Source organism: Crocodylus siamensis, chromosome 3 (assembly GCF_052110815.1).
Source record: "Crocodylus siamensis isolate JL-2025a chromosome 3, ASM5211081v1, whole genome shotgun sequence".
In the NCBI taxonomy this organism is placed as follows: Eukaryota; Metazoa; Chordata; order Crocodylia; family Crocodylidae; genus Crocodylus; species Crocodylus siamensis.
Window position 1 is genome coordinate 43,778,483 of NC_143397.1, and position 121,896 is coordinate 43,900,378.

Below are 121,896 nucleotides of genomic sequence, written 5' to 3' on the forward strand. Positions count from 1 at the left end.
ATTTTTGCATTGCAAAAAATAGAAGACCGCTACTGTCTAATAAAATATCGCCAAACTTACTTCCATTTAGATCAAGCCCAGACAAGTAAGGAAATCCAAACCAGTTTGCACCTACCCTGTACTGTTACCTACACTTAACCCAAACCTTTATGAAGTGCAAGAAATATTGATTAATTTTCCCCAAAACCCCCTCACCTACTGATAACATAATCTGGTTCACACATTGCTACAGCACTCTGGAGCATCAGGAGAAGTGATGTCTTAAACTGCACAGATTTTTTGGGACCCTTCCAATCTCAGACCCTGGGTCTTCTAAGACAGCAAAGAGGGAAGAAATAAAGCAAGACTTTAAAAATGAGAAAACAAATATCAGACAAGAAGACTCATGCATTGTGGTGAGAGGCTGTGAACTAACACTGAAGACTGCTGTTGCAGGGGAAAGTCATATCCCCAGCAAAATGCCCTGGTAGGAGAGGAAGGAGGAGGAAAAGGAATGGGAAAAGATGAGAATGAAGATGAATCAGAAGGTTCTGAGGTCTGTTTCTGGCTCTGTTGCGGATCTGCTTAGGTGAACTTGGTCAAGTCCTCTACTGTATCTGTGCCGTCATCTCTAAAATGGGATCAAGAAGATTCAGCCCCCTAGAAGGTGGCATGGGAAGTTAATCCATGAGCATTAAAGTAAATGATGTGGAAATTCCTGGATGAAAGGTCTTTGTAGACGTGCAAAACACTGCACTGTATTAGAAGAGGGCAGGAAAAGGCAGACTCAGTGTGGGGAAGTACAGCTTCACTGGGGAGTCCAGCATCCTCAAGCTGCCCCTGATTCCAGTGCTGCTTGCTATTCTTTTTCTTGCAGCCTATATCCCTGTTCTCTCCCTGCATTCTGCTCGTGTATGTCCACAGCCCTCCTGCCAGTCTATGAAACAGCCACTGGATCCAACCCTGCTTGATGCCGGCTCCATATTCTTGTGGCTTAAGGAGCTGCATCTTTGATATGCAAGACAAATGCACGCGGTGGCTCTGTGCTAACAAACCCATCCATCATCATCTTGCTTTTTTATTTTTATTTTTTTGAGCGCCCCGTGTATGTTGGAGCGTTAGGGGGAAATTAATCTGGTGTAACAGAGCCGGAAAGAGAAGGAGACTGGAGACCACTTCAAAAGAAATCTGCATGCAAATACTTCCCCTGCAGCAGCAATCGCATCCACCCTTTTCCCCTTGCTCAGCAAGCCACAAACTTGACCTTCCAGAGCATTTCAAGGATAGCAATTCTCCAGCCCCCTCCCTCCCCTTCCAAAAGGGCTCTGTGTTCCTCCTTCGGGGAAATCAGCTCTGGAAGTAGCGCTCCAATCACCGCACGCTGAGAGGCGCGGACACAGGGACGGGAGGGAGGAGGTGCATGTGCATATGCATGAGATGCCCGGCACTGACCTAATCCAAAGACAGCTGCAGCTGGGGGGGGGGGGGGAGGAGCAGAGAATCCGCGCCGAACTCCTGAGCTCAGAAGTGATTTGCATCCCCGCTGCTGATTGGCTACCGGCGGGGGGCGTGCCAGGGAGGTCTTATCTGACTGGTTAGTAGGGGGGGAAGGAGCGGGGAGGCGCGGGCGGGTGCAGGGTGCTCTGGGCCCACTAGGGGGAGCAGTGCCCCAGCTTTGCCTGGCCCCGGCCCGTGCGGCCCCACCCCCACCCCTGCCCGGGAGAGCGTGTGCAGAGAAACGTGTGATCCAGCCACAGCCCCCACCCCCCTTTTCTTCTGCCTTCATGGGAGACCCGCTCTTTTCATTAGAGATTATCACATCAATAAATATTCCTGGATTAAAAAGAAGGCAGCCTGCCAAAATCAAGCGGGGGAGCTGTGAGGATGTACGTGAAGGGTGCCCATAGATAGAAAACACACATGCACTGGGCAGGCGTATACACGCACATACGTACACAGCAGAACCCCGCTCCTCACACCTATACGCACACGAACCCATTCACAAGTACACGACATAACCCCCTTCACACCTCTACACACACACACGTTGGCAACAGACCTCCGCACCTACACACACGAAAACCCATACGCAAGTCCACGGCAGAACCCCGCCCCCTCCCCCCACGCAGCCTGCACCCGAACACGCGTATCTGCAGCCGACATCGCCAAGGTCCATCATGCCTTGGCAGGACAGGGGTGTCCCCCGGGGGTGCGGGCAGGCACCTCCCCAGGTATCCACCAAGGGCAGCTCCAGATATCACCAAACGAGGTGTCCTACCGGAGGCAGAAACGCACAGCGCTGCACACCCGCTAGGATCACGCCCCTGGCACACTCGTGCACACTCCGGGCAGATTGCAGTCCCGCAACTCCGGGGGAAATCAAGGAAACACGCTCACATACTTAACATCATCTGGACTGTAGCTATTCCGAAGGACGATTTCAAGGCTGTCCCTCAATGGCAGACAGGACACTTCCCCCTCTCCCCCTCCCAAAAAAAAAGTCACATTGGGTCAATTTTGTAATGGATTAAACAAAAAAAAAAGTCCAGGTCGAAGAGGCGCGAGGTGCCTTGTGGCGTATTTCCCCCAAAAGCCCAAGTCAGCTTGCCTGGATTGCACTGCAATGGGCATAATTGAACAATCCCTAGGAAGGACCTGCCTCTGCATTTACTGCCCTGTTCAAATATTTGATTTCCTTAAATTGTTAAACATTTTTGTGGGGGAGGGGACAGGAGACACGTCCTAGGAATTCAATGAAACCGGAGAACACGAGAGCTTCAGAGACCTGCTCTTTTTTTTGTGCAGGTTTCGTTTCGTTTGCTACAGTTAATGTCTGAGATCATTAGTACTTACTACCATTGTGACTAGCTCTTGTAACTCCGTGTAGGATAATCTTTTCACGTCCGGTTGGTTTTTTTTTTCTATTTAAAAAAAAAAAAATCTTCCCAAAAAGACATCTGAATCATGAAATCCCCCTTCGCTTTAATTTTGTTCTGATCACTCATTGTTCATGGTTTATGTGAAACTCGTTGTTTCCCCTTATTTCATAGTTTGTGGCGTTAGACAAAATGGAGAGAAGTAGTAAAATATTAGTTACACCAGCCATTAAAAGATCTACAATTTAAGTATTGTTTAATTAGAAAAATAACAGGGAAATGAAAGCTTTTACATCCCTTCATTGGAGCGATCACTTTGAATCATTTGTTTTTAACCAAAAAAAAATAGCTTTACATTTTGTGTGTGCCTTGTGCAAAGTGCTTTTACGCTCCAACGTAAAAATATAGTTTATAGGAGGGCATTTGTAAATGCAGCGAATTATGCTCGCACTCCATTCATTATTACAAACAATAAGGAAGTAATTGTAAGGAGGATCATGGAGAAAACTGAAATTGACACCTAAAGTGAATCAGAAGTGATGACAAACTACTTATAAAGTAATTATGCTCTGATTGTTACTAAAACACTTTCCAGCAGAAAAGTGCACAAAATACATCAGAATTCTTCAACCCCCCCCCCAAAAAAAATCCGATTTCTAAATTATGCCCTTCATTTCTCGTAGGAATCCAGTTCTCTAATTTATATTATTTTTTAAGAGTTGTCATGTTTGTCCACACGCCGATCTGGCTCCGCAGTAGGAAAGCTTTTAAATGTGTTCAGGGCTGAGAAATTCCCTCCTGTCTTAGCCAGGAAATAAATAGAAGATGCCAAGGAGGATGAGGGGGCAGATAGCCGAGGGAGAGGGAAGCATGGCTCCATGCAATATGCCTACAGTCTGAGGAGCCCTCTTCCATTGTGTTTTAATTTCACACCAACACACCCTAGATTTTTTTTCTCAAATGTGTCTCGATTTCTTAGGGGGAAAAGGGGTGTCCACAAGAGCGGAGTGATCCCAGACAGCTATGCCCAGCACACAGGGATGCCACACCTCTACCTCCAGTTTAAATATAACTGGCACCGCATGTGCCATGTGCCAGGGAAGAATCGTAGTAGTTTCTATGTGAGTGGCACATACAAAGAGCCCGAGAGTGTGATGGCTTCTCTGTATGGGTTTGATGGGCTGCTGGAAGTGGGCGAGGAAAGGGCGGTCAGTAAAATCTTCTTGGGGGGTTAGGGGTACAAGCAAATAACCTGATTACAAGCTCAGGTCTCTTTCTTTTAAATTCACCTTCTACTTAACTAAATGTTTTTCCGTGAAGGGCAGGGATCCTCAGTGAAGGTGGCCATGGATTGAGAGCAGGGTGAGTCTAGGGAGAGGGCTCTGGTCCGCAGATACTTTGGCCCTTTGTGCTCAATTGACAGCACCCCACCACCCAAAAAAAAAAAAATTAAAAATCCCTGCGTGCCTAAGCAGTAGCAAGAGGCATCCTGGGAGAGTGAGGGCACTTGGCGAGTTCTGCGGTACTTTCTCACTGCTCAGATTCAAAGCTCTTCATCCAGTTTCTGAAACCCTACAAAAGAATGAAAGCTACTTATCATGCGTCCGCTGTCTCCTGTAGTGTGTTGTAGCCAATTATAAGCAATTTAAGCAATCATCGCCGTTATGGGGCGGGGGGTGTCTTTCAAACTGGGATCCCGTAGCCCTGGCAAACTAATTCAGGGTTGGAATGGGGAGTCATCTGCAGAAATTGGATTGGGGATAGGGGTACAAATCCCTCCCCCCCCAGCTGCATTTCACTTGCTCCCAGGGCTTCTTGAAGACTTCCATCCCCTCGACTCCACTCCTGAGATAAGCGATTCTAGCAAAGCAGTGGCAGGGATCCAGGCTGTGAAACAAGGCGGGGGAGGGTGCCCTGCCACCGCAAACTCCCAGCACTAATTGAGGGGCACTGGGAAGTTTTCGCGGGGCTGCAGTGTCAAAGCCCACCTAGCAGTGGCAAGAGGAGTGAGATGCTCCCACCTCCGGCTGTGGCTGGCTCGGGGTGGCGGGGTTCTTGCCCCAGTGCCAGTCTAGCCTGGGACCTGATCAGCATAGCACCAGGTACGGCTGGACGGGGGAGGAGGGATGGATGCAGAAAGACAAAAAAGCCTAGAGTAGCTCTAACCGCAGGAGGGCTACTTTGCCAGGATCCCCACTCCTCTTCCAAGAGCCCCGGCTGCCTTAAAAAAAATAAAAAGCATAAAAGCACTGACATGTTTCCCAAGCAAAACTCAAAGGGGTATTTTTAGCCAGAGCAGCGAGGAGGCGAGTCCGCAGTTCTCAGAAACAGCAACAGAAACATGCCTAGCAGGAGCCAACACAAGCGCCATATGCCGGGCAGCTCAGTGTGCCATCAGCACATGGCCACTCGGTTGCCACCTCTCATTGCACTCAGGCAACTAGTAAAGCTGTAAAAAAAAAAAAAAAAAAAATATCTATTGCATTCTCAATAGCATTCATTGACCACTTTTGTAAAGTTTTGTAATGAAGGGGATAATTTAGAAACCCGCATTTGCTTTGCTCCCCGCCCAGGAGGAAACTCCCAACGCTGCAATGGGACAGCTGCGGAGCCACCTGGGTCCGATCCTGTCCACTGCCCCTCCAGCCCCTACGGATGTCAGGGGCAATGAGAGCAGCAGGAGTGAAAAGTCTTTTTACTTCTCTAGGACACTTGGCTAGGGGCTGCTGCCTCTCCCAGCGCATCGCCTGCACGGGATGTGAGCGACTCCGGTGCTGGAGGGAAAGTTTAGAGAGGACAGTGCTGCTCTGCTTAGGGACGGGGCTGCTGAGGCAGGGAAGGTTTCTGCACCTGTGAGCAAGCCTGGCTGATCACACCTGCCAGCAGCCCGGGTGCAGGGTGTGCTCCGTGCCGGGCGACAGGGAGACGTGGTCAGTGTCCACACTGGGCAACCTGCAGTGGTGGGTACAGCAAGGGGCTTAGCTGTTTCCTGGGAATCATTTCTTCCTTCTGATTCCTTCTCTCTCAAGCGAGAGGCTGTGAACAGGTCTGCTAGTTGGCTTTTTTAATTGTGTTGGGCTCTTCCAAAAGAGGGCAGGTACTAACAGAGACTTGGTTTCTCTCTGAAATATCCACCGCGCTCTAGCAACACCCGGTTTGCAAAACGCCTTTACGGATTTCCAGCGATCGGATGGCAACTTTGCTGCACAAACACTGGGGGTTTCTTTTTTAAGCAGATAGATTTTGTACTTGTCTACTTGATCTTATTGTCCAATCAGTTCCAACTCCAACGACTTGCCCGAGAAGGCATGGGGCAACGAAGCCAGGTAACACGTACAACCGGAGTACAAAATGATTCCCCTGGTGCGCGCTGGAAGAGACCGACTTACGCAACCAGATTAAAAGAGTTGGCAGCCTGAAAAGTCAAGCCACGGTGCCTGAATAATTGAGCAGTTATGACTGTGATACGCAGGGTGGAACTGCACTTTGTTGTGTGATCTTCAATCCCCTAATGAAATCAGGTTTGCCTGGATTATTTGTTTTTCATAATCCTTGCTGTTTAGCAACCCAGAAACCTGTGTAGCTCAGAACGCATCGGATATTTACTTTGTTCCTGTTGAAACCAAAATCCTTACTACCAAATAGAAGGGTGGGAAACAGGAAACAATTAGAATCACCTTTATGGAGTAAATGTCACATACAACTCTGCACAATTTCCCCCAAACATTTTAATTATCAATTATATTTAAAAAAACCAAAACCCTAGAAGGAATCCAAAAGGAATAACTTTTCCTCATTTTCTGGTTAATAAAAATAAATCAACCCATAAAGTTGATCTGCTCCATTCCCCACTCCCCCAAACCATCCCACTGAATTTTATAGCAAATACTATAATTATGTAATAATTTTCAGAAGACTTTTTCATATTTTTTTACATTAAATCACTTTAACAGACTAGGCAGTACTTTGGAACACAGAGTGTGCAGATGTCAACAGCTGTAAAAAATTCAAATAGCATTCACGGACCACTGCTGTAAAGTTTTGTAATACACTGTAATTAGGTTGATAAAATAGATTTTTTTTTTTGTATTTTAAAGAAAGTAACAATAATGCCAGTTTTTTTGCCACAGTCACATGCTGCACAGCATGAGTGATAGAGGATTGTAAATATCCCTGCAAAGTTAGACTGTTGCCTGAGAAATCATTAGCATTATTATTGAAACTAATATCTACACAAACAAACAAACAAAAGGAATTGCTAGTCTGGCTTTCAGAAAACAGTAATTAGTAAACACAGAGCTCCAAAAATGGGCAGAATTGTTGCAATAGTCACAAGCTAACAACAAGTATAAAATATTGAGGGTTTTTAAATCCTAGCTTTTGTGTTCTTGTTTTCGGAAAAGTTTTAATTGTTAATACAAAATAAATTGAAAACTAAGGATTTTATTAGTTCTTATTCACCACTGAGATCACATAGGCTTTTTGAGTGTGCTGTCATTCATTGTGTTCATCAAGAAAGATTTAACAAGGCAGGATGGGAAATGCTCTATTCACCTACAACACTTCTAACAGGTATGGTCACTTCATCTCACACAGATGAAACAGTTCCCAGAAAAGCTTTCTTTGTAGGATTCCAAGCACTGTGTGAACTAAAGAGGAGCTGTGCTGGCTTCTCCATGTTTTTTGTTCCAGTAAATGTACAGCCTCATGGAAGTTCATGGGAAAGGTCTGCCATGTCAGAATCATGTGCAACTGGTAATGGCTTCAAAGTTTCAGTAAAGGCATACATAGCTGTTTTGGTTGAGTGCATTAATACCTTTCATTATCTTGTAATTTTCTCTTGAGAACAGAGGCTTCATTTCACCAGCTATGTGATCAAGGACTGTCAAAGGCACAGGCTCTGATAGTGTCCTTGTGGTTTTCATTCTCTCCTAGCAGCTACCTACAGCTATCAATATTTCTCCTCTGCCTTCCTTCCCTTTCTTACAGGTTTGTAATTTTACCGGAGCCACACTTTTAGGTGTCATCTGGTCACAACAAAGAAAAGTTTGTTTTCATTTCTTTCCCAATTCAGATAACATCATTTTTACTTTAACACTGACACATATTTCCCTTGAAAAATAAGCAGCCTTTTTTCCTCCTCTGATATCTTAGAGTTGGCATGACAAACTAGGGAGGATTTTGTTTTGCTTTGTTTTCTTGCCCCTCCCCACCTGAAATCGAGCAAGTAATAACTGCAGTCAATCTATTGTTAAATGATCTGTTTGCATAAACTGAGTGGAGTCAGGTTTGATCAGGATCTGGAAGGAAGCCCTCCAAGGACAAAAAAGAGAGCTGCAGGAAATAGTGTGCAGATTGAATAGGTGACACTCTTGAACAGTACTGCACAGTGTAGTAGAGAGTGTGCTGTCAAGGGCACCACCATGCAGATGAAACAACAAGCTGAAGTCATTCGGCCTGTGATTATTATAAATCCCCTGGTGATTTTTACATGTGCTAAAACTAAATTCAAATACATTCTTCCTACTTAAGATTCCCCTTCATTTTTCAAATTGATTGCTCTTCTGTACTAAAGCATTGTGTACTGTTGCCATCTACTGCTACAAAAATATTGTCCCCCACCCTAGAAGTGCTGCAATTTCTGTAAAGGAAGATGTGATTATTCCTTCTTTTAAAGTATCTGGGCCTGAAGAGGACCATATAGATGCAGCAAAAACAAACTTCCACACAGCTATTGAAGGCCCACTTTTTTGGCTTACTGTCCAACTGCTTAGGTACTACTGAGCAACTGACAGTGTCACAGCTGGGAATTTCTCTTGCAGAGTCGATCCCTTAGTGGTAAAAGCTGGTAGAGCCACCTCTGTAAGTTGGCAAGGGGGTGGTATCAGTGTACATTGGAGCAAAAGGAGGTATAGCCAGTGTACTCTGGCTTCCCTTGCCTACCCAGATGCCTCTAAATCCCACAAGGAGCCATCTTTCTCCTTAGATGACCCTATCACTAAGGAAACAAAAAGATGAATTATGGTCTGTGCTAAATTAGGCTCAGGAAATACAAAGCATGTTTTTCAACAGTTCGATACTTGTTTTTCTTCTTTCTTTGTTTCCAAAGAAAAATGACATGGAATGAGCTAGCTCTTTCTATCACTCCATACGCACAAGACAAACAAGTTACTTAAGCATTTGATCTGGGAAGTGTTGGTGGAATGCTACAGGCTATTCTTAAAGTTTGGGACTTGCCCTGAACATAAGACCATGCTTAAACTATATCCATGTTAAAATGAATACAAATATACAGTTTTTGGCACTGTCACTTCATAGAGCAGAGGTAGTCAGGGAGAATGAGAAAAAGGAAGCATTCTTAACTGCTGGTGCGTGGATTATAGTAGGCCTTAAGATGTTTAAGGATAGGATAGGATAGTATAGAGTTGCTTGTATTTGTCTATAGTTTGACTGAGAGGTGAGGCAAAGAAAATACTTAGGCAAGAGACATGAACCACTTTAGAAAACTTAAGATGGCTTGAAAAAACACAATCAAGGTTGCAAAGTCACCTTGAATACACTGAGTGGTCTGATGATAGGTAAAGCTAATTTTAGATAAGATAAAGCTTATATAGGGAATAAAAATAGGCACATTAATATGAATTAGAATAGGACCTACTAGGAATGTTTTCTATTTTCTTACCTTATTTAGAAAGCCTTATTACTATTTTAGTCACACAATAAAGTATAAAAACCAGGATCACTTTACAATTTTTGCTTTTTAGTCTTGAACTATGGTTCTTGCTGAATTTCTCACTTACAAGTGTACCTGTATTAGTGCTGTTTAGCAACACAATTTTTTAAACCTAGGTTAGATAATAAAGTCCTTTCCCTAATGGGCTGGCCACCTGTTAGAGGCTTTTTCAGATATTAGGACTTAGACATGTTAAGATTAAATTGCTTTTCAATAAGATTGTTATGCCTTTAGATCGGGGTGGGCAATCATTTTGGGCGGAGGGCCACTTACTGAATTTTGGCAAGCCATTGAGGGTCTCATGACAGGCAGCCCAGAGCAGATGAATATTAATTTTCCAAATTTTTTAGGGGCCTCGCAGGCTGGATAGAATGGTTTGGCGGGCTGCATCTGGCCCATGGGCCGCATTTTGCCCATCCCTGCTTTAGATAAATGTAAATTTTAATTATTTTCTTGCTTTATCTGTACTGTTTAGTCTTTTCTTTTTTGTCTTGTGTTATTTAATTTGATATTAAAAATTTAGATATTCTTATGCTGTATTTAACTTTGGTGGGACTGCCTCTGTGAACCTTTCTTGGTCTTCAGAATCCAGCTGAGGGTCAACAGGTGGTTATTCAAAGCATGCTTACATCTCATATCAGAAGCTGTATCAAGGACTTGACCAGCTAGATTTTGCCTTTGCTATCTGGGCCAGGACACCACAGAAACATCATTACTTGTTTGAGGTTCTCTTCATTTAGCTGGGGAAATCAGAAAGCTGTTAAGAATCATCTCATTACAGAATCACCAAAGAGCTGGTAAGATCTCTTCTGTCTTTCTACTAGTATTTGTTTTATCTGAAGTAAAAGGGCATTCCCATCACGATCTAGGTACTGAAAGATGCCTGATGCTGAAGCGTTTCATTACAGGAAGTATTAGTGGGATGGAGGTACATTTGCAAGTGACAACATCATTTTGCATTTTATCACCTTGTACCTTACCGGGGAGATGTATTCATGAGGTGCTGCAAGAACTCTTGGGAATCATTTGTTAAATTTCTACCAACAACTTGAAGAAATAAGTCCCCTGCCTCCAGAGGACTTTGGAGCATTTCAAAATACTGCTAAATTAGCTCCGCTAGAGAACTGTTTCAGTTCTAGGACTATGACAATACTTCATAAGAACAAAGACTCTTGCCCTAGAAGTGAATGAGATTCTGACATGGACTTCCTTAAGAGATCTCTATCCCCTTCCCCTTGCCATTCAAGCTCATATGCTTTACATAATCGATATGAGGAACAAAGTAGACACTTTTCAAACACACAATATCACATCTCGTTGCCATTTGGTGCTGCCATGCTCCCAGGTTCTGAGGAATCATTTTTGTTTACATAGGGAAACAAATATATTCTTTAGTTTCTCATCTCTCCACTCATCCCATCACAACTTAAGTTAGGGAGAAGATATTTTCTGTGGGATCCCTCTTTTTAGAATATCCTATCACTCTCCATTCTTGAAAGCCATTTTTTATACATAACTTACTTTTGGTTTGGCTGTTCATGGGCTGGATTTGTTGTATACCTGTGCCTCATGAAGTGGTTGCAAAACTGACAGTCTTCAAGCTGCAGCTCTCACTTACATTCCTGACACAGCTTTAAAAAAGCTTGCCACTTATTAGCTGACAGCAAATATGCCAACAGTCAACTAATAAATATGAACTTTTGTGAAGACTGACACAACACTAAGCTTGTTGCAAATGTCAGCCTGGCAGCCAGCAGTGAAGTATATTTACAGCCAGAGGGACTGGAAGATTTATTTACTTTTTCTCAAACACGGTTGTCTAGTTATCTCAGTCTAAAATTAGACCAGCAATTCAAAGGTGTCTTTTCCTATCTTAGATTATTTTTACGGGCATTTTTTTTAATGAACACATATGATGTAAGAGACTTGGAAATGTAAAAGGAAAATCAACACACATGCAAAAGAAAGCAACCCCCAAAACTTTTTCCTCTGAGAAAACCTGCAATGAATTTCCATTTGGTTAAATAACAAAGTCCACTGCTCTGTAGAACATAAAGGTTGATAACAAGATCTAATTATTTCACTGATCAAAAAAACCTTTTGATCAATTTGCTGCCCCGATATTTTCCAGTTCTTTGGATTCTGATTAAGGCCCTGATTCAGCAAAATAATTAATCAAGTGCTTAACTTTAAGCATCCCAGAGATCTGATTGACTTCAATGGGACCCACGTGCTTAACATTATCCATGTGTTCAAGCAGCTTGCTGAACAAGAGCCTATAATTTAAGGATGTAAGAGTAAATGATTAGCTGAATAAAAGAGGCATATCATAAACTGAGAATGCTGCCTTGTTGATAAATAGGACAAAGAGTTACAGCCTGTTAAGGCTATGATTCTAGGAATTTGAATTTTTAGTACATACTATTGGCTGACATCATCTTAAAACCCCTTTTAAATAACCTTTAAAACATTACATAGGGCTGGATTTCCACACTTTTATCTGAATTTTTGGAGGCCTGGTTTTTTTTTGGCATAATTTTTCACCTCTAGCAGTCAAGAATTTTAGCTGCAATTGCCAGTGCATAATTGCTCTAGAAGTGAGGTCTCTATGGATACAACACCTAAATGAGAGGAAATTTTAAATTTGTTTTTATTTCCACATACCAGAGTTTACTCATTTGTAAAGTGAATATAATTCTCCCTTTCTAAGTAAGGATTTTGGGAGAAATAATCACAGTTAGAAAAACAATAGGAGGCCTCTAAAGGAAAGGTTGCAGAAATAATTATTGCCAGAGAGCTATCATTGGGGGTATTTACTATGGCAGGCTGATCGATGTCAGTTGAATATATTGGTGAATTTTTATTATTTAATATATTCCTTCTTTGTTTCTGTTCCCTCCACCCCCATAATATACCATTCCCTATGTTTGCTCTTTCTTTTTCTTAATTGCCCTAAAATATTACCTAGAAAGGAATGACACTTAGCTGTATAACCAGTTTACAATATTTCATCTAAGGATTCTGCTAAATACATATTTTCCAAGTTGGTGGGTGTATCTATATGTGTGGATTTACTGCACAGCAACATAAATTACTGCACAATACAGGTGTACATCTATATGTGCATGCCCACATTGCATAATAAATTTGACGACTTATTCTGACTTGAGTGTAAATTTGATAGCTGCATCATGGAGGCAGACCCAGACACAGTCATGAACAAACCAGACAGCTGCCCAGACAGAAAGGGGACCCAAAAATGAAGAAAAAAAAAATTGCAAAAACATTTTAATATTGTGAATATATGGGACTGGCAATGTTATCAATTGAATATGAACTATTTAAAGACATCAGTACCATAGATGTGATAATGACATTTGCAGCAAAAAAATCATGATCGCTGGTGAAGTGGGACCCAATACTAAAAGTTCATCTGGGCTGCCAGGAGTCTAGGTACGGCACTGCATGTAAGTATCAAACTTATGTCCAATTATTTACTGCTCAATAACACACGTGTAGATGCCTTACTGCGCAGCAACCTTGTGTGTGGGGTCTGACTTGGGACTAACTTTAGTCTCAAGTCAGTCTACACACAGTGTTAATGCACCTTAACGCCTCTACATGTACAGGCCAGCCTATTCCTGCTTACTGCGCAGTAACTTACTGTGCAGTAAATTTAAACCAGCATAAATATACATGTAGGCCACAGGTGGCTAAGAGGCTTTCTAGTGGGCAGCAGAGAGAGGGTGACCACTTCTTCCGGGTGCCACTTGAGTAGAGTTGCCATGTGCTGGCAAACACTTCTTGTATTCATGGCATCCAAAGATTTTACAAGGCATTTATATAAAATGAGACATGGGCACCCATGGATTTCACAGGTTACTTGTGCTTCAGGCTGGTGTGACGTGAAAGGTGTATGAGGCCTATTATACATCCTTTTGCTTTTTATTAGATGAGTCAAAGAAAAAAAAACTATTTTCCTGTCAATTGCCATTTTAGTAACAATAATAATAATCCATTGCTGTGATTAATGTAAAACCAAGTCACCATAACAATGTGGGTGAAAACACTTCCTATAAATATACTGCTTTATTGCATTTGTTTCTCTCTGTCTTTATCTTACTTAACTGACATTAACAGACCCTGCACCTAGAAAGAAGGTTAAGTTTTTCCTTCCCTTCATTTGATAGTATCAAAATAGTTTTCTTTTTTCTCCTTTTGTTCTACTTTTGATGTTCCTGTTTCTGTTGTACATGATGATTGGCAGGCTAATGGAAAATGGCAGTGACAATGAGCACTGGCAGAAGCTTGTATCTGGGCCCAAAACTAAGACTGGGGTGGCCGCTCCGTTCTGTACATATCTTAGCCTGGAACTGAGAATCCTTGTAACCAGATGTGGGATATTAAATTGCCTCAGCTAAGAAATGTACAGCTTGATCCACATGCAGGAAGACACATACATGTCATCTGGGCATCACCACTACCAAGTGCATCAGCATCATTGGATAATACACTAGGAGACCAAATAGCTATCAATCAAAAGCTGTTTGTAAGGCAACAGTTCACCAACTTCTTTCCTGAAGAAGAGATCTCCAGAGTGAGAGAGAAGTTAGAGATAAGGACAAGGTTACAAAAAGTTATGGGGGTGACCATTAAAAGGTAACTTTCCCTGTTTGCTTCTTTCTTCCCCTTCTTAGCTATAGTGATAAATGGCAAACAGAAAATGCAGTGGGCAGTGGCCTGAGCAACTGGAAGTTACTTGACTGAATCATTTGGGCATCCTTACAGGAGAAAGAAAAAGAAGAACAAGCCTTGAGAAGGCATCACTAAACCTAACAGGTCTCTCCAGCAATAACAAAGGTGCCCAATAATGAGCGAACAGAAGGTCTGGTGCAAGAAACTAGGAAATAGTATGAGAGGCAAGAGACATCTATTGTGATGTGGACTAAACTGGATGCCTAGGACAGCAGTCTCCAAACTTTTTTGATCACGCACCCCATCAGTAAAAATTTTTTGAGCATGCACACTCTATATACGTATATTTATTTATTTATAAATTATATACATGTACTACTGTATACCGTATTATGTACATTATAAAACATACACAAAAAATAGAAATTAAATCATCATTGTGTTTACCTCGTAATGTGGCTGACAAAGAGCTTGTACTAGGAGTAGATGAAGTGTCAGCTCTGACATTTTCTTGTTGTTCACTTGTGCTCGCATTATTAGTATTATCTTCAATCCGCGGTTTCTTTGCAGGAATCTTTTTAATCCACTGGTCCATTTTGTGAGGGTTAGTTTAGTTAAAACTAGATAATATAATCTGTAAATCCACTTAACCGGGCACATGTAAACTGCAATACGTCACAATAAGCTGAAAGCGAACAAATGCTTCTTCCCTCAGGATACCTCACGTACCGTACGTGACACACGACTGTCCGACATATGGACTGAGTGAGGGCACCAGTGTCAATCTGTATATTAAATACTAGTAAGCTTAATTTCTTTCTTATTTTTTTAGATAAAAAATAAATAAAAATACAAGTTCTAATATGCTCTTCACGCACCCCCTGGGATCGTCTCATGCACCCCCTGGGGTGCGCGCACCCCACTTTGGAGACCACTGGCCTAGGAAATGGAGGAACAGAATACTGCTGGGAGAGGCAAAGTTCCCTATACAGAAGAGAAAGAATGCCATCAAGCCAAAAGAAAGGACTGTGGAGATTCAGGGTTCAGACAGATCTCAGACCCAACTGTGAGTCACTCTGACTAAATGGGGAAAGGCAAGACCGACAAAGTTTCTGTAGGCCAAGGCATTAAGAATAAAGTAGAACCCTTGAAGAGAATCTCCTGCTTACAGATGCTGTGGTAAACTTGGATCCAAACCCTTATCCACAGGAAATCACCAGCTTAAGGTAGGAACAGAGGATGATGTGCCTAGATTTCTGTAGGACTGATAAGCTAGATATGGAGCAGAATCAGGGGTTAGGGTAATTGCGGTTCTGGGTCTGGCCTGGCCTAACATTGAAAGGGTACACTTTATAATGTGGCAGAAGAGAAGGAAAGTGCAAACTTTTTATGGAGACCCGCTGAACAAGGAGAGGAGAAATTCTTTGATGCATCAGATCAGCCTATACTTTGCCTCCAAATACGTTGCACTTTATTTTTGTAAATTTGTACTTCTCCCCCATACATGTATGTACATTTATTAAAACTGCATTTCTTTGTTGCAAAGAAACAGGTCTGTTACTTGCTGTACTTTAGAAACTGTTTCATTTCTTTTCTTCAGCATTTCTGATTTCTCTTTCCTAACCCTTGTATCCCATATTTTCTGTATCCTTCTTCCCCTGAGGTCTTGTCCTTCCCTGCGGTCCCTCCATCCATTCTGTCCTCTGCCACTCTTCTCTCTAGCTCTGGTATTTGGTTTGCATCAGCACCTCTTTCCCTGGAAATTCTCCTGCTTCCATAGTCTTTGTATCTGCTCCAGATGCGTTAATTCAAGGATCTCCTCTTACCCTGCTGGCAATATGATTGCCTATAGTACCACAGAAAAAACTGGACACATTTGCATGAAGTGTACATGGAAATGTTAATCCCTATATTAGACTTTCTCCTACACAGCATCAGTTCTCCCTGAGCAGCTCTGTTCACTGTTCCTGAAATATAAGGTGGTGTCATGGCTACACTATGTTACTATGTGATATGACACGTTAACATGAAGGTATATTTGATGTCTTAAGGAGGTTCTCTGAGCATATGATATACACCTATTGGTTATAGAATTAATAGTGAGAAATCAAAAATAAAGATAACTACTGCTATTGTCTCCTGCAAGCTGTCAAAGCTCTAGACCTTTTAGATAAGCATTCTTGGGCTCAATGGACTTGGAGAATAGGATTTTCTCGAACACGTTTTAGCATTGTTCAAACACTGCTTCCACTGAAGCAATTCCATGAGGAGTTTATCTAACTGTCTGTGTCTCTCCTTTTATTTGGTGTAGAATCAGTTAGTCGGCATTTCTGGTGGACAGTTCTGAAGATTGCATTTTGATGTTTGTTAGATGAGTTGGTTATCATGGCTGAATGGTGATTCTCAACATTTATAACATGGAAATAATGTTCGGGGGTAGTCAGTAAACTACTTTAAGTTATCCAATAATTACAGATTTGATGTCAGATTAAATAATGCAAAATGTTATTTTTGCGACACAAATGGCAGTCAGATATCAAATTCCTTTAGACCAGGGGTGAGCAGCAACCTTTTAGGAGCAACAGACCCTATCTGGCCTACAGGCTTTAGGTACCAACTCCTGCTCCAGACTTTCAGTGCTTGTCTAGCTGCCATTTGTGTCTTTGAAAAGCATCCTCCCTAATTAGTCATGAAAAAGCCAAACTGTTAGAGATTCCCATTAATGAAAGTTGTAGATTCTCAGCAGCTCTGAAAATCAGGCCTCTGATGCTTTATTGTCAGTATTTTAAAGTTATATAACAGTCTACTGTAAAGAAAAAAGTATCTGTGATAATGTATTCATTTATTAATGCAGTCCTAATGAGTGTGCTCTGAAGAGATGACTACATTGGACTCATAATTATGCATGGATCTGGGTGAATACTGATACAAAATTTACGTGAATATTGGTTTAAATTTTAATGATTTTTTTTCCCTTGGATGAAATCCTGGCCCCACTGAAACCAATGACAACCCCCACTGACTTCTGTTGAGCTACAATTTTATCCCTTGTGTTTGCTTCCCACAAATATCCATGAAAATGAGCACACTCATCAAAAGCCAAGCAAGCAAGCAAATTTTAATTTCACTTACCATAAACATTCACATGAAGACCTTGATTATAAAGAGTTAGATTCCTCCATTTCAGTGAATACCAGCTGATTTATGACCAATCACAACTAGGCAATAGAGATCAGATTTAACATAGCAAGCAATAGTGTAAATGGAATTTGTACAAGCTGACAAATAATCTAGAATGAATAATGCTGAGAAAATTGCAATTGTTTGCAAAAAAATTAGGTTAAATTTGTTAGGAATTATTTCCTCTTCTCTGCTTATGGGTAACAGTTGCAGGCAATGTAAGGTCTGATACAGTGTAGACTAGATTCACCTCTGCTTTCTTCTGAGGGGAGACTTTATTTTAAAACCCAAAACACAATATCAACATTCATCTAGTTCTTCTGTTTTTGGCTTGCCTTTCATTTCTTTTCCAAGGTGGGCGGCAAACAAACCTATGTGTGTCAGAAACTGTTCCCATGCCAGCTTAAAAAAAAAAATAGGGGAAGAGGAGTTAGGAGGGGAGGCAACAATAGGAATGAAAAACCATGCATTGAAACCATAATTTTAAGCCAAATATCAAATTAAGTTGACATGCATGCAGGAGAAGGTCAGAATTTCTGAAGAACATTTAAAATATCTGACCACTTTTTTATTATGCAGTGGTTGTAATATCTGTATGTAGAAGCAAGTTGATCTCATCCTCATCTGATTCAGCAGCTGCAAAGACAATAGGCACTAAGTAGAGAGATGCACTTTCAAGTGTTCAGTTTATTTTAAAAATTACACCCCTTCCTTTTTTTTAAAACAATAGTCTCCAGACATCTCAGTCTTTAAAACATAACAGTTAGCTATGGAAACTTCAAAAGCGCTCTCCTCCTCCAGAGCAAATGACCAATTATTGTTTATCCTGGCTAAACCCTCTAACATTGTGCTGCTTTTATTATGATAGAGATGCGATTACCTCCTTCCCCCTGCCCTGGCTCAGAATGTGCCTGTGTGTCATGTGGGCATTACTGCATCGAAGTGTTAGTATTAGCAGAAGAGAGTCTTCTGAGCAGGAATGTTCACACCAACACACATAGAGGAGATACACCTGGGAAGATTACGAGAGCATTTGCAGGCTGTGAATATGACTGTACTAAAAGCCCCACAGAAATGCTACAATGCTGCTTGAGTCAGTAACAAATTGAAGCACTTTACAAAATTTGTAGCTCTTCAGTAATTTTGAATCACTCTAAAGTGCTCATGCTCCAAACCATAAAGTCTTTCTTAACCACTGCAAACGTATAAAAGGCACATCATCGAAATGACAGTAATCAACTCCTTCAATCTCAGATGTGAAATTGTTCTGTATTTTTCCTCAGTTGTTTTTGTTGTTCACCAAGAGCGACCAAAAAAAAAAAAAATGGTCATAGGGACACAAGGGAAAAAATTCCATTTTCTACATTCCCGCATAATCAAAATTTTAAAAAGTTTTTAGAGGAAAAACATTTTCCTCAGCTTTTTATGCAGGGCTGGCTAAGCAATTGCATGATTTTCTTAAAACATCCATCCCTTGAACATAAAAAACAGGAGGGAGGCAAAAATGAACTTTCAGGGAATGTTTCCTTTAATAGTGCAAGTGTTTTGTAATGGTAGTGAGAAGGATAGAAAAGGGACACATACAAACTTAATATGATCTATTTTATACTGGATGACACGTAATATATAATAATAAGCTCAACATTTATTCTATAACCCACACCACACAGTAGAGAGCAGTATTGAATTGTCTAGGTCAGGTGTTCCTTCCAGTTCAGCCATGAAACCAAAAATAGACAAATAAAACCTAGACTTGAGTCAACCCAAAGTAAACTAGTTTTGTTCAATTTTCAATTTATTTAAATTGTACTTTCACCCTTAAAAATATAAATCAATTTCAAAATAAATGCATCAGTTTAAATAACAAAAACTACAAATATTTAGTTTAAAAGATATTTCAACAAAATATTTAATCTCTCCTCCCCTCCCTCTCCCCAAAAGATCCTTCATTTTGGGTGCAATTTTTTTCTTGGAAAATTCTTTTTTTCAATTGATTTTCCATTTGCAAAAAAAGAAAATTTCCCTATTTTTCACAATCAAATTTCACATGAATCTTTGGAGCCATCTACTATCCTCTTCAGGTGCAGTTATTAAAAATATGTGCAATCTGGCATTTTTAAAATCCAAATTTGTCTAAAATGACTTACATCCACAGATATAGCAATTTTGCAGGACACCAAATAAATAGCAAATGTTGATTTATTCACAGTGGGCATGTCTACACACATTAATGCTCTGTAGTTACTGCACATTTAGTAGTTTAGTAGTTACATATGCAGTAACTAATGCTACTGCGCAGTAGCACCAGTACACACCTTTTTTGTGATGCTAATACACAGTAGACTAATTCTACTGTGCATTAGCACAATAGCACAGCTTTTGCTGTGCCACGCCAATGTACATTAGAATTAGTATACTGCACTTTTAGTGTCTCATGTAGACGTTCCCAGTTAGCCCAAAATATACTTAACAGTGAAAATATATTCCTTTTCAAAGGCCAGGAGCAAGACCATACACTGGGCTAACTCCTGTACATTAATTTTGGGGGCCAAATTCAAATTCAGGTTCATTAACAGTAGGAACAGTTTGTCTCGACAGAATACATTGTATCACAGAACAAAAATCCCCTGTTGACACATTTTACAAAACTGTAGTCAATTTTGGCATGTGAGCTGGTCTCTGCCTAAGAGATCTGAAATAACAGAGATGGTTCAAGCAAAATCTGAGCTGAAAGCTGCCTTGGTAGAATTGTAGGAAGAAACTTCTCTGTCTCTCTCTCTACCATAGCCAGCTAAAGTAATCAGATAAACTAGGTCAGCATAAATGAACAAGGTGAGCCAGCTGCAAACTAAATGGGCAAGACAGCAATGAGTAACATAGCTTGGAGGGCATATGCACAAGAGTTCAAATCTCTGGGGAACAGCTTCATGCAGCTCTAATCAATTTTTAAATGTGCTTACTCTCAGTTTTTGCAACTGAGTTTAAGCTAAGTATTTCACACTAATTTTGGAACTATTTTTTGCATCAAAAGACATGATAAACCTGTCACTAAATTGCAAACTATTCAATTAAAATGTCTCCCTTTTGTTAAAATTAATCAAAATCCTTTCCTTTTGATTCAAATGGCTGGACTGCCTGTTTACATTACAAGGGTTATATGTGCACAGCAGTGACAAGAAAAAACCTAAGTGCTGGAGTCAGAGCCAGAATGATTTGGCTAAATTACAATAGGCACAAAGAGGAGGGAAAAACAAAACAGAAGGAAGCAGGACTAGAATAAGAATTCTGGAGAAAAAACCCATAATGGGACAGATGACAATCCCAAAGAGTATTCTGAGGGCATCTCTGGACAGTTTAGTAGGATTGTAAAAGGGAAGTGAAATGAAGTGTTGCGGGGAGGAGCTGGAAGCAAGGACATAGCATACGCTTGCATGAATGCTCTCCTCAAGATTCGGAACTTGAAGTCATTCTCAAACGCATGTAACAAAATGCACACAAGGGAGGAAATGGCCAAGGAATATTTAGTGAGGTATGGAATAGTCATTTCTTTCCATTTCTAATTAAGTACCATAACTTGTATAGGTAACCTTTCATACTGATACAATTATTATGCCTGTCTATACTGTATATACAGTTCTGGATTCCACTTCATGGCCTAGGCACTTAAATCTAAACATTGTAATGCCATAAGTCCTTTATTGGATCCTGCCTTCTATCTGTTTAGGGTTTAGTTGTCCGTGTGTGTCATTCATTTGGAACTATGTAAACTGCCAGTATTCAGTACCATTAAAAACCTGGCCAGTTTTATTTAAGGCCCAAGGGCCTACCATTTGATAACCAGATTTGAAAGCTTGGGCCTAAACCTCTCTCCTTATGGTTTTCTAACTACACAGTCAGATAATGATATTTACCCACTAAACTACACCTATTTACATTACTTACCTAGGGTCAGTGAAATTCTGTTTGTTCAGCAGGAGAAACTTAATTTTAAATATATTTTAATTGAATGACCTGCTAGAAATGTATCAGTATGATTTCATTATTTTAAAACTTCCTGAGGAAAACTCATTTGCATAATGATAATTTCTCAGATACAACCACACCAGCCATTTTTCAGTGTTTGTCTTCTACTGTATCGTTTTTCCCTCATTCTCTTCCAGCTGAAATCTTAAACCACGGTAACAGCCAGCAATTAGCCAACTCCAGTTAATTACTGCATGCTCTTCATCTTTAGTAGTCTTAAAGATACATTGCCAAGATGAAATCCAGTCAGTTTCTTTTAAATAAAATGTAAAGCTTCAACTACCACATCTATCCATGGGTTCCACTGCCAGTTGGATACACATCTTTTTCCTTGTTGTCGTGTGAAAAACTCAACCAAATAAAAAAAAAAAAAAGTGACTGAATGTAACACTAAAAGAGAATGATGACATGGATACCACATAAAATACTGCCAAAACACAAACTGAACATTTTCCCTGTTTCATAGATTTCATAGACATTAGGGCTGGAAGGGACCTTGGGAGATCATCGAGTCCAGCCCCCTGCCCAAAGGGCAGGAAGTCAGCTGGGGTTATAGGATCCCAGCAAGATAAGCATCCAATTTACTCTTGAAGGTGTTCAATGATTCAGTTGCAGGAATCTTCTTTTCTGGAACAAAAGCAGGGAAAAACATCTTTGGGGAAAACCTTAGCTCTTAGTTGATTGCCTGTTGGAAAAAATTGTTGTTGCAAAAGTGTGATTTAAGGTATGCTACGTCTAGATGATGGGGCAGTTGCTCAGAACAAGGGTCATTTAGTATTTGCATGGAAGACCTTCCAGAAGAAGCCCTGGTGGGAAGGATGGGAATTCACAAGACAGTACTTCTTTAGATTGTGTAATGGGGGTAGGGAGACGGGTGAGGGTGGAATTTGTGTTGCTACAAGCAAAGGTCCTGGCTGTTTGACACACTAATCACCTAGCAATAAAATATCTTTGTTACTTGCCAGATTAGCTAAGTGGCGAATTCCTACTTTGGCACCTGTGTTCTGTCCTAATTTGTTAGGCATCTTCAATTGTTCACATTCTTTACTTCCTACTATAAAAGGGCTGTACTACCCTGTGCTACTAAATGGTGACCAGGGTTCTTTGAGTAGGTGTGATATCTTTTACTGGAACAACTGTGTAGTTGGAAAAATGTTCTTAGGAAGCTTTTGGGTGTAGTCACCCTTCTTCAGGCCTAGGGAGTCTCTGCTGGTCTGAGACTCCAAAGAATGCAATATTAAGGTTAGTTTCTTTTTTCTTCACATTGTGAAGTTAATGGTGAACACGCTCCATGCCAAAGATGGATCCATAGTGTTGGTGGGGAAATTTCACATACACATTTAAGTGAGAAAACTGTGCCAACTTCCTTTTTGAGTAAGAATATCACCTATTATATATACCACAAACAAAAAAAACATATACTGTCAAGTAAGTTCCGTAGTCAGTAACAGCAAACTTGTGAAACAAACTGTATATTTACATATGGCATTTTAGTGACTGTTAAGGCATCGCTGATAAGTGAACTTTTGCCACATTGCAGGGTTCTCTGTAGAAGTAACAGATGTTAAGGTTATGGTTGTGGGCAATATGTAATAACAACCTCCATTCAGAAAGGTGCTCCCTACCATCCATTCTCTACTTTGTTGTTTTCTCCCTTCACTGAACAAGTATTCTTTGGATTTACTATACGTAGCTAACAACACAAATCAGAACACTTGTGCTTGCTGCTGTCACTCAAAGCTGGTATTTTGAGAGTGATGCTGCCACTTGGCATTTTTATTGAAGTATAGAATGATTAAGCCATCAGCAAATAAGTGTGTTAAGTCTTTGCCAGTTGTACTTTCATCTACAAACGAACATGCTTTAAAACAGATAAGCAGTGGCAGACAAAATTTCTCTCAATGTTTTGACAATTCTATTTTTATTAAATATATGAAAAACCTGTATTTGAAAAGTTTACCCTAGTCATTCTCTCAGATTTAATATCCTTATTGCATACAAGAACTTACAGATGCTTTTTTACATTGTTGAATTAAAAAAGCCCAACCACCCAGAAGATATGCATTTGAAAACCAGGATTCTTGAGTAAAGCCACCTTCTGGGAATTCCATGGAAGCAACACATGCTCTGATCATTTGAACTCATCTTTTTCTTAATAGTTATTTTACCAAAATTTAACAAATATAGATGTTAAAGGGATAAAAGCTACAGGTAAGAAAATCCTTCAGTATGAAGGGCTGAAACAAAGCGTTCCCATTTTTCAGGCAGAGGGAGAGTCACAGTTGTACTGTGCTCTCCTGGATAGGATAGAAGCCAGTATGCAGGAATACAGGTGACCTGCATACCCAAAAGCTTGCAAAGAAAATTTTTCCAACTATTTAGTTGGTCTAATAACAGATATAACATTTACCCAAAGAACCTTGTTTGCCTATGTCCTTAGACCAACATGGCTACAACCCAACACCCCTGTTTCCATTTCATTATTTCAAGCTGCTTTCAGGTTCATTTTATGGAATCTGGTTATTTGCAAATATGTCAAAATATCTAAGTATTTTAAAGGAGTTGAGTAGTTAAGTAACAGATGTAGTTTGTTTTATGCCACATTTAACATGGTCAAAAGGAATCATCCCTCCTATATCACAAATGTTATAATTGTATCCCATATATGGGGGGGAGGGGAAATGAGAACTTGATTTTATATAAAACACTAAGTTGTAGAACCAGCTAAGAAGTTGGAAGCCAACAAAGCTTGACCCTACAACATTTACCTTGAGTCTTCTACTCAAAGTCATATGCAAATTTAAGAGAAGACAAGTATTACAGATCAAAACAAAGATAGTATTTGATAGATCACAAAAATAAAAGATCAGGTCCCTTTTCTGTTGGTAAGGTTTAGGTCCCTGATGACCCTTTCATGATTCTACTCAACTCTTCCAGCTGTGGACCATACAATGGCAAGAACTGGTAATTTCCTAAGAGTCTGCATATTAAAGGTACAATAGCAAACTTTTAATAGATGGGGAAGTGTAGCTGGAAACCAGGTAGAGCTCTTTAATGACCTGAAATTTCAAAAGGAATTGTACAAGTGGAGACAAGGATACATTGCTAAGGATGAGTATAAAAGAATAGGACAATTACATAGGGACAAAATCAGAAAGGTCAAGACACAATTACATCTAGAGAAAGAAAAGGAAAGTGCAGTAGGTCCATTACTTAACAGGAGGGTGAGCAAATAATGGATGACATGGATAAGGCTGAAATATTCAATGCTTTTTTTTATCTTCACAAAAAATGTTGTGCATCCAGGTACTTAAGATACAATTTATAACAAGTCAGGATAAAGCAAGAGCTGATAAAAGAACATTTTAGATAGGTGCATTCAAAATTGGTCGGCTCGATGAAACTGATTAATCAGTGACAAATATATTGACCACTCCTTAATATCTTGTCATCCTCTGGGTCAGAGATGGCCAAACTGTAGTACAGGTGCCACAGCTGGCCTGGACAGCCTGTGTGTGGCACTTAGCAGACCAGGGAGGGACAGGCAGCACAGTGACAGATAGAGCAGAGCGCCAAAAACAAAGCAGAGGTTTGGTCCAGGAGTATGGGGCCAGAGACAGAAAGCAGAGCAGCAGATGGAGCAGAAACCACAGGACAGGGAATAGAAAGCAGAGCAGCCAATTGGTTAGGGGAGGGGTGAGCAATATACAGCCTGAGGGCCAGATTTGCTCTGCTGAGGGATTTTCTTCACTCTGTGGCAGGTTCCTAGGTCCTGTCTGGCCCAGGTGTTGGGTGGCAGACTGGGCCGTGGCACATGCAGCTCGTCCTGCCACCCCTGGGTGCAGAAGGGCTGGGGCAGCATGGTGGCTGGATTTCAGTTCCCAGCAGCCCCAGTGGAAGCAACTTTTTGGCTGCTGTAGCCACTGGACCCGGCTCCACTGCCCTGTGCTCGCCACCAGAGGTAGAACCTGCATGGGCAGGGTGCTTGGCTGAGATGGCTCTGGGGGCGGGTGGGGAGTGGCATCTGGGAGTGAGATGGGTGGGCAGTGACTATGTGGGGTTGGGGCCCAGGGTGGAGCTGTGATCTGCTGCCTGCATGCCCTTGTGATGGGCACAGGTTCCACAGGCAGTGGCATGCAGGGAGTGGGATCTCTGCCCCAGCACTGTGCTGTCACCACCCCAAGATCCTGGCCCAGGTGCAGCTCCCCCCCACCCATGGCCCCTTCCTGTCGCGTGGCTCCTAGCCAGTCTCCATGGAGACCCCAGGATCCCAGGATGGTGACAGTATGAGCTGGGGCCAGAGCCAGAACATGCAGGAAGCAGATCACAGCTCTGCCCTGGTCCCATGCTGTCACTGACTTGTAAACAGCCTGGGGCCATGCCCAGGATTTTGGGGTGGTGAGTGGGGCCAGGGCTGGGGCAGAGCTGCGATCTGCTCCCAGCATGCCCGTCCACAGAACTGGCACCGGTTGCAGGACCGTATGGGCTGCAAATTGTGGCTCAGCCCCAGCCCCAGGCTGTCACTACCCTGTGACCCCACCCTATAATCCTGGGCTCGCCCACCGGTCCAGCTCCCAAAAACTACTCCCCACCCACCCACAACCCCATCCTGCTTACAGAGTTTTGGAAAGCTGCTGCATGGGAGCAGGGGTTACTAACTGGGCCAGCAACAGCTCAGCAAAACTCATGTGGTCCATGGGCCCAAGTTATTGCCATCCCTGGGTTAGGGGAAAGAGATCAGGGTGGCAACCTGTGGAGGATGTGTGGCTAATTTGTGATGTGCTCTCCAAAAACGTTGGCCCCTGCTGTCCAAGGTGGTTGATTTCTCCAGTACTTTTCCAGGTAATGAGGTTAGATTGGCTAATCTATAATTCTCAGAATCCTTCCTCTCTTGCTCTCCCTCTCCTTTCTTCTGACCTGTCTTCCTGTTCATGGCAATTATCTCAGCCAATTCCTCAAATACTCTAGGACAGATTTCATCTGGCTCCACTGAATTAAAAACAGCTTATCTAAGCAGTTACTAATCTGATCTTTCCCTGTTCTAAGCTGTGTTTCTTCTCCCCTATCCTTGCTGCTAACTGTGCTTATTATCATGTGATAGTTGATCTTTTTGTGAAGATTAAACTACCCATAAAGCTTTTTCAGGATCATCTGTTCATTAAATTCTCCTCACCATTTGGTAATAGACCTATATTTTTATTAGTTTTCCTCTTACTACTGATGAATAATGAGTTTTTTTGTGGTCGTTTATGTCCCATATTACCTGGATCTCAACTTGTGCCTCAGCCTTCCTGCTTTTCTTCTTAAACACCCGTATCAGATTCTTATAATTTACCTAGATCCTACAGAGATGCTCAAAGTTTGCTGTCCAAACCTGTTATCATCTGCCTTGCTCACAAGTAGGTCTTTCTCCCACTTCTCTACATCCTTCTTAAAATGCGATTAAAACTGGAGACAGTATTTTAGCTGAGGCCTGCCCAGTACTGCAGTGTTACCATAACTTTCATATCTTGCACACAATACTTCTGCTAATGCAAGCTGAAATGGATTTTTTTTTTTTTTGCAACATGTTGTATTGCTAATTCATGCTGAATTTGTGATCCACCATAACCACCAGGGCCTTCTTAGCAGTACTACTGCTGAGCAGATATCCCCCATTCTGGATTTGAGCATTTGGTTTTCCTCCCCCGGGTATAGGACCTTACCTTTGTTACAGGGTTTTTGGCTGCAGCAGTGTTGATCTAAGGACATAGGCAGGCAACATTCTTTGGGTAGATATGATATGTTTTATTAAACTAAGTGAGTAGTTGAAACAAAGTTCTTTGCAAGCTTTTGGGCACAAGTACCCTTCTTCAGGCATGGGGAGACTGCCGTTGTTTCTTTGCTGTTGTTCTGAGATCTCCAAGAAACAACACCACCAGTCTCCCTATGCCTGAAAAAGGGTACTTGTGCCTGAAAGCTTGCAAAGAACTTTCTTCTAACTACTTAGTTGGTCTAATAAAAGATATCACATCTACCCAAAGAATCTTGCCTGCCTTTGTCTTTGTTAACGTTGGCTGTGTCATCTATAACCCAGTTCTTCCATTTATGAAGAACTCTTTGCATTTTAATCCTACCCTCTAAAGTGTTTGCAGGACACCCCACTTCCATGTCTTTTGCAAATCCAATCAATGTGCTCCCTACCTGTGTTACCCCAGTCATTAATAAAAATGTTAAACAGCACTGAACCCAGAATGAACCATTGCATGGTTTAAACCAAGAGAAATTTTTATACTGCTCAGAGCAGGTGGACAGGTCAAATGACCTTCCAAGACCTTGATTTCCTAAATTGTAATGTAATGATATAAAAGACTGGAATAAGGTACTTAGGGATGCTGTGGACTCTGTCATTGGCAGTCTTTATTAGAGTTTAGACAAACATCTGTTGGAAATGTCTAGGTACACTTGATCCTGCCTCAGAGCAAAGCGATAGACCAAATGACCTTCCACATTCTTGATTTCTACATTTGCAATTGTGTGCTTTAATCTACAAAGTGACTTTAGGGAAATTAATATAAATAACTGGTATATGACTCTTCTTGGTAAAAAAAAATCTTGTCAGCTGGGGAGCAGTAAATATCAGTGCTCAGGCCACTGATTCCAAACAGGTCCAAAATGAGACAAAACTTTTACAAATCCCATGAAGGTCAGCATTTACAAACCTAGCAGAAAAAATCAAAAGACTAGAGAGCACTTGTCCCAAAGTACCTAGTGGGGATGGATAATGCTGCATAAGCCTGGATCACTTCTCCTCCAGTAAGTGGCCTTTATGGACCATTAAGTCAAATAGTGGTTAGCTCATGGAAAGCCACTAACCTACCTTCCATACTTGATAACCCACGCCAACACTGCCAGCTCTTAGGTGTAGTACATGTATACAAAGCTATTGCTGCAAGCTTCTCTGCTTCTGCGTTGTTAGTAAAGAATACCTGCCAAGCAGACGGCTGGGCTATTAGCTGATACTTGCACAAAGCAACATTTAGATTTTTGGGGGAAAAAAGAGCAAGGAAAAGTAAGATTAAAGAGAAAATGGATAAAGAGAGGTAACTGTGAAAGACCTGATATCTTTTAGCCAAGCCTATGCTGGCCATCTCTTTTCCCACTCCCAAACAACAAAAAGAACTGGAAACTACTGCATTATATCAAAGGTGTCCAAGCAAATTTAATCAAGCACTTCAGTTAACCAATTGGCAAGTATGGTGTTCATATGGGGATGGACTGAGGAACTCTTCTTTGGATACCAGCTCTTTGGTGGTACAAAATTTGTGTGTCATTTGCAAGGACCAGAAAGGAAGGCATCTTTGTCTCTATGCCTCCACCCTGGGGTTTTCCTTCTTACATAAGCCATCAGATTATTAATGTAATAGAAACAGATTGTAAGGCATGCACAAAATAAGAGGAACAACTGGAAAACAAACATGTTATGCTCTTAACGCCAGACATTTAGGAAACTCACAGCCAATGTTTTATGTTCTGAATTTGGAGCCACAATTCCACAAAGCAGCTTGACAGCCATCACAAAGGGCAAACATCTGCTAGAGGATGCAAACTGATCTTTATCCTAAGTCCAACACCTCCCTTCCTGTCAAGACTTTCCACCACTTCTTGAAATTAGGAAAAAAATCAAGAAAAGTGTTAAATAACCCACCTTAAAAAAGTGTAGGGTCCTTGTCTTCTCTTGTAGTGGAGACTCTAAGTCTGAGTCTGCTACTGTTTTCAGCCAATGAAGTGTAGTGGTAGACTAATACACTGAGCTTTGTAGGAACAGAACTCAATCCTATTATTGAATTGGAATATGGACTTTCATTACACATTAGACTTTTATAAACCATAGGGATAAACATCAGCAGTTACAAAAAAGTATGACTTTATGCCAAGTTCAGAAAAGATGAACACATTCTTGGCATTCAAAGAGACCGCCGAAGGACTGGTGAAGGCAGTGAGACTCCAAATAGGTATAGGGCTACTAATCTGGTAACCTTTGCGTTTTAATAGTATGCAAGATAACCTAAAATGGGCCTGACAAATGGCTCCAAATTAGCAAGTAAAAACATCTATTTTGGGGTGGCAGCATGCTAAATTTCATGGAGGATGAATACAGAATAGTAGCAACAAATCTGTATTGGTTTTTAAGAGAGCTCCAACATTTAAACAAATAGGTTAGACAAGTGGGCAGAAAACAACAGAATGCAGTTCAACAAGGAGAAATGCAAAGTGCTGCATCTAGGGAGGAAAAATGTCCAGCACACCTACAGCCTAGGAAATGACCTGCTGGGTGGCACGGAAGTGGAAAGGGATCTTGGAGTCCTAGTAGACTCCAAGATGAACATGAGTCGGCAGTGTGATGAAACCATCAGAAAAGCCAATGGCACTTTATCGTGCATCAGCAGATGCATGACAAATAAGTCCAAGGAGGTGATACTTCCCCTCTATCGGGCGCTGGTCAGACCACAGCTGGAGTACTGTGTGCAATTCTGGGCGCCGCACTTCAAGAAAGATGCGGATAACCTGGAGAGGGTCCAGAGAAGGGCCACTCGTATGGTTAAGGGCCTGCAGGCCAAGCCCTATGAGGAGAGATTAGAGAAACTGGACCTTTTCAGCCTCCGCAAGAGAAGGTTGAGAGGCGACCTGGTGGCTGCCTATAAGTTCGTCAGGGGGGCACAGAAGGGAATTGGTGAGTATTTATTCACCAAGGCGCCCCCGGGGGTTACAAGAAATAATGGCCACAAGCTGGAGGAGAGCAGATTTAGATTAGATATTAGGAGGAACTTCTTCACAGTTCGAGTGGCCAAGCTCTGGAACGGGCTCCCAAGGGAGGTGGTGCTCTCCCCTACCCTGGGGGTATTCAAGAGAAGGTTGGATGTGTATCTAGCTGGGGTAATGTAGGCCCAGCACTCTTTCCTGCTTATGCAGGGGGTCGGACTCGATGATCTATTGAGGTCCCTTCCGACCCTAGCATCTATGAATCTATGAATCTATGAAGCGTACATTTTTAACATTTCTCAATTCTACAGACAGGTACAGATCAATTTTCTTCCAGTGTCATTTTACCATTGTTTATAAATAATTCTTACTGAAAGCAGGATGTAATTTCAGTGCAACTATATGACTAAAATCATTCTAGGATCTTTACTATATTAAGTTGTTCAAAGACAGCCAAAATGAATACAACTTACAAAAGGGCTGGGGAAGAAAATCCATAAGTAATTTGAAAGAAATGAATATACTGGTGCTCTGAAATGTCTCTTCTTGCTGGTGGAATGTCGCAGTAGACTATGGTTTTGTTGTAATATGGCTAGTTTAAATAGAAATGTTGTAGTAAAGCAGCATGCCTCCATTTCCTTAACTTTTACAGAGCAAGGTAATGGACTTGTTTGTCTAAAGTTCAGCTGGGAAGGGTGGCACCTTATGACTAGCTTGATCAGAAAGGCTCTCTGAATTAGTTTATAAGGTGTTTTCCTGCCCTGAGTTGTACAGAGGCTGGGGGGAAGTGGTTGCAAGAGACTGGAACCAGAGGTGTTGCCTTTGTGAAAGATCCTTCCAGCAAGGAATTTAATAGCTTTGTTAACACTTCAACAGCACAGGTTGGTAAATGTAGCTTGGAGGTGACACCCATGAAAGATGAGCCTCAAAGAATATACAAAGAAAAGAGTTCTGGAGAGAGAACAGCTGAGCTAACTTTGGGGTGTTCAGGGACTGTGCAGGCTAGGCTGCAAACAGCAACTGCTTTGGAGGGGGCAAGGACTTTGCATGCTAGTTTGAAGTTGCTCAATAAATGGGTTTGTTGAAGAGGAGTCACCTGCTTTACAGCTTGGCACTCTGGTGCATTCTACTTGAAAAGGGGAAGTGCCTCTCTCAGGCGCTGAACTGGAAGGTAGTAACTAGGGAGGGTCAGGGACTGAGCAGCCAGATCTCAGAGCCAAGACCCATCCTACTCTAAAAGTCACACCTGGGCTGGCTTCAGGCATTTACTTCGAGAGATTAGACAAGGCTGGGGTCCTGAGCCAGGACTCCCCCAGGGGAATCCTGACAGGTGGAGAATCCTGCACAACAGAGCTACAGTATTGCCAACCCCAAATATACAAGATTCATGGATCAAGAAGGTAAGAAGTGCAAGCTCATTATTTTTAAACCAAGATAATAAATACAGGGTTTGGTTTTTCTTGCCCTTTGGTTCCTGAGCATCTATCATGCATTCTAGCCATATTTTTCAAAACTCTTCTGCATAGCAACAAAGCCTAGATTTAAAAAAAAATGATAATCACATGACTCCAGCAGTTGCAGGGGGAGGGGGAGGAGAGGTTAAGAAGAGACAAAGAATCCACATGATAAAAGTCACACAAATTTGGCAACACTGAATTGTCTATTTTAAAAATGAACAAAGAGCACTTAAATAAAGGTCTTGGAAATCTCTGGATTTACCTTATCAACAGGAAAGACAATGGATGATTATACAAAGTGTCACACTTATCAGAGGAACAGATAGCAATTAGCATTCTTATTTTGGGGTAAAGGAGTTCCAGGGGCTCAGGAGAAGAAAGTTAAGGCACCCATACAATGAGGCTAGATTCCTTGGTGAAGTGAAGCAAGGTGGGTTTTTTCCCTCATGAAATCCAAAGGACCTATTAGAACGTTTACTGTTAACTCCTACATTTTATTGGCCATTTAAATTTCACCTTTTTAACCATGTACTAGTCTGATTAAATAAGGTTTATCAAGTTGAATAAGTTTTACCCTGAACTCCTGCTGCATGAAGGTAACGCCCACCCATCAAAATGTAGGCTTAAGTCAAAGAAACCATTCTGGTCACTCACACTCCAACTTTCATTGAACAGTCTGGACGCTGAGAGCTGCTGGCACAAAATCTAGTCCAAGAGCTGGCAAGAGTGTCCAACAAAAATTTGGCTGCAGACCCAACCGTGAAGCTTCCAGTGTTTCTATTTCTAAATATCGGATCACACTGAACCACATTTGTACAGGATACAGAAGGTATGCCTATTTATTAAACAAATGGGACATCAAGGACTTGCCAAAGCACGTATGTGGTGAGGTGCAGTCAGAGCCACATTGCAAACCCCTGTCCTGAACTTGCATATCATGGAGGAATTGAATAAATCTTCTTAGCTGCCCCAGATGTTATCAACTGGCTATCAAACCTCAACACACAACTTTTATTAACCTGTACCTTCTCTGCTGTTGCTTCCCTTAGTTATACAAAAGAAAAAGTTTTATCAAGGCATCCAGTCCAGAAGCCACAATTGAGAATACATTACTTCTCTTTTTAGTTTATTCTAATGGTTAAATCAACCTTACTTGATTCCCATTTTAATATTTTTGTGCTCACCTTCCAGGCACTGGATCTTCTTATTCCTTTCTTTGCTACATTAAAGAACCTCAAAATATCTAGCACTTTCTCCCTACTTACACACTGTAATCAAGTCCCCTTCCCCTTCTTTTTTTCTGATGGAACTAGAGCAGTGATTTTAACCTTTTTAGACTCCAGGCACCCTTGTAGATTCAAGGCACCCCTTACTAAACTCAAGACACCTGTTTAATTGACTACAGGAAAGTAATGGAGCAATTCTGTTACAAAGAACTCAGAAAGACCCCAGCAAGTCAGAATGCTTTTCACCCTATGGATTCCTATTTGAAATCTCCGGGTTTATCTTCTGAACAGTTTGCACACATAACAGTGCTAACACTACATAGCATCCTGCGGTACCCCAAAAAGGATTTCAAGATCCATCCCCCCAGGGTCTTGCAGCACTTTGGTTCAGAATCATGGAACAAGAGAGATTGAGTTCTAAATCAAGTATTTTCTCTAGTTCTTTGATCATTTTCTGGTTCCCTTCTGCATCCTATCCCATTTTCTAATATCTTTGTGTTGACACCTGAACTGTGGAGAATTCTAGTATTGATCTCATTTATACTGCATCCCTTATTCATAACTCACTAATCCTGTCTATACCACCAAGAATTACGTTTGTCCTTTCTGCCACATTACATGGATAGCTTGCACTGAGCTGCCTGCTCATTATGCTTTCCAGAGTCGCTCCTTTCCAGCTTACAGCATCCAGTCTACAGACAAGCCTGCACTCCCTATTCGTGTACATACAAAGCTTTGCATGAACCATATTAAAAAATATGCACATTCTGTGAACCTGTTTTGTTAGGTAGTCACCAACTCCTACAGACAGATGTTAATTAGGCATGTTCAGCTTGTAAACTACATTCTGAATATCTGAAATGTGGGACTGGCCATCTGCATAAGAGAACTCGGATTTGATGAGTGCTAAGGGAGAATCCTAGACTAGCCAAACTGAAGGGAAGTTTTGGGCTTGATAATAAAGGCAAAATCCAGGAAAAAGACTGTTTCAAAACAACTCACGTAAACTTAGTGCAAGATGGGCACACCACACACACAAGGCAAATAATTTAATTTTAGGTAGGAAGTCTATATAATGCTCTACCCTAAAAAGAGAAATAGGTGGATGGGAAATCGGCTGGACTTCTATGGTCTGTTAACCACATCTGAACTATCTAATTCCATTAAGACAATTTTTTCAATATACCACCTGAGCAAGCCAGATGTAAACTCTGACCGAATGCCCTAGTATAATGACATTGTGGCTTACCAGAACTAAGCACAGCAAAATTCTTCAACCTGGGAATTTGTCAGTGTCTTCAAGAAAATCTACAAATGTAGATGTTTACTTAAATTATAAAAATAAGCACTTCTAATTACTACTTTAAAATGAATGCAACTGCCCCCATTTTTATTTTCAGTGACCCCTAGATTTACAATGCATACAAAAAGGTATAATAGAAGAGTAATCAAAAAAACAATCTGAAAGTTTCAGAAGTCAGGTAACAGTGATGGAATTTTTGGCATCTCAAATGAACAGAAAATTGCTTGAGGCCCTGCAAGGTGTAGGTAATGCTTCTTTGTTTTCCCTTCTTCTTGTGGAAAATCCTGAGATAACTCACTTTTTTTTTTTTTTGATAGTTAGGGCATTTCAACTCGGTTCTCTTTCAGATATTCAGATGATGTGATGAGTATAGTATAAGAATCAGAAGAGAAAAAGAAAAATCTTGAAGAGCCAGTTCGTGCAACTGCAGAATGAAGCATGTGGATTAGAGAGAGAATGAATTCTTGGGAGATCTCGGCTGAACCAAGCATTTTATACAACTAGCTGTTCAAATGACAAAATTAAGGCTCTAAAATATGTTTTAAAAGGTTTTTTTAAAACATATTAAAGACTAAAGAATGGTGTATTCAGAACAATTAAAAAATTAAGTTTGTGGAGATGCAAAGTTCTACAAAACTAGTATCTCATGTACCATTCATTTTAATCAGATATATAAAATGTATCCAAGTCATATTTGAAAAAAAAAAAAATTTATTGTTCTTTGGTTTTAAAAAGTTGCCTTACTTCTGATCTGGGCAGTATTGACTAAAATAACGGAAGCTATAATAGCAACTCAGTGCAAGTAACATAAACAGTTTAAATGACTACAAAGCCAAGATATATGCTGATTACAGAGCAAAACACTAAGGAACTCCTATTACATTAAGCAAATCTTAAAACAGCAATATCACTTCAAATATTAAGTCCCTCATTCGAACTGATATTTTATAAAGGCAAGTAGATTGTCAAAGTGGTTTATGTACAGTTTACTCTGGTATAATCTATAGACATAACATTGGCAGCACCACAACTACTTAGCTAGAAAACAAATTCCATTTTGGTAAATTTGTGCTTTATTGTGCATAATTAAAACCAAAGGTAAATTATAAAGTTTCCACAGAACAATGGTTGGGGAATCCAAAAAGCATCATTTTCCTATCCCATAGAATTTTAATAAAATTGGCATCAAAAACTGTTTTAAGATATTACAGCAACCAATTTTTTTTTTAAATCAACATTAGTAAAATGCTGCTTCAGACATGCAAATACTTATACAAGACAGAAAAAGATTATTTAATTCTCCAAGTAAAAACAGTAAGCAACACGTTTTCTTACACACGGTGTAAAAAAATACACGTAGTAGCTTACTGGAGCAAGTTTTCCCAAACTGCATTATATACATTAAAATATTATTACACTAACTGCTAAAGCCACTATTTAGAGCTAAAAGCTCAACACATTATAAGGCTTCCTTTGAGGAGTGCTTCCTTTGGTACAGACTTAATTTAATGCAAATAGCTCAATTTACAAGCACTTTACATTTAACATGCAGAATAATTAACTCAACACTAGGCATCTAATGTTTATTTCATCACTAATATTTTTCTGCTGAGTAAGACCAATCATGTTTGACTTTTTGAAAATCTTTAAATTAAGAGTATAATAATTCTTAATAAAATAAAAGCTAATCAAAAGTTAAGATAGCAGCCCTTTCCCCTACAGCAGTTTGAGGCTGCTGTCAAAAATACTATAAAATTTAAAACTGTACAACAGTTAACATTTGCCTCCTGTTTTGGATTCACTGTTTTAACTCCATATAACCATCTTGCTCTCTTGTACCCTTCGATTTGTACCTAGTGCCTCAAACCCAGCAAAAAATTACTGACATGGTAAAATGTAAGCACATGCATAGTCTCCTTAAACCCAATGAGACTACTTACCGGTTTAAAGGTACACATATCCATGTTTGCAGGACTGGGGCCTACAAGTCTGAGCCAGCCTTTTTACTGCAGTAGGTATTTCCAGTATTGTAATGCTTTTAAAGGCTGACAATGTCAGAGGAACTAAGATATTCATTTAAATGAATGGTCAAGGGAAGGGTAAGGAATATTGCAATATTCTTATTGTTAAAGCAAAAGATGTGCACCGGCAAGTAAACATATTTAGACGAGATCCTGTTTGCCCAAAGCATTATTTTTGTATATATATAAATTTTACATATAGATAAAATTTAATCTGTGTTATAGACTGATAAAGATAAAAATAAAAATTCTCATGGAATCATAGTCTTCTGCGTGTATTTAACAAAGGCGTGGGCACAGATTTAGAATAAGGTCTGTTTCAAAAGATCAGAATGTTCTAGAAGGTCCATATTTATGCGATTAAGAATATACACGCACAAAGAGAAAGGGGATAAGTTATTCTTTGCTTAGGCTGCAAACTACACATGGAAGTTTAATAAAACTATTTTTATTTTTTATTTTGGAAAAAAGAAATATTTTACTGACACAAATTTGGCTCTACTGGTATTTCCAGCTTTTGAGAGGCCTCAGCAGCACAATTATGAAAGCATGCTCTTTCAAGCACCTTTGCTCAGAGCAAATCTAATTGACATAATTGTCTAAAATGGTGGAGCTGCTGACTGTCAAAATGGGGATCCTCGGCTTTGCTAACACTGGTAAAGCTGAAAATGCAAAACATTAATATGCTCCCTCCCTCCCCCTATGTAGCCAGGACTTTGAAAATTTCTCATAAGGTTTGGCATTTTTCACTTGGCAAATACATATTTTAAAACTATTGCTAGCACTATTTATTTCTGTTTTTAATAAAAGCTTCATTGTTGTCAATATCAGCATGATTTTAGGAATTCTGTACATCAGTGGTTTTCAGCCTGGTATACTACATCCAAGGGGTCCGCAGAAGATGACTATGATCAAAAGTTTGTGAATACTAGGGCTGTGTGAAGCTTCAGGTGGTGGTTTGATTCAGAGGAGATTCGGTCCAATTCAGTGGCCAAATCTCCGAATCCAAATTGAAAAAGGGGACCAATTAAAAGGTCCAAAACGATTCAGAGATCATTGAATCTCAGGAAAAGATTCGGAGAGCTTTGATGATTTGGGCAGCCCCAGTGGCTGCAGCAGATAGCTGCAGCCAACTCTGAGTTGTAAGTACTAGGGGCAGCGGAGAGAGGACTGGGGAAGCAGACCTTGGGGGGGACTCCTCCCAGCCTCCAGCCCCTTCTCGCTCCCCCAGCCCCTGCCCACTCCCTCTGCCCCCCCATGGGTGCCCCAGCTGCCTCAGCTCTTGGCCTTCTAAAGAAAAGCCCTGATTCTCACCAGGTGCTGCTGGGCAGGGAGTGATCCCTGCTGCCCCCCACTGCCCCATGCTGCATGAGCCCCCCAACCATCCCCTTGCTCCCCCAGCCTCCCCACAGCTGACTTGCACAGCGCAGCTCCAGACCTTTAAGAAAAAAAATGAGAAAACCCCTGGACTCACCATTCCCACAGTGGCCTCAGGGGGGCTCATGCAGAACCCCCCACATGGTATGGGGCAGCAGGGATCACCCTCCTGGGCAGGAACGTGAGTCTACAGGTTTTATCAGGTTTTTTTTTTCTTAAAGAGCTGCAGCCACAGTGGGCAGGGCAGCCATGGTGGGGGTGACTGGGGGGCTCGTGCAGAGCCCTCCATGCAGCATGTGGCAGTGGGGATTGCCCCCCTGCCCAGCAGCACCTGCTGAGTTGGGGCTTTTTTTTTTTAAACGAGTGCTGGGAGCTGGTGCTGGGCGAGGCAGCCATTGCCAGGCTGGGGGGATGGACCTGGCTGATTCGGAGATTCAGCTGAATCAATTTGGGATAGTGATTCAAATCACTGGATTGAATCACCCGTCCCCGTAATCAGCCAAATCCATATCCAAAGCAAATACTAGCTGCTTCGCACAGGCCTAATGAATACCCACACTTACAATAGGGTCTGCATCTCCATTCACAATTTTCTAGGGGGCTGCAAATGAAAAAAGGTTGAAAACCATTGCTATACATTTATACACCCTTTGCAAACTACCTCAATAGCAACAGAGCAACAAACCTTAAAGAATTAACACTTTACATAGTTTAGTTTCCAGTAAGAAAAGGACAGTGTTTTTTGTTTACTTTTGAAAACATTTTCAATATAGAGAATGACTCCTATACAGTTTAATAATTCATGCTTAAGTGATTTTCTCAACATAAACAGTTTAATAGGATTTGTAAATTTATGTTGGCTTAATAAACAGAAGTTTTTTTCCTACTACTGAAACTACAGATTGTTTTCCCACCTGTATTTTTTTCTTGGAAAAAATTATCTACAAAAGTTATGTAAGATGGTTAACAGTGGGAAAAGGTCTACTTTTTATAGGAAAATCAGACAGGAGGAGTTATCTATTTGTTGGCACATCATAATTGCATATGCAAGATTGTTAAAATGGGATTTTTGGTGTCCTTTTGTCTAGTTTATCAAAATTGTGCGAATACCCACACACTTTGAAAAATGTAAGACTTGGACATAACAAACAAAAGAACATAGGAAATGAGGGCCAAAGCCCAATCTATAAGCACAAACTGTTGTAGTCAGGTTACAAATATACAGTAATGGTATCATTAAAAAATAACCATTTTTGGGTAACTAGTAAGAAGCTTGAGAAAAATTATATAACTAACAAAGTCACAAATGTAGTGTTCGGTTCAGATACTGCAGATAACTTCCTCATACTTCCCTACGTTAGAGTTGGACTCTGAAGAACTGTCTCGTATTTACAGCTGATAAAGCTTTTCATAAATATAAAATTGCATAATCGTTAGAAGTTCATCAATACGGACTTCAAATTTAAAAAAAAGTTAGAATGTATAAATATATTTGATATATAATTGGAGGCACTGACATTCATTAAATTAAATAATGTTTCATGGTATCAAGATTAAAAATAAATTACATAATTTGCATCAAAAACACTTCTGTTTACAACAAAGTTACAAGAATACATATACTGGCCCTTAAAACAGTGACCAGTATACCCTTACTCTCCTAAGAGCAAACAATGGGAGATTTCAAAAAAGGACTGTGGTTATGGTTTAACTTTATCTGGGTCTTAGAATGTAGTCTTAATATTTATATATTTTATGAAAAAAATGCAATTTAAAAAAACTTTATTGTAAAAAGAGTTAAATACAGCACACATAATGCTGTAAAAGCAACATCTGGCAACATCTTCACCTGTGCTGTAAGGGTCTACCAGCAAGCAAAAACAACCTAGTGCAGGGGTCACCAACTTTTTTGGGCAGAGTGCCAAGAACACCTGCAACCTTGACATGTAAGATGCCTGCAAGCCAGGGGCAGACAGCAGGGAAGCCATGAGGGGCCAAATCCTTGTTGTGGGAGTGCAGCCCCAGCTCTTTCCCCACCATCCGCCCTGACACATGCATGCACCCGCTGCCAGCAACAAGCTGGACTGGGGCTCCACGGACCCCAGTGCAACCGCTTGGAGCCTCCCGGCTACCTGCCACAGTCAGCCTGGGCTCTGGGAGGGCCCCTGCCACCTGCAGGGAGGCTGCAAGCAGCTGTACCCGAGTTCACAGAGCCCCAGCTTGTCGCTGAGAGCAGGTGTACACACACCTCAAGGTGGACCAGTGGGGAAGGGCTGCGGCTGCACTGACACAGCAAGGATCAGGCCCCTCGCAGTTCCCCGGCTGTCCACTGCGATGTGCACATGCCAAGCAAAATGCCTTCATGTGTCACACACTGGCATGTGTGCTGGGTGTTGCCTATTTTTGACCTAGTAAAACTTCTCCCAGGCCAGCCAGAAGGGTGGAATTCTAAACTAGCATTCAGAGAGGACCTAGTACACCACAGGCCCCCACAAACTCCAGCACATATGTTGCCAAAGCCAGGAAGCATGCCTCTCCTTTTCTAAGTAGAAGCAGCATGCATGTTGCATTGCAGTGTGGACAGCCACTATGACCCTTCATGGCCAAAGGGACAGCTCTTATCTAATTTTTGGCTGCAGCTTCTGTTGCCTATGCCCTCTCCAAAGAAAACTGAGGGTATTGCATGCAGTTCTGGGTTCCACCATTTAAAGAGGGTACAGAGGCAGGCAAGAAAAATAATAAAGGGCTTGGATGGCAAGTCATATGAGAAGAGGCTGAAGAAGCTATGTATGTTCATGTCTGCCTGGAATCTCTTAAGCATATATTAACAACCTTTTATAGAAGCAAGACATTGGCTGCCATGGTTTCCCTGCTTTACCTGTGGAAGGTTAGTGTTATGTCCGTGTTGTGTCAGGCTTGATGGGAGTCTTATGTAGAGTTTAGATTATGGATTGTATAGGTTGGCTTGGACAGAGATGATCCTGCCACAGACAAGTTGTTGGACTAGATGACCTCTGGAGGTTTCTTCCAGCCCTACTTGTCTATGATTCTATGATTTCCCCCTAAATTTATTATTTGGGGGATTTAGAAATCAGAGTCTACAGATGCAGGTCATTCATTATAGTAAACATTCATAGTCATTAAGATTTGATTTAGAATGAGTGTCCTGCTCTGTTCCTTTCTTCTGCTAAGATTTCATTCCGACTTCAGCTATAACCTTAGCACAATACATTTCATATTTTCTGGATTGATTATTTTCATTCAAGATGTTCATTTTTACTGTGCACTTTGTTCTAGTTTTAAATAAAATGTTTTTTTCCCTACAAGGCCACTAAAATCACTGGCAATAGTCTTTAGCAGAGTGGTAAATCTGTGTTTTTATTTAGTTGACCCTTTAGATAACTTGTGTGTTTATATATGTTTAAGTTGAAGAAGCTGAAGAATGGCATTTCAAATCCTGCCAAATTCTTCTATGGAAAGCAAATCAAATGTTTAAAAAGTGAAAAATTCCACTTGGTCTTAGTTTGAAAATGAAAACAGTAAAGGATTCAATATGATGACATCAGTAAGTACTATGAGCATAAAATGAACTTTCATAGTCACATAAATTTATGTTTAAAATTATTAAAGATCTCAATTAGCAGTGGCACACTCTGTGGCAATTGTGACTGATAAAGACATTCAACTGTTTAAACAGGTTACTGAATATAGAAATCCCAGCTAATCCAACTCATACAGTTAAGTTCTGTTAGCTGCTTAAAATCGTAGTGGCTCATGGACCTAGATGGCATAGCATATACTCGCAGGTAAGTTTGACTTTCTAATTACGGCAAAAGTGCTTTCCTCTTCACAAGTTCTAGATCCTTTCACTAGACAATAGATACTATACAAAAATGAGCTTAGAAATTTTTCTTCTGAAGCCCTTCCTTCTGCATAAAGCTGTTCCATTCTCTCACTGTACAAACCCTTTAAAATAAATATTTTTTCAGTATCATGAAAGCATAACTGAAAGGCATTAGAAGGTGCCCTTCAATGCTGGGGAGGAAGGGGACGCATCAGTAAGTGATTTCTCCCTTATGCCATATATATGTACCTCTTTTTAAGATTAGAAATGTCAGAAGTTATATATGTGGTCTTCCCTAGTATGTTTTTTTTTTCTTGTCCATTTTCCCCCTTTAACTGGAGGATGCTCCAGTCTCAAAACCTCATCTATGTCCATACAAATTCTCATGTTAACTAATGGTGTGATTTTAAACCAATTTAGTTAAATCAGTGCAAGTTTGTGTTTAGCTTGTTTTATCTGAGTTTAGCTTAATCCTATAAAAGCAGATTAAGCTAAACCAAAATAAGCCAGTCAAATAGAATTAGAACAGCAAAACACAAACTTGCACTAATTTACCTAAATCTGTTTTAAATCACACTTTTAGTAAAGTCACTGGGAATTCATTTCTAGACAGCTCTGCAGGCTAACAAGCCACACCTGTCAACTGAATGGACAGGGATGGTGAATCTTTACACAAAAGATATCTTTTCACCCAAGTAATACTCAGGAATTATCTCAATATTCATAAAAACCACACATTTTAACTACTCTGAACAATCCTTTCCCTCTCAATCAGGATTCATTTACTTCATGTCTCTCTTTCCAGTTAGCCACAACGTACTTTGAGGGTGGAGAGGGAAGGGGGGGGAAGAGATGCAAAGAAAATTTAAATATAGAAAAATAAGCTACCTGTCTCTCCTCTACTATTGTGAAAACATCTTGAGACACATACTCCTAAAACCTTCTGGACATGTACTATAGATGCCCAGTATTTTTTTTTTTTTTTAAAAGGACACTGGTTTTTTCCTTTTCCAGTCACTTTCAGGCATGGCAGACAACCATACAAAGATAAAGCAGAAGCGATTTTACATTTCACTCAGGGAGCTGTTCAGCTGTAAGAGGTTTATGGGCAGTATAGGATGTTACCTATATAAGTTTTGCTCAGAAGCACAGAAAAATCTTTTTTTTTTTTTCCCTCCAAGCCAAAAAAGTTTATGATTTACCTACATTTTGTATAGGACATACCCCTGACTTCACAGAGCCTAAGTGAATAAAGTCAGTGAAGAGACTTTATTTTTCACCCAGAGCCAAGTGTGACCAGTTGTAAAACCTTACAATCCATGTAACAATAAGGAGACAATGGCTGCAATCAGTAATAAGGGTTCAGACCACTTCTCAATTTGTCACTGTCATGGTTCTTCAGATGTGTCATCATCACTCTGGTCAGTGTTATTGTAACAGCAATTATCATGAAGTCCAACTTAATTACCTTTTTGCTAAACAAAGTCTTATTTAGTTGTAGTTAATCTTAAATTGTTGGCAGCAACAAATCTATAGGGATGGAAATTCTGTTTTCCCATGGATTCTGAAAGATCCTTCAATATGTGTGCTTTATTGCCACACCTCAGATTGTAATAAGTGTTATAATCTAATGCGGCTTCTCACCGAATTTGCAGAAAGAATGAAAGAGCATTAAGAGATTCCCTCTCCCCCTGGAAAAGTTTTAACCCTGGAAAATTTATCATGACCGCTCAAAGGTTAATTTTATTATTCCATTGCTAATCGTGTACCACAAACACTCTGGAACTGCGACTTTGCAGTACTACTAGACCTACCAGTCACATTCTGTTCATTTGAACGTGCATTTCATAAGATTTGAATCTATGGAGTCAGATATTCTTTAGGCCCTTCAGATAGCTGAGGCCATGGTTATTAAAAGTCCAGGTAAAATGAAGCTTTCAGCACTTAACTACAAATAGGAAAATCAAGGGGACTGACAGGATCATCTGAGTAAATTTCAGGATAATCTATGGAAATATGGGTGTACAGGTGAGAAGCAGTTTATAAACTTTGTTCCAATAAGAGAAAATGAAGTTTAATTAATGCCAATGAATATCTTTTTAATTACTTCAAAAGCATTCCTTAGAAAAGGGTGAGGGTAATTACCTTACATTCTTAATTATTTGTATTCTTTGCCAATTGGTTTTCCTATACTATATACAACTTTCATTTTAAATATTTAACAGTTTCTTCCATGCCTAAAGGACCTAAAAGTGTTTTCTTTCTATGTACATCTCCTTAAACTATGAAAAGTCTTTCTGCATTGTGACCTTATGTAAAATTAAAATGATTGCTACCTCACACCATGTAAGTGCCTACTCTTAGGTTTCTGATTACACCAGAAAATTGAAAATTTATTTAGTTGATTCCTTAAAAGTTATGGACCATGTTGGTAAACAGTAATAAGATAAATTGATAATAAGATAAACCATACTGGTATCAAATGATACCAATATAAACCATTACAATTCCACTATTGGATCTGGACACTGTGGTAGTTGTAGTAAACTGTTGCAACTTTAACCCAGTTTAATTCCAGATTAAGTTCTCAGAGATTTATTTTACTTGCATCACTTCAGGAACAGAGGTAACAGCTACACTATGACAGCTTATAAGCACTCCCAAGCAGCAACTCTATCTTCCCATTTCGAATTACAGTTGCTTGTTAGCCAAGATTTTCATCCTTAGGATGTGTAATTCTAATTAAAGACAACTTGTCAAAACAACACATCCTCCTTCTTACTGTATCAATTTTAAAACTAGTACACAGAAAATCTATACACAGAACCAAAAGACGTTTGAGATTTCTATACTGCCAAGCTAACTCATATAAAACCTAACAAAAATAATCATACAGAGCAGGAATGATAGCATTAACAATTTCAGTAGATTTCATCCCCCAAAATAATAAAGATTCTTTAATGTAGGTAAAGTACCTTTTGAAGAGGCACCAAAAAATGAATAGCCCTTTCAGCTGAACTTTCAAAAGGAATTTAATTTTTCATTCCAAAAGTAATCTTAAAACTACTAGATACATACACTTCCCTGTTCCACTGTCCTGTAACATACATTCAGTAATTTAAAATATTAAAGATTCAATATTTCTTTTAACTGATTTCATATATATTATATATCTAATATATAATATATATTTATACACACACACACACACACACACACACACACACTCCCCACCCACCCAGTCAGCAGGACTATACGGTTTCTTTTAATCAGTCTGATCTGTGTTGATGATGTACTCAAATTATTTTGTGAATTCAATGGGATTTATCCACTACCTGGAAAACATGAATTTTAAAAAACCCAAATGGAATTTGTGGATCAATATTAGCACCAATGCTGTAGTTGCAAGAATTCTTATGGCCATTCATTACTTAAAAATGACTGCAGGGATTGAAACAATATATATTTTTATAATATCTCTCTTACTGCATGAGCATTCCTGCATTTTTTTTTAGCAATACTTGCCAAGTCCACGGATTTGTTCCTATACTAAATATTATACAGCTTCCTTTACTGTAATATACAGTAGTTCTTTTGTCCTGTTGAATTACTTCATTGTTCACCCAAAAAAGTGATCAATACATTTCCAACAGAAGTTACTTTCTCTTCCTCCATTGTATGGCTCAGTTTCAAGATTGTTTAGCAGACAGCCACTATTAGCATTGCCAGTACCTTAAGAGTCAGCAGACAATGACTAAATTAATAATCAAAGTTTTGAGGGTGGCTTGGTGTTAATGGAAACCAAGGTACTCAAGGTACAAGCATTACCCTTTTAACTAGACCTCCAATATTGCCCCACAAAAGAATGTTAGACGTAGTTCCAATACCATATCTTAGCACTTAGTTACCTACCATTTGGATAACACAAGTTGCAAGCCCATGTGATTTTAAACACTAGCACAGTATTCACCCTGAGAATGCAGAGGAAGCATTTAAGAATAAATTCTGATATGTTTCTGTCACACGTCCTTCCATTTTCTTTCATCCCCCTTTGGGTACATGGGTTTGAACCTCCTATTTGCTTTTTTGGCCAAATAGTTCATGCCACAGTCAGGTACTGGTGATAGAAAAGCCCAAAAAGGCTTGTGGAGAAAAGGCAAGCAGCAATCCACCATGTCAGAAAAGACAGGAGTCCTCGGAACAGGAGAGGAGTGAAAATGTTCTTTAAGCTGCCCAACGCCATGGTTAGTTGTATTACAGTTACCTTCATCTTTCCATCAGCAGATGGAGAATCAAAGTAAACTGAATTGGGGAGTAGATTGTTCTCCATTGGAGAGTCAGAGCTAGATTCTGGATAGATGCCCCAGGAGTAATTACCTATTAAAAGGCAACAAAAAAACCCCCAGTTAATGGCAAGTAGATTCCAAAACTAGTTTGCTTGCATTTTGCACCTTGGTCAGTTCTATAAACAGGGCAGCAATACTCTTCACATGTAAAAGTTAAAAAATACAAACCTTAATTTGTAAAAAGAGTTAGAGAGTCATATTGCAATATAACATTTAACAAGTGAGATCTTAGGGTATGAATATGTATAGATTTTAGCTGCTCTAAAAAGGAGAGAGGAAGCTGCTGGCTGGGACAGCAGCTATTATAGTGTAATTGTTATATCTGCATGATCCTTTATTGATCATGTTAGCTATATAGCCAGTCAAATTTCCCCATTTAATAATAGGATTTTTAACTTTGACCCCGAACAAAACAGTATTAAATAGGAACTGTTTTGCCATATGTGCATCATTACAGGATCACAAAGACTTAACAGTCACATTGCAACAACTTCGGTATCTTTTGATAATTGATAATAATGTCTATACTCTTAGTGTAGTAATGCAGCAAGTGATATCTAATCTTTCATCAGGAAGAGTTGACATCACTTCATCGTTCTATCAATACAGAAGGAAACTTGTAATATATGTTCAAGAAGTCCATGAAATGTTCTTACCAAATTTTACATATGCAAAACAGATTTCCCTAAAATTAGATGCATTTGTTTTAAAATGGTATGTAACTTTTCAAAAAAGATAATCAACAGCATGATCTGTAACATTAAATTGTTTGCCTATTTTATGTCAGATTGGAATTAACAGCTTCCAAAACCACTTCAAGTATAAAATAAAAACTGTTTGGCTTGAAACCATTCTACAATGTCAAAAATGTAAGCTCTTTCTTCATTTCTAGCTACATATGCTTTATTAGTTCTCTTTAATAGATAATAAAAGCTTTATATAATACAGGAAGGGAAAAAAATTCAGTAAGTTTTGCATACCCAGGGTTTTCAACAGCAGAGTTGTGTGTAGCAGCATTACCAGAGGTGCCACATACTGCAATGCAATTACACAGAGGTAATAAAACACTCGGGCCACCTGAAACCAACAAAATCTTTGAGCGACTTAGTGTGCAAGAACGCTTAAGACAGCTGATGTATTATAAATTATTATAGCCAACATTTAAATGCAACTATCAGTAAAACTAAGCAGCTTAAAAAAACAGGATACTGACAAGGAAGACCACATTCAGAAGTTTTTCAACATGTAATACAGCTTTTAAGAAAAAAGGCTTATTGAAGAATTTCAAATTTAAAACAATTCAAAATTCTTACAGCACTTATTCATTCATCAGTTATTTCCTCATGAATGGAAGCAGTAAAAAAAAACAAAACAAAATATAGAATATTCACTATACTTTTACAAACAAAATACTATCATTCAGTATTCTACATTTTGATATACTGAATATTAGCTCTGATCCCACTTTAATAAACATATTCTTAATATTGTTTTTTTAAAGTATGTAAGTTTCTTAGGCTTCTAATCATACCACAGTCAATACAATACCTGGATCTCCCCATGTGTTTTGCACCATTTGCGACATGTAAAATGGACAGAGATCATAAACTAAAAGATTCAGACAAGGATATGGTATGGTGATCTAACAGAAGGACTAGGAAGGACTGTGTAGTGGCACAATGGGACTTGTATTATGTTGTTTCCTGGATTTGTGCATTTTTTCCCTCCTGGTATGGTACCTTTCTGGAAAGAACTACATTTAAGGAAAACCTCCCATTTCATGGTTTTAAAATGTAAATACTGGTGCTGTGAAGGATATAAGGACAGGGCCAAAAAACATGAGTTAACTACGTGTGAATCACTTACTACATTTGCCATTTTTATTCCATTATATTTACCATTTTCTGCAGATCAACTGTACTTATTCTGCCAGCCTCTTTTTTCATCTGATCCACACACTTCTGCGCTAAATTAAGGTAGGCTTGCAGATGATTGCGCATCATGGCCAATCGTAAAGCGCACAATAGGATTATAACCCACAGCCGTAGAGTATCAAATGTAGCTTCTGACATTCTGTGGATAAAGAGTAACAATCTCCAAAGGTCATCTTCAACTTAAGTGTTATGTATTTGTTTATACTACCTATAGAGAATCTTGAAATCTATTGAAGGAAATACTTAACACACAGTCAATAGTTATACATCTTACAGGTAAACAATATTCAATTACAGGTAAGCCCACTCCCTCCCTTAGCAGCTATTACTTTCCAATCATGCCATAGCATTAGGCCTCTCATAGCCACTTGGCTGCACAAGAAAAACTTAGGTCTTCAGTACTGAGAATTCAAGCAATCTAGAATACTAAACAAATAATTAAATCTTTCAAATAAATCAAGGTTTAGAACTCTGTAGTGTGTATCCTAAATAGCAACTGGAATAGTCTGTTTTTATCCTGCAGCTCTTCAGCCAGATTAAATGCAAAGCCAGTTAAACAGTGCATTTCTAATTTTACAGGAAACTCTAAAACGTGTACAATTTAAGAGTCTTAATACTACATTCTCTATTGAGTTTAAGCTCACTACAATTTTTCTGATATATAGAAGTCACAATTTTAAGACAGCTTTCAATTTTAGCATCAGTTGTAACATGAGTTTCAACCAACTGTCATTTTTACACTGATAATTCTGGTTTTAAAAATAAGTTAAAAATACCCATTTTAAAGTAATAATTGGTCACATGTCCCTGAAATTCTGATTTCACAGCCCATTTTCCTCTCAAAGGTGTTTTTAAATGCTTTGATAGCTCAGCATTTAAAAATGTAGCTTCAAGAGCATGACTAGTATAAATCAGGGTACTCTAAACCCAATTGATTCTGATACCAATATATATGTATTTTTAAAGGAATCTTACAAAGGCACACTCTCTTTTCCTAGAGGTGGGTTCATAATATAGTCCTTGGTGATTGGCTTTACCCATAGGAGAACCATAAGTAAAGGTGCCAGGAAGTTTATATGTAGTAACGTTCTGAAACAAAAACAGAAAAAGAAAATACAGTGAATGTATACAATTATTATAACTGAGACTCCTGGATTACTACTATTGACTCTTTAGTATATATTATTAAAAATAATGTGGGACAATAACTGAGAGTGTAGTGAAAGCTGGAACATCACTTTCTTTAATATTCTTACTGGGTTTAACAAAATAATTAGCCAGTGTTATTTCCTATAATCTTAACATTAGATTCTGTGATACTCTAATTGGAATAATTTCCTGCTTTAATTTATTCCAATAGATCACAGGAAATCATACACAGCAGCATGGTAAGAAACAGTTGCTGAATGTATCTACAATGGTATAATGTAAAGCTGTGGAAGCTGCTATAAAATTTAATCTAAAAACTCAGATTCTCTGATTGGTAATTATGGAAAACACTGAATTGCATTTGTGAATACTTTTTCCATTAAAAAGTACCTAAAATTAGGTTATATTATCCATGCAAATTTAGAATGTATTTCTCAGTTTTGGCAAGTCAAATTTCCCCATTTAATAACAGGATTTTTACCTGGGAATCTTATCTAATTAACATGCAATTAAAGATTCTCCAGTAACAAAAAACCCCAAAACACATTTGAGAAAAAGAGCAGCTACTTCCTTTTAAAGGTACTGGATTCCTGGGAGATTATATTGAATGGCTGAAGTAAGAGAACTTAAGCAACTGCAGTACAAGAACAATTGTATATATATATATATATATATATATATATAAAAAAGAAGACTTGTGGCCTTTGGAGTTAACACACATTCTTGTTCCTGCCATCAGGCTCATCAGAGAGTCATCTCAAAGGACTGGATTTTGCCCCCATTTAAGTCAATGGAAACACTGTCACAGACTTCAGTGATACAGTATCATATGTTGACAACATTGCAATACTGCATTATTGGAAAAGCTCACTTGCTTATACTTCCACTGTAAAAAGAAGGCTACAATACTACAGTGGAAAACAATCAGGTAACTAAAAATAATAGAAAGAAAGGGAAAGTTTAAGTTTAAACTGCCACTAAGACTCCTAAAAGCATTCAAATGTGTGCATTCTTCAGAAACTTGTCATGCAGGCTAAGTAAATCATTGGTTTCAGCTGAAGAAAGGGGAAAAAAAAAAGCAGTGCTGGGTATGCAGTGTTGCTAAGTAACTAAAATTACAGAATCAAAGAGCAACCCAAAGTAGTTTACTAACTTGTGAAAAAAGCTTTTACCTGCTTTATGCTTATTTAAGTTGCACTAGTGGGTTAGTGAACTGGAATGTGCAAAAGGATGGCAAACATCCATTTTTATTCATTCAAGCAGTGGGAGAAAGGCTGAAAAGAGATTAGTGAAATGCATGGGGAAAGGGAAGGAAGGGACTAACAGAAGTATTCCCAAATCCACAAAGTAGCAGAGAGCAAAGTGATGCTTCTGAAAGAAAGCCAAAAGGCCGATCAAAATGATAAGTAACAATGAACAAAGTATTTTATTTGATATCAAACACCTTTCTTGTCTGTACACCCAAGGATTTTATTAGCCTTTTTGGTTATAGCATTGCAGTGGGAACTCTATTTCAGGTCATCATCTACCATAACCCAAGTCTTTTCAGAACTCTTTCCAGGTCAGAGGTCCCCCATCCTGTACATAAGGTTTGTGTTCCTTGTTCCTAGATGTCTGACTTTGTATATTTGGCAGAAGAGCGACACACTGTTGCCTCCAAGTTAAACAGCTATCTAGGTGACTTTATGTCAGTGACCTGACATCTTCAGAGAAGATACCATCCCTCCAATACCTGTTTCTTTGCAAACTCCCAAAAATTATTTCTCTGTCAAATTTAGAAAAAAAAAGTTAAATAGTATAGGACCAAGAACTGATCCCTGCAGGAGTCAATGAGGAGTGACTTCCTGTTCCTAGTTATAGAGACCCATCATTTAACTGGGTTGAAATATTCAAAGTGTTATGTTTTTATATTGTTCTGGTTCATTTTGTGTAGTCCTATGTCAAAAACCCTAAAGAAATCTAATACATCATACAAGCCAACTTTGACAAGCTCAGGAGGCTTATTGGTGAGACCCTAAGGGACCATGACCCCAAGGGGAGGGGAGTTCAGGAAGAGTGGTTGCTGCTCAAGGGAGCAATCCTCAGTGCACAAGCCCACCTCGGAGGAAAGGCAGCAAAAGGGTACAGCAGCCCCTTGGCTATCCAGGGAACTAGCAGACCTCCTGCAGCTAAAAAGAAAGGCCTACAGAAGATGGAAGACAGAATCTACCTTCAAGGAGGAATTTTCCACGCTGGTCCAGTCCTGCAGGCAGCAAACCAGGAAAGCCAAGGCTGCAACAGATCTCCAACTAGCTACAAGTATCAAGGACAATAAAAAGTCCTTTTTCAGATATGTGGGGAGCTGGAGGAAAAGCAAGGGCAACATTGGACCCCTGCTGAACCAGATGGGACAACTGACAACCAATGCCCAGGAAAAAGCCAACCTATTAAACAGGTACTTTTCGTCAGTCTTTCATCAGTCCCATGGGATGCCCATGCCCATTACAGGGCAGGGATGCCTGGGTGAGGAAGGTTCTCTGCCCTCCATCAATGCTGACCTTGCGAAGGAACACCTTGAGAGGCTGGACACCTTCAAGTCAGACAGCCCTGACAATCTACACCCCAGGGTACTTAAGGAACTGGCTAGCATCATAGCCCAGCCTCTGGCATGGATCTTCGAGAACTCCTGGCGCTCTGGTGAAGTGCCCGAAGATTGGAAGAAGGCCAACGTGGTGCCTATCTTCAAGAAAGGGAGGAAAGTGGATCTGGCAAACTACAGGCCCATCAGTCTGACCTCTATCCTGGGCGAGGTGTTGGAAAAGATTATCAAAGAGGCCATCCTTAACAGACTGGCTGACGCCAACATCCTGAGGGATAGCCAGCATGGGTTTGTTGTGGGTAGGTCTTGCTTGACCAACCTCATTTCCTTCTACGACCTATCACCTGGACAAGGGAGAAGAGAATGACGTCATATATCTTCACTTCAAAAAAGCCTTCCATCTGGTATCCCATGATCACATCTTGGCGAAACTGGCCAAGTGCGGCCTCTGGTCCACCACTATCTGCTGGCTGGGGCATTGCTTCTGTGATCGAACCCAGAGGGTGGTGGTTGACGGAAGTCAATCGTCATGGTGCCCTGTGACTAGTGAGGTCCCCGAAGGCTCTGCCCTTGGACCTATATTGTTCAACATCTTCATTAATGATGTGGACATTGAAGTCAGAAGCAGACTGGCCAAGTTCGCCAATGACACCAAACTCTGGGGTAAAGCATCCACACAGGAGGATGATCCAGGCTGACAGGCTCAGGAAACGGGTGGACGAGAAGCTGAGGGTGTTTAATGCTGAAAAAATGCAAGGTTCTCCACTTTGGGAGAAAAAACCTGCAGCATCCTTATAGGCTTGGCAGTGCTACACTGACTAGCACTACAGATGAAAGGGACTTGGGGGGTCATGACTGACCACAAGATGAACATGAGCCTGCAATGTGATGCTGCGGCTAGTGAAGCGAGCAAAACCTTGGCTTGCATCCATAGATGCTTCTCAAGCAAGTTTCAGGATATTCTCCTGTTGTACTCGGCCTTGGTGAGGCCACAGCCGGACTACTGCATCCAGTTTTGGGCTCCACAATTCAAAAAGGATGTGGAGAAGCTTGAGAGACTCTAGAGAAGAGCCACATGCATGATCAGAGGTCAGGAAAACAGACCTTATGACAACAGGCTGAGAGCTATGGAGCTCTTTAGCCTGGAAAAGCGCAGGCTCGGGGGCAATCTGATGGCCACCTATAAGTTTATCAGGGGTATTCACCAGAGCACCCCAAGGGATGAAAAGATCAAAAGGTTATAAACTACTGCAAGACCATTTCAGGCTGGACATAAGGAAGAATTTCTTTACTATCTAAGCCCCCAGAGTCTGGAACAGCCTGCCATCAGAGGTAGTTCAAGCACCCACATTGAATGCCTCCAAGAGAAATGTGGATGCTTATCTTGCTGGGATCCTACGATCCCAGATGACTTCCTGCCCCTCAGGCAGCGGGCTGGACTCAATGATCTTCTGAGGTCCCTTCCAGCCCTAATGTCTATGAAAGTCTATGACGTCTAGTACATCAAGACTAACTATAGCAACCCAGGTTGGAATCACATTAAAAAAAAAAAATCAAGTTAGACAAGACTTACTGTTCATAAACCCATGCTGACTGGCATTAATTACCCTGCTTTAATTCTTGTATCAGCTTGTATCAGCTTTAATTCTTGTATCAGCTATTTCATTATTCCATCTTGGATCAATGTCATGTTGATTGCCTAAACCTACCTGAACTGTCCTGTTGACCCTTTTTAAAATACTGACACACCTTGGCCGCCTTGTCTTTTATAAATTTCCCCAGTGTTCTAAGACTTATTGAAAATAAGCATTAAGGGCCAGAAACACGTCAGCTAAACTTTGTTGTTTTGTTTTTAAACTCCTGGATGCAAATTACCTACACCCAACAGCAGGAGCAGTTGCTTGACCTCTTCAGTTACTATCAGAAAGTAAAGGCTCTCTTCTCCCACCCAAAGAACAGAAATATGTATTGAACACTTCTGAATTTTACAGACATTCTACTATAGTCTAAACTAAATTAATATAGAATAGGATTCTTCTATTTCTTGATATACTTGAAACTTTTTTAAAAAATAGTCTTCCTCTGATATTAAACAGGAATACAGAATAGAGAAAGAGGGTTATTAAATTTCTGTTGGCCAGTGGTGCACCTGCTACTGCACTATTGTGTACCATACTGGTGTCTATGCCTCAATAAAGATGTTGAAAAAAATAGGAGAGATTCACAGAAGATCCATGAAAAAAAAAGATTTGAAAAACACCTGACAGTGAAAGATTCAAGGACAGCTATTCATTTAAACCAAAGAGAAGGTTAAGGGACAACTTGAGCACAGTCTCTAAGCTGAACAGACAGAGCTAGACTGAAGAGTTAACTATTACCAAGGTAAAAGCAAAAACAAAAAACTGGAAGAGGAACATACACAATTTCAGATTAGATGTGGTACACATCTCTAACACAAAGGGCAATTAATTACTAGAACAAATTACCAATGGTTGTATGGATTCACCCAAACCCAAACAGCCAATTCACCCACTGTACGGATTCAGAAAATACTTGGTCTTCATATTTTAAGTGATATGCTTTAGTTCAAGCACAGCTACTTGACTTAAAGCAGAATTAATACAGGAAAGCTTTATGGCCTATGTAGCTTGCATTTATGTGGAAGAATCAATATGATAACACCAGTTCTTACTGGACTTATTTATGAAATCTAAGAATGCTATCAGGACAAGCATTATTAAGTATTAGGATATTATGCCCCAGGAAATCGGTGGGGATTAAGCTAGCAGAGAATCTCAAAGAAAGAAAAAGTTAAATGCAGCAAGTAGAACATTTAAATGTACACCTGTAACAAAAAAGCTAAACTTGCATATGTAGCTGTAAACCAATGTCAGACTCCACTTCCCCAATTAAGTAACTTTGACTGTAAAAGTCACTGAAACAGCATTTGCTATTTTATCATTTTTAAAGATGTCAGTATATTCCATTAATGCAAGAGAACTCTCTTTCTACATTACTCTAATTTTAATATTTTAACATGATGTAAAGTAAAATTGCTAAGTTTCAATCTGAAGTTTTAGAAAGACTGGATTTCAGATTTGATTGGCTTTTTTGCCCTCCTTTAATGTTTTTTCAAAGCTCTCATGTCTAATCCTCTCCCTGCCTCCCCCACAACATGCACACACTTTCTTTCCCTGGCTTCCACTGAATCATGTTAGCAATGAGCGTTCAATGCCCATCTAAGAGTCAGCAGCCACATCCTTCCTTCCATACCATCCACTTACTACAAAGTTGCGCTGAGAACCTGTAGAATTCTCAACATAAGAGCCCCTCTATATGTGCAGGTAAAGGCATGGTGGGAACTAATGTGCAATCTACACAATTGCAACTCCTGTCATAGCACATGTGCATGGTGTGATTAGATCCCACCGCACCTTACTGCCAGTGCAGGGAGAGCCCAGGAGCAAGCTCCTGCAGCTGGGAACCCCCTCAGTTGTGGGATTTCCAGCCCTGGCTTGGCATGGTGTATCCCTGCAGCCAGGAGCCCTGTGAGCTGATAGGGCTCCCAGCTGCAGGGGATACCTTCCTATATATGCAAATTAATGTTTAAGAGCAACGAGCTAGAAAGTTAGACCTCAAAAATGTGTACTAACTTTATAGCTGGTTGGAGCTTCTTATGGCACTCTAGGTAGTTTGCATGTGTAAGGTAATTATGCAATTAACCAGTTAAGTATGTGATAAATGCAACATGTAGAGGGGGTCCTAGAATGCAGGCAGGCATACTCCTTTAATTGGTTCTGATCATGTGAGGGATATAATAGATTAGCAGGAGACAGCTTGAGCAAGTATGTGTGGTTAGAGGCAAAGGGAGCTGGCAGGCTGCTGTAACTTGAATAAGCAGGTAGGAAGTGAAAGAGAAGGCGCTAGTGAGCCATTACTTTGATTATAATGAATTGTTTGCTTATTTGTGTACTAAACTAAGTATATTTAAACACTGGGTACATCTATGTTTCTCTTACTGTGTTATTTTTTCTGATGCTAAATTCAGAGCATCCAGATGCATTTGAGCCAGGCGCAAGCCAGGGAATGTCAAAAAAGCACCAATAAGTGAACATATAACAGCCAGGAACAATTTGAAGGTTAGTTTAGACACAGGACCCCTAAAAGAAAAGAAAAGAAACAATCATTGTGTAGAATATTTACAGAAGCTGTGCTCAACTCTCCACATCTCATCCATTAACCAAAACAAATGCCCCCAAAAAAACAACCCCCCACCAAAAGCTCTCCCCACAAAACAAACAGCATTCAGGTGTTCAAGAGCAGTTTTTCTTCAACTTGCAAGAATACTAGCACTAAGCCTAGAATTACTAGCAATACTACAGATTCATCAACTCCAAATGAAAACTAGAAAATCCCCCTGATTATGCACATTTAAAAAAAAGTCAGAAAACATTTGTGCACTGAAAAGCAGGAACAGTTTTCTAGGAAACATTAAGTTTACAACTTAAATAACTTGAGACAGTTAAACATTTTAAAAAGAATCCTGAATGTTCAGGACATGCAGAGAAGTCCAAGAATATAAATACCTAACAGAAAAGTTCAGCAAGCTTATCGATAGAGGGAAAGATACTGTAAAGTCTCTCTGACAAAGAAAGGTACAATACATTACCTCTATTTTATTTTATATTATTTTACTTGTATTCAACTTTTATGCACTAGGTAGCACTCAAAATATCTAACTGTTGTTGATCTATTTATACATAATCAATGTAAAATATGACAAGTCTAATTAGCATGTCTTGCTAAGATGAGTACTTGTATTTTGTATTACTGAATGATGCAATGTAAAATGGACATTTTAAGTAAACAAAAAAAAATCAAGCCTTTGAACTTTTATACTTTTAACTTCAGAATTATGCAAACAGCAAAGCATTCAATACAATTTACTACTAATGTAGGACAACAAAGAAGTCACGTGGGAGTTTCAATAGACACATTCATGATCCATTTCACTGCAACTTCCATATGATGCTATGACCATGCAAACATTACCTGTAAGCTGCCAAAGCACTGCAGTGAAATTCAAAAGTAAATGAGGACACAGCCACTAACTAGAAAATTAAGCATTTGCAAAGGAAGCTGAGAATAATTTAAGAATGTACTGAAGGATAAAAAATGCAGAGTTCAGTAGAAGTTAATTTAAGGAGATTTACTCAGAACCCAGAATCCTAAACAGACTTAGAGGTACAAAAAAAAGAGTTCCCTTCAGACATCTCCTCTCCTCATCACAAAGAATATGTATTTGTTTTTAAGAATTTCTGCATGCCCACACCTTGTAATCATGTAAAAGAGCACATGCATGAATGTATACTAAGGCACAGACTGCAATAAAACATTCATTTTTGAGAACAATTTATAAATAGCGATCCTATAAACTAGAGAATCACGTGTGGAATAAGCCTTCCTTAGTTATCCTATATACAATATGTTTACCTTAGTGCAAATTATATCTGCATAACAAGATAACAGCCTGAAGATGTACGAGTGAAAACTGACTTAAATTCCAGCTGCGCCACAGGCTCCACCTGACAAAACACTTCACCCTCTTTACCTCTGTTCCCTTACCTGCACAGTAAGGACAATATTTATGCCCAGAGGGATATTATTCTTTAAGCAACATTTTTAAAGCATTATAAAAATAAATCTTTTGTGTAAAAACTATAAAGAAAGAAAAAGATGCCTGTAATTTTGAAATGTAACAGACAGCAAACTGTATGGGCAGTTGTTCTCAATATTAGTAAAAGGAAAACATTAAGACATTCCAGACAATCTACAAGCACAGCTGAAGTATTCTAATTAATCTAGCCCTTTCATAGTAATAATCACAATACAGGATCTAAGTGCAGAAGAATTAAAAGCTCACTACCAAAAATAAGCAGATCGATAATTGTTATTATTGAATATAATGCAGACTGATTTTTTTTTTTGTTTTTTTGGTTTTTTTTAAGAAACTTACTGGGATTCCAAACCTTGCTTTTCAAGAAACTGCATAGCACTTTCTGAAAAATTTGAAAACCCTGCAGAGAGAGACATTTTTATTATATATTTTACCATGGTACAAACATGCAATATCTCTTTTGAAATAAAATGTTAGAAAACAGAACATCTTTTAAACACATTTTCTTACATCTAGCTAGCTCTTTCATGTGCTAATTAGTATGCCACAATGCAATACAACTCTGCTATTAACAGAAGCAGGCTTTGAAAACATCTGTTTGATATTTGTACATTTCATGAATGTGAATAAAATTTACATTAATCTTTAAGAACATAAGTAATTTTCAAACAGAGGAGTTTCACTTAACTGTGTAAGGCAAAATGGGTTAAAATAAAATGTTACACAAATATAATTAACTAAACAACCAACCACACAGAAAATGACACCATTTACAGAAAAACAAAGGAATTATACAAGATGCACCTTAGAATCTGAAATCTAAAGCAGGACTTATTAATACAGCTTGTTTTAATACAGTACAGATACTCTGAGAGACATTCGAGGAGATTAACATTAACTTTTAAGGTCATGTAATCAAGAGAATTCATGTAAAGTTGTTACCTGTCTCAAGTCCAAACTCCAGGTAATTTTCTGTTACAATGAGGATTGCCATAGCTTTAACAAAGAAAAAGAAGCCAAAGGTGACACAGACTGATCTTTCACCTCCATCCTCCACTTTGAAATAGTGAGTAGTCAATGAGAACAGTACCTTGCTACGTGAGGAAAGAAGTCAAGGAAAATAAAATTTTACTCATGTTGGCAATTACATTTTAAAAATAGACTGTGATCATCTGCACTGTAACATTCTTCTAGACACAAAACCTGCAAATAATGTGATACTTATTACATTAATTTCAGAGACAATTATGCTTTAGAATATCATGAAAGTTCAATATGCAACTGCTACTTAGGGACATGATGGGACATTGGAAAAATGTCATTCTAGAAAATGGTTTTGTTGTGTCCTTTTTATAGGCATTAATAGCTATTAAACCAACAATATTCAGTATCTACTTCTATAATTTAACACAATGCTGCTCTAAAGCGGGTATAAACAAGCCAGAATTCTAGGAAAATTGAAAGTGTAAGATATAACATAGGTTTAAGAAACTAAATACAGAATATTTATTAAATGATCTCTTTCAAGATTCAAGACATTTGAATCTGATTTTCAAAACAGCCACATGTAATCTATTCAGATTTTCAAAATAGCCTATAAATTAAAAGCAAAGGAACGTAGTACTTTTACATTGAGGTGGGGGGGAGGGTGAGGAGGAGAATCAGGATGCCAGCTTTGTTTTCCTTCCTGGAAAGGTCTTGCATGGACTTTTAATTAAAAAGCAGCTTAAATTTAGAACAAATCATTGGGAGTTCAAGTAGAAAATTCCTGGCTCAGGTTTCCCTTTCTTGGCACTTTCTGCTGCTTTCAATAATTTAATTTTGCTCATTACATAAAAAATGGAAATGCCATAAAAATAATGTTCCTTATACACCTGCCTACAGAAGAAAACCAAGGTAAGTAAGAGAAATTTATCAAAAAAATCCTTGACAAGATCCTTAACCAAAGGTTCCTAAAAAAGTTTAACTGTCCTGAGATCTGAGGGAAGGCCCTTTTATGGACTGAAATCTGGTTAAAGGACAACAAAACGAAGGGTAGGACAAAGTGATTGGTTTTCAGACTGAAAGAAGTTATACACTGGGGAGGGCTCAGGGCAAAGGAAGTAGAAAGCATAATGGCAACATTTGCAGACAATACAAAATTATTCTGCTTTAGTCCAAACTGAAGGCAAAATGTTTCAGGAAGATGCCATAAAACTGAATGGGCAGGAAAAAAAAATTAACAGTCAATACAAAGTAATGCACATGGGGAAAATAATCCTAACTAGACACATAACACAACTGGCTCTGAATTAACTGTTACCACTCACAGAAGTATCTTGAAGTCATTGTGGAGAATGCTCTTTACAAAGGCCTAATATTAAGCAGCAGTGAAAAGTGACGTAAAATGTTCACTAGGAAAAGAATTGAAAAAAGAACTGAAAATATCATTTGCCACTATATTAATCATGGCGAGTCCGCACCTTGACTACTGTGTGAAGTTCTGGTCACCCTCTCTCCCAAAAAGCAATAGAACAGAACTAGCAAAATAGAGAAGGGCAAAAATGATCATGGGCATGGAATGGCTTCTGTCAGACTAAAAAGGATCGGACTCTTTAGCTTAGAAGGTGGACAACTGAAGGGAATATGATAAAACTCCATAAAATTGAGAATGCTGTGAAAAATAAATAGGGAACAATTTCTGTTAGGTCTCAAAATGCAAGCAGCTGACAAAACCCAAAGAAATCATCAGGCAACAATTTTAGAAAAAACAAAAGGAAATGTTTTACTGAATATATAATTAACATGTGACACTCACTGGCTATTGCAGAAGTCAAGTTTAACCAGAATCAAAACAGGATTAGACAAATATATATAAAGGTTTCCCTTGCTTTATGTGGGTTCAGTGGCAGTGCTAGAAGGGTGTTGGGGGATGAGAGCTACAGTAGGACTACCATACATCTGGGTTTTCCCAGACACATCCTCTTTTTGGCCCCTGCCCTTGCATCTGGACAGATTTTTAAAATGAGAGCAAATGTCTGGGTTTTTGCTCTTCCTCTGCTCTCCTGGGCTAGCTGCTTGGGGCTGGAAGCAGCGGGCAAGGTGACTGGCTGTTGGAGGGCACATGCTTCCCACACAGCCCCCAGCAAACTCCCAGGTAAAGACACACTGCATGTGGGCGTGCAACAAAGGAGCTGCTTGGGCAGAAGGGCTGGGGATGCAGGGGGATGTGGGTTGGGAGTCTGGGGGAGAAGCTGGCAGGGCTGGAGAGGCAGGGGCTTAGGAGTGAGTGTTGCAGGCAGAGCATGGGCACAATACTGCCCCCCCCCCAATCATATGCCCTTCCCTTCATGTAAATGTTGAGGTGGCTGTACCCTGCCTGTCCCCCCAATCCCTCAATAGACCCTGCTAACCCCCCTGTCCCTGACCCTCCCTGAAGCCTGCTTGCTCCCCCCATCCTGAATTATTTAGACCAGGTAGTCATTTTTAGTTTGATTTAACTTCCCCAAATGTCTGTACATACCCTATTTCTAATACTCTAAAGCATCTGCCAGTTTTCACTGTTGATGACAAACACCGAACTGGATGGACCTTTGGTCTGACTCAGTATATGCCAATTATGTTCATATGTTTTGGCAACTTAAAAGTGCTGTGCAACATGACAGTATAGTATTTGAGTAGCAAGAAACTATTTTGAGCATAAGATAGTGTTTTGTAGCTCTTGGCACTTATTACTATGCTGTTACCATGCATCTGTGAGTTTAGTATAGAGCTTATCAGCGAACTTACAGCAAATTCAGTAACAGCTAGACAAGAAAATCTTTTTCAAAAGGCAATAGGTATAGACTCCAGGTATTATACCTGAGAACAAAGTCCTTTCATACAAGTGTCACAAATAAGAACATCTTAGGTTTCCTGATCTTTTATCAAGCAGTTTTTAAAAGTTCCTTGAACATTCCTTTTTAATGCAGTTCAAAACATAATTAGGGCTGTAACCATACAGTAAATTAAGGCAGATTTTTTCTAGTATACTTTCAGCCCTACTACAGCCTTAGCTGCAGTCCATTATAATTGAATTTATTTTTCAAATGCAAGAGATAAAGTCCATGTTCAAATAAAATACTTGTGTCAATGTATCCAGATATTATCCTTTAGACAGAAAAAGGAAAAAGGAGAAATAAGTGTAAACCACAGCAGTTTTTCCATTGCAAAACCCCAAAATCATTACTTTAACAATGAAGGTGGGGGGAAGAATTAAGATGCAGGTTGCATGAAGAGCTCATTTTAGAGTACTCATTTCAGCAAAATGTTTTGAATCTGTACAAGATGGTGTACATGCTATGGGGTTAGCATACATACTTTAGTGTCAGGTTATGAACAATGAATGTGCTATTGTATTTCATTAACCAACATGTGCATCTCAATGCATACTTTACTATACTTTATCAACACATACATGACTAAGTGGCATATCAGCATGTGGTTTTTCAAAAGTAATCTTAAACTGTTTAATGAAAACTCCTACATCTCTTATAAATTCCTTCAATGGGCAGAAGTATTGGACACAAATAATTTAAATTCTTGATATGTCATATCCAAAACTTACATCCATTGGGGTATAATACTTAGCAGCCACAGTGCTATCAACAGTTTTTAAAATACTTGACACAGATGGTAAGTATGAATTTCTACTTGACAGATGGGAGAAAAGACATAGGCCATGTACAGGTGTTACATTTCTGCTTTCCCAGTAGAAACAATGAACCTACAAATGTTCATATAGCTCCTCCCAGAGCAAAAGTGGCAGTTCTGGGAAACAAATAAGTCATCTCCAACATAGTGGAGGTCACTTCCACTGCTGCTGGAAGAATGAATGCCTGTACATTTACTCTTGCACAAGAAACTGCAGCACTGTCCTCCAGCATCCCAGCATACATTGATCCTTCCTCCCCACAGCTCAAGGGAAACAACTAGCAACTCAAGCTGGACTCTACTACTCCAGCCGATCATGGAGCAAATCATTCCTCCTAGCAGCTAACACTGTGCTCCAGAGCTGCAGACGCATAGTGCCAACACAGCTGCATGCCCTGCACATCACTCTGAGCAGGTGTGGGAACCCAACTAGACCCTGGCACAGACCCAGCCCAGGCTCAGATCCCCAGTGAGAAAACACCCAGACCCCAGTTATGCACCCATACCTACAGCCAATCCAGTAACTTGATACAGAGAGACGTCAGGGACCTCCTTACCCCCTAGGACCACAAACAGAATCAGGAGAAGCTCCATAAGAGCCAGCAGAACAAAAAGGTATACCTATGGATCACCATGAAGATGAACATGCAGGGTCACAACTAGGAATGGAAGCAGTACCAGGACAAGACAAAATGGATAGGTACCTGCTACAAGCTCTATGACAGCAACTGGGGCCTCAGAGGAACCAGACACTACAGGCAGCTCAAAAATGAGGAGGAAGGGCACAGGGTGGGCAGGCCAGTCCTGTTTTGTTCTTCAAACAATGCAAGCGCATGTAGGACGGTGCTTGGGGCATGATCAGAAGGCAAAGTTGCTTCACCTGGTCTTCAGCAAACTAAGTCTGCACTGATTGTGGCTGCGACCATCTCCATGTCTTCAAGAGTGAGCTTATCATGCTGCACAATGAGGCAGCTTTCCAGCTTTATCCACATAATGAATAGGATTCCCGGCAGCACCATCATAGTGGGCCACTTTTCCACCATTTCATAGTGGGATTAGTCCTTGCAGGACTATATCCTAAAGAAACAATTCTCCCTCACCCAACCCGAGCTCTAACCTGGGATGCAGAGATTTTGGCTAGAAAAAAACATGCAGAGAAAGCAATATTCCTACAGTGAGGGAATGGGTTGGGTTCAAATCAAGAACCAGCAGTTCCTGTACCCACCCAGGACCCCAAATCCCAGCTGAACCATGTGCATGAGGGCCCAAACACCGAGAAGTTCAAGTTCATGTCTGGGTTTGTTAGGAGATGCCCATTTCCTCCCCTCAAGACAGTAGAGCATAGGGACTACTCAGAGCATAAGAGATGGGAACTGACTTTAGATGGGCAAGGTGAGGTTGTGCAACTGTCCCTGGACTGTGATAGCAGAAGGAATCTGTGACTTACCATTCTGAACTCCTGCTACTGCAACAATGGCCAGATGAATAAAAGGTGCAGCACAGAACTTTTATAGTTATGCCACTTTTTATTTGAAAATAATGGTACAATTAATAAAACCCCATCTGCTCCTTGCTCCTGTCCAGACAGAATACCTGCAGCAGGGATCTGAGTACACGCAGGACAGGATGAAAACTCAGGACACAGGTGACTGAGGACAGGAGGAGTGTGAGGGGTGGGGTAAAGGAGAAAGCTAGCTATGTCCTGTCCAAGGGGAAGGAGAGACCTACATGAGTGGAACTGTGACATGCAGGACCTATGGAGCCACCTTTCCTCGACACCCAAGTCCACTCCCATGACCTGTCCCCTGCACCAACTGTTCCAAGGTGCCCAAGGCCACAGGCCCCCAGTAGTGGTAGTGCACAAGGCCTAGTGAGGCAAACCACCACCAAGCTCCAAGATTTGACTGCAGTGTGTAACCCAGTAACCCAAATTCTTGCAGGAATGGAGCTGATATTCAGGATCACAGGCCCCATGGTCTTCCCCCTTCACATGCCTAAGATCCACAGGGAAGTAGGCCCCTACCTGCAGGGACCAGAGCCCTAAGAACAGTGACTGCTCTGGCCCTAGTGGAAAGAAAGCCCTCCAGCCTCTGGGGTCAGGTTGTAAAGCACTGCCCAAGCATGCTGGAAGGTCTAACAGGAACCCAAAAATCTAGGACATGTGGATGTAAACAGCAGGCACCCTTGGTACTCTACATATGCGGCTGTGGAGCTGCTCGTGCAGGACCTGGGTCCATTGGTTGGTGTTAGTGGGGTATGGATGCTAGTGGGGTAGCACTGCAGGCTGCTGGAGTGAAAATTGATAAGTTTCAAAAACATACTAGTCAAAAACAGATTGATTTTCAGAGATAAAAATGCAACTGTTTGCAATTAACATAGCAGATACAATTGTACAGCTGAAATACACATTTAGCGATGGTCATGACAGACCATTTGTCTTCAAGGCTATATCTTTTGTTGCTCCTCTTCAGTTACTGGAAACTGTGCAATGTGTATATGCTATCACCATGAAGAGTCATCAATCACCTAAACCAGTATCCTGAATCCTTTCAAATCCTTTAAATACTAGTGTGATGCAAGCCAAGTAGTACAACTAGTCTCCTCAATCCTTTCTTCAAGGTAAATACTGTCACTAACTGTTCCTACCTGGTGATTAAGTTTTGTTCATCTATTCTGCTAAGAGGTGAAGGTTAAGAGATCTCTGTGTACTGGAACTCTTCACCTGGGCTGTCATCTGTAAGATTACTGAGGTTCTAAGACACGATTAAGATTTTAAATCACACATAAAATTACAACATGCCACATGTTCAGCCAATTCATGATGCCATAAAAAGGCAAAATAGCCAGAAAGATGTTTCACATATAATGTAGAACAGAGTGGCGATGACCTTTTTGGCAGATGTGCCAAAAATTGGCCCCATACTAAATGCCAGATCAAGTCCCTTCTTCTGCCCAATCTGCTGCTCTGCTTTCTCCTTCCTGCCTTGTGTTCCCCACTTCATCTCCTGCACTGCTTCCTGACCTATCTGCTACTATGTTGCCTGTCCTCTCCCTGATCCGCCATGTGCCACACACAAAGGCTACCTATGCCACTTATTGCAGGTTGGCCATACTAATGTAGAATATTTAGGTGACCACTATTTATGGAACCTTCAATAGTAGGCGCAGATTGTGTCAGGGATCACTGAAGCAACAGTCATGCTCTTCCATGGGCAGGAAGTGATTAATAGTGATGTGGGAGCCACTCTCTGGTAATCCCCTCTGCACTATATTAATCTTGGATTAAGTTGGATGTAAACCTGCTTTGTACCACAAATCTGTGTAAATATGTATTTAATAAATACCTAATCAACCATCTAGATGCTCAATATATTTTTCATTATTTTCTTCTCATAAGTAAGTCAAAGCCACACTAACTAAATACCATGGGGATTTTTTTCTTTTTTACTTATTAATTTTCACCAAAACAGAATACAAAATGAAAAATCTGACAATGCATTCAAAACCAGAATTATAATTATGGTTTCAAAATTTGCTACTTTTGGGAATGACAAATTCCCACCACTTCAGTTTTATTTTTAGAGCACTAGTCTAACATAAAAAGCCACTGAGAGTCATGGCTATCATTAAAACCCCCCCAAAAAAATGGAGTTCAGATTTTTCTTCTACTTTAATTTTCAATAGATTCAGTATGCAAACTGGACTCTGATGAAAGGCTCTTGGTTAACCAATTTCCATAAAAGTACATACAGAAAAGTACTGATGCAAATATTTTTGTCCATTTTTTCCTTTCATAATCTGCAATGGCAGTTAATGCAGACCTTCTCTTCTAAATGCTAAATCATATTGTTTTCCAGTTAAATTAATGCAGAATTCCAAACCCCATGAGAAACCAAGATATGAAGTTTGTTTTTTCAAAATCCTTTACTTAGTTGGTTTGTTATTACTTTAACTCATTATTGCTATTCTTCCTAATGAACTCCCATGAGTAAATCTACAAGAGAAAAAAAAGCCTAAAGTTACATTTTTGGGTATTTATCAAAACAAATAAAGGTATTATTTCTGCAAAAACATTTATGTGAACACATCTTCTCATTGTCTTGGTAGCTACATTTTACCCATGGATCATTATACTATATTCTATATAGATGCTTAATACCACATTTCTCAAACTACCTAGGTGCCTTCCAGTACAGAATTAAACACGACTAGCATTTGGATTGTTGTTGGTGGTATCTTTTATTAGACCAACTGTATAGTTGGGAGTGACATACACTTGGTTTAAAAAGAAAATGAAAACATATCTCCCACAAAAGTCCTTGCTTGCTGTATTTTACCTGGACCATCACAGCTATTTCATTACTATGACTAGTATTTGCTATTTGTTGGTTCTGATCCATTTCCTAGCAGGACAAGCATGGGCTGCAGAATGTTTTGGTTTTGTCATGGTATGGCTACTTGGCTGTCTTTTTCTTTAATAAAAGGTTGATGTTTACGGATGTTAGAGAAGCTCCTTAGTTCCTTGGAGATTCTGTTCCACATTCTCTGACCAACTCTCAAGGAAAGTGAACCTCCTATGTAAATGAGCTTTACGCTTACACTGAAGAGTTTTTTGAGCCACAAGGATACAGTTATTAGCTGGTCTATTCTAGAGCTTTAAAGCATCTGGAAAACTGGGACTGAAATGCTATCTCAATTCAAAATCCTATTGGAAACTAGTATCAAAAGGGGAGAACAGATGCGATATGCCTACAATAACCTGCTTTTTCTGAAGAGATGCATTTCAACATCATGCCTTGCTGTTCTGCATTATTGTTGTCAACTGTGTCCACAAAAGCATGAATAGCTGAGGACAGTGTGGGACCTCCTACCTAACCATATCACCTACCTCCTGGCTTCTCAAAGTTATGGGAAAGCTTTAACTCTTGTACACTATACATCTTTAACAGTGACACTGCATGCTGAATAATATATGTGTATCCATTATGCCTAAGTCTATGAACATTACTCTTCAAATTCATTCTACATTCACAAAAAATGAAACACCAACATCCTGCCCCTTACAGTTCTTTAGTACCTAGCCAAAATTCAATCTACTTTTGACATAATTATCTAACTTCACGTAAACCATCATCTTTTATATTCCTTTAGCTGTAAACGTTAATACTTGCATATCCTTACAAGTTAGTTACATATGCCTGCCAGTCACTACAGATTTCTTGAAATCAGAATACATAGGATGTAACATGTTTCTACCTACCAAGATACATGGATGAATGCCAGGAGTACTCGATTCAATATACGGCTTGCATAATCTTACCTTAGACGGAAGGCATTCCTGCCTCTGAAAGATCAGAGTACATAGATACTGTTTCTATAACTTAGAGTATTTGAACTGGGTAATTCCCAACCAGCACTGCTGTTTGATTTTGTTTCAAAAGCATTATCTTATTTTTATCAATTCTTTCCCTTTTGGATTACAACATTCTTTCATGAAATTTCTTCCATAAATTACTGATTTTATCCAGTACAATAAAATTCACAAAAATCTCTTACTGACTATGAAAGTGATGGCCATACAGGCCCCAGGCACAAAAACACTGAAATGTGCAACTACCCAAGGATGAACAACTATTTTTCACGTCTGGTTAAATCCAGGGTACATAGCTTTATTTATGCTGGATGAATATATACATTAACACGATCATATTTGGCTTTACTAGTCCAGTGTATATGAATTCTTTTTTACTTTAATGGCAAATACACAATAACTCAAATAAGTGAACAAATGATTATTTAGGACCATCTATACAATTGTTACAGATAGAAATCAGCAATTTGACATTTTTTCCATCTAGTAGTGTAAATAAGACTTTTCCAGGTTCTCTTTCTGAAAGCAAACTGTAAGCAGTCCTGCACATACTAAAATCTTTTTTTTTAAAAGGGCGGAGCAGGAAGAATGTGACAAGATACAGCGCTACTCTACTCTGCAACTAGCAGTCAGCTGCAGATTCATAATATTAACAGTGTACACACAAACTCCATTCATATCAATAATTCCAAGTACTGCTCTCTACACTATATTAGGTAGCATGGGTACATAGGGGTTTTATTTTTTATTGATATACGTGTGTTCGAATTCATTATGCTCAATTCTTGTGGTGCCCATCAAAACAATGGTTGCTTAAAATGCGTTTCCAATATGTTGCGATGATGTGCTTAATCACAGTGCTGATGAGTGCGATGTAAAGAAAACCAAGATAAAGTTATGGTTAAACACAAAAAATTCAGTATCATATTCACTACAAACCAAAAGCCATAATTATCAATTTATTTTACAATTTACCTTCATACTAAAAAAGAGGTGGCTCACAGATAGGTATCAGCACCTTGGAAATCTGAAGTTTTTCAATCCACCAACACAGTACAACTATTGTTATGTTAATTTCTTGTAAAACTTGACCTTATCCTCCAGTTCCATACAAGTTTTAAGATAGCTAACCCCACAAACTTCTCTTCTTTGAACCTGCTCAATTTTGTTCAAGGTAGTTTTTAAGAATACTTCATATGGACAGAATATCTACTTACACAAGAGCATTTTACTTTTTTGAAATGCCACAGCAGTGTATTGGGTTATGATTATCAACAATTTCACCAAAAACAAGAGGGTTTCTTTTTACTAGAAAATTTGTTGACAGGAAGAGCGAAGAACTCCTGAACCTGAACTTTGGGAACTTCAGCATCTCACTAAACTGTACTTTGGGAACATACGAACAGCTTTAGGAAGACATTCAACTGAGCATTTTTCATAGGTCAATTTTGGGGCTGAAACAGTAATTGGAAGATTTTGTCCAAAGCTGGAAATCCTGGTGGCTTTTGTACTCTCCCAGAAGTCTATGCTTTGGCATCCAGAAGCATTCCTTCAATGGATACTCTCTGGAGGCCAAGAAGGAAGAACAGCACTATCACATACATTAGGATACCAAGACCTGCAGAAGTGAAGTTAGCTACAAGTCTTTAAGTCCTTTGTCCTTTTAGTTGTATATAGAGGGAAAAAAGGCAAGAGAACAATGTCATATCAGAAACCCAAATCAAGATATTTAACCTTACTGTCATCCGTTTTGCTTGTTTAAATAGTATGGGAGGATATAGCGACTGATAAAGGTTACATTCAAAAGAATGCTGACTCAGTTAATTAAGCATTGACTGAGGCTTAAGAAAGGATGAAGTCAAACAACTTATGTATAAAACTCATTTGGATGAAAAGTAATGGTAATTTCAGCATAGCTGGTTTCTAATGGGTAAGAAGTGCAGCATAAACCAAATACAGTTGCAAAGGTCATGTTGCTACATGGTCTAGATTCCCTCTGAAATTCAGATTCCCCAGGTGAAGTGATTAAGTTCTTCAATAATGTGGAACTGGAGAAATCCTATCTTCAGTATTAAGCCACAATGATGAGTTTTCTGAATTGGCTGAGGATTTCATGGCTATTACTGTAAGCAAAAATTAAGTTTAAGTGCCATCAGTTCACCTGGACTCAAATCTGGATCCAGTGTTTGGGTTAGTGAAAGATGAAATGTTCTTTCTAACTGGTAGAGAGAGTGAAGAAACGTTGGTGCTTTGCTAGAGAATCAGCTTAGTACTGACTCCAAGGAGAAATGAGAGGGGGTAGGGCAGACTGTATTTCGCTTTCTGGGAAGTATTCATGGAGCCTACACTTTGAAAAGGCTCGATAATGATTATATACTCTTTTATTAACGTTATGGAATATGTCAACTCAGATTGGAATCTTGGATGTTACCTTTATTGATACAGACAGAGGACAAGATAGATGTGTACCTTATAGACTAAATGAGTAAGATGCATCTCTACTTTGCCTTCCACATGACTAAGAAAACACAGCTAACTCTCTTTCAATCTAGTTACGGCCCAGGAGACAGACGCTTAAAAAAAAAAGTGAAAAAACCCCCAAAACTGCTCCTCACAAAGAATAGACTGATACCAGATTTTCACAGATCAAGAATTTTGTCAAGTCACTTGCAGATTTTCAAAGAAATAGATGCTGCTTCCTGTTGATGGATTCAACTCTTGTTTTTTCCCCTGAAAGAGATTCTAGAGGGTAACTTATTTACCTCCAACTTTAATATGTGAATGCTGCAAAATTTCCTGTTACACCTCTTGTTCAATGTTTACTGGGCCATTTAGGAGGGCTAGTGAAGAAGTAGGGCCCAATGCAAGTTCAGTACAACTAGAACTTTGGCAAGGATGAAAATATATGTTGGTAGAGATTCAATCCAGATAAAACTGAGGTGGTAATGATGCATTGTTTCCTTCAACTTGTTTCTACAACACTTATAGGTATTATTTGGGAGTTGAAAGCCTGGATATCAGTCATTTGTTCCTCACGTGCAACATGGACATTGTTCTAGAATTACATTTATTTGAAGAGGATTCTACCACTAGTATGAAAAGAAAGGGCTACAACCTTTTCTCTCATACACACACACACGTGTGTGTAATAATCCAAACCAGGCCTGTCAATTAAATCTGTTAACATGCCTGATTAACGCAAGAACCAATTAATGCATTAATTGTGCACATGGTTTTGGAACCCACATCCAAGCTTCACACTGAGATGCTGCATGCAGGTGTGCAGCCACAGCATGCATGTGGCCAGGAATGCAGTCCAATGGCATGTAGAACAATGCCCAGCAGGTAAGCCTGTGGAAGAGAAGGGGAAGGGCGGGGGGGAGAGGGGGAAGATTGAAGCTCCCACAGTGAGGGAGGGAGTGGGGCAGGGGCTGTGGTGAATGGGACCCCAGGGCCAAGGCGGGTCATGGGAGCCATGGATGGCTCATCCAGGGGCACAGGGTAGGCAGGGCTCCCTGCCATTGCGTGCACCCTGAGGCATGGGGGGGGCATGTGCCCCCTGGATTTGTGTACAGGGCAGAGGCAAGCTCGGACCTGGCACTACCTTTGAGAACTTGGTGCCCTGTTACCTTTGCCTTGGGACCCATGTGACACCATGTTGTGCCTTCTGCCGCTAAGTGAGAAGGGGGTGCAGCATAGCCAGCATGCGATTCCTGGGGCAAAGGCAGCAGGGTGCAGTCCCAGTCCAGTGGGAAGCCCACCTCTGCCCCGTGCACAAATCAAAGGGGCACATGCCCCCTATGCCTCCCTGGGGTGAGGGGGGGTGCACCAGCAGGGAGCTATCTCCTCCCCTTCCCCCGCCATAGCTCTGTCCTGCTCCCTGCCCTGAGGTCCTATGCACCCCAGCCCCTGCCCCACACCCTCCCTCACCATAGGGGCCTCCATCTGCCCTCCCTTCCTTTCCCCCCCAATCGTATCCCTTCCCCTCCACAGACTTACCTGCTGAGTGCTGCTCTACATGCCACCCAGCTGCATTCTTGTAGGGTTACAATATTTCCAGTTTCAAAAAAAGAAGATACTGGAGGGAGGGGGGGAGGGGGAGAAGACAGTGATATGCTTGTGCCCTACCCCTGCCCCTCACTCCCAAGTCACAGCCCCCTCCCCCCCAGCACTACTGCTGTCCCTCACTCCTAACCTATAGTACCCTGCATCCTGCCAAGGCATATGGAGGTCTCCCCGAGCTCCAGACCCCTTGCAGGGACCCTCCTCTCCCCAAGCTCCAACCCCCCCCCACACACACACACCCACAGCCCCCACACCTTTCCAAATTCCACCCCGACACACACCCTACACTCACTCCCCAACTATACAAAGTACCTGCATAATTTTGCATCATTTTGAGTTTTTAGCTGTGCCATTAAACTTACGATTAATTATAACTATTTTTTTCTTAAATCGCACAACTAATCATGATTAAATGTTTTAATCATTTGACAGACAGCCCTAATCCAGACCTGTCACTTAGAGATGAAACTACTGCAATATATAGAGGGACAACTCCTGACAGGACTTTTATCTGTGAAAGCTCCTCAATTTATTGCCCTGTCAACCTAATAAAGAGCTCAAATTAACTAAATAGGTTTTACAAAACCCATAGTTTTTTGTTTTGGTTTGTTTTTGTTTTTTTACTGGAAAGGCTGAGGGTTACAGCAGTGGATCCCAACCTTTTTAGGCTGCGACCCTAAACCCAGGTTGCAACCCTCGCCTCCCCACCGCAAAACACACTCATGCCCAGCGGCGCCAGCAGAGCCCAAGTCAGGCCAGGATCACAGAGGGCAGTGGCAGCAAGACCTATGCAGACCATGTGCTGGGAAAGCCCCAAAGGGGGGAGGGGTGGAGTGAGGGGCAGACCCCCGTGACCCTGATTTGGGTCATGTCCCGATGTTGGGAGCCACTGGTTTACAGGATAAAGAGAAGTCTTGAAGAATTGAGAACCTGGAAAACTGTTACACACCATACAGCAGGGCTGAGCTGCAGGTTATGCACAGCTATTTTTTTTCCTTTGTTATTAAAACTGCACCTGTTACAATCAATTACTTCATCATGCTACCAAAAGCACCTGGGATAGGTACCCTTATTATGATTTCAATCATTATATAACTTCTACATTTAAATCAAATAAAAATAAATGACAATATAGTAGGTCTAATCCATACAATCCAGTGAGATTAAGATGACATGACATCCTAACAGCATGTTGTGGGAATACCAAACACCACTTTGTTAACCTGCTTAGAAGTAATTAGAAAGTCATGCTTAAAAAACGGCATTCTATCCTAGTTGGTCAAAGTCAGTGAAGTACTATGCCTAAAATGGACTGCAGCCAAACTTTCCATTCTTTCTTATCATAAATATACTCTTTTAGTCATAAAACTTCCTCCAACTCAACTTATAAATAACTGCAAGAATTGTCTGGATTTCCTCTGCTACTCAAGATTTTTTTGGAATGTGTTACTGCTTTTAGTGCAATTAAAGCACATATTTTAATAACAAACAAGACAAACAAAGTGTGTACAGATGTATCAACTTCTCACAGGGCTCAGCAGTTTTACTGCATACCTACTAACTAGTAGGACCAATATCAAGGACAGATCGTAACATGAGCTCCTTACCGGAATCCAACTTCAGCATTAACCTCAAGATAACTAAACCTACTGTCTGTTTAGTAGGTGCTGGAAGAAGCAGAGAAGTTACTTAATTACCAGACTTACCTGACTTCCCACACTTTTACTCTTTTCTCCACTCTTTCATTCAAACTGATCACATCTTAAAATAAAAAAACCCAAACAGTTTTCCTCTTTATCACTATTAGCAAAAAAAAAAAAAAAAAAAAAAGATGCTTCTTGCTGACTACTGTAACTCCTCCTAGGCCTTTCTATATCTGGCTGGCCCCACAAAATATACCAGCTGCCTCTTGAACTGGTTTACCATTACATGTCTCCTGAAACAATGCATGGTTTTCCCTCTATTTTCATACTAAAGGTAAAAAGTTAAAGTTTAAAGTTCTGCATGGTACATCTCCACCTACATTCCTATTCCCCTTAACACCACTTCTTGGTTCCTAATCCATTCCTTCTCAAAACCTCCTTTTGTGTTCTCCTACTCTCAGGATCATATCCCTATCAAAGCACCCTTCCAGCAAGTCTATGTAGTAGCTGGTAATACTATCCTATATTGTACTTTGCCAGCTCCTATTAGAATTTAAAATTCTGAGTCAAGAAGCTTAATAAAGATCCAGTGGCACAGCCAGAAAGCTATAAAAACAAATCTAGATTAATTTAAGGCCTTGTACCAAATGATAAACTCCAGTACCTGCTATTCAACTAAGAAAAGCCAGACAGAAACCTGCACAAATGTCAATAACCATTTAAGATATCTTTGGCACTTGGTTCTTCGCACTTGGTTCTTCACAAGCTAGTGTTAAACATTTTGCTGTTCTGGAAAACAGAACAATCCAGACCCATGAACAGAGACTCGTATCATGATTAAGTAGTATGCAGCACACTGGATAATGCCAGTAACTTCCTTTTCCTAATGAAAATGTTTTGATTCCAAAAGTAAATACAGTTACCATCTGTGAATTGTAGAAAGATATTAAAAATCTTAAAAAAGGAAAAAAAAACTTGAAAGTCATAAAAAGGATACATTGCAAAAGCCAAAACAAGCAGACACCAAACTATGCTGATATTCATTTCCTGTGAAGGCTTCATCAAACTGTAATAGGCTTCAGTTACCAGATATACCACCGTGGCTGCAACTGTGAAATCCACCAACCACTGATATTCAGGAAAATAATGCAATGCTGAAAAACAAAGGATTTTCAAGAAGTAGAAAGCACAAATGACCTTTTTGAGACAAGCAATGACAAAGCTGACATAATTTGCGCTTAACATATAAAGCATACTTAGAATGCTGTATTCACAACAGCTGCTACTACTTGTATATCCTGGACTTATCTGGACATCAAGTAGCAGCAGCTGCAAAAATCTCTCTTCTACATTTGGTAAGAGGTACACTTCTTTTAAAATGCATCATATCTTCATTCATGTCCCCATTGTGATGAGATCAGGTAAATGTAGCACAAAATATACAAGACTAGCTTGTGAAATCTATTCAGACAATTAATTTTAAAATGTGGAATTTAGTATTCTGTTAAGTATTTTACATGCTATTTATTTAGAGGAATTTTTTTTTTTAACCCAAACTTCCTGATATGAACTGGCTTCCTAATTCTTTCTTCATTTCACAGCAAAGGTCTAAACACAGTTTGTCTTAAATTTTGTAATCTTCTGAGAATGTAAACTATTTAACATATTATATTGAAAAATATACAATACAATACAACTGGGGACCTACCCAAGTCTGAGTGAGACATAATTTTTCATGGCCCACTTGCAGTATACCGAGATTTCACAGTATTTCATGGAGGCCCTGTCCTTTGCCGCTAATTGGCAGATGGGCCCAGCGGCCCTGCCCTTTGCTGCTTAGGGAGCAGAGGGGGAATGTGGCTAATACCAGATTTCTCAGAAATTGCGGATAATACTGTTTTTTGTGGTTTCTGTGAAACCATGATTTAGGTAGGTCCCTAAATGCAATACATAGATTATAGTCTTACAAAGAATAAATCAAAGATTTGTTTTTCAGGATTCCAATTCCTTCTTTGGTTTGCTGAACAAATTGTGAAAATTCTGTAACATGAAAGTATTTAACTAGGCACAGGTATATATACACAACAGCCCGGACAGTTCAAATGGCTTGAGAGGAAACAGCTTTTTTTGTTGTGAATCCTAGAAACGGCTCAAAGATCTGATGAAGACCACAACATGCACTTAGTAAACTAAGACCTTCCCATTCTTTTCACATTTTATTTGGTAAACCAAACACTAACCCTGAGCATTTATCTCAGGGAACAGATCAAGCTAGCAAGTGAAAATTGAACTGGTTACTATCAAGATATTTCAATGCAAATCTCAGTTAAATACTTCATTTAGAATAGCAGTACTTTTTCTTTTATAGATACAATCTTGGGTCCACAAGTATCAACAGCAGTCTAAATGTTGCCTTTAAAACAAAAAATTGCTTTACTGCTGGTAAAACTTCAATAATAATGAATCTTATTGTTTTAAACAAACAGTATTTAACAAAATTTGAAAATTCTTTCCTTGCTCATATGCTACTTTCAGAAGTGTACCTATATTTGAAATGAGGCATTTTACGTTCCCGTAGGGGTTACATTAAGTTAACGACTCAACTGGGGTGCCTTGAGATATTTTCAACGGTGCCATAGTTAGAAAGCTACAAAAAATTGGGATTCATTTAATGCCTTGTACCAAATACTAAACTATAGTACAGTGGTGGGGAAAATACAGCCTGTGGGCTGGATCTGGCCCATAGAGGGGCCTTGTCCAGCCAGCGATGGGTCCTTTGGTCCCACCTGGCTGAAGCACTGCTTGGTCATGGCATATCCTGCTGCACCCCCGGGCATGCAGCAGGGCTGGAGCAGATTCACAGCTGGGCTGCCTTACTAGGCAGACAGCTCCTTTTGGCTGCCGCTGTCCCCAGCCCCGCAGTAGCAGCAGGGACCAGCATGTACAGCCCCAACCCCATGCCTGCTCCAGGCTCAACCATCTGGCCTGAGTAGTGGCAGCATGGGACAGAAACAGCTGCTCAGTGTGGAGCAAAAGTGGCCCCTCCCCCCCGCTGACATTTTCAGGTGCAGCTGCACAGAGCCCATATGGGGCTGCCCTGCATCTCTGATGTGTCACCGCCACCTCTGGGCTGCCCCGTGGATCAGCAGTAGCAGAGCAGACACAGGGCAGTCCCGTACAGGCTTTGGGCGGCTGCACCGGGAAGCACTGGCAGCAGGAAAGGGAGGGGCTGCTTTTGCCCCACACCAAGCAGCAGTTTCTTTCCTGTGCAGCTCTCTCCGCCACCTAGTTTTTCACTATTGCCCAAGTTACCAGTACAGAGCTAGCTCAAATACTTAAAAGTATTGAATATATACACAACATGCCACACAATGTTAGCACAGTTCAGTGTGCAACCATGATTCACAAGATAAACCCAGAAATTCTGACCTGTTAATAGTCTTTCTGAGGTCTCTACAAAAGAAGAAATGCTCTATTTTTTCCTGTAGTGAAAAAGTGAGTGAAAACTAAGAGCTAGCATTTTCCAAAGGTTACCTCTGGGTCTAGAAAGGTTGAGAACCACTGCATTAAGTTGTATGGAAGATCTTCTCAGCCCAACATAGGTGTATTTATAAATCTTGGCTGTATCACAGTTTGGACATATAATTCAATATGGGAAATAAAAGTATTTCCTATATTTCCCATAGGGAAATAAAAATATAGAAATTAACAGTCCTTCCTCTAAGTTTTGCCTAATAAGCCCCAAACCTTTGAAATACATGCAGCTGTTTCCTTCTGTAACATCTTTGTTTGGTTCATAAACATTTCAGTTTAAACTTCTCAGACAGATATATGAAATTATATGTTTCTATGCTGTAATGCACTTAGTGTTTTATGAAATATTTTTCTATACCTGTCAACTGACACTAGGGCTAGAAGGGACCTCAGAAGATCGAGTCCAGGCCCCCGCCTGAAGGGCAGGAAGTCAGCTGGGATCATAAGTTCCCAGCAAGATAAGCATCCAGTTTACTCTTGAAGGTGTTCAATGTAGGCACTTGAACCACCTCTGATGGCAGGCTATTCCACACCTCGGGGGCTCAGACAGTAAAGAAATACTTCTTTATGTCCAGCCTGAAATGGTCTTGCAATAGTTTATAACTGTTCAACCTCGTCATCCCTTGGGGCACTCTGGTGAACAAACACAGGGGTACTGTGGTCACCCCGATAAACTTATAGGTGGCCATCAGATCACCCCTGAGCCGGCGCTTTTCCAGGCTAAAGAGTCCCATGGCTCTCAGCCTGTTGTCGTAAGGTGTGTTTTCCTGACCTCTGATCATGTGCGTGGCTCTTCTCTGGACTCTCTCAAACTTCTGCACATCCTTTATGAATTGTGGAGCCTAAAACTGGACACAGTACTCCAGCTGCGGCCTTACCAAGGCCGAGTACAATGGGAGAATGACATCCTGGGATCTACCCGAGAAGCATCTATGGATGCAAGCCAGCATTTTGCTCGCTTTACTAGCCACAGCATCACATTGAAGGCTCATGTTCATCTTGTGGTCAGTCATGACCCCCAAGTCCCTTTCATCCATAGTGCTAGCCAGTGTAGCACTGTTAAGCCTATAAGCATGCTGCAGGCTTTTCCTCTCAAGTTGGAGAACCTTGCATTTTTCAGTGTTAAACACCATCAGGTTCTCGTCCACCCATTTGCTGAACCTGTTCAGGTCAACCTGGATTGCCCTCCTGTCTTCTGGTGTGGATGCTCTGCCCCAAAGTACGGTGTCAACAGCGAACTTGGCCAATCCGCTTCTGACTCCCATGTCCACATCATTAATGAAGATACTGAACAATATGGGTCCAAGGACAGAGCCTTGGGGGACCCCACTGGTCACTTCCGTCAATTACCACCATCTGGGTCCGACTGCAGAGCCAATTCCCCAGCCAGCGGATCGTGGGGGCCCAAGGCCACAATTGGCTAGTTTTGCCAAGAGGTTATCATGGGATACCAGATTGAAGGCTTTTTTGAAGTCAAGATATATGACATCAATCTCTTCTCCCTTGTCCAGGTGACAGGTCACCTGGTCACAGAAGGTAATGAGATTGGTCAAGCAAGACCTACCCGCAACAAACCCGTGCTGGCTATCCCTCAGGATGTTGGTGTCAGACAGTCCATTAAGGATGGCCTCTTTAATAAACTTTTCTAAGACCTTCCCGGGATAGAAGTCAAGCTGATGGGCCTATAGCTTGCCGGATCCACTCACCTCCCTTTCTTGAAGATAGGTACCACACTGGCCTTCTTCCACTCTTCGGGCACTATACCAGAGCACCAGGAGTTTTCAAAGATCTGTGCCAGAGGCTGCGCTATGATGCTTGCCAGCTCCTTGAGTACCCCGGGGCACAGATTGTCAGGGCCAGCTGACATGAAGGTATCCAGCCTCTCAAGGTGTTCCTTCACCAGGTCAGCGTTGATGTAGGGCTGGGGATCTCCCTCACCCAGACCTGCCTGTCCCGTAGTGGGCATGGGCGTCCCATGGGACTGATGAAAGTACCCATTTAATAGGTTGGCTTTTTCCTGGGCGTCAGTTGTCCCATCTGGTTCAGCAGGGGTCCAATGCTGCCTTTGCTTTTCCTCCGGCTCCCCACATATCTGAAAAAGGACTTTTTATTGTCCTTGATGCTCGAAGCTAGTTGGAGTTCAGTTGCAGCCTTGGCTTTCCTGGTTTGCTCCCTGCAGGACCAGACCAGTGCAGAATATTCGTCCTTGGAGGTGAATCCCATCCTCCATCCTTTGTAGGCCTTTTTTAGCCTCAGGAAGAGCCCCTGGAGAGCCTGGGGGGTGGGGGGAAGACTGCTTTGCCCTCTTGCTGCCTTTCCTCTGAGATGGAATCAAATTAGCTTGTGCATTGAGGATTGCTCCATTGAGGAGCAACCACTCTTCCTGAATTCCCCTCCCCCTGGGGTTGTGGTCCTTTAGGGCCTCACTGACAAGCCTCCTGAGCTTGTCAAAGCCAGCTTTCCTGAAGTCAAGGACTTTCGTGTTGCTGACTGACTTGCTAGCTTTACGGAGGATGGTGAAGGTGATCAGCTCATGGTCACTGTCACCCAGCTTCCCATAGATCACGGATGATATTTCACATGCCTATTTTAATCTAGGAGGATATTTCATATGCCTATTTTCAAATATGTACATAATCCTAGCCTTCAGATATCCTGTTGCAGTATCAGATGTGCTTCATGCTGGATTTTAGCTCTGCATTCTTTTCTGCAATACCACTATTTAGATGTCTCTTATAGAGCAAGAGATGTCATCTTAAATTCTTGCTTTTTGGCTCAGTTTTTCTTTATGAATTATTTTTTATTCTCTCCTCCATAAAAAACATAAAAGTATATATCACAAATGTACATGAAATGGAAAAAACAACACTGCATAATTGAAGAATATATTATGACACACAAAAACCAACTGTAGTCTTTTCCTTACCTAAAGTGTCCACTTCTGTAACAGATTTCGTTTCCAGATGAAGATCAATATCCTTTGGAATGGTTAGGGGCTTGCTTTCAATGTGACCATTGTATTTCCTGTTAAAAAAGAAAAGAAAAAAGTGTGTGCGCATATAATATGTGCAACAATATTATAACAGCTAAATATCTAGAGGAAGCTTTTAAAATGCCTATGATGCACATTTTTCACATGAAGACTTAATTCTCCATATAAAATGTATATCTGAGCTTAAGTTGGCATGTATGAATAATTATTATTAACTCTATCTTGTCAGAGTTTGAAATACCATTGTGGCTATGCACATAACTCTAAAAAACACAAAAACACCCAAGTAAATTTAAGCCAAAAATTTAAGGGTAAGGCTCAGACCCGGAGGCTGACAGAATGCGGCATTAAAATCATACTTCACAGATTCATAGATTGTAGTGTCCGAAGGGACCACAAAGGAACATCCTGTCCAACCACCTGCTCCTGGCAAGAAAGAGGACTGAGGTCAGATGACCCCAGCCAGGTGTCTATCAAGCCTCCTCTTGAAGACGTCCAAGTTAGGTGATAGTACCACCTCTCTTGGAAGCCCATTCCAGATTCTGGCCACCCTTACTGTAAAAAATTTCTTTCTAATGTCTAATCTGGATCTACTCTCCACTAGTTTGCACCCATTATTCCTAGTTACTCGTAGGAGTGCTCTGGTAAATAGTGCATCTCCAATTCTCTGTTGTCCTCCCTTGATAAACTTATAGGCAGCTACAAGGTCTTCCCTCATACGTCTCTTATGAAGGCTGAAGAGATACAGATCCCTCAACCTCCCCTCATAGGGTCTTTCACAGCGACCACTAATCACGTGAGTGGTCCTCCTCTGAACCCTCTCCAGATTCTCCGTGTCCCTCTTGAAGTACGGCGCCCAAAACTGGACACAGTACTCCACCTGCAGACTGACCAGTGCCGCATAGAGGGGGAGCATCACCTCCCTCGATGTGTTGGTCATGCATCTGTTAATGCACAACAAGGTGCAATTGGCTTTGTTGATAGCTTTGTTACACTGCCGGCTCATGTTCATCTTGGAGTCAAATATGACTCCAAGATCCCTCACCATTAGATAGCAATTTCATGTTTTAAGTAACAGAGTAATATTTACAGAAATTAACGAGCAATTATCCAGCTTTGAAGATAACTGGAACTGCTGGCAGAGAGACTGGGTCAGCAGCACAGGATGAGAGAGAAACAAAACAGTTAATTGCTACAATCTATTAATGTAAACAGATGTAAACAAGCACTGACAGAGACTAGAAGTTCTATGGGGTTTTCTGGCCTTATAAATTATTATAGCCCACGTTAGCAGGTTTAGAAGATACAGTTCAGATGACAGTATAAATGTCTTGCAGAACAGATCTGTTCTCCTGTTAACAACTATATAAAGATAAGCTTAAAAACACCCCCCATCCCACCAAAAAAAACTATAAAATGTGACTAAGTCGCATCTGCTTATTTTTAATAAGCAAAATTTATCACTAACATCTCTGAGGGAAACAAACTAAATTCTTTCCTACCCTACCAGCAAGATTAATCTAATCTTTTCAGACTTAAGGCACCCAGGATGGACTTGAGGCACTGCTCAGAAAAATATCAGCTCATCGTTTTCTTTTTTTTTTTTTTACTACAGAAAAATAAGAGCAGTTTTTCTGTTGCAAAGAACTAAGACAAATCAGAACTATGGATTTCTATTTGAAATGTCTTGGTTTATCTTGTGACTCTGTTGTAAACCTAATAGGCATCCCACAGCACCCTTGAAAAGATCTCAAGGGTTGACACTGGTTGAGAATCCCTGGTTTAAGCTCTATCCATATTCTGCTCACGTGTGCCATCTCAGAGACATTAACACAAACGCAACAAGGACAGAACAGGTTCTGGTCACACAGTATACACAGTCCCTACCTTTCTGACAGATATTTCCTAGCAGCCTGACCTTTTTCCATGGTAAACTCCTAAAATTGATAGTGTCATTTTTATGGTGCAACTTTTCAAAGCAAAGCTCTAAGTCTAGAAGAAAGGACTAGTAAGAAGAAAACAGCCATAGCTGGGAGGCCAATGGCAGAGAGAGAAAGAACTGAGTACATTAAAAAACCCATAAGATACATATTTTATTTGGAGCTCTAAGTTTCAGATGTCCCATATTTGCCAAAATGTACCATGCATTAGTAGCATGAGATATTACTCAAACTAATTCCAAACTGACCCCAAAACAGCCACACACACACACAAAAAAAATCACTGTAACAGCACAGAAACAAGGTTGTGCTAAAAACAGTCTCTGAAAACACCTTTTGTTTTTTTTAAATAGGGTGGAAAATTTAGCTTTTCAGCTCCCAGAAAATATCAAAGCAGATCAGGAATAGTTTTGATAGGTTAAAACAAATGTAAGTGCTAGACAAAGAAAAAAAACTATATTGTTCTGATACATATTCAAACATCATTGAAATCAGAAAAGGAAGGATGCATGTTCTATGTCCTAGCAACCTTTTTTCCCCATAACCCACCTCTAATCAGTACCAATCTGACCATGGACTAAAATTTTCTTCCTAAAATGAGTATATGATTCATTGGGCAAACACAGGTTCAATCCATTGTAAGCTAATTATAAGGAATGGATGCGTGCTTGTCGATTAGTACATGAGAAGAAAATAGTCAAACAATGAGAACTTAATATAACATCCTTGCGTTTCAAGAGTGACCAAAAAAGCAGTTAGCAGTGGGTATCAGATGAAGTTCAAGTCTATGCCACTACATCAAGCCATAAGCAAACATGCTAGGCAGCAAGTCACACTTCCAAATACAGACAGCAGGAAATTGAAATTGACTTAATTGCAAGCTTAATTTTGCTGGTTTTGATATGCCAAGGTAATGGTCTATTTTTGATAACTGCAGACAGGAGGCTTCAATGAAAGGAAAGCACTTTTCCCCCCTTCTCTCATTTCTTGCATAACCCCAGCAGCAGAGGCCACTGCCTCTTGTTCCTATTTACAGTTAATTCTTCACTAGCTGAAAAGTGAAACAAAGAACACGCAATCAAAACACTTTGTTGTTTCACGACTAGGAAACTGTTTACTTCCCTGAACAAGACAAATTCATTTCCTCCTGCATCCTAGTTTGGAAGCTTTGTCTGTGAGTACAAGTATAAATTTCTGTAGCCAACCAAAAAAGACAAGCATGCATGTACATAATTCAAACTGTTCACTTGCATTTCAGAAGGGCTGACACTGTACTTTAAGGCTCATGCTTACAACAACCTTCAAATCATGCCAATGTAACAGCACTTTTTCCTAAAGTGAAATGGTTGGGAGTAAAAAAAAGATTCTAAACCCCCAGAGAAGAGACTGAAGAGATTCTGAAATACTGGATTTGTAAAGCAATAATGTTTCCACGTTATGTACATAGGGGACCACCATTATAAATTTGGTAGTAATTTCTACATAACAATAAAATTAAAATTGACATGTATGCTTCCATTTATGTACTGTATTTATAGTTTGATGACTATAAAGACTGTTCCAAATAAAAATGAGAATATATGGATTAGTAAGGGCAGAAGTTTGGTGAAGTTAATAAAAGGTATTTGATGACTGGAGTTCAGGAATACTTGAGTGACACCTGCTTTCCTCAGGCTAGAACCTGTAGGATATGCAGTTCAGCAATAATGATTCAAATCTTGAATTTCCACTATACTTATTTTCCAGATCTATAGATATAAATATATAAATCTGCCAATGGTTACTTATTCATGTGGACAGTTATCAAACTTCATGTGACACCCAAATTAACTACATTTTTCCCTTGAAAAATGAAATGGGATACAACAGATTTTTCATGAATCAAGATGGACCTACTATCCCTACAGTAGAATTATTAAAGCTATTTAAGAAAAGGAAACAGTCCCCAGATTGCTTTTGTTTTAAAATTAAAGAATGTAAATAGGATTTGCAAGATGACCATCAAAGTAAATTGTAGGATAAAAGCTAAGAAACATAGATACTACCTCCAAGAGCAGTGAACCTAAAATCGACATTGTTTATAGGTGACAATATGAGAGACAATAGAAAATGTAACAGTTTGTATTAGGAACATGAAGAACCAGGAGATCCTGTTTTTTTTTTTTAAGTCCAGACCTTGCTCCTAGAGACAACTGTATTATATAAATGTTACTAATCTAGCATCATATTGAAATCAATTACGTTTCTTGTCTCTCAGTGTTTCTGAGAGGCTGGTCTAGAACCTCTCTCTCCTGATGGTTAGAAATCTTTTGATTTATACCCATTTGTTCTTGTGCCATTATTATCCTCATTTCAATAGCTCTTCATACCCTTGATGTTTTTTTTATCTGCATGTATTTAGAGCAATCATCTCTATGCAGATTTCTCTGTAGCCTAAACAAACCAACTTCTTGTAGTCTTGTCTCAAAGTGAGCTCTCCATTTCTTGGATCATCCTGGTAGCCTTTCTTGTGCACCTCTTAATTTTGAATTGAACTTCCTTGAACACGAACTACCAGATCTGTACAGAGAATTCCAGGTGAGTTCTTACCAGCTGCTTTTACATAGGTAGTAAATATTTCCCTATCTTTTCTAATGGAGTTACAAAGTGGTTTCAGAAAGTAATGGCAATTTTGAAATAAAACCTTACTGTGTGCAATGATCGTTTACTGGATAACATCATTTCTCTACATATAGCTGTAAACAAGGTGGCATCCATGTTCCCTGCTACTCTGTAGTTTCCCACTCACTGCAAGCTATATATTTTATTTCAAAATTGCTGTTACTTTCTAAAACACCCACATAGCTTGCCTGATGCATCCTGAGATCATTTCTGCTTTCCACGGCTGTATCAGACTAGTGGCTCAGCCTGTGATCTACTAATACACTCAGGTCTTTCTTCACCTCTCAAGTCCAGATGACAAGCTTTTTATTATTATCTCCTAAGTACATGACTTTATACTTTGTTCTATTAAATTTCATCCATTTCTACTACAATCTTAAATCAGCTAGTTTTTCCTACGTTATTCCTCTTCTCTTCCATATGGATTATGAATCTCAATTTTATTTACTAGATTTGTGTCCTCGCTAAGTATCATTAGCACATTCCTACTTTTTGCGTTAAGGTCATAAATGAAAACCAGTCATAATACCATCTTTAAGGAACGCCACAAGTAACCTGTTTTGGCCCAGCACAATCTGTTGTAGTCTGCCTGTTTAAATAGTTTCTTATTGCCTTATAATTCTTATGCAAAACCATCATCTCCAGTTTCACATGCAATACTGTATCAAATGCTTTACTGAAGTTCTGAAATTCTTTATTATATTTCCTTTGCAAAAACCAGTTACTTATCATTATCAAATAAAGACAGCAAGTTAACACATATTTTTGGTAAACCCATACTGCATTTTATCTTATTTTCCACGTACCTCTATGCTTTAATTATTCTTTCTTTTGGCAAATGTTCCAAGACCTTGCCAGCTTTATACATCAGACTAACGAGCCTATTTCTGCTCTCATTACAATATTTAAGAAAGGTAGAGCAAGTAGTCTTTCAGTAACACCCCTACATTTGATACAATAATAACAATAACAATAATCCTTGCAGTTTCAATGGCCAGTTTCTATGAGGGACAACATCTAGTCCTTATTTGAACACACTGACCACTTTAGTTTACTGGAGAACAACTTTCAAGATCCCAAGTCAATACATAACTACAACAAATAAGAGCAATGCCATGTAAAAAGAAATTTGACTGATGCTATCAGGAAAAGACTGACAAAGCAGAATTTCTTTCTAAACATTCAGATTTGAAGGGTTATTTTTAGACTAAGAATTAAGCCAAATGCTTTCAAAGATTAGTACAAGAAATTCAAAATAAAAGCACTGAATAAAGGCAGCGTGCTTCACATTGAAGTAATACTCTTCTCACTGTGTTATAAAATTACTGAGTAGCATGAACACGGATAAGATCTGCCAAAGTCAGCTGGCAATCTAGTCACTTCATGGTTTATGTAAACATGCTCAAGACAATAAAATAAGCATTTACCTATCTTTTTTGCTTTTCCCCTTTTGTTTCCCTGCAAGAATTCGTAGTTCTTCTTCAGTAGGATGTTGATACCATCGTAAACTAAAAAGGGAAAAAAATTTTTTAGTTAAACACCATATCAATGGAAGCATTTAACATACTTATGTAAAAGTTTCAGCTACCATTACAAAACTCTTGGTTCAGAGGTGACATCTTTTATTAAACTAAAAAGTAGCAAATATTTTTTTCTTTGCAAGTTTTGGGCACATGCACCCTTCATCAGGCTAACGAGAAATTAAAGATTGTAAAAGTTCTCTTAGGTAGAAAATAAATTCCATTTTGCACAGGGGAAGTTGAGGCTGGAAGTGTATTCCCCTGAGTATGATCAGAGGTCAGGAAAACAGATCTTACGATGACAGGCTGAGAGCCACGGGACTCTTTAGCCTGGAAAAGCGCAGGCTCAGGGGTGATCTGATGGCCACCTATAAGTTTATCAGGGGTGACCACCAGGATCTGGGGGAACATCTGTTCACCAGAGCGCCCCAAGGGATGACGAGGTCGAACGGTCACAAACTCCTGCAAGACCGTTTCAGGCTGGACATAAGGAAGAATTTCTTTACTGTCCGAGCCCCCAAGGTCTGGAACAGTCTGCCAGCGGAGGTGGTTCAAGCACCTACATTGAACACCTTCAAGAGTAAATTGGATGCTTATCTTGCTGGGATCCTATGACCCCAGCTGACTTCCTGCCCTTTGGGCAGGGGGCTGGACTCGATGATCTCCCGAGGTCCCTTCCAGCCCTAATGTCTATGAAATCTATGAGTAGCTGAGAGCCCTTTTGTGAAAATGTTGCTCTGTGATGGGCAGATAAGGCTGTCTTCATCCCTGGAGGTGTCATCCTATGTCAGAGGCAGGCAAGGAGGTGCAAAAACCTTTCCTGTTTATTATTTTTAATATATTGTTTATTATTGTTGCATATTACAGCACTTCAATAAAACACCTGTGTAAGTATGAATGAGATTCAACCTGAACCTTAAAAACAGTCAAGGTCAAAACTTCACTTCATCTGAGGTGAATGGATTTTTTTTTAAAATAAAACAAGTATTTAAGCATCTCAGATCCTAAATTACTAACAGAATGAAATGGCAGTCATTAAATTTAAAAAACCCCTCTTAACTGTGAAAACACTGAATTTGGTACAACACATGGCAACTAAGCCCATGTCTACAGAGGAAAAACAAATCAGGAAAATTACACCATTGTAACTATGCTATACAGACACTACTCTAGAATTATTTTGCTCTAGGATAATTATTCCACTCACAAAGAAGGTAATTTTCCAAAATAAAAAGTGAATTTTATTCAATAAAATGCTAATGCAGCAGAAATATTCTGGAATAGCTAATGCAAAAGTTTTTTCTTTATTACCTATACCACTCAATTTTCCCTTGCAGACCTTAGCATACCGCTTCATGCCCTGACTTTTCTTTTGTTTGCTTTGAGGTGGGAAGGAGGGGGCCATGTCAGCTAGCCCCATTGCTGCAAGCCCCATCAGCTGACAGGCCTCCCAGGCATGGAAGCACATGGGGCGCTCCCCTGCAGCTGCTAGCACCACAGAGGAGTGCCTGGCCAAATATTCCATTAATACTGCGATGGGAACAAGCCACAAAGTTAGTACACATTTATTTGTGAACTAACTTAGTGGCTTACTCCTCATTATCACACCGTTAACTGACTGAATATGTGGTTGGGTCACAACTTAAGACATGATTAAGTAGTTAATCACGTCTTAAGTGTAACGTGTGGCAGAAGCCTAAAAGTGAGCTCTCCCTTAGTCTGTTTTAAGTACATATATTATCTTCAATATTCAAGGATGGAAATGTGGATAAGGAAGATATTGGTCTTAATATGAACAATGGATTTGGAAAAAGGTTACTGGAAAATTTCCATTCTGCAAGTAGTAAAACCTACAAATTTGTAATAGGTATTTCAGCCTGCTTTTAGCTTTGGAGAAGAAACATAAGAGCCAATCACTGACATAGGGGACTATACCGCTCTCTGGAGTTCCTGCCTTTTAACCACCTGCCATAACAAGGGTAATTCACTTTATACTTTCCTAAAGTACAGATTGTGCTAAGTGTGCCTTGTGGAAGAAACAAAAGAACTTGTACCTTAAATAGGGAAATTCCCCATCACAAAAACAATTCCCAGTCATGGATGCCCTTTTCCATCTCTATTCTGGATGTTCATTTGTCACTAGGGTAGGCCACATCTGTGTGTCTTACCAGAGAGAAGGAGGGAGGAAATCAGATAATTTTCCTTAAGAAAGTGGTAAGATTCAGAGATCAATTACCACGAAAACCCTATTGCAATGGTGGGAAACATAAGCACTCTTCAAATAGGAGGAGCCAAAACAAGGTAAATTATTTATCATCATCATTTATCATCCCAGGATCCGGAGGCAAGGAGACTACTTCAACCAAAAAAATGGCATTGGTTTAAGGACTAGATTGGCCAATTGATAGAATTCTGGTAAGCAAAGCCTCCAGCTGCATAAAAGATATGCATACAGCCATGAACGATGCATGCCTCTGGCAGCTGGGGGGGGGGGGGGTGACAGCAGTAAGCGGGGAGTTCCTGAAGACACTGCAGGCACTGTCAGAGGTGACAAGCACTGCCCAGGGGTCAGCAACCACCTGAAGATGCTGCCAGCAGTGTTGGCAGCAGTCTGCAGGGATCATGGACTGCCCGCAAATGCCACCGGCAGTGTTGGCAGCACCTTTTTGTAGGGGGTGAACAGCATGCTCACCATGCCCCTGAATACAGCAGATACAATTTCTCTGCCCTGGGACCATCAGTTCTCCCAAGAACTGGACTTCACTACATGTCAGAAGTTAAAATTTCTTGAAATTGCTTTGGGAATGAATGCTATGATAGCTATAAGGTCTATTTGTGCAAATTAAATACATAATACTGGGTATCAGAGAAGTGTCCCAATTTCAGAAATCTGTCTGACTTAACACTATAGTCTCAGTACACTACTTGGTGCCCAGATGTTATGGTAATACAAATAAAAAATACTTCAGTGTATAAGGTGTAGTACGACTTGGTATTGCCATCTCAAATAGAAGGAGGTTAAAAGGATGTGATTTATAATCTGTGCAGTACTTCAATAATTGCTTTCTCAGGGCTTCTTAATGTTAGATTGTGTAGAAACCTCTTGTTCTTGAACATGCCAATATTAATAAACTACAGGGAACTGACTTTTTTGTTTGAACACTCATACACCTAGCATTAAGGGCTTCCTAGAGAAACTCAAGGCTATATTTCACTTGTTTTAATATAATACAACTATGGACTTTGCATCAGTCAAGAGATTTAAGTTATTTAAAAAAAATGTACAGTGTATGAGAGTGAATTTCTTTATTCAATTATGTATTTTCAACCTATGTAGTCCTCGGTGAAGGATTTGTTTGTGCAACAAGAGTCATATCTAAGACAGATCAAAAGGTCCAAAGCTAGGTTGAATCAGGCCCATGAGTCAGAACTGCTTAATTCAAGGGCTATAAAGAACATCAAGTGTTGCTCTTTCCTCCCTGTCTTTTGTATGACTAGGGCACAAATGTCAAAAAGTTTGGAGGTATGACCTGCTTCAGAATTTGGGGTCATGCCCACAGGAGTTCAGAGACATTGGTGGCAGACCCACAGAGCTACACTGCTGCCTAAACCCAGGAGGAGTCCCTGTGGAGCTGAACACATTACCACTGGAGTTAAATGGAAAGGAATAAGACTGGGCCCAGAAACAAGAAGTTCTACAGACATGAGAAAAATGCAAGTAAGCAATAAGAAAAATAACTAGACAAAATACTTTATGTTCATCTTCAAAAATACATGCAGTTAGCATTCAAGAAAAAAGTTTTAGTACAATGCAAGGACAGAGCTTGCATTAAGGCAGCTATCAAACCTATAAAACAGTACTGAACAGATAAAAAAAAAACTTGTGTCCTGCTAATGAGAAGAGTTTAAAAAAAATCTCATTAAAGTAGAATCCAATGCCACTTCCACTGCATCTTTAGGATGAACACTAGAGAAGAGTCCTGAACAGGAATTTGGACAGAAGTACCTTGTCAATTGTAGCAGAGTTAAGGGATGCTTAAATCACACCTAGGTACAAGACCTTATTGCAGGTCTGTTTGCAAACATGGTTTTTAGTAAATAAGGGTTTGGTTGTTATTTTTTTAAAAGCTCACAGAAATCTCAAGGACAAAATGTAAAAGACATGCAAATGTTGATGTTGCTTATTGGCTAAAAAGCTTTAGCATTTATAATATAAAAACCAGAGAGGTGCTTGAAGATACATGGGTTTTAGTATAACAGAAATTTTTTAAAAATGTAGCTCAAATCTGTTTCAGACAGGATACATATTAAGGTCAACTAGCTCAGGTACTAGCAGCAGTCAAACCACAGGAAGTACAGTGTAAACATAACCTCAGCATATGTGGTTTAAGGCCATTAGCTAGGGAAGAAACTGAAAGACAGCAGTGGTATGAATTCAAGAGTGACTTATGATTGGGATTAATTGATTAAGTTGGAAAGTCACATGTAACAAGCACCTAAACCTGCAAGTTACATGCACACAATTAACATGAACAATTAAAACTCTGTCAAAGTTCACTGACAGTAAAGGATTGGAGAAGTATGATTCTCAATGAACTGAAAAACAGTGCATTTGTTCTCCCATTTATCAATGATAGAAGATTCACTTGCTTTGGAAACGTATAACTTAGGTTGTTTTTTTTTTACATTCTATTTGTCCTACCAAAGGTCTGTATTTTTGTGTGCTTTTTTTTTTAAAATGCAAAATACACAAATTTCTAGTTTAATAGGAAAAGTATGTGTGTGTGCATATTTATGTTAAAAAGTGTAAATTTCTCAATTATGAGTTACCTAGTTCTTTAAAGATAATAAATTTTGTTAGAGATTTAAAGACATTGGTAGAAAAGCCTGCTGGCCTTTGGGAAGGCAGCAAAAACAGAAGGCAAAAACCATAACTTAAAATGGTGCCTGAAATCAAAAGAACACAGAAATTCATGATCAAATGCGAGAAAATTCTCAGTTTAGTTCTCCTTAGAGGAGAAAGTGATGTTTCCCCGCCTCCTAAGCAAAATGAGGTTACTGAGGCTGTCCTCAGACTTAGATTCAGGTTGGGTTTTTTTTTGTGCTGGGCAAAGCAATAATGCAGTCAAATACAGATGAATACTGCAAAGCAAGTTTTCAAAACTGATTGACTTAAGAGGTAACAGGAAAATTCCCATCAAGGTCACTGGGAGAAGAATCAGGCTAGTACTGACTGTGGAAATACAAAGCTATTCACTAACAACATCTATACAGAAAATCCTGCATAGCTCAGTAAGAGAAAACAATCCCAGAAAAATAGATACAACTCAAACTAAGAAGTTCAGCAATATGAAAATCATAAATTTAACAATGTACAAAATCAAAAGTGTTCCAAAAGCATTTGCTATATAGCTGCATGTATTTTTTAAAAGAGGGTGTAAAAAAAGGGGAAAATATGTCATTTGAATAAAGATCACAACACATATTGTTAAAAGATAAATGTCACTTGTAATTTCATATGCATTAAATAACTGTGGAACTTCACAAATAGTTATCCTGAAATTAATTCTTTTAAAGGACCTGAAAGTGCATCTCAAGCCAGTCCAGAGACGTGATACTCCCCCTCTATGCAACTTTGGTCAGGCCGCAGTTGGAGTACTGCATCCAGTACTGGGCACTGCACTTCAAAAGGGATGTGGCCAGCCTGGAGAGGGTTCAAAGGAGGGCCACCCGCTTGGTGAGAGGGCAAAAGGGCAGGCCCTACAAGGAGAGACTGAGGGACCTGAACCTGTTGAGCCTCAGCAAGAGGAGGCTGAGGGGGGACCTGGTAGCTGCCTACAAACTCATCAGGGGAGGTCAACAACAAATAGGTAGAGCCCTTTTCTCCCCAGCACCACCTGGGGTGACAAGGAACAATGGTAATAAGCTGATGGAGAACAGGTTTAGGTTAGAGATCAGAAGGCAATATTTTACAGTTAGGGTGGCCAAAATCTGGAACCAACTTCCCAGGGAAGTGATCCTTGCCCCTACCTTGGGTAAATTCAAGAGGAGGTTGGACAATCACCTGTCTGGGGTCTTGTGAACCCAGAATTCATTCCTGACTGTGGCAGGGGGTCAGGCTAGATGATCTGTTCAGGTTCCTCCTGACCTTAGCTACTATGAAACTATAAAGTGTGCTGTGATATTCAATATCCTGCGGATGAACTCAGAAGTGACAACTTACACAAAAATGTAGTAGTGTTTCCATTCAGATTATCCACTTACTTAGATTATTACTTACTAGAATCCCTCCCTCTTCAAAATGCACCAACTCCCAATATACTTACAAGGTAACTTAAATGCCATTGTTAAATATTAATACTTAAAATATGACCATTAGAGAACAATACTGATTACAACAAGAACATCGGGACAGATTTGTAACCCAGGAGATGCTCAGCTTTTACCCCAATCTACTCTGATAACTCCTTTCTAACTAACCACATCTGAGCTTTCCACCTTGTAATATGGTGAGTTCTTAAAGAGAGAGAAAAGTGGGCTAACCATAAAATGCAGAAGAAAATGGTAGTGAAAAAGTTAAATAAATGCACACACCAGTAAACAGCATATCCAAAGTCTAGGTATACTTGAGAAATCATTGAGAAAAGTGGAGATTTGGGATTTCACTAATAACTTAGAAGGTTATTGTTAAGATCCTGAGAATTATTAACTATGAGAAGGACAATATTCTCTAATGATTCAGAGTTTCTTTAGAAGAATAAGCAAGCCATACAGTTTTCTAAAATTTAAGAGACAGATTTACATTCACAGCAGCTGCTGTTTTTAGTTATTATGGACACAATCATACAGGGAATGCTCCCCTTGCAACTCATTATGTCTGTTTGATCTATTGTTGTGAGAGAGCAGTATATTGAAATTTACACAAATCCTACCCTCTGAAGTAGTCAGAAAATAGGATTTGGGGTAAATTTCTAAAAAATTCTTACATGCAAGGCTAATCAAAATGGGGATTATTAGGAACACAAGGCACTGCAAAAAAGTTGAGCATTATGGGACCTCAAGATATGAATTTGTTTTACTAATATTAAAAAGATAAAAATCACTATGTAGCTCATCTCTTTAAAAATAAGAAGTGCCAGCCAACACTAATTTTATGAACAAGAAGCTTAAGAGTATAAGACGGATGCTTTAGAACAAGCATTTTATTATTTTTTCAAGTCCTATAATCATCCAGGTTCAGGTACAAGCAATGCAGATGATAGCATTCTACTGGAAATAGTTTAAAATTAGTTTAATTTTCTGATTTTTAAATATATAAAAAGGACAACTGTCACCGCATCCATATACACCATAGCAATTATGTTTCTTATCTTACCTGCCACTACAGAGAAGCCAACGAGCAAGAGAAAAGTGAGGTATGATCTTCTGTATGACACTAGCCATCACCATGGTAATCACCAACTGTACACCTATCACAGCCTGTGGAGAAATAAGTTAAGTAGTTAAGTAACAAGTCAATATATGTAAAAGTGCTGAAGTATGCAGTTTTCATAGTATAAAGCAAAAGGTTGCTTTTGAAATAAGAATAAGATGTTTAAAAAAGAGTAAAAAGAGAGGGGCAAAAAAGAAAGAAAAGAAACCTACTACATCAGTTTTCATGAAATGGTCTGAGACTTGCTATTGTCAGCCTTGCACTGGTTCCAAAAAATGCACTGCTAGACCAAAGGACCAGGAATATATATACTGTCTGACAGTTCAGTGCTAGACATGTGTCCCAAAAAACCTCCCCCGGGGACTTCTCTGTGTTCCTGTGATAAAGCCAGTCATTTCTGGCCAAGGCATTTCACAAGCCATGGGACTTTAAAATTATGCCACTTTGATTACTATCTTGCTTTTTGTTCTCACTTCACTTCTGACATTATTTTAAACAGTACAAACCCACTAAAGTTAACAAAGACTTATAATACATTTAAATATCCTACATTTGTAGTTTTCAAGCAACATGCTTCATTTGTTACCAACTTAATTCAGGGGACTAATAACCACAATGGAGAAGGAAGATGAGGAAAGAAGCATCAGATCAGCATAGCATGAAGTTCTAACTGTTCTATCCATCCCAATTATATTCATAAATTCAGACTGAGGAATGACCATCTACCTCACAGTGCTGCAGAAAGACTTCGTGGGTTATAGTGGAGCATAAGCTAAACAGGCGCCAAGAGTGGGGTTTTTGGGGGGGTTTTGTTGCAAAAAGAAAGCAATAGCATACTGGTCTGTATTAACAGAGCAGTCACTTGCAAAGGATGTCATCCTTCCACTCCATGTGACGCTGAAAGTCCTCACCTGGAGCAGTGAGTCCTATTATAGACATTGTACTTCAAGAAATACATGTATACATGGACAAATTAGAAAAAGTCCAGTGGAGAGCAATAAAAACATCAGAGGTCTAGAAAACAGAATTTATGAGGAAAGACTAAAAGAACAAAGACTATCTAGCCTGGAAAAGAGAAGAGTGAGTGAATGAGTGTGAGTGTGTGGCGGGGGGGGAGGGAAAGAGATTTGATAAATCTTCAAATACCTAAGGGATGATGGTGATAAATTTATCTCTGTGGCCAAGGGATAGGATAAGGAGTAACAATCTCAAATCACAGCAAGGGAAATTTAGATTAGATATTAGGCAAAACTTTTCACAATGAGGGTGGTTAAACAGTTGAACAGACTATATTCAGAGAGACCATGGAAATGTCATACGACATGTTTAAGGGCAAGTTAGACAAACACCCATCTAAAATGGTTTAGTCAGGAACAATTCTGCCCTGGGCAAAGAGTTGGCCTAGATGACCTTCTAGACCCATGTTTCTATTATTCTGTGCACCACAGGAACATAGAAGAGACACGATCTTCACCAATACAAAGCTGCTTAAGTAAAGCATATTCAGTTCTTTAGAAGTAGATCAAACCCTCCCTTACCGCGGAAGGCAAAAAAAAACAAACCACCCCCCACCACCCCAAAAAACCCACCAACAGTCCACAGCCCACGCCAGTCTGAGAAAATCCTGCCTTGATCTTGAATCTGGCAATTTGTTTGACCTTGACCTCTGACAAGACCAACCAACTGGGTACCTCAGAAGTTTTTCATTACAATTTAGGAGTACTTGAGTATACAGGCCAAAATCCAAAGCTTTGGAGTAAAGGGAAGACGGAAAACAGGGAAAAAGGAAAAATTCCATCCCACAGGTGCCAAATAATATATATTTAAGAAGGGCCAACCTTTGTTAGCAACCAGAAAAACCTTTCTATATAAAATTACCAAAAGCCATGCATAGGCAAACAAGTTTGTACATATTTGTTCTTACACAATATTTTTCTTTAACTTAAATAACTTTGTCTTTCTTAATATTTATAACCCTAATAAATTACCTTTATAAATAACTTCCCTTTCTGAACCTCTTTTGTTCCTTAAGTTAAATCCAAGCTCTTTTAAATCTCATCTCATCAAGACAGGACGATTACGGAAATGAAGACCCTATTAGCCCTTCTCTGCATCTATCCTAGATTTTAAAAAAATGAATTTAAACCAGTGATTCTCAAACAGGGTTCTGTGGCACCCTGGGATGCCTTGAGAGCCTTTCAAGGGTGCTGAAATGTGCATCACAACTTTAGCACTGTTAGGTATGTAAACATGATTCAAAAGATAAACCCAAGAGTTCTTTGCAACAGAGGAATTGCTTTATCTTTCTGTGGTAAAAACTGAGTGAAAACTAAGAACTGACATTTTTCTGAGGTCCGTCTCAGTTTAAAATCAGTAGTTCTCAAACTTTTCAATCAGGTGACAAGAACTGTCCACGCTATTCTAATTGGGGTCTTACCAATGCTTGAACAGTGACTATAATAATACATTTCTCTTAATTTGCCCTCAAATTGGATTAGTTTTTTCACAGCTGTGTAAAGTGGAAAAAACCTTGATTGGTTATCCTCCAAATGAGTACACTCAAGTCCTTCTCTTCCTCCATCACCTTCAAACTACGAACCCCCAATAAGACACAATCTTATGGAAAAGGTCCTTGTATTAGCCATTAGTACATGGCTTCGCAACTTTACTATTAAATTTCACACCATTTCTCTTACTCTAAAAGATTATCCAATTCTTCCTATATGATAATCCAATCCTCCTCTACACTTGAAATCTCTCTCAACTTTTGTCTTTTGAATTAGAGATGGCACACACATTTCTTACATCACAGTTGCTAATGAATACATTCAAAACAGCATAAATCCCCAAACTGATCCCCAAGGATCACCACTAGTAATCCCTCTCCAAGCAAATAACTCCTTTTTTAATATAACCTGTTGCAATATCTCCTTTAGAGAGCTCCTTTTCCACTTCACAATTACAGTATTAATCCTCAGCTAGTAAATTCCCACGAGAGAAAGTACCAAATGCTCTGCTGAAATCTAGATGGATAAGGACAAGCCAACAAACCTGTTCTAAGAGGTCAGTTACCCTGTCACAAAAAGATACTAGCCTGACATGATCATTCTTGGACAAAATCCATGCTGCATTTTGCCCAATCTTCTGCGATCATGTCCTTGATTAGTCTTTCCTTCAGTAGCTGTTCTAGATAGCTGGTCTTCCACAGTATTTAAGTCAAACTAACAGGCCTCTAGTTGTCTGGGTCTCCATCCTCTGCCTTTTATGATTCCAGGCACTATGCATGCTCTTCTCCAACAAGAGGGCATTATCTTCAAATTAAATTCAATGCAAATCCATGCTACAGGAGTTGCCATTTCTTGGGAACATTCTTTCAATATATTGAGACTCTATCCCAGACAATTATCTAGTTATGTCACAGTAAGCAATCTAAGATTTGCTTCCACATCAAACGTGATAATTTCCATTACCATATACTCATCCCCACTGCTTCAATTTTCAGTAAGCAGGAAGACAAAGCATTTGGTACTTTAATACTTGGACTATATACCTAGATTATCTTTTCTCTCTATACCCTTTTCAGCACATAATAACGCATCTTCTTTCCTCCCAATTCTTTTTATATAATGTGACTGAAGAAGCATTTAGTTGATTCTTTTGGGCAAAAAACTTAGTTGAACTGGCCCTTGAATTCTTGTTTTGACTCCTTTAAAAACAAAAAGAGACAGCTCTCTTTATTGATCAATCTTTTTTCCATTCCTTTCAGCATCTCTACTTGCTCTTGATTTCCTGTTTAAGATACTTGCTCATACAAATAGACCTGTAGCATTTCTACAATTTTTCCCCTTCTACTTGGAATAAATTGTGTATGTACTTTTCACTTAATGTACTTTTATGCCTCTTCTGCATTTTAATACTTGAGAGCTTGAGCCTACTTATTTTTCTTAACTTCTCTAAGTTTGCTCATCTGTAGTTCAAAACATAAGTCAGACTTAATTCTTACCAATTGTGCAATTTTAGTTTAAACTGAATCAACTTAGGATTCCCTGATCCAAGGGCCATTTACAAGAAAGGTTACCAGACTGCTGACGAATGTTTACCATAGCAGAATAATAATCACACCAAGTGAATAATAATCACATCCCTGATAGGGAATACTGTTGCCTCCTGGAATCTAGCTGGGAAAATGAATGCTTCCATTCTTTCCTATAGACCTACTCCCTGGCCTAAATGCATCTCCCATGAAATGATGCATTCTCCCTTCTGACAAAGGAGTGGAATTTCTTCATATGTATTCTTTCCATAACTTCCATGATAAAAGTCAGAGCCCTATGGTTAAGTTATTGTCCGACTGTCCCAATGGACTTCATCTTCCCCCAAAACTCACCAATATGCATTCCAAGATTAATACTTACTTCTCAAAACACTGTATGTCAAATCACCTACCATGTTTTTAAGCATTAAAAGTAATTATTTTGTGCAAAGATCCCAATTTCAAAATTGACTTGTATTGTGAATAGCCTCTGCTTGACACACAGTAAAATAACACCCATCCACCTATCAATCAAGAGCCGAATGTGACCAGTACACACCTGTTCGGTTTCAGTGACAAAATCTTTAAATATCAACAAGAGTTAATTCTTTTATGATGAATCAATAAAACATTAACACACTCCACTTTCCATGGAATGTTAAATATCCACAGATATCTCTTTCAAGTTTTGTATGATTAGGGATTTACTGATTAGACAGAGAAAAAAATGTGTACACAAAAACAAAATTACAAGAAAACCTTTATAGTTATACAGATATATACATTGAAGACAATTTCCAAGACTTTTTAATAATTGGCACCATTTTATTAGTTCCATCATGGCTTCCAATGCCAGCACAGATATGCTTGTTGTCTTAATCTAGTCCATCTTCAAGGAAGCTTCTTTATTTTAGCAGTGATCTCCAATTACAATCTGATGCAACTTTGAAGACTTATTTTTATATAAACATGCATTCCTATCCCTTTACAGAAATGTGGTTATACTACAATGGAGTAGAAAATTCTAAACACAAGTATCTTGCATAATATATCACACATGCATATTGCAACCCAACCAAAGCACAGTATTTTGCCAATATAAATCTTCTTTGCCCACATCTACTATGCAAGGAGTGGACAATTATTTGGGTTGGAGGACCACGTAAGCTTTGTTGAGCTGTTAAGGGCCGCACACACGTACATGTAAAGGCAAACACGTGTGTGAAGGCATACACACAGGAGCTCTCCCTCAACCCCCACCTCCACCTGAGTCCCCAACATATGGCTGGGTCAAGCAGGACTTGTGCAAATTACACCCATGTAGTCCAAAGCAGTGCAGAGAAACAGTGCAGCACCAGCCCAGCTCAGCCTTGCTGTGTGCTGGGGTCTCAGGGCCAGGAGAGGGGTGCAGCAAGAAGGGGGCTGCGAGCTGTAGGTTATCCAAGCACAGCCAGGTCAGTGCCATGCTGCATTCTCTTCTCCCTGCTCTCTCCCCCCGAGTCTCCAGCACACAACCGGGCTGGGCTCCTGCTATGCTGTGTTCTTGTGTGCCACTTTGGGCCATATGGACACTGCTGTAGCAGCTGGTGTGGTCCTGCCCAACCCAAACATGTACCAGAGACTCAGAGTCAGGCAGGAACCACACCAGCCACGCCACCTGCACCCACATGGCACGGCCTAAAGCAGTGAGCAGGAGCACAGCTCAGCACCACATTAATAGTGCCTGTGCCTCTACTAGGCACCAGCCCAGCCTGGATAACCGGCAGTTCTAAGCACTTTTCCCCCTGCATCCCTTCCCCCACCAGCAGGGAGAACCATACCTGAGTTTCAGCTCTCACTGGTGACTGGGCTGTCTGGTCTGCAAACGGCCACATGGTTGGAACTGCATGTAAACAGCCTGGACAGGCAGAAGCCTGCCCAGGAGCTCGACACCCCCCCTGCCTTGGAGCATTCATGGGGGGCTGCAAGGTGGGGGGACATGTCAGGCTGGAATGGCTGCCTGGCCACTGGAGCTGCAGCCAGCTACAACATGAGGAAGAGAGAGTAAGAGTTGTCAAAAGCCAGGACAGCCATGGGCAGTATACAATCCTCCTTCAGAGGAGTAGCTGTAGGCCTGATGGAATCATTTGGTGGGCTGGATTCAGCCCATGGGCCATATTTTGTCCACCTCTGCACTATCCTGTACTAATTATATAAGTATTCATGCACATGAAGAAAATCCAGGTAGTTATCCCATACAATCACAGATTACTGTACGAGGGCAGTTTCTCACATAACGTATAGGATTTATTCCCATAAAACTCATTTAAAATAGGAAAAATTGAAAAGGTTTTCCCTGCTGTTCCTAGCACTTCAGCTCTACCAGTTTTAACAATCCAAGTGTAGATTAACCATTAGCTGTCAAGAGTATATTTACCTTTTTCACATGCCTCGAACTGCATTGAGAATGTAAAGCTTAAGACACTGCCAGCAACACAACTTCCTTTCCCTTCCCCCTGCCCCCACAATTTTTCATAGGATAACCTAGTTCCAGAAAAATTGTTTGTGTACTTCAGAGCTCTACTGTTTTCCAAGTTCCTTAGAAACCAGAACAGCCATCTAGATAGATACCAGACTTCTGTATGCACTCATAGAGCCCTCGATGTGCTATCTGAACAGATCAGCCATTAACAAGACTCATCTTCAACCATATCACAGAAAGGTAAACATCCCCCTTATACAGGTGAGGAACAGGCACACAAGACAGTCTAAGTGACTGGTCAGTGTGCAGAGGCAAATCTGGAACAAAGCGCACCTCCACAATGCTGCAAATATTATTGACTATATGTGGAATATTTAGGTAAAATGAGAAATTCTCCTAGTTATATGCAAAGCCCTCTACTAAACTAGATTTGGATAGGCTATAGTGAACTATAGTCCTCAAGACTGCCTCACTATACACGACTGACTTCTTATAATAATGCCATGCCCTCAGAACAACAGAATTGTCAGCTTTGGTAGTGAAATTCAAAAGTGCCAGAGATAAAGCTTTATCTTTGACTAGTCAAGAATCTGGCCCTCACTCCTGTAAAGATCAGGAACTCCACAAAGCTTGGGGCAATCCAAACAAAATATGAAAATCATTGTAGCTGCTGACAGATGTGGAAAATAAAACAAAACGCTCTTTACCGGAAGAAGTAATGCGTTAGTTTGACCCGGCTCTGCAGCGTCTGCATAGATCGGGCACTTCAGCGGGGCTTTCTGGCACTTGTACCTTAACAGATGATTGAATCAGCTTTGATAAAAGTGCCAAAAAAGCCTCACTGAAGCATCCGATCTATACAGACATTGGGTGAACCAGGTCCAAACAACAGGATACCTGTTCTGGGCATGTGCTGGGTTCAGTGCAGAAATGCATGAAGTTTAAATTAATTCACTGGGGTATTTTAAACTTTTTTTGTAAGCAGCCTGTAATATGTCCCATGACATCAAAAAAGCCTCAAAAGACGAGAATGTGAGCACAACCGCTTGCTGACTAAAGAGAAGTTAAAGAAAGACATCTTTGTACGTACATGTAACATGAAAGAAAAAGAAGACAAACTTAACAGCGACATATACAGTAAAATCTTTGTTATCCAGCATTTAAGCAACCGGAAATTCTATTAATCGGAATTTCTGGCCAGCCTGCTGGACACAGGGGGTGGGGAGAACGTCACACGTGGTGATCACCATCCACCACCTGTGCTGTCGCCGCTCTGCATGCGGCCACTGCCACCCCTCCCCCACAACCATGCATGCAGCTGCCATCCCCCGCCCTGCTCTATGTTATCTGAAAACCCCTGCCAAGTTATTTCAGAATTTTTACTTTTTCAAATTTCAGAATTTTTACATAACTGTCAATACTCTTACCCCAGGGGGTGCTGGATAACAAAGATTTTACTGTATTTTCTACGTCCATGCAAGAAACACAGCCTAATTCCCAGAGGACTAAACACCTACAATCTTCTGACTACTACACACAACTCCAAATATGCTTCACAACTATGCAAGAGAACTTCAGAGACCCCAAAATATAATCTTAGATGTTCAGACCACAATAAAGAAGGTATAACACAGTTAAACAAACCAGTCTAGAAAGTAGAGCTTGACAATTCCATTATACCATCCCTCAATGGTGAGAGAAACACTACACTTGAATTAGCAGCTCTGTGGTGGGACAAACTGGGGTGCAAACTGGGTAGGCACTACTAACATAACCTTTAACAAACCAGAAGTTTGCAATCACGAGCACTACATCCTACTAGACGTTTTCCAGGATTTGAATGAAGGGTTATTACTTGAAACCATGTTTGATCTTAACAGCAAAAACCACTACACAAAAACACTAAATTTATGACTGAATGAACACAATTCTACAAGCCTAGATGGCTTGTTTCCCAAAAAATTCCCTCTACAGTTTTCTAGGACAAACGAGAGTTGAATCTCTCATAAAAGGAAAAAGGAAAGAGGAGGGAAAAATACTCTCTCCGACTCTTACATAAAGGAAAAGAGACATGGTACAAAACCTCTAGATTTTTTTCTGTTAAGCCCAATGTGAAAGCTAGGCATTCTTTAGCATTTATAGTTTCAGTCTGTTTTAGACATGGGCCAGTCAATAGCTAACAGTCAAGTTATGTAATTATTGAAAATTTATTCCATTAAATTTGAACTGGTCTTCCCCAATAAATGCATAAGTAACATAAAACAAATAAGCACCAGAGTCCCTTAGCTAAAGAACCTTTGACCTATAGGTCACTGGTACAAATCAAACAGAAGACTATCTTTTGACTAGACTATGTGTATGTAAAGTGAGTTGGTGAGAGTCAGGTTCCAGCAGATAAAACCCAAATCACACAACAATCACCACAACTGAGTTTCAACAGAGTAACCAAGTAGTGAAAAGAATGGATTATTCTCTCTCTTAAAAATCATCCTTTAAAATTAGTGGCTGAAGGGCACCAGGGAAGGGGGGAGTTGGAAAGTTTACAGTGTTAATTAGTGCTGTATCAACTTGTTCAATAAATCAAGGGCAGAACAAGCCATACACCAAAAATATCAAGCATCTTCTGTTTGTCCAGGTTATGGCTAACCTTAACAGTCCCTTTCATGTTTTCCAGTGCAAGTACCATCACCTACGTTAGGCTGTGCAACAGGCAAGGTACTGGCACCTAACACAGCTGCAGACATGGCAGTCTAAGCATAGTTTACACCAGAGATGTGGGGCGGAAAATTTTCCAGCGTTTTATTTTTCCATGGGAGATTTTCCATTTCTGAAAATTAATTGTTTCATAAAATTCATTAGTAATAATGAATGGATGCCAATATAATATTAGGCAAGCTTGACAGTTTCCAAGTTGTAATTAATGTTTTTCCGGTGATTATCCCTAGGAGTGTGTGAGTACATATGTTTTCTTGCTTTGTAAATAGGAGGGTAGATACACTCACATAATAATCCAAACCAAAAATCAAGTTATGAATTCACCTAATGGACTGTGCAGGTCAAATCAAAACCAAAGCTTAAGTTTTTATTTCGTCTCAGACTGGAAGTGAAAGCAAAACCAAAACTAAGATTAATTTTTGTTTCACTTCCAGTTCAGCAAGCGCAGAGCAATGCGTCTCATTTCTTTTCTGGAGTTGCTGAAGTTGGAAGCGTTTGCCTAAGATCTGTTAGTTTTTAGTACTTTTGAAGTAGTCATAATAATGCCTAATCAGAAAAAAAAACTAGTGTGTGGCATCATTATAGTGAAGTTCAAGCCAGTGAAGGAAGGAATAAAGATGGTACATATCAGCATACTCCTGCTCGCAATATTGACAACGCAAGAGGAATGAAGAAACATTTAATAACATGTAGAAGCTGTTCTGAAAGAGTACAAGCCATATACAGAAAGCCAATACAACAAAGTGGTAGAACTCCATCTGAGAAAAGTCTACTTCAGGAACCCTTTGTAAGTTAGTCAGTCAGTAAGTTAAACGATACATAGTATAGACTAGCATCTATATTGTTTTAAACATTATAATTTTAAAAGTTAATGCAACTCTGGATTATTTATTTAAAATATTTGCATCCTGCTTCTCTGCTTGCACTAAGCACCCAAAGTGGCTTAGATGTTCCAATATTTTTTTATAAATTACATAACAGATAAATAGTTAACTATTTTAACCTAGCAGAGCAAGCTTAGTCCTCTGGCCAATAGAAGAGACCAAACTATATGTCCCTTCGGCTCTGCAGTCCCACAGCAACTGAGCAGCAAGTTGAGCAGCAGATTTGCTGCTTCTTCTTCTGATGAATGAGGCCAGAATAGACTCGGCTAAAATAAAAATCTTTTCCCCTTCTTGTTGCAGGAACTTGGTAGCTCAAGTGAAACAGCAGATTTGCAAAAAATGGAAAATGAAAATGTTGAGCTGCCAGATCTGGAGGAAGAAGCAGCAGGATCCTCACTTTCACAATCACTGTCACCAGATATGCGATGGACCAGGAGTAGCTGTTCAACAGTCAAGCTTTTTATCAAGCTTTATGGACAAAATGTCAAAAGAAGAGCAAGAAAAAGCAGATGAGACATTAGCTCAAGCTATATTCATAAGTGGTACACCTCTTTCCATAACTGAAAATCAATACCAGAAGGAATATTACAAACTAATTTGCCCATCAGATGTTACCATCATGTTATCGTTTTGTCATACTCTAAGAGAGAATGTGATGAGTTCAAACAATGGTTATGCAAAGGATTGGTCAAACAGAATCACTGATTCTGATGTCAGATCAATGGCTATAAAGAAATCCTTTACTGAAAATTATGTTAGCAACACCTGAACCAATATTCCTGAAAGCAGTTGCTACCAAATCTTCTTGTCATACAGGTGAATGCAGAGCCAAATTACTAAGTGAAGAGATTAAAAGTGCAGGTCCCTCCAGGGTACAACCCCTTCTAACTGATGATGCAAGTAACATGAAGGCTGCGTGGCAAATATTAAAGGCAAATTATCCTCATTTAATAGTATTTGGCTGTCTTCCTCATGGGTTGAATCTTCTGGCAAAGGACTTAGTAAGTGTGAATACAATGAAGACAATATAGTGAAGGTATTCAACAATCATCATGTTGCTAATCAGACTTTGAAGAAACTACAGAAAGAGAAGCAGGGGAAGGAAAGTACATTTTTATTGCCAGGAGAAGCTAGATGGGGCTCAGCTACACAGTGTTTACATAGTTTGTTGCTCACAAAGAACTGTTTGTAGCATGGTTCAATAGATAACATTATCCCAGATTATTCCCATGAACATTTGCAAGCAGATTCTTGGCAACAAGGTGTTCTAGGTTCAAGTTCAAGGACCATTCAATTTGCTACTACCAGTTTCAGTGGCTAACAAGAAACTTGAAGGAGACGCACCAAGCCTTTCAAATATTCCAGATATTCACACAACTGAATGAAAATCTAATTGAGTTTTTGTCTTTTTCACCTCTATCGAAAAAAGAAGAAATAAAACAAATGTTTACTCAGAGATCTGAGTTTTGCTCTCATCCAGGTCACTTGGCAGCAAACCTTTTGGATCCTCAACACAGGGGACAACATTTATCAGAACATTAATTATCTACAGCTCTTGATACAGTTGTGGAAGTAGCTAAGAATGCCCCCAACATCAGCAAAATAGCTGTGATGACAGACACTGCCAAGTACTGCAAAAAAGAAAAACTTTGGAGAAAAAATATCATTTGGCAGGCAGCAAAGAATATGTCTCCTCGCACATGGTGGAAGGGATACTGTAATACCTGACTACTGTCCAGGATTGCTCTAAGAATCCTAAGCATTCCACCAACAGCAGCTTCTTGCGAATGGAATTTGGAAGGCTTTCGGCTCAATCAAGACAGAAAGGAGGAACAGACTAACAAATGAATGCACCGCTAAGCTTGTTTCTATTTCTCAAAAACTCTTGCTTCTGGAGAATCAGTCAGAAGCACAAGTAGTGAACAAGATGCAGTGTGATGATAAGTTACCCTTGCCCACAGATTCATTGGTAAAGTCATCCTTTAGCAAAAGAGAATGTGGTTCAAGTAGTTCTGAATCAGATTTGCCTTAGTCTGATTCTGAAATGGAACTAATAAGTAGCACAAGTGATTCTACAGATAGTATCAGTGAAACTGGAGCTGCCGCAATGATCTCAGCAGAAGAGAGTTAAACTCTGTTGAAACAGATGAGTGGACAACCACAGTGTATCACGTACAGTTCTTTGGGTGTGCTAAAATCATTGCGTCAACAGTTTTCAGTGCCTTTGTTTTTTCTCTTTAATTTAAACAAAAAATGTAAGGGAAGTAACATGCTATTGTGTATTATCTTTACATTTTTACAAGTATTCCAATAAAAATAATTTATTTTCACATAAAGCTTTGAATTTGTTTTACCATAACATTTAAACCACATTAAGTGGGTTATACTTAATTTTTTTTCCTAATCAAATACTTCAGTTCAAATACTTGTGGCTATTGGGACATAAAATTAACATGGGGGTACTTTAGTTTTGTTTATCAAATATAAGTCAAATAAACATGCTAAATCAGATCACGCTGTATTTAGGGCATTGGAAAAATTTTCTGGAAAACCCACATCTCTGGTTTACACTAGTGCTTTTCTAGATGCTTTGACCTTCATACCCTAATTATAACAACTGTGTGGGCTAATCTCAATAACATTTTTACAAATGAACAAAAGAAAAGAAAGTGTAATTCAGATAAAAATGTGAGGACTTTGTTAAGTGTTTCAAACATAATAGTGTTAAATTTACAAATTAAACACTCTGGTGTTAAAATACTGTAGATAAGATATTTATGTTCTTAAGAGAACTCCTTTCTAAAGGACGTTTCTAGAGTCACTTGATTAAATAAGCAGTAGTGAGATAAAAATCAAATCTAAATGTACACAAAGTAAAGCTAATCACAACTCATAATTTTATTTTCAATCTTTCTAGCTCGACTTTGTACAAGGTTATTTTCAAATACCTGTAACAACAAGGGTCCCTCCCCCCGCCTCCTAGCACATACATACCAGCTTTGTATTGTAGGCTCAGATTCTGCAGTTAAGTACATGCTTAACTTGAAGTATATGGATAATTCCGCTAACTCCAGTGAACAAGTTTCATGCTTAAAATCAAGCATGAGCATAATTGGAATACTAGGCCTTGTTTAAGAATTAGTCAGCTGTAGTTTCCTGGGATGCTGCAGAATGCCAGAGACTTGTCTGTATCACTACGGAGTGGCTAATCCACAGCAACTTCACTTACAGAAATGGAACTGCTACTAGAAATTCTTTGTACATCTTAAACAAGGGTCTATCTGTATTCTCTGGAATTTAACTAAATCAACCATTTCACCTCTACTTGCAAAACTACTAAAATTAAGTTAAAAAAAACTTTCAAGCAAGAAGCAAGTATTTGCACTAATTATTCATGGACAGTGAGGCTTCTAGCAAAATGGGGCACTTGTCATGCTGAAGAATGTAACTTGACTAAACATCTGAAGTCAAAGTCATATAACATACCTGAGAAGGATGTCTGGAAATGGTATTTAGAGGTTCATTTGGCAATACAAGTTCTGTAAATACAGAACATTAATAAATGCTAATTTTAGGAAACATCACTCTCATTGAGGCTCCAAACATTTTTGTTTGTTTAATAACCACATTTTTGTCATTTGTCTGTCCCTACTATAGTGAGACAGAAAGGAAGCACAAAGCATGCAAGGTAAGATTAAAGAATCTCAAGGGACATAAAAACAGCTCAGCGTATCCTGCTGCACGCACATATACCACTAAGAGGCCCACCTATACACTTGAAAATACTTGCACCCACTTCCTACCTGAAAGTTGCCTCCCTCTCTGGACCTGCTCAAAATGATTCCACCATTTCCTCCTTCAAAAGGCAATGAAGAGGAGTTCTGTGGAAGGCATGTCAGAAGAAAGGGATTATGGAGTCTTCTTCCATCTCAGCTAGGTACCTTAGTAAAATGTTTAACGATTCATTTATCACAAAACAAGAAGCACTCAAGTGTGCTCTCATGCTCTCTCTCATTTCCAACTCCTGGGATTGTAGGCACCATACATGATTTGTTAAGTTTCTTTCAATTCATCCAGCTGTGGGTGCATGGTCCGTCAAACTCATTTTCACAGTATATTGCTGTATGATGCACTAGAGTATATCTAGTTAACAGATGACCACTGCCTTCAAGTTTGCATGTAAAAGCTTCTTTCCTTTTGGGAAAAGGTTATTGCAGACTCTTGCGTCAAACTTCTAATACTTTTATCCTTTTCCAATCCAACTACATAAACAAATTTTTCAAGTATTTACACAATTCTGTTTACAAATTAGCTGCTTGCATTAAGCAAGATACAAGTTTTGCTTCTAATTTTATTCAAGCTCCTCTCAGCATAGACAATCTAACTATTTGGGAAAATGAAGACTTGAAAAAACTGACGCCTGACAAGTAAGCAGGTTCTATAGTAACCTATGGCCAGAACTGGGACACTTCCTATTACACAAACATCACCACAGTGGTGACTGACAGCAAGTACCAAGAGGACCATACTAATACTTATAGCAGTACACTGTGAAATCACAGGAAAAGCCAGTCTAGAGAACTAGTCTGGGGACTAAGCAGATGCTATGAGAGAGGGAGAATCGGGTTATACTGGATTAGGCGTGTCAAAACTTGATGCAACAACTTACCCATACTAAATCAATGCAGAAAACCTCCCTGCTGTATTGTAGAAGTGATCAGTTCCCAAAGGCCTTACTCTTGCATTTTAAAAAGTTAGATTTCTAATTTTTGTGATTACAAAGAGTCTTTCCCAACAAGAATAGGGAATTTTTTGCTATTCTCAGGAGAGCTATCAAAACAAGTGTCAACACTCTGGCCTTGTCTAACCCTGGAATGCACTGCACAATTTCATGTTGATGGAAGTAGAAATGCAGCTAACCTGCTCTCTGCTAATGCTGTAAGTCTTGTAAGTGTATTGCAGCTAGACAAACTGTACAAATTCTTTATGTAAACACACCCTAATAGAGTAAGGGTAGCAAAACTGCTTCGTTGATAGATCAGAACTTTAAACGTAAGCAAAACTGATAACCATGACTGAAATATTCTATTCTCGCTTGAAAAAGCTAAGCATTTGGAACAGGAGAAAAAGAATGCAAAAACAGAGGAAGGGGCAGGGCAGACACAGCTCAGAAGTACTAGAAAGTGACAGAAACTTTCCTCCTCCCAGTGGCTGTAAAAAACACTGGTTCCCAGTTCTCCAAATCTGCCAGATATTAGCCAGCCAGCTGTTGATAAACTATGCTGAGTCATATCAGCGTCAGAAGAGAACATCCTGCACTTGTGACAGGAACCATGTGGTCAGACCAAACCCTTTCCACTGCTCTAGGGCTCAGCTGACAGATTACTCTACATTTTGATCTCCAACTAACCTGTTTTCTAGTTAGCAGACATCTTGTAAAAATTACTGACTCTGGAGTCTAACTTCATTAGAATACTAAAAATGTTTGTATGCAAAAGATTTACTAGCATTTAAGATTTTTTTATATAAACTTGTGTGTACTAGATGTTAAAGACAACATTAGGGGCTGACAGCTAATAAGTCAAAACGTTAATATATTAATTACACTCCAAACACCTACATCACAATTTAACCTATAAGATGCCACCCTGCTCTGTCTTCTGCATATCACTATATCCAAGTCATTTTATGCAATGAAACCTTTTACCTTTTTCCCCTAATTTGCAGAATGAAGTTTTTGGTTTGTTTTTTTAATAGTTTCTAGTAGATGTAGGCTTTAGTGTATTAAATGGTACAATTTTCTGCCCTCAGGGTTGCCCTCGCTTAAACAAAGAAGGTACAATGTTGTTATTATTAAGTTTGGACAACCCTGAGGGCTTGCCTATGCAAAACTGTACCACTTAAATTACACCAGTGTCGACGCAGCTTTGCTGATATGCATCTGTTTATATCAGTAATGATGATCTCCACATGGGAAGAGGGGCAAGTTACTCTGGCTACCTTTGACAATTTCATAGTAGTGTAAATGTATGCAGCCCAAGAGGTGTATCAATTTTAGTATATAACGGGGGAAAAAAACCTAATTTATCCAAAGAGACACAATTTGTGAGAGAGGAGATTTCTTAAGATGATATCCTGGTCCAGCTGTATAGTTTGGATACAATCAGACAAGCTTTCAAATGAAGTGAAGAATACTTTGCATTTGAAAGCTTGTCTAAATTTACCCCAACCACATAGTTGGCCCAGTAAAAGGCATCACCATAAGAAATCTTTGCCTCTCACAATTTTTGGGCCACCACAGCTTCAACATCAGTCTTACACTACTGTATTTAAGTCTGTACAGAGTCTACATAGACAGGCCTGAATATAAACCCAGCCCCAAGTGGCTAAGGTCAGTTGATCAAATAAGGCAAAGCTGGCATAGACCCCTAACTGTGCTCAGCTAGGGACAAACTACAGTGAATGATGTCCTGGAGCAGCCATCTCAACAGCCAGGGGCCCCGCTTCTGCCTTCTACTACCACCATTTGAAAGCAGCCTCAGAAGATATTGACAGCTGTGTTAAAATATGTGACCAACCCGATACAGCTGGCACTCTCACACAGGCCAAGGGGCCACCTATGCCACTGCTTCCCAAGACCTTGCCCACACCAGCAACACCGCTGCCCGAAGTCTTGGCAGCACTCAGGCAGATGCGGCTGGGACCCAGCTAATGCCTGAGATGGGGGACGATGGAACTGCGGGGGCGAAGCCTGTTCCCAGCCTGGCGGGAACTCAGGACTCGTCTGCCCAGGGCAGCTCCTCGCGCGGGAAGGCCTCGGGGAACACGGGCCGCTCCGCTCCTCCACACTTCCCAGCGGCGAAGGCAAACGACCCCCGGGAGGGCACAGGAAGGCGCCGCGGCAGGAGAGCACCGCCCATCCCAGCCATAGGGAGCGACAATACTTCCCCCCGCCCCGGGGGCAGCCCCACGAGCCGGCTCTGCCCGAGGGGAGAGTGAGTCGGTCGCTACACCATAGCCCCTCGCCCCCCGGCCCCGCTCACCATGGTGCCCGGCCGCTCGCGCACGCGGCCCCGGCGGCCTCAGCGCTGCGAGCCCGGAGCGCGGGGTCCGGCGGACACCGGCTCCCGCCGCCTCACCCCACAGAGGTCACGTCAGGACCCCGCCTGCCGAAGGCCCCCCGGGGCTCCCGCGCTGCCTGCCTGCGCGGGGCGCTGCGCCGTTCCCGCCCCGCCGCGCGGCCGCCGAGCCCAGCGGGTCCCGGGAGGCGGGCGAGACACCGGGGACAAGGGGCCGAGCCGGAGACAAGTAAAAGCGGGCGCTGTCCCCAGCTCGTTCCGTCAGGCACGGCCGGGGCAGCCCTCCAGGCGGCGGCGGGACCCGGCTCACGTGACGTGGGAGGTCACAGGAGCACCTCCCCTCCCCCACCCGCCTGTACAGAGCGAGGAGGTTGCAGGGTGCCGCGGGCAGGTGACACTACTCGGGGGAAAATGGACACACAGGAAAGAGACCGCAGGGACTTGCGGCTCCCTCTTGCTAAGGGCAGGTATAGCCCCGCGGAGGCCCGGGCACCGCTTCTGCGCATGCTCCGCCCCGACTCCCGCCGGCCCCTGCGGTGCATGCGCCTCCCGCCCCGCCCCCCCCCGCGGAGGCCATCTTGTGAGAGCCGCGCAACCCGGAAGTGCTGTGAGGGCTGGGGGAAAGCGAGGCGCCTGCGCGCGGTGGGGGGGGATACAGCGCCGTGAGATCTCGCTCTCCCACCGGCCGCAGTTGCCGCTTGGGAACCGGGGTCTCCTGCTACTCCGGACGGGGGGAGCCAACATGAGCACCCGGACACCGCGCACCCCGCGGAGGCAGCCCGCGGCTCTCCGCCCCCTCCCCCGAGGCGCGCGCTGATCGGGGGGGAGGCAGCGTCAGCGGCTGGTGACTGCCGGGAGGGGGCGGGGCTGGGGCCAGTGGGCAGGACGCGGCGTCTGAGCTGCTGCCCGGGTCGGGTTTGCCAGCGCCGCAGGGACTATCCCATGCCCGGAGGCTCCCTCTGCTCGCGCCGGGGTGAGCCCAGGTGTGTTCCCTGCTCCTGCGCGCGGGGCGGCCCTTCATCTGGCCCCGCCATGCCAGCCCCCTCCTGCCCACGCACACGCGTGTCCATGCACGCGGGAGGATATAGGCCCGTTCAAGTGATGGGGCCTGCAAGCAGTCCACCCTCCAGTGGCCCTACCCGTCTCGCCCCTGTTTTGTAGCCCAGGTGGCCACTGAGCAGTGGGTCCCGGGACTCTCGTGCCAGGGCCCCAGCTGCTCTCTCAACAGCACGTGCCAGTGCCAGCGCCAATCCCTGAGGGCCTGCCCAGAGCCTGGGCTGGCTGTAGCAGGCCTGGCAAAATGGCTTCATGTGCCAGACCCATGTTCTACACCTGGGATATTTTTAAAGAGGGTCAGGGAGAAGGACATCTGTTAGTATAATGACTTAATTTGACTTCCAGGGAATCCCGGGGCACAAATCTCATCACACGCATACAGAATACAGTAATACTCTAAGAGCTGTTGTAGGGATGCATAAATTACAACAATATGAAATACTGGAAGCAAGTAAGAAACCCACAAGGCAGTATTATAAAAATAAGAGGCCTCATTGGGGTCCATTTGGATATAAGAAATACTGTAAATTATAGGGCTAGGTGCTAAAATAAAATAATTTGAAAAAGTCTGACTCTTATGTCAGTCAGAAATAAGTTTTGGCCTACAATTTTGTTAGTGCTGATTTAAATAATTTTTTGTGGCTGACAGCACAGACAAATTTAGCAGTTGTAACAATAGTTTAAAATCATTTAAGTTAAGTAGTAGTAGAAAGGGGTAAGAAGTAAAACCACAGGTCAAGTAAGAAAAATATCTAACTAACAATGAGGATCTCACTTGGAAGGGAGGATTGAGGGAACCTCTTTGATTATGTTTCAAAGCATCCATTTGAAAACTGAAGATAAATTTTTATACAACTTGTAATTAACCTGTGGAACATTCTACCACAAGATTTCACAGCTAGTCAGAGCATAATAGTATTCAACATGGACTGATCCATTACATTAAATAAAGTGTGACTTATGCTATAAAGCAGCAGCTGACAACCTTTAACAATCCACTGGCTGGAACAATCCAGCTCTGATATGACATGAGGTGTACCTGTGCAGAAGCCTGGCAGCTGGGAATTGCATACACACCATTGCCATTTCCCCCAGCTCCCCAGCTGCAGTATAGGTGCAGCTTCCAGCCAGTGGGAGCTACTTCCAGGCCAGACAGCTGGAAGCTGCATCCTCACTGCTGCTGCTTCTCCCTGGCATAGGCATAGGCAAAGCCTTCTGGCTCCATAAGCCTTATGTTGCCAACCTCTACTCTGAAGAATAAGAATTTCTGCCTTCTGAATTCTGTAATGGTGATTAAAAAGTAAAGAACAAAGGTGTGCATTAGATTCATTGCAAGCATGCAGGTTAATTTGCTCTAAGAATCAGGCAGAAGTGGGTCTTTATGAGGGACTGAGTAAGGGTGGGTTTTCTGAGTGAACTCAAGGACACAGCTATGCTGCGCTAAAAGACTGATGAAAACACCAGAATCATACTAGTCCTGTTACTCTAGAACCTGCACCACTGGAAAATTTAAGAAATATATCAAAGTAGGCCAGGCCCTCGTGATGTGCACTAGAAAGTAACTTCCTTTACATCCAGGTACCTTGCATTTTTTTTAGGCATCTAATGTCCATCATTGTTGGAAATTGGATGCCAGATTAGACACATCATTGATCTAATCCTGTATTTGAAATCATATATTCCTACTTTCCACTTCAAACACTGATAAGTTCTTAGGTTTACAGGCTCTGTCTCTAATATTACAAAATAGTTACGTGAGTTTTCTGTGGTAACTGAGATTTGTTTCCCCATCTTAGCCCCTTCTTTCTGCCCTCTCATTTTTCAGCCCCACATTTTTAAATTTTAATGGTTATCATTTCTTTCTTTCTGCACCAAAATGCTTTGTCCTGCTCTACACGGGGTAAACTAAACCTTGTATAACAAGCTGGGACGCAACTTGTGCCAACTAGGCTAGTAACATGCTTGTAAATACAGTGTAGACAATGCCTTTATGCCTAAGCAGACAGTTGTGCCTATTTTGCAACAGGCATCCAGGATCACACCATTTTGTTGATTAACTATATAATCAGTTGCCTTATTCAGATCATGTTTGGGAAGGAATAGGACTGATAGCCCCTGGGCTGGGCTGAGCTGAGCACCTTTTCATTGCAGTCTGCCCTGTTCTCCTTTAAGCAGGCTGTGAAACGTCATCCTGATATATATGACTTTTATAAGGCACATTTAAATTAGTTTCAGTCTCGGTGATTATTAACAAAATGTGTCAAATATACTCTCTGTTTTTGTAGCTGTGAATCAAACCAGGCAATTTATGTCATCTGGGCTACTGAATACACGGGGGGCTGTTCCACCTAACGCTAGGGCTCAAAGGAAACAATACATTTTGGTCTAGTCTATACTGTGGCAAAAAACCATAATAACTATCATTAGCAAGCAACTACCTCGTAACTGGGCAGTGGAATACACTTTTAATGTTAGTGTAAACACAGACAAAGAGAAGGGGAAAAAATAGGAGAAATATTTCTTCTTGTAACAAGCATATTGTTGCCTCCATTAATTGCCATGGAAGATAAAAATTGCATTAACTGGAATATCAATATTACTAGAAGTAGTTGATGGATTTTGGCAAATTCTATTCCACCTTGGTAAACTCAAGATGACAGCATTTTTAATCTTACTTGGAAGATACAGTTTCTCTTGCCTCCCATATACTGCTAAATTTGCCCCAAAAATATTCAGAGGAGAAATGAGCAAGATTCTGGAAATCGTGAAAGAAATGGAAATTCATATGGATAGCAGCTAATGTTTGAAAAAGGCCATAGTGTCAGGTTAAAATTAGGCAAGGTGCTGGAATATAAAGTTAGAGAAAAGCATTCAATGACAAACCAGTTTATACTCCTTAGGCTGGATGACTGATGGAGGGTTTATGTATTGGTCTGGCATAAGACAAAAAGTTAAAAAAAACAAAAAAACAGATTGTACAGGTTTTTCAGAACAATCAGTAAAGCCTCACATGCCCTGTTTCTAGAAGAAAAAGTGATTGGCAATGGACAACAGTTCACAAGCTATGACTTCTAAGAGTTTAGAGTATTACCTCATATATTATTTCCAGTCTATCTGTGATACATTTTTTCTTGCTGTAGTATCAGAGCACCTGATGAAATGGAAGACTACTATTATCTGTGCTTCACAGAGTGGGAATAGAGGCACAGAAAGTACCTAATTCACTTGACAAAAGACAAAAAAGTACTCTGATGGAATAGAGACTGGGATCCCAGTTTCCCAGCTCCTAAACCAGTACCGTAACCACTGGACCATCATTCCTACCCCACTGTTTGCAATAGATGTGTGCACAGACTAAATGCAGAAATGCCTGCCAAGGATTTTATGTTATTAAATACCTGCTTGTTTAATTTAATGTCCATCTGCAAAAAGTTAATTTTGTTGGATTTTTAGGCATGAACCAATGAAAAAGTTTCCATTTACCATTGTTCATATTTAAATCTACATTATAATTCCATTTGTTACCAAAAAAACATAGCATTTACAGCAAAATTAATTGTCATTTGTGGTAATATTTCACTTTTGATACTCCTTGACCTGAAGAGTTTCTTCCACCTCTGCTTTGCTCCATCTTAGTTATTTATTTCTCTGTAAGCTTTACATATCTGTGTGTGCGTAAACTGATGACTGTTGCCTGAATGCCAAATCTGAGTCTGACATGCAGCAAAGTATGGACCATTTCCCTTCAGTGTGCGACAACTTTAGTCTCACAATCAACACTAAGAAGACAGAGGTTATCAGCCTGCACCAGTAAAGCTGAATGGCCAGACCCTCCAGGCAGTTCACATAGATGATGAAACCAATGCCAGAATTGTCAAAGCAAATGTGGCCTTCAGCAGACTACATGCAAACATGTAGGAGTTCAGAGGTATCATTCAACAAACAAAGCTGAAAGTCTACAAAGCCATTGTGTTGCTGATCTTGATATATATGTGCGAAACCAGGACAGTCTACAGATGCCATGCTACAATGCCGAACCACTTTCATATGCGCTGTCTGAGGAAACTGATGAGGATAAGATGGCAAGGCAAGGTCCCAGACACTGAGGACCTCGCACAGGCAAGCATGCCAAGCATCTGCACTCTGTTGATAAAATCACAGATGAGATGGGCAGGCCTTGTCACCAGGATGCCAGGTGAGAGACTGCCAAAGAAGATCTTCTCTGGTGAGCTAAAGGAGGGAAAGTGCTCTCAGGGAGGCCAGAAGAAACATTACAAGGACTCCCTCAAGTCAGCCTTGAAATATTCAACATTCAAAGTCTTGGGAAGATCTAGTTTATGATCATTCCACCTGGCAAAGCTTCATTCATACTGGAGCTACAGTCTATGAGCTGAGGAGAACTGCCGAGGCAGAGCCGAAGTGCAAAAACAGCATAAATCTCACAACAGCAGCACATCCGCTATTGATCAAAGTGGTACCTCTTGCTCAGTGTCCTATAGACAGTTGAAAACACAAGTTGGCCTGATCAGCCACTCATGTACTCACAGAAACCAAACCAACCAGAGATGTTATGGTCAGCTCTGAATTCGAAGGACAACCAGCAACGTGTATATGTATGCAGTGTCATTAATAAAGAATAGTTTTCACACAGAATCAATAGTTATATTGTTGATTTATTGACCTGCCTGAATCACAATTAATAGAAATATTTGTATATATAGCACTTTTTGTTTGAAGTTCAAGAAGTTCTCAAGAATCTTTTATGTCCATTAGAGAAGTTCTAGAAGCAGCAATTATATCTATTTTATAGATAAGTAAATTGTACAGATTAAGCAATTTACTCAGAAAGGCCTTTCTATGCAGATGGACCATGGTACTTTTGTGGAACCTCATCCTCTGAATAAGGAATTCTTTTCTTCATGGAGCAATTTACTCAATCAAGGCCTTTATTTGTAGTAGACTAGCGAAGTAATCTGTACTCTTAAATCCCATGTTTCTACTTTAGGGGAATAACTAGAAGAAGGCCTACTTCATGTCTTGTCTTTTTTAACTCTTCATTTTGTTGGCTGTTTTCATTAGCAGTTGAAGGGCACAAGAATCTTATTTAAAAGGTAATAATATATGCAAGAAATTATCAAAAATAGTTTAAAAACTATAAAAATATATTTCAATGATTTTGCAGAGGAGAGGCTTGAAAGGTTTGCATTTCAAACCATTAAAATGAACCACTGTGAATCCACAGTGTAAAACAAAGGCAGCTTCCCATCATTCTTAAATAAAAAAATATATGTGCTTGAGCTTAAAGTGTTACTTATATTTATTTTTACATAGGCAAGTGGCAAGCTGAGCCTATATGCCAAAAAAAAATGCTTGCTTTATCGTTACCTTGTATTCCTCCTACTGTTTTCCCCACCAATTTCTCTGTTTCATCTACCTGTTTCATCCTGTCACAAACTAAGACTGAGATTGTAAACCCTGTGGGTTCATTTTCCTTCATATATTTTTCTTGCATGTTTGTGTAGCATCTAGCACCATGGGGCCCAGATCTTTCACTGGCCTCCTCTATACTATTGTAAGATAATAATAATTTTCTATTTTATCTACTTCCAGAGAAAAAAAAATCTAGTAAATTAGGTAAGCCCCCCCCGGAATTATTACTTAATATATTGAATCATATACGAAAGTAGATCCTTTCACCCATTAGTTCCTACATGACACACTTATAAAGTTCTACATAATACATAAAACATGTATTTTGAAATGAGAAGACAGATCATCAGGTTGAAGACTCCAAATGAGGAAAATCAGTCATGCCCATCCTCACTTTTGCAATGGCTACTGGCCTTTTGTGCAATTAAGTTAAGCTGAAATTTACTCCTGAAGGTGAAAACACTTCTTTTTTGTTTGAAGAATCAAGTTGTTAAGCAGAAAGCACCTTTTTGCTGAGTAGCGAAGGTAGGTCTTGTTATGTCTTGGCCTAAGTGCTAAACACTAAAATCAATATTAGCAATTAATCTATTTTGGTAATTGTTTCTTTTACAATTAAAGTGGTTTTGATGTTTTCTTTTCACTATACCACAAGCTTCCACTTGCATTGTTGTAAAGATATACTGAAGTGCTTACAAGTTGATATTAGAACTATCAGAAATTAATACATTAGCCACAGGCCAGTATTGGCTTCATTTTTTCCCAATGTGGCATTCCTATGTGAAGATTTTAACATGAGTGAGAAGACTACAAACTGGGAAGCATTCCATTTATGTAGTGTGCAAAATGTAAAGTTCTTTTGGTCTTCTAACATTAGAGCTAATAGCAGCTGATGAACAATAAACTCATACCTGTCATACAAGTGGAAGAAAGAGCTTATATAGGTTTGCAGGAATTGGACCATTGAAGGTCTTACAGGTCAGAACTAGAATTTTAAAATCAATCCTCTGCTTCACAGGGAACTAGTGTAATGAACAAAGTAACTACAGTATGTTCTGAGGCTTGGGATCAAGTTAACAACCTGACAGCAGCTTCTTCAAAAGCTGAACAGAAGTGCCATAGGCCTAGTCAGTGTCTATGTTCCTCAGGCATTTAAAAATGTATTCCAAGCACTTGGACTTATTATTACTTACCTTCTACTGATTCTCTATACAATAAAAATAAACAACAACACAAAACATTACTGCCTAACTGCTCTGACCTTTTATGAATAAGATTAAATAAGCATTGTACCAAAAAATTACATTAAAATCTGTTATACTACTAGCAAATAATAATCCTACCCCCTATTTGTAATCCAAGCACATGCCTCTGCATTCCACACAAGAATGATGATTTGTAGAGCTCTGGGTGGAAACGGGGCCCCAGGATTAATAACCATGAGTGGGTAGAGATCAGGCAACCACTTTTCTCTTGTTCTTGCCCCAAACTGCCAGAAGGGAGGACCAAGGTTTCTTCTTCTCTAGACCCCATGTCAGATCAAGGTCAGATGGGGAATTTCCTGCCCGCTGCTCTGACTAAGGAAGGGATAAGGCTGGCTCGTGAATCTCAGTACAGAACTGAAAGGATCACCTAAATGTCTGGCACCCCAAGCAGTCAATTGTTTTTATTTTGCCTACTTTAGCTAACCAGGTCCATGGCATTACCACACCCCATTTATAACTTTGTATCCAACTTGCATGTAATTTACAGGTGTAATCCTCTCTGCAGCATCTCTTGAAACAACACAGCAGGAAACCCTTTTGGCTTTGGATGGGAAAAAAGTTACCAGTTGCTATCTAATGAATAAGAGTTAATAAACTGAAGTGGTAAACCAACACGTGAATTATGAAGGTCTTCCCTCACTAATGGGAGTTATTCAGTGTCCCACAGATGCTCATTATGTATTGTTTATACCCAGTAGTAAAGTCTGTCATTGCTTCAGTGGCATTAGCTGGAAATGATGTTCTGTGATCATCGAATAAAAGCTATTGAGGAGTTTTGTTGTTTGTACTTATTACTCTCTCTCTATTTCTTTCCCTCTCTCTGTGAGAGTGTTATTTATATGAATAACTATTCACTCTCACTCAAACAGAGGAAATCTTGAAAACATCTTGATGCAGGCTGATTATGAAGAAATAGGGATGTTAACACAGAGGGCCAAATTCATCCCCAGTGTAAATCTGTTGACTACAACAGAGCTACACTAGGGATGGATCTGGGTCAAAATTGTCCAAAATAAATGTACTCAAGATATAAGATTCAAATTAAAAAGTAGAACATAACAAGGCATCTGTTGAGTGCTTTCAACTATGCCCTGGTGTGCCTTACTGTGATTCCAAAGTAGCCCTAAGGTAAAAATGTGAAGAACTATACCATCGTTGTATAATAAGAAGTGTCATGGAGGCAGAGTTAGCATTAGTTTCCTGGTATGCAAAGAGGAGATCAATGAATCTTGTAATCTGGCTTCTGGTAAACGATGCTAAAACCGTCACTGTTCTGGTGTTAACTGGGAATACAGAATGCTGGATAACAGGACCCTTGAGTCTTGTGAGATATTTGAAAAAGCCGAATGCTTTCAATCATGCCCTTTTACCTCACTGAGACTACAAAGAAATCGTAAAAGTAAAATTTAAAGAAATACATTTATCAGATTTTTAAAAAACACTCCCGCTTTATTTTCCAACATACAAACAGTTATTCCAAACTCATTTTTGCAGTAACTTGTAATACAGGGCATACAAAATATTAATATATGCTATGAATAACATTGTTTATTCTTAAATATTTTAGGAATATACTTTGCACCTGCCATTTAATAGTACACTGAAAAACTATCATTTTAATTTATGTTGTAATTTTCATCCTCAGTATGCTCCTCAAATATTAAATGTTAGTCTGAGTCTTGTTTTGCATAGGGATATAGCTGAATAAGAAGGGGTAAAGCGTTTTTCTCCTTGTCCTTCTGTGCGAAGGCTGGCCAACTTGCAGTCCTTGAGCTCTGGACACTATTTAGAAAAATCTTTAATAAGTTAAACTTAAGATATTAAATTCAAATCAATGAATGCTTCTGGGTGTCCAGCAGTTTTCAGGTCACTTATTCAAGGGTTGAAATATAGATTCAGCAACATGAATTTATGCATTTGCGTTAACAATTTTGGTACCTAAGTGAAAGAGGTGGCAAGGCTTGTGCTAGTAGAGACACTAGTCTCAAAATAATCAGATCCTTGCCTTTCTCGCTGCACCAGCAATCAGATCTGTATCTTTGGAGAGGGAAGAAAACATGTTTCCAAGATGACACAACTGCCCTGAAAAGAACACTGCTTAAGAAAGGAGTTCCTATGTTCTAGTACCTCTTACCATTATTGTACCATTTAAGCTAGATTTATTGTAGCTTAAAACCAAAATTAAGCCTGGGTGGCAGAATATGCTTTTATCCACTACATAATTCAGTATCTTAGGCCTAAAGATATTAAATGACTTGATTCAGGATCAAACGGCAAGTCAATGTCAGAGGAAAGATTAGAACCCAGCAGGGTCCTGGCCCTAGGATTTCACTTCAAGGCTACATTGTTTTCTGTTGGTTGAGCTACACAAAGAAGTTGCATCATGTTAATTAAATAAATCAGGACTGTTCAACTTCTCAGTGGGCATGTCTACACAAGATGCTTTACTGTGCTGTAAGCTGTGTGCAGTTGGAGTGTGCAGGTGCTTCTCCCTTTGCTGCACCATGTACATGGCCACTTCTCCCCTCGCTGCATTGCACATATGCCTGTGTGTTCAAGACCCACCTTTAACTCGCAGTCATGGGTCTTTCCCACTGTATCACACCATGTAGCTGCCCCAGCTGTAGCCTATCTGAGTGCCTCAGGGTGTACCATGCCTTTACACCATGTCCTGTCCCTTGAGGCAGGAAGCAGAAGCCAGAGGAAGAAAAGGGAGGCCAAAGTTCCTGGGTGCTGCTGCAAGCCACCAGTTGGACAACCCTGAAATAGATTTAAACTGATTTCTTTAAACCAGTACAAATCTGTGTTGACTTTTTCATATTGATTTACAATAAGGCTATATTGGCTTAGAGCAGAGATGGGGAATTAGTTTGGCTGGAGGGCTGCTTAATGAATTCTGGTGAGCCATCAAGAACTACAAGGGTAGCTCCACCCCTTGACAGGTGCTTCACCCCCTGGTCAGCATCTTGGGACCAGAAGTCCTGCCCCTAACCCCGGACTTTTGCCACTAGACATCCCTTTCCTTGCTCCCCAGAAATACTCTTTTTGGGAGGGGATGGTTGCCATCTTGGAAGCAGAAAATAAAACAAATCATACACTAAAAGTCAAACACCTACCGTAACATATTTTAACTTTATTACAAAAAATATTTTTTCATGATTTGTGTTTGCATAGAGTATATAGAGATGATTGCATAATAACTCAAAAATAAAGTCTTACTCTTGTATATTGTATGGGGAATGTCGTGTGTGGTTGGGGGTGGAGGTGTATATGGTGGGCTGTGGGGGCCTTTGTGAGGGTGTGGCTGTCTGTGGGTGGGGGTAGGGTATGTGGGAATTTGTGGGATCAGGGTGAGACGGAGAGGGGCTGTGGGGAATCCCCACACACTGCCCCCATGGTGCACAGCCCCTGCTGGCAGCAGCAGCAGAAGGCAGGGACACTTGGGGTGTTTATGCCTGGCACAGGCACTGCCACCGGTGGCACACAGCTCTGGCTGGCACTGCACATGGGGGCAAGAAGCACAACCAGGCCAGCCTACCTCTGTTGCTTGGGGCTCCCCATGGTGCATGTACAGCTCCTGCATTCGCATGCTGTCACCAAGGGAAGCCACATGCAATGAAGCCAGCTGCCTTCACCATTCCCTGCTATGCAGGTCCCAGGACTCCACCAGAAGTTAAGGGGAGCCCTGGCCCCAGCTTCCCTGTGGAGTCCCATGACTGGCATGGCAGGAAACTGGCTCCATTATGCCAGGCTTCCCCTGGTGGCACGTGAGTACAGGAGCTACACGTGCACCAGGGGGAGCCCTGCATGACAGAGGTGGACGGGCCTGGCCACTCTTCTTGCAAGAGCTCTGTGCTGCCTGCATATAGCCTATGTGCAAGAGCTGCATGCTGCCAGCAGCAGTGCCTGCACCAGGCATGAGCACCCCAAGTGCTCCCACATGCTGCCATTACTGGGGGCTGCATACCATGAGAGGAAATGTTTTGGGGGGTCCCCACAACCCCCAG

The 121,896-nt window shown here is 40.2% G+C and overlaps 1 protein-coding gene across 2 annotated transcripts; it reads right to left on the bottom strand.

Moving 5' to 3' along the window:
* Positions 1 to 40,964: 40,964 nt before the first annotated feature.
* Positions 40,965 to 110,240, bottom strand: TMEM161B (transmembrane protein 161B). Of its 2 annotated transcripts, XM_090038225.1 has the most exons (13): positions 110,106 to 110,221; positions 106,866 to 106,943; positions 92,913 to 93,016; positions 85,445 to 85,525; positions 79,351 to 79,448; positions 73,888 to 74,044; positions 58,083 to 58,234; positions 57,480 to 57,540; positions 55,483 to 55,623; positions 48,712 to 48,825; positions 47,701 to 47,875; positions 46,783 to 46,879; positions 40,965 to 45,833 (listed from the first exon to the last, which is right to left on the bottom strand). In XM_090038225.1, exons 1-13 carry the CDS (start codon positions 110,106 to 110,108, stop codon positions 45,556 to 45,558), a joined length of 1,539 nt encoding a protein of 512 aa, XP_089894351.1. In that variant the 5' UTR covers positions 110,109 to 110,221; the 3' UTR covers positions 40,965 to 45,555. The 2 variants fall into 2 exon arrangements, with proteins under 2 accessions (XP_089894351.1, XP_089894352.1); XM_090038226.1 differs by lacking the exon at positions 106,866 to 106,943 and having other exon boundaries at positions 110,106 to 110,240.
* Between the last annotated feature and the right edge of the window lie 11,656 nt (positions 110,241 to 121,896).

What these genes read in the sequence shown, in the direction of transcription:
- TMEM161B (XM_090038225.1), bottom strand. An exon ending in GGAGTTTGGACTTGAGACAG is followed by an intron (nt 57,541 to 58,082) that starts GTAACAACTTTA and finishes CTCTCTCTGCAG; the next exon opens with GGTTTTCAAATTTTTCAGAA. An exon ending in GGAAAAGAGAGTGTGCCTTT is followed by an intron (nt 47,876 to 48,711) that starts GTAAGATTCCTT and finishes CTTTATCCACAG; the next exon opens with AATGTCAGAAGCTACATTTG.